The sequence below is a fragment of the Sus scrofa genome, chromosome 17 (genome assembly GCF_054392235.1).
Source record: "Sus scrofa isolate SSC_HxYL_T2T_F1_AM1 chromosome 17, Sscrofa_HxYL_maternal_Yorkshire_Landrace_v2.0, whole genome shotgun sequence".
NCBI lineage: Eukaryota > Metazoa > Chordata > Mammalia > Artiodactyla > Suidae > Sus > Sus scrofa.
The window spans coordinates 37,900,183-38,043,231 of record NC_139399.1 but is presented as its reverse complement, the minus strand read 5'-3'; the positions used below and the strand labels follow the sequence as shown (position 1 = coordinate 38,043,231).

At 51.5% G+C, this 143,049-nt stretch overlaps 1 protein-coding gene and 1 long non-coding RNA gene across 6 annotated transcripts; one reads left to right on the top strand and one right to left on the bottom strand.

Annotated features, from left to right (window-relative positions):
* Window positions 1-27,946: 27,946 nt before the first annotated feature.
* Window positions 27,947-115,578, bottom strand: SYNDIG1 (synapse differentiation inducing 1). 4 transcript variants are annotated; one of them, XM_085003350.1, is made up of 4 exons: window positions 115,375-115,578; window positions 80,585-81,144; window positions 54,658-54,795; window positions 27,947-29,175 (listed from the first exon to the last, which is right to left on the bottom strand). In XM_085003350.1, exons 2-4 carry the CDS (start codon window positions 81,062-81,064, stop codon window positions 29,017-29,019), a joined length of 777 nt encoding a protein of 258 aa, XP_084859476.1. In that variant the 5' UTR covers window positions 81,065-81,144; window positions 115,375-115,578; the 3' UTR covers window positions 27,947-29,016. The 4 variants fall into 4 exon arrangements, with proteins under 4 accessions (XP_084859476.1, XP_020933339.1, XP_084859477.1 ...); XM_021077680.2 differs by having other exon boundaries at window positions 115,526-115,578; XM_085003351.1 differs by having other exon boundaries at window positions 115,299-115,396.
* On the top strand, window positions 44,725-50,431 carry LOC106506630 (uncharacterized). Of its 2 annotated transcripts, XR_014832048.1 has the most exons (4): window positions 44,725-45,081; window positions 45,633-45,701; window positions 45,991-47,558; window positions 47,738-50,431. It is a non-coding gene; the product is annotated as an uncharacterized LOC106506630 (long non-coding RNA). The 2 variants fall into 2 exon arrangements; XR_014832047.1 differs by lacking the exon at window positions 44,725-45,081 and having other exon boundaries at window positions 45,623-45,701.
* Window positions 115,579-143,049: the final 27,471 nt, after the last annotated feature.

The following is a 143,049-nucleotide window of genomic DNA, read 5'->3' as shown; positions in this document are numbered from 1 at the left end:
GCTGGGCAGCGCCTGGAGTAGTGCTGCTAGGTGTTCACTGCCTTTGCAGCCTTGGGACGATGCTCAGCGTCTTCCCCACCAGGGACCCCAGCTGGGGGCCCCTTCCTCAGCTGCTCAGAGAGGCTGTTGCCTCACCGTAATTCTCACACCAGCTATAACAGCAGGTAGTCAGCTTCGGCACCCCCCACCCCCTGAGGGCTGCGGCTCTCCTGCCAAAGTCTTGACCCCAGCCCAGGTACACGCCTTACAAAGGATTTTGGTGGTTCCCCAGTTCAGAAGTCTGTCTGAAGGATGCTTTTTAGATTTCAAAGTATTGGGTTAAAATTTCTGAGACAGCCAAGTGGAAGATTTGACAGGGGGGTCTGTTTTTAAAAATTTGAGCTGATGGCTCATGACCCCTGTCATCATTGCTACCAATAATTGGTAAAGCAAATAGCCTATCCTTATTAAGTACACATGGGCCAGGCTGGGTCACAGAACTGGCTGAGGTGACCTCCTCTGGCCTGGCCAGACAGCTATCTGAGTGAGATACATTATTGCACAGATGATGAAGCTGAGGGTTGGATGTCAAGCCATGGTTCAAGTTCAACCAGGTGTGGGAAAAGACCTGGAATTTAGCCCAAGCATCTGACTCTACACCCAGATTCTTAATTACCCCATTGTAGGCCTCCCTTCCCTTCCAGGGGTTGAAGATTAGGGTAGTCAGTGCACATGTTAGGGTAGTCAGTGCACACGAAGCACCTAGCCTGCTGCCCAGCACACAGTGACCACTGAATAAATGCCAGCTGTTTAAGCATCACTGTCACCGTAGTTGTTCCTGGAGTAGCTGAGGGGCAGAGAGTTAAACTTGGTTTTTTTTTGCCATACATGGGGAGAGCCTGGCTATAAAAATGCCAACCCAGAGGGAATCATAACCCTTCCTCATCCAAAAAAAGGAAAAGACAAAAAGGGCTTTCTGATGACACTGAGTTCCTGGAAGCAGCCATGCCTGATATCCACTCTTGGAGTTTTCAGAGCTGTGTGCCAGTAGGACCTTTGATTTCTTTTTGTTGAAGCCAACTCAAATTGGGTTTCCCTTGCTTGCAATCAAAGGGGCTTTAACACGTTCAAGCAGAGACAATCTCATCTTCCCTTCAGTTCCCACAGCACCTGTCTTACCCCTTGGGAGCCAGATTTTCTAGGTCTTAAATCATGATTAGGGCCTTGACAAAGAATTTCTTTTCCTGAACCAAAAGTTTCATTATAGAAAATTAGTGGTTTGTTAAGGGTCACCTTTATAAAACAGCAGCTGTTCCTGGTTGCTGACTCCGTGGATCTGGAGCTGCTCAGCCCCGGCTGTGGCCACATCCTTTCCAAGGCCCATTCTACCCTCCTGGCTGCGGGCAGAAAGTCAGGGTCTGTAACCAACTAATTTCCTTGTCCCCAAGGTGGTGCACGCAGCCCATATAAGGCAGGTTTTCAGATAAGTGTTGATACACAACATCAGTGTGGTTTTCCAGGAATGTCTCTTAAACCACCAAATCCCAAGGCATCAGTAGCTTCTTAAATCTGCTTTTCCAACCCCCAGAAACCCTGCAAAATTAATTAAAGGGGCACAGTTCATGCTTCCCCAGCTGGCAGGAGCCCAACACGCAACTCAAGCATCTGATTTGCAGCCAAAAAACATTAACCTCTAATTAACTTGTATCCTCCTGACACCTGTAAGGTTGCTGTGATGCTAATGCTTAAGGTTATTAATTGCATCTAATTATTCAATTAACGAATAGAAAATGGAGATGAAGTTTGTGAATGATTCATGAGAAGATCCAAGTTTGACAAGCTTAGAGCTGCTCAGTGGCAAGAGAGAGGATGTCTGGGGCAGGGGTGGCTTTCAGGTGTGGGGTGCTCAGCTGGCCTCCCCTGGGGACTTGAGGCTGGAGGAGGCTGGAGATGGAGGCTGCCCGTAGGCTCAGGGCTTGCCCTGCTGGGTGAGGGGGCCCTGCCTCTCGTCCTCGGGTCCTAAGCCAGACCTGACAATGGCTGGTGGGGCTGTCCTGGCCTCTAAGCAAGTGGGGGCTTGATTACTACACAGACCTTGGTGCCGGCAGGCCCTCAGCTGAAGACTGAGGGAAACGTGGAGACAGTGTTAATTTGGGGACAAGTGACAGAAGTGCATTGTCACCTGGGCGCTTGTGCCCCAAGCTACCCAGACATGGGAGAGACTTGCAGGTCCTCAGCGTCCTGTGCTGGCCTCCTAGCTGTCAGGGGCACGCAGGACCCTGGCCCTGTGCCCCCCTAGTGTGCCTGTGGACCCCTCATCTCTCCTCTTCTGGAAGTTAGGGCTGTTGGAAGCCAGAAGGTGAACGCAGGGACACGAGCCCAGTGGGGCTTCCCTCCTTAAACGTACAAGTCCAGGAGGGTCTGTGTCCACGTAGCGGGGTGGTGGGCTGTGCAGACTACAGCCGAAGGTGGCATTCTGCCTGGGGACAGTTCCGTGGTAGTGAAGCCGAGAGAATGTTGGTGAGAGACACTGAAATCTGTTTCTTTCATGAATTTAAAAGCATCAGCTTTCCCCCTGGTTTTGGCAGTGCTTGTCATCTGGTTGTCATTTGGCCGGAAAGAAAAGTGTCTTTTGTAATGCATATCTTGGGTATACTTTATAATATTTTGAAAGTATATTGTAAATGCTTAATAAGCTTAATAAGATTATGGCTTAAATTTTGTATTTTGAATTTGGGGAGAGAGAACCATTTTTTTTCAATATAAACACAAGCTAAAATTTGCTTGTGTTTATGTTGAAAAATTTGATTAAAATTTTGTGTGCATGAATCTAAAGGAAGCTAAACCCCATTTTTTCAAATCAGAGTGAAAAAAATTTTTTTTTTTTTGTCTTTTTGCCATTTCTTGGGCTGCTCCTGTGGCATATGGAGGTTCCCAGGCTAGGGGTCTAATCAGAGCGGTAGCCATCGGCCTACACCAGAGCCACAGCAATTCGGGATCCGAGCTGCGTCTGCAACCTACACCACAGCTCGTGGCAATGCCAGAGCCTCAACCCACTGAGCAAGGGAGGGATCGAACCCGAGACCTCATGGTTCCTAGTCGGATTCGTTAACCACTGAGCCACTACAGGAACGCCCCCCTTTTTTTTTTTTTTTTTGTCTTTTCAGAGTGAAATATTTATACTCAAATTTTAGTCTGTTCTTACTTTTATCAAAACAAATATTCACTAATGGTACTAATTCCTATTCCTATTAACAAAAAATAAAATTATATGCAAGTACCACACCTTTATATTTTTAACAATTTTACCTTCTCTATCTCCTTTTTTTGCCTTTTTTTAATGGCTGCATCCATGGCACATGGAAGTTTCCAGGCTAGGGGTGAACCTGGAGCTGCAGCTACCAGCCTATACCACAGCCACAGCAACTCAGGATCCTTAACCCACTGATCGAGGCCAGGGATGGAACCCATGGACTCATTACCCCGAGTTACAACACGAACTCCACCTTTGCTTTTTCTTAAATATAAAGCAACTTTGGTCATTATGTCTCATAAAGTACATAAGGCCCTTTATGATTTTAGTAGATGATTCTTAACTATTCTCAAGGCTTTTACCAACATATTTTATTTCATAAATAATAATTTTTCCTACATAGGGCATTTATAACATAGCATTGTGGTAAATTCAATCAAGAGAAACAGCCTTTAGACTTATTTTCACAATCTATTATAAAATACGTCTGAATTAATTGTATTACTTTTCACGTTGTTTTACAATATACTTTCAAAATATTATAAAGTATACCCAAGATATGCATTATTTTTTATTGTAAAATACACGTAACACAAAACTTACTGCCATAGCCATTGTCAGCACACAGCTCGGGCCCATTAGTACATTCACACTGTTGTGCTGTTGCCACCATGTAGCATCATCTCCAGAACTCTCCTCACCCCATAAACCTGGCACTTGGGGCCCCTAAACCCTGCCCCCAGGCCCCTCCCCCCAGCCCCTGCCCACCACCATTTCTCCTTCTGTGATTTTGGACGACTTCAGGGACCTCACGTTGGAGAAATCATACAGTGTGTCTTTTTGTGACAGAGATTTCACGGAGCATAGTGTCCTCAAGACTCACAGAAGGATATTGCAGAATGTCCTCCTTTAAGGCGGAATCATAGTCGTGTGTTTGGACCATGTTTTGCTCATCCTTTCAACCATCGATGGGTGGTTTAGCTCTTGTGAATGATGCCCTTGTGAACACAGTGCACAGATATCTCTAGGGACTCTGAGGTTTCAGTTCTCTGGGGGTGTATACCCAGAAGTCGGATTGCTGAATCACGTGATGGTTCTATTTTTAATTTTTCTGAGGAACCTCTACACTGTTTCCTAAGCAGCTGTACGTTTCACATTCCAACCCACGCACCCAGATTGCAGTTTCTCTGCATCCTTGTCAACACTCGTTTTCTGCGATTTTTAATGGGTAGCCATCCTAATGGGTGTGAGGTGATATCTTATTGTGGTTTTGATTTGAATTTTCCTGATGATCAGAGATGTTGAGCATTTTTTTGTGTGTTTATTGGCTATTAATATGTGTTCTTCAGAAGAAATAATCTTCTTTGGAGAAATGTCTATTCAAGCCCATTGCCCATTTTTGAATCAGGTTTTTTTTTTTTTTCTTTTGTCGCTGAGTTTTAGTACTTTCTATATTTTAGGTATTAATCCCTTATCAGATATTATCATTTTTAATCCTGACTACTGCTAATAATCTTTCTTATAAGACACTTTTCATATGTTTCTCAGTGATTTTTACACTGTTTCTTGAAACCTGTATTCACACATTGAAACATCCTGCGCTGTCCCCAGGGAGGACATCCTATCTGGCAGTTCCTTGAGCGGATTGAAGCCACAGCGCCTGGCTTTCTAAGCACCCACGGGCAGTGGTGCCATTGTTTGCGTTGGCGGGGCCTCAGCCTCAAGGTCCTGATGAAGGTGGATTAAGCCTCTCATAAAATGAAGTCTAACTCTCCCTTAGTGGCTGGACCAGTGGGCAGGCCTGATGACCCCCTGGGAGGCTGGCAATGGGGTCTCTGGGTAGACTTCCCAGAACCAGCGTAAGGATGGTTTTCATGTCTGGGTGGCAGAGCCTCTGTTAGGCAGCTGGTTCCAATTCTTGGCTTCCGACTAAGCCAAAGGGGATGCAGCTGCTGTAGCTTAGGAGGCGTCCCAAGCCTGGTGATGCTGGGGAGGAAGGCCCTTCTCTCTCAGAAGTGAACGCAGCCCCTTGGTGGCTGCGGGTGCAGAGCAGAGCTCCGAAAACAAAGGTGAAGATAGAAGGGGTGCCACATCAGCCCTGCTGATTCTAGGCAGCGGCAACGTCCACCCAGAGCGAGGCTCCCGTGGGAAAGAAGATTACACAGCAGGTTTGCATTGATGTGAAAGACCGGAGAAGGGGCTCAGAGGCCCTCTGGACCAGCCCTCCTGTCCCTTCTTGATTAGGGGGCAGCCCCTCAGGAAACGGCAACAACTGCAGAACCGCCATCTCCTTAGGAGATGCTCTCGCATTCAGCCTCACTTGTTCTATGTAGTAACTAATCAAAATTTCTACTCTATTATCTTGACTTGCTCAGTAATATCAATAATTATAATGAAAATCAAATTTTATGGAGTTCCTGCTCTGGTGTAGTGGGTTAAGAGCTGGACTGCAGCGGCTTATGTTGCTGTAGAGGGTGGGTTTGATCCCTGGCCCCGGCAGTGGGATAAGAATCCGGTGTTGCTGCAGCTGTGGCGTAGGTCGCAGTTCTGGCTCAGATTTGATCCCCGGCCCAGGAACTTCCATATGCTGGTGGGTATGGCCATAAAATTAAAGAAATAGGAGTTCCCGTCGTGGCTCCGTGGTTAACAAATCCAACTAGGAACCATGAGGTTGTGGGTTTGATCCCTGGCCTTGCTCAGTGGATTAAGGACCTGGTGTTGCCGTGAGCTGTGGTGTGAGTCGCAGACGCAGCTCGGATCCCATGTTGCTGTGGCTTTGGCATAGGCTGGTGGCTATAGCTCTGATTAGACCCCTAGCCTGGGAACCTCTATATGCCATGGGAGCAGCCCTAGAAAAGACAAAAAGACAAAATAAATAAATAAATAAAAATAAAATTAAAAAAATAAAAATAGGCATTCCCATCGTGGTGCAGCGGAAACGAATCTGACTAGGAACCGTGAGGTTGTGGGTTTGATCCCTGGCCTCGCTTAGTGGGTTGAGGCTCTGGTGTTGCCGTGAGCTGTGGTGTAGGTCACAGACGTAGCTTGGTGTGGCGTTGCTGTGGCTCTGGTGTAGGCCAGCAGCAACAGCTCAGATTAGACCCCTAGCCTGGGAATCTCCACATGTCGCCGGTTCAGTCTTAAAAGGACAAAAGATTAAATCAATAAATAAAAAAACCCTAAAATACCTAGACCTTTTAGTCATAGGAAATAAAATAATTTTGATGTATATACATGTTTCTGCTACAGAATTTTATGAGGATGATAATAAAGCACCTTGAGCATGAAATTCTGTGACATGAGTATAAAATTCTGTGAGGGAAGTGGAGTGGAACTCTGGTTAAGGAGAAAAGAAGGCGTAAAATTTCTGACTACTGGTGTGGAACTTCCTTATATATTATTATTATTGCTCATGTATTTTTTAATGGATAATGGTGGGTCTTAAACTGGTATGAAATTTGTTTTCTATGGCATACATTCTAAAGAGATCTAAGAGGTTTTTTTAAAATGCCAATATTTACAATATATATGAAGTTATATATTACGGTGAAAAAGGTAAATGTAATCTGAAAAATATGTGAGGTCAGTTTTGTTAAAACGCTGTCCAGGACCCAGTGCAGGTGGGGGAGCTGCTGGGGTGCAGGCTTGGGTGGCACCGTCTCAGGGAAACTGCAGGACGGTCTGTGCGTCGAGGGGCGTCTGGGTAGGAGGAGGGGAGGTGGTGAGCCAGCAAGGCCTCAGTGAGGAGGTCACAGGAGCTTTTGGGTGGCAGGCAGGTGTCCTGTGGCACGTGGAGAGGGCAGAGGACAGGCAGCAGGGGGAGGGGGTGGCAGGACTCAGGTTTGGTGGGTGGAAGTGGCAGGTGCTTATGACTCACAGGGAGGTAGGGGTCCAATGTCAGCTCCTGACTCAGCTCTGGGCACAGATACTGGGGGGCTGTTAGGCTGTTGGGTGACACCTCCAGGTATCTGGAGCTTAGAGGGAAAACGAGGTCTCATCACCATCACTGTAATTTTGTTGTTTGTGAAGCATGGTCCTTCCAGTCTCCCCCCTGTGCCCTGAGTGATGGAGGCAGGAGGGAGGTCCGGGAGCAGGCCTCTCCCTGGACAGGTGGACGGTCAAAAGAAGAGTCAGTGTCGGAGTTCCCTTCATGGCTCAGCGGTTAACAAACCTAACTAGGATCCATGAGGATGCGGGTTCGATCCCTGGCCTCACTCAGTGGGTTAAGGATCCAGTGTGGCCGTGACCTGTGGTGTAGGTCGCAGACGTGGCTTGGATCCCATGTTGCTGTGGCTCTGGTGTAGACTGGTGGCTACAGCTCTGATTCAACCCCTAGCCTGGGAACATTTGTATGCCATGGGTGTGGGTCTAAAATAGCAAAGGAAAAAAAAAAAAAGACTCAGCATCTGCCCCAACTTCTCCTGCAGAGGAGGAAGCTGAGCCCAGTGAGGAGAGGTCATGGGCAGGTCACAGTTTTCTTGAGGATGCCTTGGTAAGGAGTGGAATGAGTAATTGTTTATGCTTTGTGGGTAGGAGGTCAGATGAGTCTCTGCTGTGGTCTCCAGTGGTGAAGGCAGGTTTGTAAATGGGTCAGACTTTGCAAAGAAAAAGCAGAGAATGGAAGAGCAGATCAAAAACCATGATCCAATGGTATAATGACTGAAAAAGTCACACTTGAGACTTAACGATGCACATCAATTGAAAATGAAAGGAAGAAATGAGCTGTTCCCTGCAAACAGCCCCCCAAAGAGAATGGGAGGAGCTGTACTAATATCAGAAAAAATAGGGTTTAAGGCAAAAGCCGTCACTCAAGAAAGTTAAGTATGTTTTACCATGATGAAACAGAAAATCCACCAAAACGGCATAACCGTGATAAGAGTTCCAAGATATAGGAAGCAAAACAGGCAGATTGAAAGAGGGGAATAAGGCAATTCAAAATAAAAGTTGGGGACTCAGCATCTCATTTGCAGCAATGTCTAGAACAGCAAATGGAACCCAGCACCTGAAACAGGGATGCCTCACAGTTGTCTGCACAAGTCCACCCAACGGTAGCTGGAGACACACTGGGAACCTGCAGAGCAGACAGCATGTGAGGCTGCAAAGCAAGTGCCTTTCAAAGGATTTAAATCGTACAGAGGATGCTCTCCACGACGGAATGACATTAGGAATCAGCTCCTGATGGAAATTTGAAAATTTCACAAAAGCGTGGAAATGAAACAATACATTCCTAAAGGACCAATAGGTCAAAAAGAATCATGGGAGATTGGAAAATACTTTGAGATGAATGAAAATGAAGACACAGTAGCAGAATTTATGGACACAGTGAAAGCAGTGTCAGAGGGAAATTTCCATCCAGAAATGCCTATATTAAAGAAGAAATACCTAAAGTCAGGAACCTAACCACTTGAGAAACTAGAAAAGCAGAGCACTAAACTCAACATAGCATCAGCAAGTAAATAATAAAGATAGGGTGGAAGTACATGAAATAGAGAGCAGAAAACAACAGTGAAAATTCACAAAACCCAAAGTCAGTTCTTTGAAAAGACGAACACAGTTGGCAAAACTGCAGGAAGACTGATCAAGAGAGGAAGAGTGACTCTAATTGGGGTGAGCAGGAGACATTATTCAGGGCTGATTATAAGGGGCACGAGGGGGAATAATTGTGTGACAACACTTTGGGTAATCTATAGGGAATAGACACACTCCTAGAAAGACACAAACTGCTAAATCTGACTCACGAAGAAATAGAAAATCTGAATAACAACAAGAGGTTGCTTTGGTCATAAAAAGCTTCTCACAAAGAAAAGCCCAGAACAGATGGCTTCCTTGGTTACTTGTTGACAAGTGTGATGAAAAATAAATAAAGTGAGCATTCAGTTTGGACAAACTAAAAATCCCAACAAAGTTAGCCTTGGAAAAGGTGAGACAGGTAATTAAGTACAATAAAAGCAGGAACTAGTGAATTTGAAAACAGAAAATGAGACATAAAAAGTAATCTCAAGTGGACTTGAAGACGCACGTGTGTGAACACTCATAAGCCCTATGCATGTGCCTGACACACACACACACACGCACATGCACAGACACAATGAACTCAGTTCAAGAGAGGACAACTCAAAATGAGAAAAGTGGAGGAAACCACAGGTACAGAAAAAAACAAGCAAATTCAAATTGGAAAAAATACTTTGCTTAGTTCTATGTAGGTAAATCTTGTGGACTGGATGATTGATTCCAGAAGACCCCGGAAACTAGCCAGGTCAGTGAGTGAGTGGTCAGATGACCTGCCTGAAGCATCGCCTGTGGGAGCCACCACTGACCGTGGCAGGAAAGTCCCCGCTGGGACATGGCTAATTTCCCACTGCACATCCTTCTGATCCACCCGACTGGTTTTTCCATGCTCCTGTCATTTTTCTAATGAAAAAAAAATGGGGAAGAAGACTTTCAGAGATGCCAATGAGACATCCCAGTGCCTACTTCTGAGAAACTCCCCCGGAAACAAGCCTCAGGATTTTGCGCTGTCAGCCGGCAGTGCCCTATGTCCTGTGTGTAGTGTGGGCCTCCGTAGTGACCCTGCCTGTCCTTTGGCAATGACAGCCTGGGCTCCTGGCCCAAGTTCCCTTCTCACCAGTGGCAATTCTAACCCCTTCTTTCACCATGAAATAATACCATTTGGGTTGGCAGAGTGGTTTCTGAAGTGAGAACAATGCTGAAGGCCCACAGCTGTCAGTCTTTAGCAGAAATTTGTCATATTATACAAAGAATTAAATCCATCCTCCATTAAAAACATGAATAAAAGAATTAATTAATTTTCAATGTAATGGCTTAAGCAAGCAGATCTTGCATGACAACGAGAGTTCCTGAACTTCTAATGAACTGTTTAAAGCATTTGAGTGAAGTTAAACTCAGTTCTCTGAAATAACTGTTGAGATCTAAGAACACCCTGAAGGAACTATTTGGTGAAATACTCTCCACATCTCCAAGGGGATTGATCTTGAGACTAATGAATAAGGGTGTCAGAGTCAGAGGCTGTGGCAGACCGTTGTGTCCGTGTTCCCCCACTGTGACATCCCCTTGCCACCCCACCCCCCCATTGGCCTGGGCTTGTTAGCACCCGTGAGTCTGGGAGGAGCCAGAACATTGGGGTTTGTTTATCTGGAATGCTGCTTTGTGGGGGCCAGCTGCCACATACGAGGGCCAGGGCCGATGGCCCAAGGCCACCTGCTGTCAGGAAGCCCAAGCTGACCAGCGCAAGGCCACAGGGAGAGAGAACTCTGTGTTGTTAACTCCCAGCCATGTCCTCAGTCCTGGCAAAGCCCCCTGGCCCCCCAGCCCCTGAATGCACTCCCCGGAGGGCAGAACGGCCCCAGCTCAAGTCCTGTCTTGTTTCTTAAGCTGCTAGGTTTTGAAGAGTCTTGTGCAGCAATTGCCAAGGGCTGGGGGTCCAGGTGGAGATGCACCTTGAGGAAAGGGAGCAGGTGCCGGAGGTAAATACAGAGATGGTACCATCACCAGTAACGCAGCCAGAGCTCCAGCCATCTCACACGGACCCTGTGGGTGATGGTGTGGCAAAGATCCTGACGACTCGTGTGGTCCTTGCAACAGCATCAGTGTGCCTGGGGCGTGTGCATTCCTTCAGACCTCAGGTCCTGCCCCAGCCCAGCCAGATCAGAATCTGTGCATGTTCACCTCTCAGAAGCATTGGTCCTGGGTTCTGGGCTGTGATCCCGGGGTGGACATACTCTGGGCAGTGTGCAGGTCCTGACTGACTGCACACATGTGTATTTGAGACGTCTGTCTCCCTGGAGACCTTTGGGACAGGGGCTTATCCACTGACAGGCTCACTGCTCCCTGCCCATCCCAGAATGGTCAGGCCTTGTTCCTGACTGTGAGCAGACGGTACCAGGCAGCCGTCCTCAGGAGAGTTGGTAAAAGGGGTCTGTGTTCACTGTCGATGCAGAGACACCATATTGACCAGGAGAGTCACTTCCTGAGAGGGGCCTTGAGGGGGGACAGTGGTGAGGCCTCTGTGGTCTCCGAGCAACCAAAAGGCTGGCCTGGTGGCTCCTAAGCATGTAGCACACAGAGCTGATCCCGTCACTGGTCAGAACCCAGAGGCCAGCCCTGCCCTGCAGACCCTCTGCTGGGCCCCTACGTGGGCGGGGGAGGCCTGGGAATCTGCACATCACAGGACACCAAAGCATCTTCAGTCTTGGCAGTGGTTCCAGGACCACCTTTCCTAAATTAATCTGAAAAGTAAATACCTTTGTACCAAGCTGCAGTATGCTGTGAACCAGCAATGTGGAATGGAAATAGCCCACAACCCCCCTGATTTCCAGTGACTCCTGATGTCTGTGATATAGACACTCTGACCACCACAGGCTCCAAACCACCAGCAGTTTAACAACCAGCTCCCCTAACTGAGCAGGATGAACCCGGAAGCTGCATGAGAGCAGTGTTCTCCTATGGGGCCTCTGTGGCTGGTGGTGATGCGGCACCTCCTGGCAGGTGGGATGAAGGAAGCTGGGGCCAAACCCTGCCAGGCCCAGGATGGGTCCTGTGTCAGGACGGAGCCCAGGGCCTGGATCTGCTCCGTGGAGCGGCTGTCCCCCAGGACCCCAAGCACAGAGCAGGTGTCTCCCTGGAGCTCTGTCGCCACCTTGTGGCTGGGTCCCTGTGTATGCAGAGTAGGGACCAGGGGAGGGAGGGGAGCCTTGAGGCCCTGAAGAAGTCCCAGGAGACCTGTGCCCTGTGCCCAGCGTGGGCCCCTATTCTGAGCTCCAGCCTCCCTGCCTCACTGCTGCTTCCTTCAGGCCTATTTCTGGGAAAGTGTCAGAGGGGCAGTATTGTCTAGGCCTTTGCTTTATGGGGACCAAAATTGGGACCTATCCCAATTCCCACTGGGGCCCCTATGAGCCCTCCTCCCTGGGGGTGACATAGGACATCTTGGGGCCAAGTGCCCCTGCTCTGGCTGGGCATCAGGGCTGAGATCTGGGCTCCCCATCCAGCAGCCTGACTGCCATGGGCGGGACAAGCTCCTCGAACTGGGCAGTAACAGTCCTGCCCCATCCCACCCCCGAGAGTCTGGGGCTGGAAAATGACCAAAACGGGGTCTTTCTTTCTAAAAGCCTTTGATATCGTCTCACAATCCCAGCTTCCCAAATATGTAAATAATAGGTAATATAATAACATACAATATATATTCATGTAATATAAACTAATATGTAATATATAGTCCCAGCTTCCCAAATATATACTGATGATAATACATGTTATTATATTAACATATTACATTTATTACTCACATGTACTTGGGGAGCTGGGATCTTGAGATAACTCAGGCTTTTAGGAGCAAAGACTCCTCTGCTTGGGGAGAAAGTTCCCAACGGAGTCCATCCTCCTGATTCTGCCGGAGAGGGTCACGTTAGTGGTGCAGTACCCACCTCTCTCCAGCTGTTCTCTCCTTAATGACGTACCTGTAACTATGTCCCATAAGGTGGCAGGACCTTTGCAGCCTCAGAGCACTTCGGGCTTTCCAGGGCCGACAGCGCCATCGGAGGATGCTGCGCAATTGTTCACAGTTGCCTGGGAGATGTCCTGCATCTCCCATCTCCCTCGCACATGCTCCGTTGCTGGCTGAGTTCACCCCGAGGGCCTCTTGGGGAGTGGGTGGGAGGTGTCGGGTCCCAGGCTGGCATCTCTGTCCCCCGGGCACAGCTGCCTGCAGACCAGGGGACAGTGCTCTGTGCCCAGCACTTGCCAGGACAGGGCATTCATCCTGCCCTCTGCTCAGTTTTGCACCTTGGCTGGGCTGCTCTTATTGACCATCAGGGACTCTACAGCCACCTGAGAAAAGCCCCAGTTGAGTTGGATCAAGAGAGGCGACATAAAGGGCCCAGCAGAGTCTGAAGGATGAGATGCCAGTGCCCAGCCTGTCATCCCATCCGCACCTGGTGCGTGCCCACAGGCGCCAGCCCAAGCCGAACCACCCATGGAGACTCTTATTGTTTCTGTTACTATGGCTTCACAATAAGCCAGCCCAGGCCTCACAGCTTTAAACAACAGTGTTTATTGACATTGCCTGTAGGTCAGGAGTTTGGACGGGCACAGCGCTCCAAGGCTCTGCTGGACCAGCCTGGCCAGCTGGGCTCAGTGGATGCCATGGGCACGTGGCCTCCAGTGTGACAGAGTCAGGTGGCCTGCCCCCCACATGGAGGCCATGCCCAGGAGCGAGGCGGATTAGCCTCACATGGAGTGAAGGGCATGGGGGATGGAAACACCTCAGTGCAGCCACCTTTGGAAACTCACCACCCAGGCCACCCTTCCATAGTGGTGACCTCGGCAGGCACACAAGCTGGACACTCAGGACCAGGGCTGCTGGGCTGCAGAGTGGGCTGGATTGAACAGGCTGGAGCTGGGCCTGTGCCAGGGAGGATGCATGCAGGTCTGGCACCCAGGCCCTGGCCATCCCCAGTGGAGGGGGTGGCTGGAGGCCTCAGGCAGGGGAGGAGGTGGCATTGGTGATGGAGGGCACCGTGTTGCTGGTGGCCGTCAGCTCTCTGACCAGGAGCCCAGCCAGTGGCGCCAAGGGAGCGGCCCCCTCAGGATCACAGCCAGGGGTCTTGTCTTAGCCTCTGCTGTGCAGCTGGACACTGGCAGGGGCGAGGTTCCCTTCAACCCCGTCCCTTAGGAGGCCTTTCTGCCTTGGTTGAAGTGGGTACAGGCCGGGCCTCCAGCAGCCCTGGTAGGTGGGGAGGGCTGGGGCTGCCTGTTCTTCCCGCATCCTAGGAGCCAGCCATTTCTCAGGTGAAACTCATGGGTGGAGGGACCCCTGTGACTGTGAAACCCCCACCCTGGCTCAGGTGAGGCTCTGGAAGCTGAGGTTCTGGGTGCTCCCTGAGCTGGGTTGGCAAACACCCCAGGATTCTTCCCCTCCATTTTCTCCTTCTTTCGGGAAGCTCTCCGTGACTTCCTGCACGCAGGGTTTGGGCGTCCATCTGTTCCAAAATGAATGAGGGGGCTGGCTGAGTCCTCCAGGCACAAAGTACTGTCCAGTCCACAGCAGAGGCCAGACCCTGTCACAGGCCTTGCTGGGTGGAGGGCACAGGACACAGTTCCAGTGGGGTGCTAGGTGTGAAGGAGGTTGATCCCTGAACACCCCAAGGGAAGGCGAGGTCAGGAGTGTGGGTGCTGGGATGGGAAACGCCGAGCTGCCCTTGCACCCACTGTCTCCACACAGAGTGGCCCTGCTGGGGTCACAGGTGTGGCTTCCTCAGTGTAGTCTGGAGTCCAGGTGACCCCGCAGCAGACACCAAAGCCATATGGAGCCCCCTTCCCCGTGCCGCCGCACAGTCCCTGGGCTCCCCTGGGGCCCCACACATCCAAGCTCACTGTCCTCGTTTTTGGGGCGTGGCTTGTTTCCACTTGTGATACATCCTCGTGTCACTGCAAGGGACTCTGTCTGCACAACTTTGGTTCAAGTGGAACCTGCCTATTGTTCACCATGGGAAGGGAGGGGGTGCCAGCAGGACTTCCCAGCGTCAGCTTAGAGAGCGAGGTGGGTGCAGAGATGCTGGTGGAAAGGAGAGGGGGCTGTTCACACAGGAGGGAGGCTGGGAGAAGAGCCAGACCTCTGCTGAGCCCCAGGGGATGTGTGAGCCTCAACCCTGCCTGGACATGGGAGGTTTGGGCTCTTAATTAATTTAAATATTCCTTAATCATCCTCAAAGGCGCCCTGAGGAGGGTTGCCATGGCCACAGGGCTCTGGTAAGCCCAGGGCCCCGTGCCTCCACATCAGTCATGACGCCCACGTGGAGCCCAGCGGCTTTGCTCCGAGCACCAGGCAGCCCTTCCTCCTATGGCACATGAGGATCCCCGCTGTTCCCTCGTGGGAACCCTGGTGATGGGCCGTCCTGCTGCGTTTCCTCCAGGGAGGGCAGAAGAGGAAACGGAGGTTCACAGAGGACCAGTGACTCCCACAAGCCGTTATGACTGTTCAGGCCTTGCGCCTGATGAGGTTGTGATGACACTGGGCGCTTCTGCTGCGTCAGGCCCTGGACTCCTGTGGTCCCACGTGGTACCCCAGCAGCACTTGCAATAAGCACAGGTAACCATCCCACTTTTCAGGTGAAGTGAGAGGCTCAGAGAGGGCATGTGACTTGCCTCTGGTCACAGAGCAAGTGAGAGGCTGTGCCGGGCTTCCAGCACTGCCAGTGGCCACACCTGGGGGTAGAGACAGGCCCGGGGTTTGCAATGGCTCTTGTCTCTTTGGGGTGTTAAGTGGCCTTAGAAGGGATGCTCACCCCCTCCCACCCTCGCCCTGCGGTGAGGTCCTGAGGGGCAGGGGCAGGGAAGGAATGTTGGGAATGTCGCTTGCCTGCTGTTCCCAGTCCCCTAGTGAGAGGTGGACGTGGTCACCTGTGTCCCTGGCAGTTTCTCCAGATTTCCTTTCACTCGGCTGCATTGAGCTATTGGTTGTAATCACATTAAATGATTTCATGTCACACGTGGTCAGACTCGATTCCAGGAAGTAGGTCTCAGTGTGGAGCTGAGGCCTCACCTTCCTCATGTTCTGCGCTGAATCTGTGCGACTCAGGGGGCGAGGCTGGGAGCCCCCCATACCCCCCTACCCTGGCCCCGCAACCCGCCTCAGACTCAGGCTTATCCCGGACTTGACTGGGTCTTGCCTCTTCTGAACGTCCAGCTGTGTTCATGCGTCCAGCTGTGTCCAGCTTGTTCATGCACAGCCTCTCCTGTGAGAAGGGCTGCGGTAGAGACACCCCAGGTCTGTCTCCGTGGGGGCTATGGCAGCTGCAGCAGAGACACCCCATGTGTCCGGGAGGGCACATGTCTCCCCCATTTGAAGGCTCACTCGGGGGTGCATCTACCATGTCCTCTGTTCCTAGGGCCTCCATCCTTACCTGGATCCAGGGGCACAGGGGGAGGAGCGTGGGGAAGGCACAGCCATGCCCCACATCCTGGACCAGATGCCCGCTGGCCTCGCTTGCCCAGGTCCCGGTGGTGAGCTCAGTGGTCACGCTGCCTGCAGGGCACTCAGTGGGCTGGGCACAGGAGGAAGCGGGAGGCCCCGCAGGTGAAGGGGTCTTGGACAGGTGTATATGAAGAGGGTGGGTCATCAGGCTGCAGGACAGGCCTGCCCTCAGCACTTTTCTTGTGTGTCCTCCTTCATGACCCGCTAGGTAGGAGACTGTCCTGGGCTTGGCCATCTCCAACCTGCTTGTGCGTCAGAATCACTACAGGGCTCTGGAAACACAGATGCCTGGGCCCCAGACCCCGAATGCCATTCACAGGCCCAAGGCGGGACCTGGGCCTCTGCATTTGTAACACTGCCTGTCCACTTGGCCCAGCCCCAATGCTTGGGACCCCCTCCTACCCCAGGTCCAAGGGGGCAGGACCCTTTGAGGGGAAGGGCAGCGTAGGTCACTTCTGGCCCAGCTGTAGCGGGTTCCTGCCTCTTGTTCTGCAGGGGCCATGAGAGCCCCCAGGCAGGGTCGGGGACACACCATATTAGGGAGACAAGGAGACAGGCAGGTGCTGTCAGGAGGTGAGAGCTGCTTATTGTTGCTTTGTGTCCCATGTCCTTTGCATCCTAAAGGAGGAGGTGGTGCCACTCCCTCCTGTTGTCATGTGATCACCTTCTGGCATCCAGGCCTCCTGGAGCTGAGGACCCCATCCGACTCCGCCATCCTCACCCACACGGACAGTCCAGCCCCCGATGCTCCCCAGAGTGGCTCTGCAGAGATTCACTTGTTCCTGCTGTGGTGCCAGAAGCATGTTCTTCCCAGGAGATTCGAGGGGAATCTGCTGTCCCAGTTCACAAGCCAGCACCTCTAATGGGACTTCCAGGCACTGTTTCCAAGCAGGGCTGGTATCTGCAGCTGCTCGAGGGCAGCTTTGGGCTCTCGGATGATGCTGGAGGGTCAGCTCTCACGGTGGAGGATGGGCAGGACCCCCTCCCCAGAGCGCTTTGAACCCTTCCTTCTAAGCTGGCGGGTGGATTCTCAGATGCAGAGAAAGTCCACGCCCTGTTCAGTAATTGTCCTGCATCCACAGTTTCCTTTTAGGAGGAGGAGCCTCCTTATCTGCTGAGAGGAGCCTGTTTGGTCTCTGAGCCTCGGTTTCCCTATTTGTGAGTCAGAGGATAGATCCCCCCTCCCCCGCCCCCACTGCCTCCATCATAGGGCGTTTCTGGAGAAGCTCACATTTAATCAGATTAAAAAATGTATGCACAGCACTCACTGTTTCCCAAATGACTGATGCTGAGAGGATAAACAAATGCGTAAAATAGGACGTCAGTTCTTGGAAAAAAATGTAAAGTACAGAGGAAGTTACAGTCATGTTACCGACCGGGACACAGGGCTGCATTCGTGGTTATGAGGCCACCAGGCCTGGGGACTGCATCTCCATGGCAGGCCATGCCCTGCTGGCTCCACTTTAACAAGGAGGGTCCATCCCACACGCCGTGAGAGTGGCAGGACCCAGCCATCCTGTGGGGAGTGGAGACAGTGACTTGGCCACAGGGCTGTGCCTGATCCTCCTTATGCCTGAAGCTCAGCAGAGGGCCTGGCACAACCTCAGTCGGGTTTTTAACCATGAAATATAGCCGCTACAGTGACATGTTGGGCAGTGTGAGAGCAGTCAGTCCTCGCAGCCCCCAGCCCAATCCCCCCATGACTTCGTCCCTTCCTGCTCATCGTCTTGCTTCCCCTGAGGAAGTATCACTAGTCCAGCTTTTCCTCCCTGAACCAGATCCAAATGGACCAGGACCCGCATCTTCTGAGTCTGTGCCTTCTGCTCCTGCCAGTTCGTGGTTGACTTCCCTCCAGGGCAGGACTGAAAGCAGTGGGTTGGGGGAGTGCTGCTGAGTGAAGGCAGGGGTCGGGGGCTGAAGACACCAGGTGCCTGGCAGGGAGGAGAGGGCAGAGCTCCCAGGAACCTTAAGGTAGGCTTGGCGCTGGCTATGCTACCTGAACCTCAGGGACCTGCCCGGTGTCTGTATGTGTGAGAAGGTGGGGAACAGGCAGCCAGGGACGCCACCAGATGGGGTGCGTGATGCTGGGGGGGTGGTCAGCCGGGGCAGGGAGGGGTATGGGCCACCTGGGGCTGAAGAAGGACTTCAGTCCTGCAGACACTGCCCCTTTCTCCCAGGAGGCCCCTCCCCAGAGCCCAGCTGAGCCGCCCACACCCAGCCCCTGTGACTCCAAGTCGCCAGGACCCGGCATTTCTAGGGACCCTGAATGTGGTCGTAAGGTCTGGGGCTTGTCCAGCTCTGTCCCTGGGCCATGTCCTGTCCATCCTCTCAGCCCTTTCCTGCCCATGGCCTCTCCTCCCTCTTCCCACAGCTCAGCCATCACCCACCTGGGGTGGATGGCTGTGCCCAGAACAGCAAATCCAGCTTAATTAAATTTAACAGACACTTAAGGGAGGTCTTTGCGCCACATCCTTGTGGACATCATGGCTGAGTTCCCTCTTAAGGGGATTTAATTGACCTGCACTTGATGAACACCGTGGATCAGAGAGCTTTGGGGGCGGGTGGGTTGGACCTGCTTAATAGGTGCAAATCAATGAGCTTTTTCCAGAGGCAATTGGGTAGTCAGGCCTGAAAAAAAATCAATGCCTTTAAGCAAACTCAGGGGATGATGCACCACTGGCTTTAGGGTTTTCCTGCCACCGACTAGCGGGGTGACAGGGGTCCCTGGGGGTGGGCAGTGGTGTGAGGCGATGGTTCTGTGAATATTCTCAAGGAAGAAGCAAAGAGGCAATGGTGGCCTGACGGATGGGCTGGGACATTAGAAGCCCTGATTTAGTGTCTCCAGAAGAAGACACCAGAGCAGACTCCAAGGTCGGGCTGGCCAGCGGGGATCCTCACGCCCTGCTGTGCATTCCTGCAGTGACACTGGGTTGTGTCTGCGGTGCTCTCATGTGCAGTGGGTCAGGTGGCTACATTGTGCCTGGATGGGGAGGCGGTTACTGCGCAGGCTGTAGACCCAGTTGTGCACACGGGTGTTTGACACCCATGAAAAGAAGGTAGTTCTCAGAGTGGCGCTGTGGTTAACGAATCCTACTAGGAACCATGAGGTTGCGGGTTCAGTCCCTGCCCTTGCTCAGTGGGTTAAGGATCCGGCACTGTCGTGAGCTGTGGTGTAGGTTGCAGACGCGGCTCGGATCCCGCGTTGCTGTGGCTCTGGCCTAGGCTGGCGGCCCTAGAAAAAAGACAACAACAACAAAGAAAAGGTAGTTCTTTTACAGCGTGCTCTTCTTTACGGCCTTTTCACACTTTACATCTCGAGGGTAATTTTGACCAGCTGAGGTTTTGGCTGAACACTCTTTTAGAAACGATTTCCAGATGGGTCTCAGGATGTCACTGGAGATCCTGCGACATAGTCACCTTCATCATCTGGGTCATCAGAGCAGGCACTTGTCACCCCTCGTCCTTTGCGATGGCCATGGGCAGTGAGTGCTGTGCAGGGCTTTGTCAGGACAGGAGGACGCCAGCCTGGGGCACATCTGTGTGACGTCCCCACCCCAACAACGTGTGAGGTGAAGCAGATGGAAGCACAGCTGTTGTCTCCGCCGCCCCGGCTGGCGGATGTGAATGCGCTCCTTCAGGACACGCATGCGGTGCAGCCCGTTTTCAGGGTGTCTTGATCCTCCACTGTGTGCTTGTCTTCTGTGCCCCCACGTCCCCCCACCGGCAGATTTGTTCTTTGATGGAGTCACAAGCAGAGCTGCAGTGGGGAGAGGACAGGCCCTCTGGATTCTCGCTCTGGCCTTTGTGGACCAGCTCTGTCCAGCCAGGGCCTTGCTCCTCAGCCTCGCTTCCCATCTGTAAGATGGGAGTGACAGAAACTACCACACAGCAGGGTGGGATGGCCACCCCCTACTGGGGGTGTGCTGGCCCTGAGGACACCCTCCTCCCTCTCTAGGGTCACCCCATCACCCCAGAGATGTGGGGATGTGGCTCTGATTCTCTCGGCCCAAAATGGAATCCGGTCCACTCCATCCAAGAAGGGGAAGGGATCAGACATCTCGGTCGAGGGCAGTGGAGGGAGCCGGGGGGCCTCTGTGGTCCTGGGACCTCGCAACTGGGAAAACGAGAATGGCCACCCTCCACATCCTCTGAGCGCTAGTGACAGAAAACCCTGATTAAGCCACAGGGCGCATGCCAAGGCCAGGGAGCTGCTGTCACCTGATTCTTATCAGCTGTGACCTTATCGTACTGGGGTGTAGGGGTCCCAGTGGTCTGCAACACCTTAGCCCCCACGGAGCACGGAGGTGACACACCCACAGCTCTCGGAGACAGGCAGGTGCCCCCTGTTATCCTTTGTCACAGACCCTTCATCCTAGCGTGCCACACTGACTCTGTGAGTACCCAGGTGGCATCTTCAGCCACTAGATTATTACTTTAATGTGGCCCTTGATGCCCGGGAGTGAGGCCTTGGCTGGTGGTCATGATGACTGCCTGACTTATGGGTGAGATGTGGCCACTTACTGACCACGTGGGTCTGGGCAGACTGGAGGACTCTCTCTCTTCCCTGAAGCTGGCTTGGTGGGAGCAGTGCCCCCCTCCACTCCCATCACAGGCACAGGTACAAGCTCTCAGGGAAACGCTGCCTTGTGGACAGCATCAGTGAAAGCGTAGGATGGAGCAAGCCATGGATGCAGCAGGAGTCCGTCCCCTGTGTGGCTGCCCCCAGGAGCATAAGGGTGGAGCCACCCCCTCCACAGGTGCTGGTACCTGCAGCCTGGCTTCTACTTCTCCACTGACTCCCACAGACCTGGGTGCTCCTCACATCCCACCCGTGCCTGCCTTGGTCACCCAAGGGCCCCTTGCAGCCCTTGTACTCAGTAGGTGCTTATCAGATGCTCTTTGGGCAGCCCTTGTACACAGTAGGTTCTCAGCAGGCAGCCCAAGGCATCACACCTCTGGTTCTGTCCCCAGGCAACACAGGAGGACTCGGTTAAGTTCCATGGCCCTGGCCTTGCTGAACCTTATCCAGCCGTGTTTTCAAGCCCCACTCCCTTCTTCTGAGGTGGGGGGAGCAGAAGGGACAGCACCCTCTGCGGGACCAATTCTGGCCATGGGACATGATGTCCTGACCACAAGCTGCGGGTGGAGGTGTATGGCCAGTGTCCTGGAAATGACAGAGTGTGACCACCCCTGGTTGGGCCCTGGCAGAGTGGCTTGGGGCGGGGGGGCGCAGTGCAGCGTGGCCACAGTTGAGGAGACGAGGGTCCTGGGGAGTGCAGCCTATGCCCGGGGAGCCCAGAGGAACCAGATTTCTGGGGCCCCAGCACCTGGGTGGACGTTAAGCCTGAGTCATGTCCAGGGTGAGGGTTTCCGTGGTGGGGCATGGAGGGGGGACAGTGTGTCTTGCGCCGCGGGCTCCTTCTGGGAAGCAGTGCGGGTGGGGGGTCCTCTGTCTCTCCTCCTTCCCCCCCTGCCTTCGTTAGACTGCCGTTAAGGGTGGTGGGTCTGAGTGGATTCCAAGCTTCGGGGCTGCCTGGTGCCTAATTTGGCATCAGTTTTCTCTGCCTTTGTTGAGAAGGACGGACAATGGGTGGATTTCCAGCATCACCAACATCCGGGGCTGTGCACTGCAGGACGCAGTGACCATTCACAGAGCCCCCAGGTCCTGACAAGTGTCCCCGGGACCGGGGGATCGGGGGGATGGTGCGGAGAGGGAACTGTCCCTGGTGTGCACGTTTACGTCCTGTCAGTCTTGGTCAGCTCGGAGCCCGTGGAGTGTGGTCCAGGGCCCTGTCTTCACCCCCTCCAGGCTGCACACCGGCCTCACCCACTTTGTACCCACTTCCTATGACCTGGCCTCTGACAGCCCAGGGGCTGGAGTCAGGGCTAAGACTCTCCGGCTCCAGGCAACCACACAACCCCTCCCAGGTCCCCCCCCCCCACCTGCCCCCATCTTCCCAGTCAGTGCCTCATGGCCCAGACTGAAGAGACTCAGGCCAGGCTGAGCAAGGCCCGGGCCATCACCTCCTTGCTGGGATGTTGTAGAAACAGCCTTCCAAGCTGGGAGTCCTTCTGCAACTGAGGCTCTGACGGGCCTTGTACAGGACCACTGCAGGTACGGACCTGAGTCTACTGGCTACAAGCTTTTCAGATTTAAGGCACATTTTATTTTATTTTTATTATTTTTATTTTTTAATTTTTTTGGGGGGGGCTTCACCTGAATCATATGGAGGGTCCCAGGCTAGGGGGCGAATCAGAGCTATAGCCACTGGCCCAGGCTGAGTCTGCGACCTACACCACATCTCATGGCAACACTGGATCCTTAACCCACTGATCGAGGCCAGGGATCAAACCTACGTCCTCATGGATGCTAGTCAGATTTGTTTCCACTCAGCCACGACAGGAACTTGAACATGTTATTTTTAAAAGACCTGCAGTCTGAGGGCCCACAAAACGCCAGGTGGAGGTTTGGGAACTGGAACAGCTGGGTTTCTCTTTGGGGAGGGGGTGTGCCATCCATTGGGTCCCACATTTCTGCAGGATGGGACACAGTGAGGGCTGAAGGGGGCCGAAGTGGCCTGAGTCTGATTCTAAATCGGACGCTGTCACTGGACACTGGCTGTTTTTAGCTCCTAATTCACAGGCCCTCTTGAGAGAGAACAAGGGCTCATCTGGGAAATTTCACAGCCCTTAACCGGCTCAGCCCCATGGCCGGGAAATCTGCTCCCCAAGTCAGACGAAAGCTTGTGCCTGCAGAACCTTCTGGGACCACATCCAGGGAGGGAAGACATGCTCTCTCCAGTCTGCCCCACCTGCAAGTCTCAACCAGATAGTTTCAATCCAAGTATGGATTCTCTGGTGTAGACAGACAGAAGACCAAATCACTGTTTATTCTTCAGCTGAGTCTCCAGCTGGACTCTGGTGACCTGAGTGTCATAGCCAGAGGCCTGAGGGAATGGACAGCTGCATGTCATACTGGGGTTTTGTGAAAACCCCTCCCCCTGATGTGCAGATATTTTATCCGTCATCCATCTGTGTGTCATCTCTCTATCATCTATTTATTATCTGTCTACATATCTATCAATGATTTATCTATCCAGACAAAGAGATAATACACAGATATATAGATAGGTAGATAGGAAGATAGATAAAAAGATAATAGTTAATAGGTAGATGGGAAGGTAGATAATAGATAGCAGATATAAAGATAAATAGGTACTAGGAAGATAATTTATACATAATAGAAAGATAGATAGTAGATAGGTGGATAATAGGTAGATAATAGATATGTAGATAGGTAGAGAGATATGAAGATAGATATAGATAGATGATAGATAAGATGTAGAAGGGTAGATAATATAAAGATAGATAATAGATATATGGATAGATAGGTAGATAGATTATATAGATAGATTATAGATAGGTAGATAAATAGGTAAATAGGTAGATAACAGAAAGATAGAGATCAATAGGTAGATAATAGATAATAGGTAGATAACATGTAGATAATAGATAATAGACAGGTAACACATAATAAACAGATAGATAATTGACAGGTAGATAATAGAAATAAAGGCAGGTAGATCAATAGATAGATATTAGATAGGTAGATAATAGATAAATGTAAGATCAGATAATAGGTAGATGATACAAAGGTAGACAATAGATGTATAGATAATAGATAAAATAGATATTGTTAGATAGTAGATAGGTTGATGGATGATAAATAGATAATAGGTAGAATGTACATAGGTAGTAGGCAGATGATATAGATAACAGTAGAGAGATAATAGATAATAGGTAGAAAAATAGAAAACAGGTCTATTAACAATCTACTATCTATCTATCTGTGATCTATCTACTATCTACCATCTGACCATTATCTTTCTATCTACTCTCCATCTATCACCTATCTATGATCTATCTAGGATCCATCGATCTATCGATTTATCTATTATCTGTTTTCTATAGATTTCTAATATCTACCTACCTGAGTATCATCTATGTGTCTACCAATGCATATCATCTCTAACTATCTATCTACTGTCTACTATCCACCTATTATCTCCCTATCTATCTATCTAATATCTATTTTTCTTTCTTTCTCTTATCTATGATCTACCTATTTTTCTATTATCTATCTACCTACCTACCATCTGTCTTATCTACCTACTATTATCCATCTTTCTACTCTCTGTTATCTATTTGTCTGTCTATTATCTACCTACTATCTACTCTCCATCTACCTACTATCTTTTATCTATCTATCTACTATCATCTGTCTTTCTATCTGTATCTATTTATCTATCATCTGTCTACCTATCTGTCCATCTCTCACTATATATATTATGTCTGCTTGTCTATTAACTATCTGTCCATCTGTCTGTACTATCTCTCTATCCTCTATCATCTTTGTCTATCTACTATTATCTATCCATCTTTATCTACCTATCTCTTACCTATTTCTCTATTATCTATCTTCTACCTGTTATCTATCTGTTATCTTTCTATCTATGATCTGTTATCTTTGCATCTGTATCTATTTCTCTATTACCTATATGTCTATTATCTACCTATTATCTCCCTATCTACTTATTATCTTTTGTCACTCTATCTACATATTATCTATCTATCCATCATCTACTCATCTATTATCTATTATCTTTCTGTTACCTATCTATCTATCTATCTATCTATCTATCTATCTATCTATCTATCTATCTATCTATCTATCTATCCATCCATCCATCCATCCATCTACCCTCCTATCATCTTCAAACTGGCCCCCAGTGACCTGATTCCAGTGAAAGCCCAAGCCCAGGTCCCTGGAGACCATAGAGACAGTGGATACTCTCTGGTACTTATCTGGCCCTTGCAGAGAGCCATGAATTCAATCAGTCTCTGCTGTTCAGTCAAGCGCCCAGTGGAGGCTGAAATCAGACACGTGACCTTGACTCTCCTGTGGGTGAGTGCCCTCCTCCCCCAGCTGACTGGTTGTTGGAGGGAAAGGCTTCTGGGTGACAGGGACACTGACGGCAGTGCTCAGCTAAAGGGATTGCCATCTTGCTGCCCAGGGCTCAAATCCCCCACAGTGGCATCTGCACAGTGGGCAGGGCCTGGGGCAGCAGCAGTGAGGAACGGTGGCCAAGGCAGGGAATCCTGCGGGGAGCCTGAGTGGCTCCTGGGTGGGTCCACTGTGTCCTGCAGAACCCAGGGCCTGCCCCTGGGCCTTGTCCACCCGGGGCTTCTCCCTGGAGGCCCCCACATTCTGGCCCATCACCTCAGCCACCCTTTTCCATCTTGCCTGCTGTCTTTTCCTCCTGGCAGATTTGGGCAAATCATTAGAGCTTGAGGCCCTTCCCTGCCCTTGACTCACTCAGGCAGCCTCTTTGCTTCAAGGCCCTCGGGAGCCCCACTCAGGCTCCCCATGCCCTGCTGTGTGGGGCAGTTGTGCTTGCCCTTGTCATTGACCCTGGAGCTGCTCGGAGGTGCAGCAGGTGGGCCCACCTATCATTCCTACAGTGCCAGCTGCTGTCCGTCCTCACCCCAGGGGCTCTCATCTCACCCCATGGTCAGTGAGATGACAAATTCGTTACTTGATCTGCATGCTTATAGGGCGGGAGCCAACCGTCTGTGGACCCTGGGTGTCTGTGGGTTTGGTGTCCACCACTGCTTTGCTCACAGGAGCAGCATCTTCAGGTGAGAAACCCATCCCCAGGCAGCTCAACTCATCCTGCACACCGGGGAGGGCTTCCAGGAGGTCGCGGAGGGGGGAAGCACAGCCACAGCCTCACTCCGCTTCAGCTCACCTGGTGCTCCCAAGGTCAGTGACAGCAGGGCGCAGACACGGCCATGGCCTCTAGCTGGGTAGAGACGGGACGGCTGGGTGTCTGAGAGGCCAGCCTCAGTTCAGGGTGTGAATCTACACTTAGCAATTTGCTGGCAAATTGGGTCAACAGATGTCAACACCTGTGGCCACAAAGGCGGGCAGCCTTGGGGGGATGAAACAAAATGTCCCTGTAAGGGCTGGTGCTGAAGCCCGTCCCCAGGGGCCCTGAGCTGACCCCTGGGCATTTGTGTCTGGAAGTGGTGGCAGCTGTCAGCAGACAGGAAGGTGGCTCCAGGGTGCATTTTAAACCCAGTGGCTGCCGTGAATGGGAGGCAACTCCAGCATCCGAGAGGCCCAAGGTGGCCAGCTGGGTGAGGGTGCCCTGTGGCTTTGGGTATCAGTAGGGCCCTGTTCCCAGGCAGCCGCGTGGCTCCACTGTCTGTGGCATCTCTGGCAGGTCCTGACGGCACAGCAACTGAGGGATGTGGCCTCCACAATGGGTTCTCCTAGGGACCTGGGCTAGTTCCCTGGGGAAAGTTGAAATAGCTGGGCAGGTGGAGGCATACCTTGTGGGAGGGATACCTGGTAGAGGGACACCTGGGGGGCCCCCCTGGTGAAGCAGGATTCTCAGGGCAGCAGGGGCAGAGGGGACCTTGGGGGCAGTAGGAGCCAGTGGGCCAGGGCACCTGCACGGACGCGGGAGGGCGTGCACTGTGCAAGGGAGCCAGACACCCACCTTGGCTGAGATCACCTCCTTGGAGGAGGCCTCAGGCCCCCATCCCTCCCCACTCGCCCCATCACCTGCTGGCAAAGATGTGCTGCGAACATAAACCGAAGCCCTTCCAGGTCCCTAAGAATCCTGACCTACTAACTCTGGGCCCAGGTACGAATCCTCACTACGTGAGCCTCGGCTGAGGCCATGTGCTGGGAGAGGGATGGGTCAGGGTCTAACTGTCTGGGATGCTGACTTTGCTGTTTCCTGGAAGCACAACTCTGGGGAGACTACACGCACTGGGTCTTCGTTGCAGGGTGTTTTTCCAAGAGTGCAGGGTGCTGGTGTGGGGGGAGGCTCTGCCCGCAGTGGGGCCGGGCTTTGTGGTCTGGAGGGGTGCGGGGCTGGGTCTGTTCTCGCTCTACGCAGCCACCTGGGGGGCAGGCGAGTTACCTTCTCTGAACCTCAGCTCTGACGCCCACCCCCTGGGGCTCTCAGGACTTTATGCCTCGTCTGTGGTTGCTGCGGTGACAGCTGGGACAACGTGGATCTAGGGAGGAGGGTGGCCTCAGTGCACTTGGAAGGTGCTATGTGGGCAGCAGCCACCGACAGAGCCCCACCTGCTCCATGGCTCAGCTGGCTGCAGGGCTGGCTGCACTGTGTCCACCGCCAAGTGAGCTGTGCTCTGACAGCTGCCCCCTGACAGGCTTGACCCCGACTGTGCACACATAGCCACGAGGCTCCATGTGAGGTGGTGCTAGGCTTGGGGGGCCTGAGAGGGAATAGGGATGGCTGAGTGTTTTCATTAGAGTTTTTCCATCTGGAAAGACGGGCTGAGGGAGGGTGGGAAGGGGGTCCAGTAGGAGCCCAGAGGGCCTGGAATGGAGCCCGTGGTGGTCAAATGCACTTCTTGAACTAAAAATGGACATTTTAGGACAAGAAGACCATCTCACAATGGCTCATGATGAATAAACCCAAGAGACTGGGCTCAGGAGCCAGGGGACAGGCGCTCAGGGTAATAACCTTACTAAGGCGCTGGGGGTGGGGGGTGGGGGGCGTGACTCCGCCCCAGAGAGACCCTGCCCAGCTTTAGCTGTTGGATTCTGGCAGCTTTGCAGCTACTTCAACAACAGGAAAACATGTTAAGTGAAAGTCAGGGATTGATGTTAAGCAGAAAGAAAAGTCTTAAGCAAAAAAGCAAAAGATAATTCTTGTGAAATAATGATCATTCGTGAAACAGCAATGAAATGGTATTAAAACGTCTGTGATTACGTATTTCTCAGCATTCATCCCATAACTGAAGCAGCATGAAGCATAGTTGCGCTTAAAAAAATGACAAGAAAATAGCTATTCATTTAGTTGACAGAGAAGGTTCGTGTCCTCTGTGAGATCACTAGTGTCACTGTCGTCACCAAGGTGAGTGTCAGCGAGGGCTGTCAGAAGCACCCCGGTCCTTACGCCGAGGGGCCGCCCATGGCTCCTTTGCCTGGAGTTCCTGGAGCAAACCTGGGTCTCTCCGGGAGGCGACTGGGAGGTGCTGGCCTGCCCCCCGCCCCCAGGTCAGCCAGGCCCCAGGACTGCATATTGCTGCGTGGTGGCTGCTGAGTTTGGACATGTTCCAGAGGAGGCCCCAAGTCCCTAGGCTGGGGACAGCATGGAGGGCGTGACTCTCTGGGCCTGGGGACAGGTGCCTGCTCTTCTGGCTTTGCATTCTCAGGGCTGGACCAGCCTGAAGACCCTCGACAGCTGGGGGTCCCGCCAGCAGTGCTTTGCTCTCTTGCTGCCCGGCACCTTTCCTTCCTGTGGGGAGGCGCCTGGACTCGGGGTGCCAGAGCGGGGATGTGGAGCCACAGACAGGAGTACGTGTCCCCAGCCCTATGCCTACTGCATCGGAATATGTACAAAATAAAACATGTTCCTGTTGGTGTATTGCTAACGCTATGGCATTCCAGGCACGGGCGCTGTCACTCGTCCACCGGAATCTGTCTGGAGACAGCCTCGCGGGTCGGGATCTTTGGAGTTTCCGTGTGGAAGGGTTAGCAGTGCCCACCCATCCCGCGCTCTACACAGCGCCGTGAAAACGGCATGAAGGGTGAAAACAAAGGGAACCACAGGCAGAAAGTCCCAGGGCTTTGTGGCCTCGTCGGCGACGACAGCATCACACAGGCGTGTCCCCCTGTGCGTCCACCCTTGCCAGCCCCACTCCTCTGCGCCCGCACACGACTGGCCCAGGCTCTTCCATGCGCCTGGGAGGCTCATAGGTGGTTGTTCTTGGAGAGGTAGGCGATGAGGGCCACGGCCACGCCCACGTAGATGCCCGTCCCGATGGTGATGGAGAGCACGGCCAGGAACAGGGCCCGCCGGGAGCTGGTGCTGGCCTGGTGGAAGTCGCCCTTGGCCACGGCTTTGTTGGTCTGCAAATGGGGAGGGGCAGAGAAAGGGGGTCAGGATGGGCAGGGCGAGTGAGGAGCTGGGCCTTGGCCTTAGCTAATTCCAGAGAGGGGACGCGAGGAGGGGGGTGCTCCTGGTTGGTGGCTGGGATGGCAGGGGGGCTGTTGCGCCACTGCTGGCCCCGCCCTGCAAGGCAGTCAGAGCTTAAAAGACAAAGCCCCGGGATGTCCAGGTGGAGCACCATCCCGGGGTCCTGGGGCTTAGGAACCAGGATGCGAGGGAGGGCGTATGACGGCTCAGGGCCTCCTCCCGAGTGGAGACACGAGTGACAAGTGTGTGGCATGGCCCTTCTCCGACCCTGGCAGTGTGGAGGTGGGAAGGAGTGCACAGCTCTCACGCCAGACAGAAGCCCACGGCCTGAGATCAGTCTTGGGGGTCCTGAGGGCCTCGGGGGCCTGATGTCCCCTCCCGCCTGGTGGAGCCAGTAAATCTACCTGGACCAGGGAGCTAACGTCTGGTCACTCAACTGCGTAATGAAGATTCCGGCTCCTCAGCCTCAAGGCAAATGGGAACATGTAGGTTGGGGGCTGTGTCTGATCTGGCATTTCGCGGGGGAGCCCACATCCCCTGCCAGCACCCCCCCATCCTCCTTGACAAGGGGGCACTGGGCCCTGGGGATGTGAGGCGATCCTGCCACAACGTCACCTAGGACCATCTGAGTGAGACAGCGCATGTGGCAGATGAGGGTGGAGGCTGATGGGCGGGGGCCAGGACCCCTTGGGAACATCATGTGACCCTGAGGAGGAGCCACAGGTCACAAGTGAAGATCGTTCCTTTCTTTTGGGGCCTTTTGCTCAGCAAACAGTGCAGGGGCAAGCCTGGTTCTGAGCGGTGTCCTCTGTGCGCCAGGGGCTCAGGGTCCAGAGAGCCGAGGCGTCCACTCTCGTGGACACTGCTTGGAGCACAAGTCACAGGCGAGGGAAAACTCTGACTCAGGGCCCAGAGCCTGAGGTCAGGGGGCAGAGAGCTCGCTGGGGATGGGGCATCAGCACAGCCCTGGCCAGGCAAATGCCCTCTACCCCACCCAGGACACACTGAGGTCACGCACAGCCCACTGGCACATTCCACGTTGAAAACACGCACTCTGGTTCTTTAGGTAACTTACCCGGTTTTAAATCTACGTAGAAACCCAATTTTAAAATAAAGAGCAAAAGTGAAACACTGGTGCTAAAATTCATGAAAACACTGACTTCTTCCCTTGAGTCAGGTGCTATTTAAATGGAGGAAATAAAAATCATATAAGCAGAGAACATGCAGGCAGGACTAACGTGCTTAGGTCAGAACTCACATCAGAGCCATAATCTGGATAAAGCGTGAGGTCGGTTCCAGCCCCCCCCCCCCCCATCAGCCTCTGAGGCCAGGATGGCTACTAGTTCAAGCCCCACTGGGAGGCACAGGCCACCAAAGGCGGAAAGGTCCTTAGACACATTTCATGAGCATTTGCTCAGGTGTCCAGGATGAAAGGCGACCGGTTTGTAGGGGATGGAGGCCAATGTACATCCCAGCTGCACTTACCCCCAACGTGTCTGCCCCTTGGTGGCCACAGAACTGTGGTTGGGAGCTTTTAGGGGACGGTTCACTGCAGGACGGGCTCTGTCTCCTGGTCTGAGAGATGCCAGGCCCTGCTTTCTTTTGCTGCTTTCTGGTGTCCAGTCTGGCCCTCGGGGACCTCCCTGTCCTCACCCTCTTCCCAGCGTGTACCCACCCCACATCCACTTCAGAGGGTCATCAGGCACTCGGCTCGTGGGGCTCACATCCCTGCTCCCCCAGCCCTTCCTTCCTCCTTCGGTGACAGCTATAGGTTTCACATTAGGATGGTGACACTGGCCACGTGGCACCATTTGACAATTTTCAAAATGACAGCAGAACCGAATTAGAAGTCTGAACCGACCTCCCTCCAATGGGAGGGGACAAGGGGCTGGGTGTCCAGAGGCCAGGAAGGGGTCTGAGGGCCCGAATGGGGTCCGGGTTCTCTCCATCAAGGGCATGAGCGGCGTCTCCCACTGCGGTCCCAGCAGGACCACCTGGTGAGGGGACAGCAGAGGCCCGGCAGCTCTTCCTCCAGCTCCCCCTGCAACATGCTTTGGTCAAAGATCTCCCCACATGGAAGGACGCCCTTGGCGTCATCACGCATCTTACACAGAGTCTGTAGGAGGCTGCAAGTCCCGTGTAGCCAAGAAGGAGGTGTTTACAACCATGGCTCTGGCTGGGGTGGCTCTGCCCAGAAGGACTCGTGGTCAGTGTGGGCAGGACACAGGCCCTGCATGATGGGGGAGGCGTCGCCATCCTGGGGAATCCAGGCGGGAGGGCAGAGAAGAGCTGGAGAAGGGGGCTGTGCAGGCAAGGCCACCAGGGGAGCTCAGTGACCATGGAGGCCTGGTGGCCACAAGCCACCTGGGGCAAGGAGCATGTGGGATGTGGCAAGTGTGCCTGAATTTTAATGTCATTTTCACTTTAATTAATTTCAATGTAAATAGCCAAATATTAGGGCCACCTAATGGGACATCACAGACCCTGGAGAAACGGGCAGGGGGTCCCTTGGGGGTGTTGCAGGGGAACCTGGCAGGATGAACCCCAGAGCAGGTGGAGGCCCCTGGGCCCGGAAAGCTGCTCCACACACACCTGCCCTGTGCGGCTTTACCTGTGAATTTGTTTTGGGTCAACGTGGTCCAGTGTCAGGCAGAGAGAATGAAACCTTGGCAAGTCGAAGGAGCTAGGGTGACCCTGTGTGAGGAGGGACGGTCCCCTGAAATCTGCAGATGAAGGAGCTTTGGACCCGGGGCCTGGCCTGAGTGAACCGTGTCAGGTCCATGGGCCTCCTTTCCAGGGGACCTTCTGGGCCTCAGGCCTCATGACACTGGGGAGCCCCAGCTCCACCCCTGCTGGCTCCCCCTTGGAATGACCACCTGGGGTCTGGGCTCTGGTCCTAGAGGGAGTTTCCCACCAGTTCTTACAAAGCTCTCATTTCCTTTGGCTGCAAAATACCCTGTTTGAGGCTCAGAAAAAATCATATTCCCCTGCGATATGTCCCCGCTTTGTTTTTCCTGTGGTCACCACTTTAGGGGCAGGAATGGCTAAGGTCTGGTGACCCCATGGCCACGTCCACAGACACATGCTCTGCCCTGGCTGAGGAGGGGTCCAGGCACGGCGGTGCGGCCTGGGCAGAGTGCAGGCATGTGCGGCTCCTGGATGCACCGCTGCCTCAGCGTCTCTCCGGGAACTGACAGCACCCCGGCTAATTTACGGCTCATTTTCCCTCCTGCCCCAATATCTGTTGGGCTGGATTACATTTCTTGGCATTATTGCAAAGCTTATTTCCCTTATTCACAATTGTCTACTGCCAGCCGTGTGCTGGCAGGGGCTCAGGGTGGGCCCGAAGAGGAGGCCGCTTGAGATGATTTAATGGGCTCCGCGGGCACAGGAGAGCCTCCAGGCCTCCGCTCACATGCACACCCACGTGCACATTTCTTTGCTTACCTGGGTTTAGTTCCAGGTGCATTTTTTTTTTTTTTTTGTCTTTTTAGGGCCGTACCTGTGGCATATGGAGGTTCCCAGGCTAGGGGTTGAATTGGAGCTGTAGCTGCTGGCCTACGTCACAGCCACAGCAATGCCAGATCTGAGCCACGTCTGTGACCTACACCACAGCTCACGGCAACAATGGATTCTTAACCCACTGAGTGAGACCAGGGATTAAACCCACAACCTCATGGTTCCTATTGGATTCATTTCTGCTGCACCACGACGGGAACTCCTCCAGGTGCATTTTTATCTCCCCCTCCCTCCGCCTTTAAAGCAATTTTTCTATTTTAAGTAAAAAAAATACATCATGTTGGGTTTGAATGGCAGACAGATTAGCTAGGAAACAAACCCCTGTGCTTGGGTGAGGCCCAATGGACATGGGCTCCCCTGGCACTGGGCCCCCCACTGGGCTGTGGTCTGGGTCACTGCAGGGCATGCTTCCCTCAGAGGGTCTGAGGGCCCCTGTCAAGGTCATTTTGGGGAGAACACGACGCAAACATCAATGGAGCCACAGCCCCTGTGCTGTTGCATGCAGGATACTGGCAGGGCTGTGGCCTCCATCCTCCCACTAAGGTCAGAGGAGCCCTAGGCCCCAGACCTCGGGGCTCCTGAGACGCTCCCCAGTACTCCCCCTGTCACAGCTCAGGGCTCCCCTGCCCTTGCCCATATGGGCCTCAGCTTCCCCGACACCTGGGTTTTGTCTGCTGTGAGCGGGGAGCTCGGGGAGAGTAAGAGAAACCCAAGGAAGAGAAGCCCAGGAGGTGATGAGTGGAGGGTGGGGGGTGGATGGCAGAGAGACGGTGCCCCTGAGTCCACATGAGCTCACCAAGCAAATGAGGAGCCAGCATGGTGCACCACCTGTGCTAACCAAGGGGGCTTTGCTGCCTTTCTCCCCAGGCCTGGGGGCTTCCTGCTGTGGGAGGGGTAAGATGGAGGGGTCTTCCTCCCCTCTGATGCAGCCAGGTGCCCTTGGGAGATGGGTCTGTGGGACCCCAGCACCACCTTCTGGTTCCTGCCCTGTGACCCACAGGCCTGAACCACCACCCACATCAGCCATAAAGATTGAGTTTCCTTCCAACAACCACAGAGGTTCCAGGACCACCCCACTCCCCTGTACGGCAAGGGCACCTCCACAGACAAACCCACTGAGGGGATGTTTGTGAAAAGCCAATAGATGATGAATGGGCTAATAGCTATAATATAGAAAGAGCAACTGCAAATCAATAAGATGTAAAAGCCCAGGAAAAATAGGAAAGGGTGTGAGCTAGAAATCTATAGAGGAAATAACAGAAAGAGTAAAACCAGTCTAATATATGAAAGATGCATAGTAATTGATGAAATACGAACTGAAAGCAAGATCTCTTGTTTTTATCCACAGATGAGTGAACACTGAATGCTGAGCCCTGTGGAGGGGCCAGCATTCATGTGTTGGTGGGAGGGGAGACTGGTTCAGATTTCAGGACAGCTTACAACATCTCCTAAACTTAGATTCCCAGAGTCTTTGCGTCAGTGGGACTGCACTTGTGGATGTGCTTGCAAAGGGAGAAACAGAAAACAATTTCTATGTATATTTTTAGGGAAAAGATTAGTGCACATTTGTGTATTAGAAAACTGCAAAATCATTCAAAATATCGACGCAGAGCTTTATGTACCGACACCCAAAATATTTAATGACTGAAAAAGCAAGTTGCAATGTACATCAATCCTCTTTTATTTGCAAGAGGATGTGATTTACAAATGCAGAGATTTATCAATGTGCAGTAAGAGGTGGTCCCTGGGGGTGGCTCTGAGGAAGGGGCTTTCACAGGGAGGTTCCCTTTCTAGCCTCTCTCCTCTGCCTCCTCCTGTTTACTAGGGAGGTGTGCTGCTCGTGTAAGTGAAAAAGGCCAGTGAATGCATAGGGATGTGTCTGAAGGCTCCACTGACAGTTAAGGGAACACGAGGCAGAGGGTTGGGGATGCAGGTGAGATTTCCAGGCCTGACCACCGCCTGGTGCCAGTTTGCTGCCGCCACCAAGCACACCGTGTTCATAGTAGAGGCACCCGCCCCTCGCTCCTGATGTCCTCGGCGGATGAGGACCAGAGCAGAACACCAAGAACCACTGGAAATGATGGGAAAGATATTCTGGGCTTCCGATGCTGCAGGCAACTTTGCTGCCCAAGGAGAAAGCCAGGAAGTTCACAAGCACCACGGCTGACGCCCAGGGCCTTCTCACCTGCCAAGCCTCCACTTACGTTGTTTCTGCCTCTCACAAACTTACTCCAGAAGGGGAGGTGGTTGTGAGGCTCGGCCTCCAGGAGCCCGGGCATCTCTTCCGCAGCCCCGGCCCCTCTTGGCTTCAAGAGACCCACTTGCTCCTGGAGGCCCAGCTGTCACTGGCTCTTCCCCCAGCTCTCACGAAATGTCCCAAAGGAGGGCAGTGTCCCACTTCTCTGCCCAGCTCAGCCCACCAGTGGCCAAAGCACAATCTCGATGCCCCACTCTCACAAAGAACACAGAGGACTGAGTCCTTGGGGTGGTTCTGCTAGGATCACACTGCGGTGATGCTGGCTGATGTGCATTTTCGCTGGTGATGTCCTGTCGTGGTTGAATCAGGTGCTCTGTCCAGGCAACCGGGCTCCACTGACCGGAAGGGTTTAAAATGACCTGATGTCCAGTGACCTCTTCATGCCCCCACCCCCACCGCAGGTCAACAGCCCCCAACACACCTGGGGAAACGAAGAAGGGCTTTTCTGGTCTCATCTGAGCACAGGATAAGAACCCGGGGACTGTGAGGCGGACAGGGTCCTGGTGGGTGAAGCGACTAGAAACCTCAGCTCGTTTCAGAATGCTGGGTTCTGGGTTTCAGATTCCATCAGAACCAGAAGCGCTCTTAGAAGGTCAGGTGGTAGTGGGGCTTAGGCTCATATCCCTAACTCTCAGGCCTCTGCATGTTTTCTTTTTTTTTTTTAATTCCTTTTTTTAAATAAAGATTTTTATTTTTTTCCATTATAGCTGGTTTACAGTGTCCTGTTAATTTTCTACCATACGGCAAGGCGACCCAGTTGCACATACATGTATACATTTTTTTTTCTCACATTATCCTGCTCCGTCATAAGTGACTGCGTATAGCTCCCAGTGCTACACGGCAGGATCTCATTGTCTGCATGTTTTCTACCCAGGGAGGTGCTGGGGCCCAGGAAACCCTTTTTCACAACTTGCTCGTTGGCAGGTGGGAGCCCCAACACCCAGACCCAGGAGACCTTCACCGTGAGTGGCGCTCTGAGGGCTGTCCCACGCACTCCTAACCAACGAACCATGCACCTTGTCTGCAATGCAGTTTGGAAATAACAGTTTTGGTAAATTGGTTCAAGAACAAAGAATGCTGAATTTGAGGCTGAGAGTCATGAGGACCTGTGGCTGATGGGGCTGCTTTCTGGAAGAGACGGTGAGGCTGTGTCTGCAGGTGCAGGCAGCTGTGAGGCCCTGGGGCCCCCTGGGGAACCTCCACCCCCCATCTGCCCCCACCCTCCCCAGGGAGGTTTCAGCTCTAGACCCACCCACTGTTTAACTTCACCTTGAGGCTGAGTTTGGTTGCAACCTGACCTGGGCCACAGCCTGGGAATTCTGGGTCTGTGCTCTGTGACCCTCCTACCCACAGGCTTTGCTGGGTTACCAAGGCCTGCCTTGACTTTACAGGCGGAGCTCCCCAGGGGGGCCTTTAGGGGGCATATGTAACTTTTGACACCACCCTGGGTAGCAAAATATCCTGCAGATGACACAGGGATCCGGGCTCTCCCACAGCGACAGGCTTCTCCCTTCATAGCAGCAGATTATCCAGACCTTAATCACTGCTTGATCTCGCCTCCTCTTCTCTTTGGAGAGCATCATTCCTTGTCGTTCTTCCTGGCTTTTCTCTTGGATGCTGTGTCTCTGGTATTAATATCACTGCGTCTGGTTGCTTCTGCACCACCTGCCTGCTGGCCAGGCGCTCCCACGACTCAGGGATCTAGAGCAACGCAAGGGAGATGGGCTTGCAGCCTCTGTGGCCAAAGTGCACGAAGGGCAAGTCACACGAGGGCTTCCAGGGGCCACTGAGGGGCTCAGACTGCCCCTGCCACCTGCCTGATAAACCACCCTCCACCTGCCGGAGCGCCGAGATCCACTCTGGCTGTTTGCCGGCTCCCCTGGGCTGTTTTCTTTGGGGCTGTGACAAATGACTCATCTGTGAATGAGCTTGTAGACGTTTCTCCACGTGGGTTCCTTTCCCTTGGGCAGATGTCTGGGTGTGAAATAGGGAGATGGATGTTGAAATTTATTAGAAAATGTCACGCATTTGCTGCTCCCAGGAGCCGTGAGGGCCCCAGCCCGTGGACTTGGCCGTCTCCCACGTGGGCTATGGCTGTGGGTGCCTTGAACCCACTGATTTTCACATATGCCCCCTGAGGACAGATGATCACACATTGGTCCTTCCTGTACCTTCCTGTGCGTGAACTGCAGGGTCTCTGTCTTCACGACTGAGAGATTCCGTTCTTTATGTGGTCTCTGTGTCACTGTTTCTATAGTGTTCTCACTGCCGGGGGAGTGAAATGGGGCCCGAGAGGTGTCTGGGCAGCTGTCCTCGTGGGTCTGGTCTGGGGGCTCAACTTCCGTCTCCGGGAGGCTTCGCAGCCCTGACGGTGGACGTCCTGACTGCTCAGCAGGTTCTGGCGTGGACAGTGTGGATGGTGTGGACGGCGGGGATGCAGCAACTTGACCGAGTCAGCTCCTGGAAGCTGTCTGTTCCTCCTTCCCTGGAAATGGGGCTTCGAAGTGGTTTTGCCAAACACGTTACATTCGCTTCTCTTTGCTGGAACTGCGCTGGGCTTTGTAAACAACATTCAGTTTGGGGCTTCAGGTCTTTGTAAGTGCCTGCAAGGGCCTGATGCCCAGCCTGGCCAACGGGGGAACCCACTCCGTGGCCTGTGTGCCCGGCAAGGACTCTGCAGAGCCGGGCGAGTGACAGTGATCTCCTCCCCTCTTCCTCCTGCCTCTGTCTCTCTTGGGTAATTTGTTGTTGCAAAGGTGCCATCCCTCTTTGAAAAGCCCTGATGTCTTTGGCTGTCCTGGGATGAGCAGGCGGGGCACACGGAGCAAGGTCTCTGTCACGGGGCCTTGGGCAGTCACTGTCACCCGCTGGGCCCTCCACCCATCTCAGGTGCTTTCCCACCATGTGAGCACTGGGCCCGGGCTCCCCGATGTGTGGGGCAGCAGCCAGTCTTTCAGGGTGCCCACGGCATTGTCCTTTAGGGACCAGATCTGAGAGTCCCTGGGGATGGACTGGGTCCTCCTGCCCAGGCTCTAGGGGCTTGAAGCCTACTGATCTGAGCCTGGCTGTCACTCAGATTCAACTTCCGACAGGGGCCAGGGCCACACAGGGGTGCATCAGGCAGAATGAGGGCGGGTGCTGGCATGTCCCCCTGGGGATGGCAAACCTGGCCATGCCCAGGCTTCCCATCCCTGCCGAGCACCCTGTGTACCCCTTTGGTTGGGGAAGACCATCTGAAAGCTCTGGAACCTGGGGCCCCATACACCAGCACTTGGAGGAAAGCGCTGTGCATTTCCAAGGCCTTTCCTGAAGCAGGTCCACGAGTCTCCTGGGCTCTGAGGGCACTGAATGCGCCCTTCACGTGGACACCTTCCCTTCCCTCTGCTGAAAACAGATGGCCTTGAGGAGGTGACCCCCACTGACAGCCCCCATGGTCACACGCGCCTGGGGCAGAGCCCCCCAAGGAGGATGCGTCACTGCCCCTGGGAGCTGGGCTTGCTCAGCTCCCCGTGCCCAGCAGGGACTGCTCCCCTCCCACCTGAGTGCCACAGGTACAAACGATGGAAGACAGCTTAGCATCCACGCTGCACACCCATGACAGGAATAAAAGATCTGAAGATACACTGTAGCTGAGCGCCATCCTTCTGCCTCTTCTCCCTGCCTCTGCACGCGGCCCCAGCATCTCTGCACCAGTGCTGAGATGCTCCACTCTCTACAGCGTTGACACTGTCCAAAAGGGTGCTGCCCCAGGGCAGCCTGCAGACCTGAGGCCCTTCCTTAGGCTCCTCCTCCATGCACCCAGCAGGTTTACAAAGCACCCCCCCTCCTGCCCCCCGCCACCACTGCCACCACTTTGGGAGCAAAGCATCTTGCTGTAGAGAGTGGATGGTTTTCCATCGCTTTTCTTTTTAAAAAACATTACCAGTGGTTTATGGAAGTTCCCAGGCTAGAGGGTGAATTGGAGCTGCAGCCGCCAGCTCACACCACAGCCATAACACTACCAGATCCGAACCACATCTGCGACCTACCCCACAGCTCATGGCAATGCCGGATCCTTAACCCACTGAGTGAGGCCAGGGGTCGAACCTGCATCCTCATGGATATGAGTCATATTCTTAACCTGCTGAGCCACAACGGGAACTCCTGGTTTTCTACTTCTAAGGATGGAGGAAAAAAACCTATGCCAGCTCCACACACTGCGACAGGGAGACGTCACGCTTTTAATTGCTGAAAGAGCCACCACGGGCAAGGCTTCACGAGAGCAGGGAGATACCATTTGCTCAAAGGACTTCAGAACAGGGGGACCCCTGAGTGCCTGGGCCTGTGCAGACCCCACCCCATCACATAACGATGCCTAGGAAGGGGCCTGGGGATCAGCAGCTATTCAGGGTTTCCAGGTGATTCCAACATGCAGCCAAGGAGAGAACCATGTTCGTTGGCACAGAGAGACGGCAGCTCAGGGGAGCCAGGCTCCTTGTGCTAGTGGGTCCATCTCATCTGAGGCGCTGACTCTGCGGGCAGAGAACTCTTCACTCTGCAGGTTCCCTCACTCCCCTCTTGACATCCAGAGCATCAGCAGGGATGGTCCTTTCTTTCCAGGTACAGGTATTTTCTCTCTCTCTCTTTATTGGTTAGCTTGCCTAGAGGTTAATTTTATTGACCTTTTCGAATTTTATTGATGTTTAATTTTCAAATCTTTTCAAAGAGCTGACTTTTGATTGTGTGGATTTTCTCTACTGTTTTCCTTCCTTCCTTCCCACCCCTCCCCTCCCTCCTTCCTTCCTTTGCTTTTTAGGGTTGCACCAGTGGCATATGGAAGTTCTCAGGCTAGAAATTGAATCAGAGCTGCAGCTGCCAGCCTACACCACTGCCACAGCAACATGCGATCCAAGCCGCGTCTATGACCTACACCACATCTCATAATGTCGGATCCTTAACCCACTGATTGAGGCCAGGGATTGAACCCATGTCCTCATGGATACTAGTCAGGTTTGTTTCCACTGCGCCACAACGGGAACTCCTCCACTGTTTTTCTATTTTCACTGTTAATTGGTTTCTTCCCTAATTTGAAACTATTCCATTTATTCTGTTTGCTTTATTCTTATTTCTCTAGTTTCTTAAGGCGGCTGCTTAGATTAAGGATTTTAGATCTTTCTCCTTTTCTTTTTTTTTCCTTTTGTGGCCACACAGTATATAGTTTATCTGTAGACAGCATATAGTTGGGTCTCATTTTTTTCAAAAGCCACTCCGGTAATCTCTGTGTTTTTAACTGTTGTGTTTAGACCACTGACGTATAAGTGATCACTGATATAACTGGATTAATATCTACCATCTTTGTATAGCGTTGCATGTGTCATTTCTTTTTTATCATTCTTTTCAGCCTTCTCTGGTTTTAACTGAGCATTTTTGTGGGATTCCATTTTATCTCCTCTCTTGCCTTTCTGTTTATACCTCCTTTGAAAATATACATCTCAGTTGCTACGTCTACTTGCATGTAGCACCACACCGTAGGTACCTTGTGCTAGAATATTCCTGAATCCTTCTTCTCAGCCTTCAACACTTCTCTCCCTTTTCACTTTTACATATTCCCTAATCACCCAGTGCAGTGTTACTATTCTTGCTATAGCTACCAGAAAAATAAAACAAATGAACTGTAACAATTTCAGAGAAAGTTAATAAATGAATGATCTTAGATTTTGTTAACTGAAGTATAAATTCCAGATTAAATGATATGATAAACACAATTTTCTTTGTGTCTAAAAGACAGCAATCTTTTAGATAAATTAAGACTAAGAAAGATAAAAGATTATATTTCACTTTTATTTATTATTATTATTTTTTTGCTGCTCTTCTTTTTCAAATCAATGTAGATCCAGTTTCCTCACCCATATCATTTTCCTGCTGCCCGAAGAACTTGAATATTTTTCTAAGTCTCAGGTCTGCTGGAAGTAAATTCCCCCAGTTGTTTGTTTGAGATCATCTTTATTTATCCTTGACTTTTGAGGGATATTCTCCTCCTTGGATATACGCTCTGATTGGCAGGTTCTTGTTTGTTTTATTCTTTCAACACTTTCAAGATTGCGTTCAGCTGCCTTTTTACTTGTGTAGTTTCTGATGAGAAGTCTGCCACAATTTTTATCCTTGTTTCTCTTTTGGTTAAGGTGTTTTTTTCCTCCTTTGAGGAATTTTCAAAATTTTTTCTTTGTTTTCAGTGTCCTACAGTTTATATATAATACATCTAGGCTTTGTTCTGGTTGTTATTTATTTTTGGTTTTTAATTCTGCTTCCTGATCTCTGCTTCTTGGAACAGTGATTTTGTGTCTGTCACTAATATTGGAAAACTCTTGGCTATTATTCCTTCAACTATTTCTTCTTCTTCTGATATTCCAATTACACGTTACACCATTTCCTATGGTCCCAAAGTACATAGCTCTGGGATGTTCTATTCTCTCTCTCTCTCTCTCTCTCTCTCTTTTTTTTTTTTTTTTTTTGTCTTTTGCATTTTTAGGGCCGCACCCATGGCATAGGGAGGTTCCCAGGCTAGGGGTCCAATCGGAGCCACAGCCGCCGGCCACAGCCACAGCCACGCCATATCTGAGCCGTGTCTGCAACCTACACCACAGCTCAGGGCAACACCAGATCCTTAACCCATTGAGCGAGGCCAGGGATCGAACCCCCAACCTCATGATTCCTAGTCAGATTCGTTTCCGCTGTGCCATGATGGGAACGCCTATTCTTTTTTTCAATTTGTGTGTCAGTTTGGGTAATTTATTTTGGCCCATCTTCAAGTTCAATGATTCTTTCCTTGGCTATGTCAAGTTTACCAACAAAATACTCATATCTATTACTGCTATTTACTTCTAGCATTTCTCTTTATAGTATTTATCTCTCTGCTGATGTCACCCAGCTATTCCTGCATGTTGTCTCCCTTTTCCTTTAGAGCCTTTAATGTATTTGCCAGTGTTTTAAATTCTCTGTTTGATAATTCCAACATCTTAGTCATCATCAAGTTTGGTTCTAATGATTGCTTGGTCTCTTCAGACTTTTCTCGACTTCGGGCGTGCCTGGCAATATTTTGTTGAAAGACATCTTTCTAGGGCAGTAGATGTGAACGAAAGTAAATAGGCCTTTAGTGAAAGAGTTGATGTTAATCTGGCCAGAAGTGGAGCATGTTTGATGTTTGTTGTAGCTTCAGGTACCAAAACCCTGATGCCTTCTAATGTCCTTATTTTTGTCTTCCCGCTTAGCTTTGGGGCTTCACTGTGCCCTGCTCCTCAAGCAGAGTGTATGTCTCATCTCCCCAGCTCACACCCACGGGTATGTACTGGAGGCTTAGACTCACATAGTGGAGGATGTGGAGTGGGAGATGCCCCAAGCTTCTGAGTCTCCTAACTGGAGTGCACAGCGGGCCTGGGGAGCCAACGAGCTGTGAACTCCACAGTCTCTGTCCCTCCTCTAGGGCACAGTTGCTCCCCCGCATCCAAAGTCTGCCAGAGGCCACCCTCCATGCGATGGGACTACAGAGGAAGTAATGCCCTTCCAGCAGAACCAACAAAGGGGTTCGAAACCAAATCACAAAAGAGTTATTTAAAAATAGGCATAAGCAGGGTTCTGACTTAGAAATGTAGTATTACGGCAAATCTGAGAGGATGCAATTTTTGTCTTTTGGGGGCCGCACCTGAGGCATATGGAGGTTCCCAGGCTAGGGGTTGAATCAGAGCAGTAGCTGCTGGCCTACACCACAGCCACAGCAACTCGGGATCCGAGCCATGTCTGTGACCTACACCATAGCTCATGGCAACACTGGATCCTTAACCCACTGAGCAAGGCCAGGGATCTAACCCGCATCCTCACAGATACTTGTCGGATTTGTTAACCACTGAGCCACGAAGGGATCTCCCAGAGAGTATACATCTTATAAATAGCCACTTAACAGCACAAGGGTGCCAAACTGGTGTTAGCTGTGTGCTCAGCCAAGCTCAAGCCTTTGAAGCACGAGGCACTTATGATGCAATAAATTACTGACTTAAGTGCAAAAGTAAATATGATAGGCTTTCTCAGCACTCTGCTGTTAGAATAACAAGTGAGACACATGTTGGAAATTATCAGACACTTTATGGTGGGCCTCTTTTGCTGAAATGGTTTCTGTGCCTCTGCTGTCCACACACATAGCATAAGGCCATAGATGTTTGAAGACATACATTAACTTAGCTTATTTTAAAAACCGTTTGAAATATTTAGTGCTGTCATTGAGCTGTTTGCTTTGCTAATTGAAGGTTCACAAGCCCTCTGTCTTCACCAGGCAACATCTTCATCATCACTGCCATGTGTGCCAGTGGGCATTTGGAGTAAAAATACCCTTTCCTTTTCACTATACTAATGCCACCGCCTCATACACTACAAGGCCTTTTAGGTCTCAGAGCTTTTGTAAATTTGACGCCTTCTTTCTGAATATGGCATTTAGGAAAGAAGGTTGTTTTGTCGTTATTCATTTTCCTATAAACCTAATAACATGAAAACGCTGTGTGTAGACTTTTCTTTGGTCCCTGTAAATGCAGCTGTGACAGATTCTACGTTCCCCACAATGGCTGCTGTCCCTTCTACTCTCCTAGAGCCTTGACCTCTATGTCCCCCCTGTGAGTCTGGGTGGACCTTTACAAGGATCTCGGCCAGCAGAGTGTGATGGAAATGAAGCTGCGTGGCTTTGGGGGTTGGGTCAGAACAAGGTTTCACGGTCTTCACTCGCTTTGGGAACACAGCCGTCAATGCTGTGGGGACGCCCAAATCGGCCCATGTGCGAAGGCCATACTGGTGCTCTTGCGGACTCAGGGTAAAGTCCCAGCCTACCGCCAGCATCCATTACCAGACAGGGTGTGAAGATGCCACGAGCATTCCAGCTTCGGGTCACCTGGACATTGAGAGGCAGAGACAGGTGGTCCTCATGGTGCCTCCCGGACCCCAACCTGAGTCCATGAGCAGGATGAAAAGGTCATTTCATGTCACCAGGTGCAGGGTGGTTTGCTCTGCAGAAATATCTGGATCAGCATCCTACATCGGAGACAGAGGTTTATCAGAAACCCGGGAGCAGGTGTGGTGTGTATAGGACTTCCCTGGAGATGGCTGAGTTTGAGGAAATCGCAGAAGCCTCCTGAGGTGGCCGGCTTTCCCTTCGGTCAAAGCCCGAGGGTGTTTCTTGGGGGGCTCAGGGTTCATAGCTTTTATCACAGGTGCCCTTCTGACGAGTCCCCACTTCAACCTCAGGGCCTCGACTTCGGCACGTGCAGACCTTGACTTTCCTTGGCCCCTGCGGGGTGTGAACGCAGGTCTGGGTTCCCACTTCCTCCACCTGGGCGCTCCCAACTGCGAACGACATTCTGGGAGCTTAGACAAGAAAGTGAGGCTGGGTCACCTTGCACGGGGGTCAGAGCAAAGCGTGTCCTGCTCATGGTCTAGGAGGCGACTTCGCTTTGATCCCTGGAACTCTGCAGCCTGAGAAGCCAATGCTGCCGCAGCAGCAGGTGAGGGCTATTCTATTACACAGTGACAATCCACTATGTATCTGATGTACAAACATTAAAATAAGGACAGTGTGTGGGTAGGGTCCTTCAGTTGTGGGTGCACGTGTGCATGTATGTCTGTGGGCACACCTGCACTTGCCTGGCTCTGTTTATGTTATGTAAAGAGCAGCTCCCAGGAGATGGTCTGTGCATGGGAGCTCGGAGCGCAGGCAGAGAAGGGAGGCTGGGAGGTGTCTTGGGTCCTTGAACTTTCTCTCTGCTCTTCCTTTATGGGTGAGTCGTTGCTGCTGATGCTGGAAGATGCCCGCTCACTTGGCTGTAGGGCACGTGCAAAGGATAGAAAGGCAAAGGAGGAGGGAAGGAAGTAAGAAGGAAAGAAGAGACTCCTCCCGAAAGAAGAAAGGTCACTGCAGCTATTTTCCGACTGTAAAACCTCCCATTAGCTTTATTACATGGAGGACATTAGCATTATGCACGGCGGGGAAGGGCATTTTCACAAAGGGCATCCTTTTTCCAGTTTCCAGAGATGAGAGTAAGATATGAAGGTAATGAACGCGCTGTTGGGATGATGTCTTTTTCTCCTCTAGGCTTTGTGGGCTGGCAGAGTAACAGGCTGGTAGGGGCATAATTTGTGGGTCAGAAATGACTCAAGAGAGAGAAGGACAGCAGCTGAGCCCTTGGGGCCAGCAAGGCTGAATTCTGATCTGAAGAGACGATGCAGGACCACCCCTGGGCCACCCCTCAGGGTCTCCCAGGATCACCCCTCCCATGTCCCCAGGACCACCCCCTGGCTCCCTGAGGCAAACGCCTTCCCCTGGAGCTGTGGCCCCTGTTCACAATTGGGAGAGATGCCAAATTTCAGTTAGAAGTTGATGAAAGTCACTCATTCCCACTCATCATTTCCAGAGGGTCAGCCTGACCTTGTAGGGGTTGGGCCCTGCCCTCTGGAGGACAATCCGTGTGTGCATGGTCCCTGAGCCAAAGGAAGGGTGTTTAGGACTCGGGAGAGCAGGAGGTAGGGGTGAAAGTGGGTGAAAGCTAATGCTTATTTTAGGGACGGTGCGGGGGTGACTGTACCCTGTGCCCTGTGTTCCAGACAAAGCTGCCTATGAGGAGAGGCCGCCTGGAGGGGAGAAGCCACTCAGCGTGTCCCGGAGCAGGACAGGTGGGCATAGCAGGATTCCCGGTGCTCTGTCCCCCACAGAGATGTCTCCCTCCCCCATTCCTGTCCCTTGGCATTGGGGTGTCGGGAGCATCCCGGTCAGGATGGACAGAGCTGTGCAGCCGATTAAAGGGATATTAAAATACTAGCAAGGAAGTGCCTCACCTACTTGAGACACTAATGCCATTAAGAGTTTGATAAATGTGTACAAATTGCTAATTTTGACTATTAGCTTTTATTTATTAAGGGAGGCTTGGAAGAAATCTTCCCCAAGTAACCCACTACTTTCTAGGGAACAGCCGCCCTCAGAAGCAATAACGTTGCCATGGAAACGTCTGAGCATCCATACTTCCTAGGACTTTCCCGGACACCTCACACGCTAAGGTATTGTTACCTTCTGTTTACTTCTTTCCCTGACATGCCTGCTGGGTTACATGAATCTTCGTGTAAGAAAAACTCTAACTCTATTCTGAGAACTTAAATGAATGAAGCAGGGCTCCTCCTTGACAACAGCTTGTCAGTTGGTACCGAAACCATCTTTCTGTCTTATTTACTCCCCGAGCACTTTTGAGAAGGACCGTGGAGGGCTGGTTATTTCCTAGTTGCTTCCTGAAGTCTCAGCGATTCTGCTGCCCTGATCACTGCAGGGTCTCAGCTCAGGAACTTTTGTTAGCTGCCCTCAGAGGGGCTCTTTGCAGGGTTGGAGGTTTCACCAGCCCCTGTTCCTGGACCTGCTTCTCTGTTTCCGTTTTTACACCAACCAAAGTGTGTTTACTGGACTCTTTTACACGAGCACCTCATCCTCTGGTGACACTGCCAGGCTGGAAAGCGAGGCAGCCCCCTGCCCCAAGCTCGGGAGACCACAGACCACAGGAGCTGAAGCCCTTAAGTCATGCTCTTTGACGATAACAAATGATTATTATAATTCTATGCTCGGAGCTGAGGGGGAAGAGCTCTGAGTTTAGATATATTTAGAAATATACCTCAGGTTGATTCTGCTTTAAGCCTTCCTTTTGGCTTTTGAATTCCGTTAAGTTTCTGGGAAATGAAATTGATTGCCTTGCGGGTTAGTCAAAGGTTGTGCCAAGACCACTTTAATGTCCTGCTGCCCAGGCCATGCTTCGGTTTTACTGCTTGTCCAGTGCCTGCGTGGGGCCCGGGACATCCCTTCTGCTCGCGCTCCTGCTTGGGGGACAAGGGCAGCAGGCGGATCTGCCAGGGGCCACAATCTTCCGCACTAGAGCAGCAGGGTGTTGGGGGCTCGCCTAACATTAAGCGACTGTATTCTGTCCTAAGTCAGGGCAGCCTCTCCCTAAGGCCCAGCTGGAGGCGATGCTCCTGTCTGCTGAGGAAGGGCCGCCCTCTGGTGAAATGAGCCCAGTCACTCCGGCCTCCCTGGTCCTGGGGCGGGGGGGACAGAAGCAACGAGGAATTTTCAGACAGAATTGGCCTTTCTCATGAAAGGCTCTTATGCCAAGAATGGAGGTGAGTAGAATGCATCTGCCTTTGGCCACTCAGGTGTGTACAAAGCTTGATAGATGAGTGGGTGCAATGTCCTTGGGGCAACATGTCCTTGTTATTGTCATCAGGTGGTCACTCGGCTGTCAGCACAGATGCCAAGAATTTGGAAAAGCATGTGCCCTCATGTGGACCTGTGATTGCAGGACAGGGCTCCTGCATCCCTGCATTTAGCTCATAACTCCCAAATTACAGGGTCCTCCCCTGAACCCAGAGCCAGTCCTTGCACGTGTGCGGTGGGCGCCACAGAAGGAAACAGCCAGAAATGCCCGGAGCATTTCCCGAAGGCCCCAATGCTAAGTATCAGGGTCACAGAGCTCCCCCAGGGGGACCGAGGGTCAGGCGGGCCAAGGGAGGGTCCAGCGAGGCAGTGTGGGGGGCCCGCTGTAGGGGTGGGTCTTGGGGCAGTGAGGGGCAGAGACTTGAGTCTGGACCAGAGGGGCTCTGGGCTCTTTGGCAGACCAAACGAGAGCCACAGAGTCCTGCGAGCTGGGGACCTGCACGGGCCCATCTGCCTGCAGGGCCTGGGGGCCTGTATTCAAAGGGGAGATGCTGCTGGGAACAGGGTCCTGAGCTGAAACAGCTAAAGCCTCAGACAAGAGGTTCTGAGCCCAGGAGACCAATGAAGGAGCTGAGGGAGGAGTGGTGAGGATGAGCCTTGCAGCGGAGAACAGGAGGACTCAGCCCAGAGGGCCTGGTGGACCGAGGGGCGGTGGGTGGGGCGGAGGCCCTGGCGGCTGTGCTATTGGAGTCTTGAACATGAGCTAACACTGGTTCCATCCCTGGAAAAAAGCACCCTCTGTTGGTGCCCAGAACACCCTGAGCATCTCCAGGTCCACACGTGGGAGCAGATTCCAGATGCTTCCCCGGAATTGTGCCTGGAGGGCCAGCCCACGGCAGAAGCAGCCCTTTGCCCAAAGCACTGAGCTCCCAGCTCCTGCATCTGCTGCAACTGCAGGGTCCACACAGATGCACCCCGGAGGCAAGGCTACAGAGGGCGCGTCCTCACCTCCTGCTGCGAGGGACCGGCCTCCCCAGGAAGCCAAGCACAGCTTTGGGAAGCACACCCCGCATGTCCTGAGCAGATGGGCAGCCCCCACAGGGAGAGGCCTCCTTCAGACTCCAGCGCGGCTGCTGAACTCCCCTGCCCGGCTCTCCTGATTCGACGCTCATGCATCATAAATCAAGCCACGCTGTGAGCGGTCCCTGCCAGATACCCCGCCAATTACCTAAAAACTAGCTTAAGGGCCAAAGCAATCAGGCTGCCTGACTCTGAGCGTCCTTGGTGGGCGAGCGTGACTCGGGCTCCCTGCTGCGTGGGAACCTGGCCCAGGTCTGGCTCATCAGCCCTCCCCCTGTGCCTCGCTGCACGAACACTTTCCCAGGGCCCCTGACTAGCCTGCCCAGGATCCTTCCATGGACACAGATGGCTCTGGAGGAAGATTTTCATCCATTTTGGTTTTCAGACTCCACATGTCATTTCCATAGGAACACAATGCACTTTATATACCTCTAAAGACTTGAAAGAATTGTTCAGAATCCTCTCAGGAATGCACAGAATCACTCAGAATTGAGCTCTAGGGACCTGCCATCTTAAGGTGGACCTTCCGCCTGCGTTGTGTTTAGATTCCTGGCATGGAAACCATCCCAGACAGCCCTGAAGCTCCTGTGGCTCTTGGTGACCAAGAAGAGACCACCAGAGACTGGTCTGATGGTGGTGGGCATTGTGGGCCTGGGATGGAGGCAGGTGGTCTTGGAGGGCAGCTGGAGTAATAGCAGAAGGGGGTGATGGCGCAGCTTTGGGGTTCAGGCTGGCTTTGAACCCCTTACTCAGTTTGGATGGGGTGGCAGCGCCTGGATCTCCAGGGGTGATTCTGTTCGAGTGGGACTAGGATGGGCCAATGTGGTCCCAAACGATATAGCTTCCTCGGGCATCAGGGCTGTGCCAGGATGGGGGGTGGAGGATGGGTAGGGTCCAGGCCAAATTTGCCACCTGCATTTTGCTGTCCCCCAGCACAGGATCAGTTCTAAGACACCTCTAAGTCCACATATCTTGCTGTTTCCTGGATCCCTAAGCAATCTGCAGTCATGTCATCCAAGAACTTGTGGCTTCATCATTTACATCGGAATTACTTGTGAGGCAGCCGGCCCCACAGTTCCTGATAAGCTCATGCTGAGCATGAGGCTCCTTTGACCCTGACCATGTGTGTGCGTGGACATCGCTGCAACACAGTCAGGGGTGTAGAGCAGATCTGTATGAGCACGCACTGCAGTGGTGTTTCAAGGACTCCTTCCTATTTATATGTAATTTAAATAAAATTAAAGGTTAGGCATAAACAATCCCCATCTGAAAGGACAGACGGTACAATAAGAATGAGGAGCATTACACATGCTCTGCAGGTCACAGCACATGCTGTGCTCAAGGTAATTTTTCCAGCTCTAGATTCAGCATCTTCTAGCTCTCCCTCTGGGATTCATGCAACCCTCAAGAGTCAGAAAATGTCTAAGCTCCTCAAGGAAGCAGGAAAAGTGGGGCCCCACCGAGAGCAGCCCGCACTGGAGTCCTGAGCCTGGTCCTGTCCTCTTGTGCGCCAGGCTCTGTGGCAGGGGTTCAAGTGTATCGTTATCAGTACCTTTAACGCCCACCTGCAGCTGGCCCCATGGGTGAGGTAGCCCGGAGAGGGCTCTCCGTCAGTGAGAGACTAAATTCCACTGATGTCACATCAGAATGTCAATCATGCACCAAAAACAGCTCCATTCCCATGACAATCTATGATGTACTCATCGACCAGTGACTAATCACAGCTGATCCTGAATCTGTACCTTCTGCTGGGAGTCCAGACACAGGAGGCGCTGTCCTGCCTGTGGGGTGGTGCTTCCCTTCATGCTGTGGACAGTGAGAGGGATCAGTGGCCTGGGCGTCCCTGTGGCTGCACCCAGACACGCCTGCGGTGGTGTCATGGACCAGGGCACACCCAGCTGCATGTGTCCAGACTCTGGCCAGACTGGAATCTGCATTCTCAGGCACGCCAAGGATGCCATGGGCCACCTCGCTGAAGCAGGAGGGCCTGGTGTTGCACCTTCTATTTGCTTCTCAGGATGTTGTAGGACCCGCACAGAGAGCCTCCATCTCAGCAGAGATGCGAAAGAAAAGAACAACGTGCTTCTAGAGCCTGTGTCCTCAGAGCTTTAGACACGTCACCCAAAAGCAAAAAGATCAGGCATTTGCAAATATAATTTGAGGTAAGCATGAAGCCAGAGGGAAGACTGTAACACACACTGAGATTTTAGCCCTAGATACCCAGGCACTGCGTGGGCTCTGCCCCTGGACAATCAACATGTGGGCTTCTCTGCTCCAGACAAAGAATCCCCAAATCAAGATACTAATTACTGAGACAACGCATAACCTATAACTGAAAAAAAAAAAAAATCCCTCCAGCACACTCCAGGGAACAGAACAGATATGATGCATTTGTTCATTTATCCACCCAAACCAGCTAAGATCAGTGACTCAACTCCAGCATACGTTCCAGAGGAAGAAAAATAGATCAGAAATCTGATTTGTCTTGGCTGCACCAGATCATTAATATTTATACAGAATTATTTAGATCCAGAAGTGGCAAAACAAGCTCTAAGAGCTACAATCACCATCTTAAATATACACGTGGAGAGAGAGGGAGGAAGAGAGAGAAGCGGGGAGGGGGAAGCGGGGTTTGGGGAGGGGAGGGTGATGACTCCGTGATCATCAAGCTGTCACACGTTTTCCTGCTACAGGTTAAAATATATCCATCTGATATATTGGGCCATCCATATAGCCTTGTTTTTCACTGTATTTCTGCAAAGCCAAGGCCATTCCTGTGCCTGGCGGGGCTCTTGCAGCCCCAGCTGTTTCCTCACCATAACCTTGGGAGGCGAGGTGGGCCTGGTCCAAGTCCTTCCTACCCCCCCCCGCCCTGTGGTGGCATCTTCCTCCCCAGGTGGCCCCACCGCCCCTGCTTCACATCTCCTGGGACTGGGATGGGCTTTGCCAGGTCCTTCTCTGTGACTCCAGCAGAGTTCACGGCTTTAGGACTGAGTTACCCTGCCGAACCAGATCACTTCTGCCTTTAGATGGCTACACGTGACTCTCAAGTATGAAGCTGGGTCTGGTACTGATTCTGAATCTGCTAGCGGTCACAGATCCAGTCACCCTTGGTGTTCAACTTACTATAAATCAGGGCACATTTGAGAATACTGACCTTGAGGAAAAAAACGGGGGTGCTGTGTACATAAAACATGAACTCCAAGACCTGCGGACGATTACAGACCATACGGTTCAGTGTGAGGGTCACACAAGGGTCCAGCTTTTGTCATGCACCTGTTCTGAGCACACAACTTTGGGAAAAAAGAACATTTCAAAAATCTCTCTGTGACAAGGTTTAGAGAGGAGAATGTGGAAATGCTGGTTTCTCTGGTGAGTCGACTGGTTGGAAAGACGGACAGGTGACAGGCGACAGCTTCCGAAAACACCTGAGGCACCTGCCAGTCAAGGGTTTGCTGTGACAGCTCCTGACTGCGGGGAGGGCGGAGGGAGGGGACCCGCCTGTCTTCCTCCATCTGTCTCGGGCGACCCCAAGGGGGTCAGCAGAAACCTCCAGAGGCCCCAGTGCTGACATGCGTGTCTGCCTCCTTCCTGGTGAGGTTCTCTGCTCCGAGTTGACTCTATTTTAGAGTAGACAGTTCCCACGCGGTGCCTTCTGACCGCCTTTCATGCTGCCCTGCTTCCCGCTGTTACTCTGCTTAAAACGCTGTTACTAAACCGACTCTAGTTTGGGTTCAAGGCTCTCAGGCCCTGCCCTGCCCTCCCAGGCCCCTCAGGTCACCTCTGTCTCTGCTGTTTCCACCACAGAGGAGCCCTCAGCCAGGATTGGCGGCAGCCCCCGTCCTTGTGGCAGTGGGAAGGCGTGAGTGCGCCCTGTCTCCAGGGGCCTGGGGGTTCATGCTGGCACCCTCAGCCCCGCATAGGGTGGGTCCAGAGTCTTTGGTGGCTTGATTTGATCTTTTTTTTGGTCTTTTGTCTTTTCTAGGGCCGCACCCACGGCATACGGGGGTTTCCAGGCTAGGGGTCGAATAGGAGCTGTTGCTGCTGGTCTATGCCAGAGCCACAGCAATGCCAGATCCGAGCCGCATCTGAGACCTACACTACAGCTCACGGCAACGCCAGATCCTTAACCCACTGAGCGAGGCCAGGGATCGAACCTGCAACCTCATGGTTCCTAGTTGGATTCATTAACCACTGAGCCACGGCGGGAACTCTGGCTTGATTTGATCTTAATCATGGTGACTACTCCCATCTCTGTCTGGACACCCTTAGGTGACAGCACATCTATAAGCCACATGGTTCATCATTACGAAATGACTGTGCAGACCGTGGGTGCAGGTTGTCATCAGACACAGATGCAGCCAGAAGCTATCGAGCCCAGAGACGTGCCAACCCTGTGCATCCCTTCATCTATTTACACTATGATGCAACTTCCTCTGGGTTGGAATAAAGCAGGGATGGGCTGTTTGTCCCATTGCACCTGGTCACTCACGCAGAGCAAAGAGTCGGTGCTGGATTCCATCAGCGCCAGAAGGGATGGAAATTCAAGCAACAGATAATCTCAGTTCCTCATTCAAGCCTTCACTTTTCTAATTAAAAAATATTCCCGATGGGAGTTCCCGTTGTGGCACAGCGGAAATGAATCTGACTGGTATCCATGATGATGTGGGTTCGATCCCTGGCCTCGTTCAGTGGCTTAAGGATCCAATGTTGCCATGAGTGGTGGTGTAGGTCGCAGACATGGCTCGGATCCCGAGTTGCTGTGGCTGTGGTGTAGGCCAGCATCTGTAGCTCTGACGTGACCCCTAGCCTGGGAACCTCCATGTGCCGCAGGTGCAGCCCTAAAAAAAAAAAAAAAAAAAGGCAAAATAATAATAATAATAATCCTGCTATAGCAGGAATATATTCTCTGTATAAATAATTGAGGAAAGAGAGAAATGGAGATTTCTGCTCCTGGTGATGCTGCTAGTAACCCTTTGGCAGAAGATAGCATTAGTCCTCTAGGAAATAGTAACGAATACTTTGAAATGCTTGTGCTATTCATAAAATTCATAATCTGACTCTTAATTCCCTTTTCTCATTTAATTATTGTTATAATAGTGCAGTTAGTAAAGGAAAGAAACATTTTATGAAATGAAATGAAATCAAGACATAATAGATGCTCAAATGCGAAGAGCCTAAGGCAGACACAGCACAGGAGCCCTCAGGCCTCCGGCGCCGGCTCCAAACCCAGGGCCCGGGGTGGGGGTCCCGTGGCTCCCATCTCAAGCTCGCACCTGCCACGGGTGCCAAATCCTATCTAGAAGGCTCCTGTTCCTCACTGTAATATGCTCCAAGGTTGGGGGGTAGGGGTGGCCAGTGGATTTAGAAGTGAGTACTGAGCTTCTATTTGGTTTGCAGAAAAAAGTCATAGTGACTGCAATTTGATTTTAAGGGTTAGAAACATCGATATTTGTGTCAGGTACCCATACAGGCTCGCTCTCTCTGATTTCTGTAAGTTATTTAATCCCTGAAACCTCAGTTTTCTCATCCGTAAAATGGTAATCATCAATTCCTACCTCTCAGACTTACTGCAAAGATTAAATAAGATAAAGTGGGCACACAAACTAGCTCACGGCTGTTGCTCAGTAAATTTGGGTTCCTTTCTATCCTCACCATCGTTCACGCCTTGGTCCCTTGGTGGGTCCACCAAAATCACACAAGCGCCTCCCGTAATTGGCGTATGAAGCTCTCACCTGCACTGGGAGCTGCACCAAATGATTAGCGCTGGAGTAAAATAAGGTTGTGGTTGAATGCTGCGCTTGGGCCTCCACGCCGAGTCCCAACAGCTGCCTCCTCCAGAGGCAGCTCCAGGCCAGGCCCTCCAATAGCCAGGGGTCCCTAGATGCCACTGCCCTCTGACCGGGATCCCGGGGCCGCAAAGTGCCGTGATGGCAGTGCCCTGTCCCAGACGTTGCAGGAGATCATGCGTGTGCAACAGCTCAGACTGCAACAGCATCAGGACTGTGGGAGGGCTCGTTCCCAGCAGGCTCTGGGCCCCACGCCAGCAGCTCTGATGGGGCAGGTCTGCACTGGGGCCGGACCAGCGGCTCCTCCAGCGAACACAAGTGTGGGACGAGCACATAGGTGCTGTAAGACTGGGACTTATTCTACGTGGGAGCCTATCTCCAAGAACACAGAACCCACTTGGGCTTCATTCCCGGTATGTCCCACGTCCACGCCCAGCACTGGGCCACTCCTGTGTCTGCTTGGAGGCTCCCAACCCCTTGGGAGAGCACCCCCACCCAAGGCGGCCCCTCCCATGAATGCTCCCCACAGCCTGGGTGAGCCGGCTGCGTGCAGGACGGACGGACGCCTTACCTCGTGGGACAGGTAGAAAGCCGCGATGCCCAGAGGCCAGAAGCAGCAGAGCATGGAGAAGACGCTGAGGCCCAGATGGTCCCGCGGGGGCATCGTGAGGAAGTTGTCCTCGCTCTCCGTGTCGCTGGAGTAGTCGCTCTGCCCAGGGAGATGGATGGAGAACGAGGGTTAGTGGGGGTCAGGGGGCCAGCCTGGCAAGCCCTCCCCACAGGCACGGAAGGGCTCTGGGCTGTTCTGCGGGACGGTAACGCACAGACACAGATCTGGGGTGAAGGTGGGGCAGCAGCTGCAGGTATGACCCATCAGAGGTCAGGGCTGGCGGGGCACACGTGACAAGTGGAGCCCGTCCTGTGTTCTGACACTTCAGCTGGTTTCAGGACAGGTTGGGGTCCCTGTGGGGGAGGGGACACCTGAGACCCTTCCTCCCTCAGACTCTGAGCTAAGTAAGGACTTGCTGGGTTTGGTCTCAAGCCTGGGTGTCCCTCCTGCCCTGGTTATTCAAACACACATAAAACTGCCCATCAGGGCCTCTACTCAGCCTGCACTAGAAGCTTCCTGCTAGGTGGATTCCATCTGGTTGTCTGTGAGCAAACAGGCAAATTCAGAGGCACTCACTGGAGTCACACACCGCGACCTTTTCTAGGACGGAAGCGGGTAATACACGGTCCACACACCTGGCTGCCTCCCACCTCCGGCAGCTACACACAGACACACACCACATAGGCCCAAACACAGATACGCACAGGCACAAACACACACATACACACACATATACACACACGGAAACATATGCAGACGCACATAGGCACAAACACAAATATACACACACATACAGAAACACAGACACACATGCGAACACATACACAGATACACACCCGCAGACACAAACACACTCACACACCCAGATACCCACAAACACACAGATATACACAGATACACTCACAGATACACATGCAGACACACACAGACACAGATATATACACACAGCCAGAGACACAGATACACACATAGTCACAGACACACACATGTACACACCCCACAGGTCCCGGGCTCCCAGGCCTCCCTTCTCAGCGAGGTCCAGCTCCTTCCCACCAGGCAGGTGGTCACCCTGGGTGGTCACATCCCCCAGGGCCACCCCTCCAGGAGCCCTGGGCCTGCAGCCTTCCCCCCGACAGGGCCAGGTCTGTGAATTCTTGTCCTTTTCCTCTGCAGCATCGGTTCCCAAATGGCAGAGACAAGAGTGAGCAGTCCCTGGGTAGCATCGTGCTAGTGGGATCTGGGCCCAGCCTGCAGGGAGCCAGAACCTTCCATCGAGCGAAGGAGGGGCCGAGCGGAGCTGGACACACAGCCTGTCAGCCCCACAGCGTCCACTCAGAAACACAGCCCCCAGCGCCCCCGGCTGAGCTGGAGCAGCAAGGTGCCCCCCATCCCACAGCCTCTCTGGGGTGCTGGCATGGTCTGGGAGGGGCCCGCAGTCATGGCTGGTGGCGGGGGACAGGACCTGAGGGCTGGGACTCGGAGCGTGGGGCTGCAGGACAGGCCTGAGCTGGTGGGTCAGGCTGGCAAGGGAATCTCAAACCCAAGGAGTGACTGTCGCTGTGGATACTTGTTCAGGTTTTTGGCTTTTGTGGGCTTTTGGTTTTATTTTAATTTATTGAGTTAAAACACCTGGCCTGGCTGGGTTCTCAGCTCTGGAAATAGAAACGCTGTTGCTATTTCTGCTGTCATCTCTTTCACAGACAAGGCTGGGCCCAGGGTTAGTCTCCTTGAACCTCAGAGCACATGGTCAGCGGCTGCTACTCCAGTCCTCTGTGCTGCCTGCTGTGCCTGGACACCAACGTTTAGCTACAGATCTTGACCGAAGATGGGGCGTCTTCTCAGCACCCCCAACTCTGGGATTCTGATGACCACTTTTTTTTTGGTCTTTTCTAGGGCCACATCCGTGGCACATGGAGGTTCCCAGGCTAGGGGTCTAATCGGAGCTGTAGCCACTGGCCTATACCACAGCAACACGGGATCCGAGCTGCGTCTGTGACCTACACCTCAGCTCACAGCAATGCCAGATCCTTAACCCACTGAGCAAGGCCAGGGATCAAACCTGCAACCTCATGGTTCCTAGTAGGATTCGTTAACCACTGAGCCATGACGGGAACTCTGTGATGACCGCTTCTTGACTGGCCTGTCTCATGATGCCAAAGGGAGGCCAGTGGCCAGAGTGGCCAGTGGGAAGTTCCCCAATCAAAGAGCAGTGTGGTGTGAGGTACAGCCACAGAGCATACAGGGCCACCCAGGCAGCGACAGCACCCTCTCCCCCCATGTCTGGAAACAGCTTTGAATTTATACCACCACGGCCATGAGGCAAAGGATTGCCCCTTAGGTCTTCACAGGTTTTCACTTAGAAGCATAAAGGAACCACATCTGTAAATTGTCAAGTGCCAAGCACTTAGCACCAAAATGGTCAATTTTGATTAACACAGATTTAAAAAGAATTCACAGGAGTTCCTGCTGTGGTGCAGTGGAAACGAATCCAACTACGGACCATGAGGTTGCGGGTTCGATCCCTGGCCTCACTCAGTGGGTTAAGTATCTGGCGTTGCCATGAGCTGTGGCGTAGGTCACAGACACAGCTTGGATCCTGTGTTGCTATCGCTCTGGTGTAGGCCAGCAGCTGCAGTTCCAAATCGCCATATGCTGCAGGTGTGGCCCTAAAGAGCAAAACAAAAATTCAGACAATTTATAGGACAGACAAAACCAGCCCAGTTCTCATTGTTCTCCCTACCATGAAGGCAAGGGAGTACTGTGGGTCTATGTGCTGTGGGCATCCAGCCACCAGATGAGTGGGTAGCCTAGGGGTGGCAGAGACAGCAACGAACCAGGCAGAGAAGACACCCAACTGCACCACCAAGGCAGGCATCACACACAGCACCTGTTTCTAGAATCCTCCTCATGGGACATTAGATTAGAGTCTCTACAAGGTGTTTACAATTCACATGGTTGGAGGGGGTGGAGCAGGGAAGGGGCAGCTGCCTCATCCCTCCACCCCAGCCTGCAGTCCACTGCGCCCCGTGACCTCCACGCAGAGAGCTGGCTCTTCCACTCCCGGGATTTCTTCCTCAGGAAGACTTACTAGGATAATCACAGCACCAGGCGGGATGCACATGAGCCCCGAAGCACGACTCGGGGTCAGGGCGCAGGGGGTGCGGGGGCCTGGCCCCATCTCTCAAGGCCTCACGCACCCCCTGGCCCTTCTGTCTCCTTGTGCCCTGGCCCCCTCTGCTGGCCAATTCTGGGGACCATCTCCACATGGTCCCAAGGTGGGGGGGGGGGGGGAACCAGGATGGACTTGGAATTGGGTCACCTTGTTGGGGCACAGCCCACAAAGGACCCCCAATGCACCTCTTTAAAACTGTGAAACCACAAGAGGCCTCTCCATGGAATTCTAAACGGTCGTGGACAACAGTGATGGAAATGCTTATTTATTACTCTGGAAAGACACCTGGCTGAACAGAGGTAAAAACCAGCACAGAGCGTAGAATAACTCACGTTTCTTCAGAATGTCAGATATTAAGATGCCTTTGGATGGTGGGTGTATCAGTGTTTTGTTGTTGTTGTTTTGTTTTGCTTTTGCATTTCTGGGTTTTAGTATTTTCTACAATAAGCAGCTCTCCCCAGATGCAGCTCCACTGAACGAGGATCCTCTGAGACCAGGCTCCCCCAAGACTCTGTTCCCCTGAGACCAGGCTCCCCTGAAACGGGCTTGCAGACGTTGCATCAGGGGCATAAGGAGCAGCTGGCAGAATGGAATCAGAACTCAACATAGCCCCGAGCTCCCAGATCAGACCCACCAGGCCCCTGAGGGCCAAGGCCAGAGACCTCCTCCCACAGTGCCCATGTCCAACCAGAGCAGAGTTAATTAAATCACCCAAATCAAAGACGCCTGACACGGTTCCTCCGCCAACCTACCACCTGCCGAGGGCTTAGTGGGCATAGGCGGCCAGTGCCCACACATGGGCAGAGCACAGACTTCACATGGCAAGTGCCTTCAGCCCTTGTATGTATACAAGTGCCTTGTACCGAATGCTCGAGGAATCCCCGGGTGCCTGTAGCCCGCAGGGGGGCCTATGGGGCAGCAAAGCCCTGGCATTTGCCCAGAGGCATGGGAGGGAGAGCACTCTCTTGGTGTGGCTGTGGGTACCTGCGAATTGCTGCTGTCAGCCCCACCACATGGCTCCTCTCCTTCCCCAGACTCGGCTCCCAGTCTTGGTTGCCCGTCTGGGGAAACAAGGCCATGCCGCCCACATGAGCCACTCTCATGGTCCCCTGACCCCCTCCCCGCCTTCTCTCCTGGAAGCTCCCCATTTGATTCCAGGGTGAGAGTGGCCGATGCGCACAGCTGGATTACCTGCTGTAGCCTCTGCTCTGGGGTCGCTGTCTTTCCCAGCTTGTTTCCTCCTCTGCAGTGGGGGATTCAGACTCAGCTCCTCTGGATTCCCATGACCAACAGACTTGGAGCCTGGTCTCCCTTTTAAAACAATCGGCCTTTTGGGGGGAATCAGGTTCCTGGGGGCGACCCCAGGGAAAGCCCCCAGGAAACGCCCCCCAGGGAACACACCCCAGGGCTGCCCTCCACACCCACCATCATAGAGCAAACCCAGCACAGGCCCCAGGGTGAGGCTGGGACCCAGCACAGCCTGGGAGACCAGTGCCTCCATGGAGCAGGCATCAAGAGAGAACCTGCTGATGCTCAGTGCCCGGACAAAGCGCAAACTCCTCACTTATCTGAGAAGTGCCTGATTACTGCCTAAGGATGCTTGTGGTCTTAGGGCCTTAACATTCTGGACGCAGGTGCCAGTTGGAGCCAGATTGTTGGGGATTCACTTGGGTGAGGAGCCTGGTGTGTCTGCTTGTGAGGGTGGGTGTGAAGAGACAGTAACACCGAGGGCTGTTACTCCGCTTTCCTGCATTAATTCAAACACTTGCCTCACCAGCTGCGGTCGGTTTCCAATCCAATGCATGGGTTGGGGTGACCGCTCCGTCTAAGACTTGGCCTTCTGGTGACCGAAGTGCTTGGGGGTCCAGGGAAAAAACCCTGCAAACACTCTGAGGACCCACCTTAGGTTAGGTTTCCCAGAAGCAAATCTGGAGTCAAGACTGGATGCATGTGTTTTCCTGGGGGGAGACCTTGGGAAATGTGGGTGGGGAAGCGGGGAGGGCACCATGGCAGGAACACAGACCATACAGGGGGTGTTAGTGAGGCAGGTCCTCCGTGGGCACCAGGACTGGTCCTGTGGGACCTTGGGGCTGTGTGGCAGCTACAGCGAGCACTGGGCAGGCAGGGACTCTTGTACTTTGTAGGGTAGACTCAGGGCCCAGAGGCCAGGGGCATCTCCCTGGGGGTGGGGGTGGCTGAGAGCATCTGCTCCAGGGCTGGGGGGTAAGACACCCTGAACGCTTTGATCAGGGCAAGACCCACACTCAGTGAATACCGAGGGCTGAGAAAATGGGGCCACAGAGGAATGTGGGCGTCCAGGTTGGCAAACCCTGCCTATCTCCAAATAAAAGGCACAAAGAGTAAATACATACATCCTGTGTTTTCAAAGACGGAAGAGCCAGTATCAAATAACACTACACAAATCAGCTAAGACTGACCTGGGCCTAGCAGGCCTGCAGTCTGTGCTGGAAATTATGTTACTTTTTCACTCATATGTGTTTGTTTTCATAGTGTGGATCTAATTGGAGCTGTCCACTAGGCTTCTGATTTTGTCTAAGATACTGTGGTTCCACCAAAGGCCCCTTCTCAATAAGGACCTGGGAGCAGCAGGTGTAAAGGCCCTGGGCCAGGAGTGATCCCTGTGCACACACGGGGCTGCAGAGTGGGGGGGCCTGGTGTGGAACAGGGGCCCCAGGCGGCCCACATAGATCCTACTGCTGGGGAGCAGGGCTCGTCCTACATCGGCCAAGCCACCTGGAAACACACCCAGACACAGCCTTCCAGGCCCAACCACAGAGGTGGGTGTCACCTCTGACCCACCCTAGCACCTTGTCATCGTCCTCTGTGGGCCCAGCTTCTACATGTGGATGCCTGCTTCAAACCTGCATTGTTTCCACGCGTGATTTTCTGTACGTAAGAGCTACGCATACAACCATCCCTTTAGGTTACATTGGCCAGAGTAACTCAACACGTAATTCGCCAAGTTCCCTACTGTTTGCAGATGGAAAGTCCGAGACAGTTTGGCACCATGGGTTTGGATTGGTTTGAACTAGGATTTAACTCTCAGAGTCACGTGACTGCAGAGCTGGCTTCTGAAATTTCGTGGCCTGGTTGCTCTGCTGGCCTCACTCAGTCCAGGAATGATATCTATCCTCCTTTAGAGGAAGAATGAAAACCACACCAAGACGCCATGTTCCACCTATCGAGCCATCAACGATGGAAAAGCACAACCAGCTGTACGGTTGGGCTGGGGACACAGGCTGGTTGGGGTGCACACTGGGGCAACCTTAGGAGCAAATCTGTCAACATGTAACACAATTAAATGCACGTTGATTTTTTGGCTCAGTAACCTCACTTCTAGGTATTCGTCCTGAAGACTCACCTCAATGACAGAAAGGTGCATGTGCTCGCGCTTATGCCCCGCAGGCTTGTATGTGACCACAGAGCATTGGGAGTGACCTAAAAGCTCACGCAAAGGACAGCAGTCACCAAAGTGTGAGGCCTCCGCAGCAGGGGATAAAGTGCAGCTTACAGAGGAACGTGGGATGTCGGTGTGAACTGGCTGGATTGGACTGAGGATATTTGTTCTATTTGTCTGTCTAGCACCCCATCATCTATTATTTATCTATTTATCATCTATCTATCTACTTATTATCTACATCTGTCTATCTGCCTATTTATCTATCATCTATTATCTATCTAGCACCCTATTATCTATCATCTATTATTTATCTATCATCTATTTATCATCTATCTACCTACCTAACATCTATCTACTTATTATCTATATCTATTTATCTATCATCCATTATCTACCTAACATCTACTTATTATCTCTATTATTTATGTATCTCTCTAGCAACCTATTATCTATCTATCATCTATTATCTATCTATCATCTATTTACCATCATCTATCTAACATCTATCTACTTATTATCTCTATCTATTATTTATCTACTATCTATCTGGCAACCTATTGTCTATCTATAATCTATCTATCATCTATCCATCTAAGTACGTGTACACACACACATGGTTGCATGAATGTGTTTATGTGCACATGTGACACACATTTTCCCTGCTCTGTCTGCTGAGACCATCTAGGAAACCACACCCCCACCTCCGTGAGATGAGCAGACCCAGTGCCTGGGCCCTGGTTTCCACACGCGGTTCTGCAACACGGGAGCCACGGTGCTTCAGCGAGATGGATGACGGCAGGGTCAGGGCTGCCACGTACAAGGCACACTGGGGCCAGCTCTCCGTACCAGGAAATGTTGAAAAAATGATTAAAGAATGACGAGCTCTGTCAAAAGGAAGCAGAGCCAGACAGAAGGGGTGCCTGCTGTCACATCTGTTAACAAAGCGAGAGTGAACAATAAATACTGTGATGGATGGGACAGGAGCCCACTGAGTCAAGTAAGACTCCACGGCCCAGCCGGGAAGGAAGTCACACACGCGTGAGACAAATACAAAGGAAGGGAAAACTTCCTTACAGCTGAGTGCCAACTAATAAATACAGGAGGGGCTGTGGGGCCTTAAGCCAGGAGCTGAGGACATCCCTGGTGGCCTGGCAGTTAAGGCTCCAGCATTGTCTCTGCTGTGGTGCGGGTTTGATCCCCGGCCCAGGAACTTCCGCGTGCTGTGGGCATGGCCAAAACCAACCAGGAGGTGAAGACATTGAGAAGCAGGCGGCCATCCTCTCCCCGCGCCTACAAGACACTGAGGACATAGATGGCACTCGCTGTGAGACACCAGAAGGCGCCACCTGCAGCGCGGATGGAGTCACGCCATCCGGACCCGGCATGCGCACCATGGCCACACTGGCCACACACCTGAATTCGATCAGCACGAGCCTCCAGATAACCCAGGGAAGGGCCTAAGAAACAGTCGCCCCAGACTCTGCCAACACATCCAGGCCAAGGAGGTGAAGACAGAGAAGGTTCCACATGATGGAGATGTGAGAAAATGCAAGATGGGGTCCTGAATGGACCCCAGGCCTGCTTCTTGTCCTTTTGCTCCAAAGGACAGCATTTATTGGAAGGACTGGGAAAACATGGATACGATCTACAGGTTAGATGACAGTGTTGAAAGGATTTTAATTTCCCGACTTTTAGAACTGAACTTGTTTTAAGAAAATACACCTGGCTCGTTTAGGGGTCGAAGAACATCTTGTCTGTAACTTACTTGCAAAGAGCTCAGGGAAACACACGTCCATTGAGAGAATGGGAACGCACCTGTGGGGAGCTATTAAGATGGAAGGAAACCGGGTGACAAGCATGTGGGGATTCTTTGAACAGTTCTTGCAAGTCTTCTGCCTGAAATTATTTCGAAAACAGAAAGTCAAAAAAATCCCTCACATGTGCCATTTTAGGAGGACAAATTATACTTTAAATTGAATTTTTTCTTCTGGGGATTAAGCATCCCATACACGCTTTTCTCCTTTTTCAATCAGGCTTTAATGGAAACACTGCGAGCGTTACGGGAAAAAAATGAAAAAAAAATATCAAATTCACTCTTTTCATGACATGAATAATTCATTTGCCACTGCAATTTGGTATTTCATCAAGTTTGTCCTTTTCATGTTTTCATGGAGAATCCACTTAGTGGCATTTGGTGTCACCCAGCTGCCCTCAGGGGCTCAGTGACCTGCCAGAGCCCCGCCAGCTGCGGCTCTCAAAGGATAGGCAACTGTGTGCTCACAGCCAGGCCCGTGTGCAGAGGGCTCCTGGCTCACTCGTGCCCACAGGTGCTGCCCTTGGTGAGAGGGCGAGGGAGGTGGGTTGGCTGCCGGACCCGGTGGGCGCGTACCTGCTGAGAATAGGCTCCCAGGACGTGACATCCAGTCGTGGTCCTCACCTATCTGTCTGTCCACCCAGCAGAGAGACCAAGTGAGGATGTGCACGCACCTCTCGGTCTGCAGGAGGTGTGGGGAGACCCCAGAGCCTTCCTCACAGAGACTGGCAGCCACCCCCTCTCCACAGCCCCCGCCTGCCTCCCCCCCAGCTCCAGAAGCCCCTCTGGCTTGAGGGGGAGCCACGTCTGTCCTGCTCTGGAGCCAGCAGACTGCACATCCCTCCTGGTCTGTCTGATGTCTCCCTCGTCTTCTCAAAGTTCCAGGTATTGGCCAAAGATGCCAGCCCCTGTGCCACTCGAGGTCCTCGAGGCTACACCTCCTGTCTCTGTAGCAGAGAGAAAGCTGTCTGCCTGAAGCTTGGAAGCTGGACCCTAGACCCGCCTGCCCAGGGACCCTCAGCTCCTCGCTGCTGACCACAGGCCACTGCCCCGCATGTCTGAGTACACCTGTGGCCCAGGTGGGCTCCCTAGTTTGTAAGAAAGAAAATATTTTCTGGAGTTCCCGTTGTGGCTCAGTGGTTAACAAATCCAACTAGGAACCATGAGGTTGTGGGTTTGACCCCTGGCCTTGCTCCTGGGTTAAGGATCCGGCGTTGCCGTGAGCTGTGGTGTAGGTCGCAGATGCGGCTCAGATCCCACGTTGCTGTGGCTGTGGTGTAGACCAGTGGCTACAGCTCCGATTAGACCCCTAGCCTGGGAACCTCCATATGCCTCGGGTGCGGCCCTAGAAAAGACAAAAAAAAAAAAAAAAAAAAAAAAGAAAAGAAAAGAAGAATAATTAAAAAAAAAAAAGGAAAAAAGAAAAAATTTTCTAAACCAAGGGCTGCCTCTGTGCAAGATCTCATCACTGTAAACCTTTGGTTGTTTATCAAGGGACTGGCTGGGCTGTTCTTGGTCATCAGATACCAGGCATTTAAAATCACTCATTTTTATTTATTTATTTATTTATTTATTAGTCTTTTTAGGGCTGCACCCTCGGCATATGGAAGTTCTTAGGCTAGGGGTCGAATAGGAGATGTAGCTGCTGGCCTACCCCACAGCCACAGCAACACCTGATCTGAGCCGTGACCTACACCACAGCTCACAGCCACACCGGATCCTTAACCCACTGAGTGAGGCCAGGGATGGAACCTGTGTCCTCATGGATACTAGTCAGGTTCGTTACCACTGAGCCACAACAGGAACTCCCTCTTTCAAAAATCACTGATTTTTAAATTTAAAAAATTTCCCGTTTTCTTTACTGTTCTCAAATAGTCTGCTTTTTGAAAGGAAGGCATATATTTAAGTTGAATTTCAGTCAGTTGGAAGATTATAGAGTATTAAAATTCATTACGGATGGCATTACACAATATGTATAGGAATGTATACGTATAAATTATTTCGGTGTGTGTGTGAGATGAGATGTTACAGCTAAAAACTCTCCAACTAACTCCAGGTCACAGAGATGTATACACACACACACACACACACACACACACACACACCCTTTGAAACAATTTTAGACTCACATAAAAGTTTCAAAAATAGAACAGAGCTCCTGCAGGAACTGCAAAGATAGAACAGAGTCCCACGTCCCCGGCCGCACTTCTTATATAAGCACAGCCAGTGCCTAAACCAGGACATGGACTCGGGTGGGGGACCCTGCCCTGCCCCTCAGCACGAGGCCCCGAGGGTCACCCAGGCTGTGGCTGTGTCAGCAGGGTTTTGTTTTATTCCCCAGCGAGTTTCCATGACAAGGAGGCACCCACAGTGTGTCTACGTGTCCATCCACTGACAGCTGCGTGTCCAGGTTTTGGTTGTTACCAACAAAGGCTGTGACATGCGTGCAGGTTGCTGTGTTTCTTTGGAGTAAGTGCTTAGGAGTGGCGCTGCTGGATTGCATGGTGTTCGACTTTCTAGGCAAATGACAAGCTGTCTTCAGAGGGGCCGCCCCGCTTCTGCATCCTCACCTGCACCTGGTGGTGTCCGTGTCGGGGTTTCCACCACCTCGAGGGCTGTGCGGTGCTGTCTCACTCTGGCTTTATCTGCACCGCCGAACGTCTCGATGCGCTTACTTGCCATTTGCAGCTCCTATCTGGTGAGGCGTCTGTTCTCGCCACCACTTGGCAGCTGGCTCCTTCACGGCTCCTCCAAGTCCACGTCATCCTGACCTTGGCTTCCAGCCTCCCGAAGCTGACGTCCTGCTGGCCGGGTGCACTCCGGGGTCTGAGAAGGGAATCAGCCTGGCCTCCGTGGGCACGCAGCCCAGGAGTCTGACGTTCTGATGTTCTCACACCTGCCCCCTACCCAGTCTCAGGACGGCAGATGGGGCCGTTACAGGGGACAGTTCAGCTGGAGCAAAGGACAGAGCTGTGAGCCCCTTTCAGGAGTAGCCTGGCTTCCTGCTGATCACTGACCGAAGCCGGGACACAGCCCCAGCCTCCAGCAGCCACAGAGCAGGGAGGTCCCTTCCCTCCTCCGTGAAGCTGGACCAGTGGTTTTCAGAAGATCCGTTTAGAAGCTCTCAAGCCATCAACACCTCCCCCAAGGTTAAGCCTGAGGCAAGAGAAAGAGCCGGGGGTGGGGAGGGTGGCTAGAGAGAGGCTGCAAGAGAGGCAGGTGCCGGTCAGGCCGGGCAGAGCCTCGGGGAGGGAGGTTCCAGAAAGGAGGCAGGGAGCTCCTGGCTGCCTCAGGCAGGGTAGATCGCCTTGGGTGTATCCATTTCTCAGCTCATTTCAAGAGGGATCCAGTGTGACCAGGATGCTGAGGGAGGGCACAGCTGTCCCTGGGTACTTTGTCACCTGGCTTCAGGGCATTGAGCTGCTGCAGATGAGCTGGGCCAGTGTCTGCTGTGATGCAGGTGCAGGACAGCAAGGAGATAGAGACTCAGGGTCAGAGGAATCCAGGAATGACTGAGCAAAGGTCACCCAGGAGGGTTTTGGGTTGGCCTTCACTTGAATGTCGTGGCTTGTGGGCTGTGATGTTCCGGGGAAAGATTCCTCAGAAAAAGAACAGACCTCCTACATGACCCAGATATTCCACTTCGATATTTTCCCAAAGAAAACAAAAACACTAATTGGGAAGATATATGCACCCCAATGTTCACAGCGGCACTATTCACAATCGCCAAGGCACAGAAGCAACCTGAGTGTCCATCAACAAAGGACTGGGTAAAGAGGATGTGACCATATATATACATATATATAGAGAGAGAGAGAGAGAAAGAGAGACAATGGAATACTATTCAGCCATGAAAAGAATGAAATAATGCTATTTGCAGCAACACGGACGGGCCTAGAAGGTACTATGCTGAATGAAGTAAGTCCGAAGGAGAAAGGCAAATACAGTTTGTTATCACTTACATGTGGAATGTAAAAATGAACAAATGACTATAACAAAACAGGAAGAGATTCGTCGATACAGAGAACAAACTTGTGGTGGGAAGAGGATGAGGGAAATAGAGGAGGAAGATTAGGGGTGTACAAACTTCCAGTTACAAAATCAATAAGTCACAGGGATGCAATCAATGTCCAGCACCTGGGATGCAGTCAGTAATGTTGTAATAACTGTGTGGTGACAGATGATAACAGCTTACTGTGGTCATTTTCTAACGTATAGAAATAGCAAATCATTACATTGTGTGCCTGAAGCTAATATGATGTTGTAAGTCAACTGTACTTCAATTTAAAAAAGAAAAGGGAGGCAGTTCCTGTTGTGGCGCAGGGGAAACGAATCCGACGAGGAACCGTGAGGTTGCAGGTTCGATCCCTGGCCTCATTCAGTAGGTTAAGGATCCAGTGTTGCCGTGAGCTGTGGTGGAGGTCGCAGACGCGGCGCAGATCTGATGTGGCTGTGGCTGGGGGGTAGACCAGTGGCTCCAGCTCTGATTTGACCCCGAGCCTGGGAACCTCCATATGCCGCAGGTACGGCCCTAAAAAGACAAAAGACAAAAATAAATAAATAAAAGTTGGTTTTGGTTCCGACCATGGCACACATGAGTGCCTTAGGCTGGTTCTGCACACAGCCTCTGTGTCTATGCGTTTATGGAGGAGCCAGAGGATGCAGAGGCCGGACTGGGCAGGGCTGCGGGGTCCCCTCCTCTCTGCTTGCCCCTCTGTAGTCAGGGGGCTGATCAACCGCCTGAAACAACCCTGAAATTCCTCTCTTTTCTAAGGAAATGCCAAGGACGCTGTGTTCATGATGGCTTGCATGTCATGCTTTCTCCTTATTCCTTGTTTTTGTAGAAAACACAGTTTTAACACTGAGCGGACCGTTACTTGGGAGCAACCTGACATGAGCCGCTGCTGGGAGGCCCCACTGGAAGGCCCTGGGGCCACTGCAGGGCCCGCAGGCTGCCAAGTACCAGGAGGCCCGAGTCCACGACTGCCTCATGCCTTTGACGGGGGTGACTTTTTAAAGCACCTCATTAACCAAAGTCAAGGTCACATCAAATGCTCACTGGGAAGAGCTCAAGGAATGCAGGTGCTCACACAGGTAGGGCTTGGCTTCACTTCTACTGAAAAGGATGATGTCGGCCTACTGGGCCCCTCTGACTGTCATTTGCTCGTTGACTAGCAGCCCGAAGATCATTAGGTGGCTGCTCAATGCTGAACGTGGGGACATGGCAGGAGCTTCTCATCCATAGCCCCTGCAGGCCATGGGGGGGCACTGTCCTCATTCCATGTCCCCAGTCCAGGCTGGCCCCCCCTGTGCTGTGCCTGAAGCCCCCGCCCTCCCGGATGCCCTCCTGTCTTCCACCCCCGCTGACTGGCTGGCGTCCCAGGTGACACTTCCCAGTATATCACGTGCTGTGGATCCTCGCATCCCTGTCCCTTCTGGGGAACTCGGTCTCCAAGGGCTCGGCCATGTCCAGCACAGTAGCATATACACAAGTAAACACACAAACACGTAAGCCACGGATCCATGCTGTGACCTGGGTACTGACCAGGTGAAGGGGGAGGGACCCTCCAGGCCCAGGAGGGCTGCAAAGCTGCAGGGTGGCTGGGAAGTCGAAGGGACCCAGAGGGGGTGGAGATGGATCAAGGGGCGGGATGGGGGCACTTTCCTTCACCGTTTGGGTGATCTGCTACCTGACGATGTTCCAAAGGGGATGAAAGCAGGCACACTAGAAAAGGAGACTCAGTGATTGACTAATTGACCAACTGATCGTCCCCTACTTTTCTAGAAGAAGCACGAGGGGAAAACCCCATACAATCCCCCACATTGAAACCTGTCCAGGCTTCTGGGCCAGCAGAGCACTGGACAGTGTGCTGGAAGGATGCCATCCTCTGGGCTTTGACTTCAAGTTTCAGCTGCCCCCTCCAGCCCGGACCCTCCAGCCCCAAGCCTGCCCAAAACACCCCTGCTTTCTCTGCAAAGTCATCCCGGAACCTGTATTTCACAGTGTAGACCTCGACAGGTAAGGTCTTACATCAGGTTGACTCCAGGCAAAACGTGCTGTTTCTAAATATACTTCTCTCAGCTCCGAGGAAGGGCCCCCGACTTCACGGTCCTGACATTGATTAATTACAGCTTCCCCAGGCCCCAGGGTCCTCCCTGCCTCACCAGAGGTCACTGGCGGCATCTCCCCCAGCGCACCCATCACTCAAGCCATGAACTTTCTGCAGACGGACACCTTTAGGTGCGCCTCAGGTTAAGGGACAAAGGGGCTGCTTCTGAGTAACAGCACGGCCACTTCTGCACCAGCACTGCTGCTGATTTGCTCGCTCAGCCTTGCGCGTCTCTGGTTCTTGGTGTGCAGGGTGGGTTCCATCATCAGGAGGAAACAGCCTTCCTTCCGGCACCCTAGCCGGATCCCAGAAGCATGAGGACGGGCCACACCCTCCGCCTGGCCCCTGGGACCGTGTGTGGAAGGATAGGGTCCCTCTCACCCCCTGTGCAGCCTGAAGCATTTGCCAAGTCTCGCACGAGCCAAATGCCTCTGCAGAAATCCAGCTTAACCCCAGCTCACGAGGGCCAGCCTCTCCCCTGCGTTGCCTTTTGCCTGGCAGGGCGCACTGTGTACCCAAGCTACCTGCGCCAGCCAGCCCTTTCTCCCAGGTGAGCTTCCCCTGCTGCTTTCAGGAAGTGCTGGGAAATGGTTTGCTGAGGAAACAACAGAAAATATTGGCTCTCATAAAGGTGGGCTCCTTCTGGATTTCTGGGTCGTTTTTCTGTCACTGTTTCCCAGCAGGATGACAGACTGAATGGACCACCATGTGAGGGCGATGCTTCTCCCAGCCCCTGAAACAGGGCGCTGTCACCCCCAATTTGCTAAATCCAGAGGATGTGCTTCTAACAGACTTGAAGGCTTACGGTCACTTTCTGTTTGTCACAACGTTATGCTGTGGCTTTTGTCAACAATGGCCAAGGTTCCAGGGCGCCAGGCCATGAAGGGTGCTCTGTGCACATGTGCACACGTGGAGGTCACACAGTGTGGGAGTTAGTGGCGGGCCTGGAAGGAGACACTTTCACGAGCCATCAAGGAAATCTGCGTCTTGGGGACTCCCAAGGATCCCTCTGGTACTGGGTTTTGTTCAAATGAGAGTTGCTGGAAGTAGGTGGGCCTTTGGCTAAGCTTGGGGAAAATTTACGAAACCACAATTTGGTTTAGAATCAAATTTTACTGGTGTTTGTTCAAAAGGTGGGTGTTCACCGGATTGAATGATGTTCACCAAACCAAGGGCCCTCCTTTCACGGTTACTCAGCTCTCCGCTGCCTGTAAATCCCTGAGGGCCGACTGCATGACAGCGACAGTGGTCTCACAGTTCCCTTTGTCCAGATGGCCACAGACACCAGTTCCCCCACCCGCGATTCTGAGCAGGGGCTCCGAAGCCACAGCCAAGAGGTCGGGTCCTGTGAGTTTTCACCTCCTTGGCACACCAGTGGGGTCCGATGCCCCATCCCCTTTGTTTATCGGAAGGTATTTCAGGGAATATGACAGAGGATGCCCTTGTGTTGTGATGACAGGTGGATTTATTACCTCAGAGATCCTCTCCCCATCAAGTGGCTATAATTACACACCCTGGTGCCTTTTACTGGCGTATGTAAGATGAGGCTATAAAGATACTGATTTTATTTTGTAAGAAACATGCTATGGGTCCCACATTTAAATGAGAATTTTCCTTGACACAGAAAATGAAAACGGTAAGTAGCACACTGCTATGCCCATCATGCTTCTATTTCACACAATAGTTTTGAATCTGTCTTTAGAAATGTTCAGGGTTTAGGATGTCCTTGAAATATTTATTTTGTAAAGGTAAATTTAATTTCCAGATGTGCAGAAGTTATTGACACAGGCCTCTTTTCAGAATAAGGTAGCCACTGGGGATGCCCAACGTGGCTCAGCAGAAATGAACCCGACTAGTATCCAAGAGGTTGTGGGTTCGATCCCTGGCCTCGCTCAGGGGTTAAACGATCTGGCATTGCTGTGAGCTGTGGTGTAGGTTGCGGATGCAGCTCACATCCTGCATTGCTGTGGCGGTAGCCAACAGGTGTAGCTCTGATTCCACCCCTAGCCAGGGAAAGTCCATATGCTGCACCTGCAGCCCTAAAAAAGCCAAAAAAAAAAAAAAAAAAAAGGTCACTGCAGTTTGGGCAACACGAGGTGTTATGAGGGGATAAGGTGGATTTCCTGTGTGAATGAGCCTCAGGAGTAGATCCAAAAGAAACTGGAATACTTAAATGTATTTCTTTATTTACAGACTGTCCCAGGGAGGAAAATGAGTAATTTAACTTTCTAATGCTATAAGTGGATAGATGTCATATTATTGAAGATAACTAATTTGATTAAAATTCTTAACTAACCACAGGCCACTGGTGGGCATTTGAATATATACTTTGTCTACATCCAGTGCCTGCTGGAGAATGGACCCAGCGTTCGAATGACATCCTGTAAGGCTTCCGGTCCAGCAGACCCAGGGGGCAAGCAAACCCCTCCGTAAGAAACAAATGGACAGGATGGTCAAAATAGCCTCCTCGGAGTTCTCAACACGGACCCAGGGCCAAGAATAATCGGAGGGGTGTTTGTTCATCAACCATGGCTGAATTCTGAGTAAGAACAGTGCAAGTCTGAGCTTCTATCACCCTGGGCTGCCCCAAACCCACCACCAGCTCAGCCTGAAGTACTTCTGCGAGGTGGGGGGCTACCTTTGGAGAACAGATGCTTCACTGCTAGAAAGAGCTGAACTAATCGGGGAGCACAGGGTGGAAAACCCATTCCAGGTAGAAATGGGGGGAGCCTGAAACTCTCCCAACCTCCAGCTCCAGTCCTGGTTGGACCAAGTGGCAGAGAGCAGGACAACTTAGGGAATTTAAGGAGATGCTCCTGGGAAGGCGAGGACCACGGGGCCTGGGAAGCTCTCCTTATATCCAGGCTGACGTGAGGCTGTGCACATGCATATTTACCACAAAAAGACAGTGAGAAGAAAAAGAGAAACAACCACGCAACTGAGAAACATGTAGAAAACAAAAATCAAAGCTGCAGATCTAAAGCTAGGCATATCAAAAATTACGTTTAATGCAAATGACTAAATACTCCAATCAAAAGACAAAGATTATACAACAACTAACAAAAACAAGATCCAGGAGTTATCTTGTGGCTCAGGGGGTTAAGGATCCAGCATTGTCTCTGCAGTGGCTCAGGTCCCTGCTATGGCTTAGGTTTGATCCCTGGCCCAGGAACTTCCACATGCGTGGGCAGCCCCCCCCGCCCACAAAAGATCCAACTATGTGCTTTCCAGAAGAGACACACTTTAAATTCTGAGACAAAAATACACTCTAAACAAAAAGCTGAAAAAAGATACCTCATGCAAACTATAATAATACGAAAGCTGCCGCAGCTATGCTAATGTCACTCAGAATAGACCTGAAGACAAGAAACATTAGACACAAAGATGGGTGTTTCAGAATGATAAAAATAGTCAATACTTCAGCAAGGTATAAAAGTGATAAAGATACATGTATTAACCAGTGGCGGCCAAAATACACAAAGCAAAAACGGACAAAAGTGATAGAATACTAGACAGGTACACAGCAAAGACAGAAAATGTGAACGGCATGGTGAACTCAACCCAACCAACATTCATGGGATTCTTCACACAACAATACACACTCCTTCATGAGGGGACAAGGCACGTTCCTCAGAACACACTCTACCTTAGACCACACATCACCGTTTCAATAAACTTAGGAAAGAAATAATACAAACCGGGTTCTTCAACCACATGAATTAAAATAGGAAAAATGTGAGAAATCCCTGAATACCTGGCATTAAACAACACTTTTTACAAATAACCTATTAGTAAAATAAGAAATCACAATGCATATTAGAAAATATTTTGAGGGAGTTTCCGTTGTGGCTCAGTGGAAATAAATCTGACTGGCATCCAGGAGGACGCAGGTTCGATCCCTGGCCTCGCTCAGTGGGCTAAGGATCTGGCATTGCCGGGAGCTGTGGTGTAGGTCAAAGACGCGGCTGAGATCTGGCGTTGCTGTGGCTGTGGCTGTAGGTCGGCAGCTATAGCTCTGATTTGACCCCTAGTCTGGGAACTTCCATATGCTGCAGGTGCAGCCCTAAAAAGACAGGACAAAAAAGAAAAAAAAGAAAAAGAAAAAGAGAAAATATTTTGAACTGAATAGAAAATGAAAATGTAATATATCAAAATTTAGAGGCAACTAAAATAGTGTTTGACAATTATAGCTTTAAATACATATATAATAAAGGAAGAAAAATCTCAAATAGGTAACTAAGCTCCCACCTGAAAAAAAAAAAAAAAAAAAAGAACAAATTGAGACCATAGGAAGTGGAGAGGAAAATTTCATAAATATCTGAGTGAAAATCATTGAGATGGAAAAGCCAAAAACAAGGTCAGATATTTGAAAAGATCAACAAATTTATAAACCTTTGGCTAGACCGACAAAGGAAGAAACGGAAAACCTCAAGTCACCAAAATTAGGGATGAAAAAGGAGACACTACCAACTATATAAAAAGTAAGAAGATTTATTTATTTTATTTTATTTACTTTTATTTTTTGTCTTTTTAGGGCCTCATGTGCGCCCTATGGCAGTTCCCAGGCCAGGGGTTGAATTGGAACCATAGCCACTGGCCTACACCACAGCCACAGCAACGCCAGATCCGAGCTGCATCTGCGACCTACACCACAGCTCATGGCAACACCAGACTGTTTTAACCGCTGAGCGAGACCAGGGATCAAACCTGCGTCGTCATGGACACTAGCCAGGTTTGTTACTGCTGAGCCACAACGGGAACTCCAAAAATAATATATATATTTATAATATATGTATTTATAATACATGTATTTAAAGCTATAATTGTCGAAAATAAGAGGATTTAAATGGAGCGTTATGAACAGTGTTACGGTGACAAATTAGGTAACTATAAAATGGGCAAATTCTTAGTATGACACAAACTACTAAAGCGGAGCCAAAAAGAAAGGAAAATCTGAAGATTTTCTTTAACATGATAAAGAAATCAGGTCCACTCAGTATCAAAAATCTTCCTAAAAAAGAGGAGTTCAGCCTCAGACTTCACTGAGACTCTGAATGAACATTTGGAAAGAAAAAATGCCAATGCTGGGCAGAGTCTTTCAGAGAGACGAGGACAGAACACTCCCCAGCTCATCCTACGAGGCCAGTGTCAGCCTGACACCAAAGCCAGAAAAAGACAGTGCAAGAAAACTACAGACCAGAGCCCTTCTGGCTGCAGAAGTAAGAATCTTTACCAAGCTGTTAGACAGTAAATCCAGCAATATTTAAAGAGGAGCAAATGCCATGACCACATCATGACCATACGCATCTGAATATCAGTTAATATATCAGGACATATTAATACAATAAAGGACAAAACCCCCACAGGACTATCTAAACAGATACAGAAAAAGCACTTGACAAAATTAAACACATATTTTTTTTTTTTGGCTTTTTGGCTTTTTGTCTTTTCTAGGGCTGCACCTGCGGCACATGGAGGTTCCCAGGCTAGGGGTCAAATTGAAGCTGCAGCTGCTGGTCTATACCACAGCCACAGCAACGCCAGATCTGAGCCACATCTGCGACCTACACCACAGCTCACGGCAACGCTGGATCCTTAACCCACTGACCAAGGCCAGGGATCAAACCGCAACCTCATGGTTCCTAGTTGGATTAATTAACCACTGAGCCACGACGGGAACTCCAAACACACATTTTTAATTAAAAAAAAAAAAAAACAAACCAAAAACCCTGTTCAACCAAGTTTTGACAAGGGTACTCCCTGGACCTGATTAAGAGCCTCAAGGAAATGCTGCCCCAAACTAGGAGCGGGGTGAGGACACCTCCCCACCCCCGCCCCCTGCTGTCTGTTAGCATCACAGTGAGGGCCCAGGTGGCATGAGGCAGACAGGCCCAGACCCCACATCCCGCCCGCCTCCACTTGGCCCCAGGTCAGCCTCTCACATGCTCACAAGACTCTAGATCGTGTTTAAGGCACTGTCTGTTATTTCCTGAATTATTTCTATTTCCTCTGGGTCCACTCTTCTGCTTTGCTGCTGTTCTGTCTCACTCATGCTTTGGGGTTTTCTTCAAATGTCTGCAAGTCCTCCCTCCTTACTCTGCTGTGAAGTGGCATCTGCAGGTGTGAAACCCGCCTCTTCCTAAAGGTTCTTTTATTTTATTTTATTTTTAGGGCCCCACCCGTGGCATATGGAAGTTCCAGGCTAGGGGTTGAATTGGAACTACAGCTCCCAGCCTACATGACAGCCACAGCCATGCCAGATCCGAGCCGCATCTTCGACCTACGTCACAGCTCACGGCAATGCCAGATCCTTAGCCCACTGAACGGGGCCAGGGATCGAACCTGTGTCCTCAAGGATACCAGTTGGGCTCATTGCTGCTGAGCCAAAATGGGAACTCCAGGTTCTGGTTTTTAAGGGCAGGTAGATTTGGAGCTTGGACGGCCCAGCTCAGACCTGAGATGTGGCCGCGTCTGAATCGCCCTTCAGGGAACACACAACATGACCATCGGGACTGAGTCTGAAGCCAGCAAAGCACCTTGGCGCCCCTCAAGCATCCGCCTTGCGTGTGGTGGTGATGGAACCCACCACCCCGAATTGCAGCCCAGCCTGGACGGTAGGATAAGGGGCGGGGGGCTGCTGGGGAGAGGCTCCAGAACACAATCCCCTTCGCCTTTCCTCCCGCGTGGCTGCTTCTGAGCGATGACCTGCCACATGCTCTCGGGTGGCACCCGGGGGCTTGGCTTTGTCACCAAGGGGTGGCAATCAGCCTTTCAGCATGGTAAGTTCCCTCAGCTGCCTCACTTCATAGCTTTAAACCGAGTTTTATATTCTGTGGCACTGCTTTCTTACCCGTGCCCGAATCTCTCTGCTTGAGTTTATTGGTGTGAAAAGGGGATGCGAGTTCCTGGGGTTGGTGTCCCATGAGCTGTAGCCTGAGTTGCGGTCTGGGGACCAGGAGGAGGCCTGGGGCTCTGGGGCACCGATCAGGCATCAGGCCCCAGAGCATCCCTAGGGTCCCAAGGTGCCTGCCTGGTCACCCTTGCCCCTAGGGGCTGTGATATCACCCACTCTCCGGGTGGCGTGGGAAGCACGATGACCAAGGCCTTTCTCCAAGATTCTTGAAACCAGCTGCAGAACCGCCCTGTGCACACAGCCATCGGGAGGCCGACGGGCAGCTGCACCCTCAGAGCGTGTCTGAGCGTGGAGCTCTCCGGGGCGGGGTGTCTCCCCTGGGAGGGCCAGGCGAGCGGGCAGGAGAGACTGGTGCCCTGGAAAGAGGGCCCTGCTCCTAAGCAGGGCACAGATTTCTGAAAACTGAACTGATTTGCTAAAGAGCGAGTGAGGCTCTGGAATCCCAAGAGGTCAGAGTCACGTCTTCCCTCCTGCCTGAGGTAGAGCTGCCTCCTGGGAGGGGCCCAGCTCCACAGGGACGGTGTTTTGGTTCCGTCACAAGAAGACCATAGCTGCTCTCACTCTTTTCAATCCCATGATCTTGAAAAGCGATGCCCCGTGGTCCCCACTTGCTATGTGGGGGCTACTGCGGTCCTGGGTTCCCGTATATCACCTGGAGCTGTCTCCCCTGCCCTGGCTTTGGCCCCGAGACTTGCTTGGGATGAAGAGGCCTAAAAAGCCCTGCTCAATGGACTCACCCTGTGCCTGCTCCTGGTATCCCCATTGTGGCTGCCATGCGATGAGGGCCTGTGGGCTGTCACATCTGTCACCCGGCCAATGGCCAAGCCTGCATTCTCAGGCTCGGGCCAGTGAGGGAGCCGGACAAGTCCATGGAGCAGCCTCTGTCCAACTGCTGACCTGAGAATCTCAAGCCCCAGGGGGTTAGAAGCCACCCGGTTTGCTGACAGACACATGCTCATCTGTGACTCGTGGGTGGGAAAGTAGATGCTTACTGCACCCAGGATGATGCTAGGACCCAGAAAAATGGAGTAAGGAGAGCCAAGCTGTACCACAAGAATGTTGCTGAGAAAACATCTTGTTTTTACAGAAATCCTGAAGGACCAGGTGAACCCCTGGGTGGCCCTGGCCCCTCCCCCGGGCACCACATGGCTCCGAGGGAGCTGCGGCTGCGCCTGTGCCTCAGTTTCCTCCTCTCAGAGCCATGTTTTGTCTGGTTTGCTCCTTGGATGACAGCCGGAAAAGTCCCCCTAAATGCCAAAGAAGGCACCACTTTTTTTTTTCTTTTTACGGCCACACCTGTGGCATATGGAAATTCCCAGGGGTCGAATCGGAGCTAAAGCCACAGCCACAACAACTCAGGATCTGAGCCGTGTCTGTGACCTACACCACAGCTCACGGCAATGCTGGATCTCCGACCCACTGAGCAAGGCCAGGGATCAAACCTGCATCTTCATGGATACTAGTTGGATTCATTTCCGCTGTGCCACAAAGGGAACTCCAGAAGCTGCCCACTTTTAACAGCATCTCTGATGCACCGGGAGGTGCCTGGCTGAGGGATAAATGCCCCTGGCCCCACCTTACTACAGTCAGTGGTCACTCTGCAAACGCCATTATTGCAACAGAAATTCCAGCTGTGTCAATGCGACCACTTGGTGGGCTGTCCCCCGGACAGAGGGACACAAGGGGTGGCAGATCTCACTCCCCAGAAGCCTCCTTCCTGTCAAAGCCGGTGGCCCCAGCCATGCACCCCTGGGATTTCATTTAAAAGATTTCTCCAAGGCGTTTGGACCCTGGCAGAGCTCCAAACCCACACCCACGGGCTGAGGTCATTGAGGGGAAGGGGTTGCAATAAAATGGATACAGGAACCATCGCCAAAAACATGAGTTAAGACATACTATGCGGTTAGTAGATGCAAACTATTACATTTAGAATGGATAAGCAATGAGGTCCTGCTACACAGCACAGGGGACTATATCCAGTCTCTTGGGATAGCCCATAATAGAAAGTAATATAAGAAAGGGAACGTATATATATGTGTGACTGGGTCACTGCTGTACAGCAGAAATGGGCTTGTAAATCAACTATACTCTAATAAGAATTTTAAAAAAGACATACTATGGAAAAGTATACTAGTTTAAATATGGTTTACTTATTTGCGAACTTGATCAGAAGCTGGCTGGAGTCTTAAAGGAGAAGGATGAAGATCCTTTGTGTTTCATTCTTTGTGAAGCCACAGGACAAAGCTAAGGAGGCCTGGGATGATACGCTCACCCCAACATCCCCGCCCTGGCAGCGTAACCTACTTTCAGACACGGATATGACGTGTGTGGATGTGACCACAGGGCAGAGAAGGCGAAGCCACACAAGTGACAAGGTGCAGACTCAGGAATTTCTCAGGCCCACCCCTCTTGTCTCGAGGCATCTGGGTCTGTGACCCCGCCTGGAACCCACCTCCCTGAGGTGGCTGTGGGGTCCTTGATGGAGGGGCCTGTCATCACCCTGCACATCTCTGCTGGATGCCGCTGTGTATTATCTGCTCATGACGTCCCTTGGACTCCCCGCCACCCCCACCTGTCTCTTGCCAGACAGTCCCCCCTCGTCCAGGTGCAGCCCGGGGCCTCCCCGGCAGCGACCCCTGACCCCCGGTGGAGCCCAGCCATTCCTTCGGAGGCTCTTGGAGCTGCAGGGATTTGGTCCCCGCAACTCCTGCTTTATGCCGAAATTGCGTCTCTGTGCATCTGCTTCCTACACACCATACGGTATTTACGCTTTTGCTTCAGGCGAAACCCCAGGCCTTAGAAAAAGTGGACACCTAACCAAGGCTCCTGAACAGAAGCTGAAGCACTTGCCCACCTTCCCCAAAGTCCGCACAGCCCAAGCGCAACCCTGCTCTGCCCTTTGACAAGGTCAAGGGGTGTGGGGGTCTCCTCGACGGCCTCGGACAGTTCCTCCCCACCCTTATCCGTGGCTTTGGGGCGCCGCATTCACAGGGTGTGCTACAAAAGCACGTTCTGTCTCCCATTTGCGAATATCTATGTGGACCAACACCATCGCTCCGGCTGCTGCTGGTTCTCATTTACCTCTGGTCCTGACGCTTCTGGTCTCTTGGGCCCATCGAGGCCCAGGGACTTCCCCAGCCTTCTACCCAGCCTGGAGTTCTGCATGGGGGCGCTGAGCCCCCTCTAGACCTCCTCCCTCTTACTCCCTCCTGCCTCCTCCATCTGGCAGGCAGGATGCTCAGAGCTTGTTCTGCCATGAGCTTCACCTGCTGAAGGATGGCCACTCATGATGGGGAAGGTCATGGACTCTGGGCAGGACAAACCTGCACAAGGAGCCTCCTCTTCTGCTTGGGAGGCTTTTCTAGAATGGCCACTCCCCTCCAGTCACCGGCCTGAGAGCCCCTCCCCCCAGCTCCAGTGACCCTCCCCCACAAGGCCCTCCTTCCTTCTGCCTCTACCCAGAGCACTGCAGCTGGTTAACCTTCTCAGACAAGCAGTGCGTGGGCCTCGTAGACGGCCAGACCTGCACACCTGCCTGGACGTTACCCCTGCCCCCGCCCCACCGCCTCCTTCTCCGCCCCAGCCGCTTCCCTCTACCTGAGAAGCGTTCTCACCCATCGAAGCCACAAAGACATGTCCTTACCCTCTGACCACGGACTTCCTCCTGAGGGTCTTTCCCTCCCACTGACAGGGAACAGCCCTTCTCTCCCTACACCCATGCCCTGGAGGAACCCCCACCCCCTGCGGCTGTGAAATGACCTTCCCAGCTTGGGCGCTGGCCTCTGGGCTCAGACCCCTGCAGCATCACTCTGGCCCTCCCACCCGGCCACGTGCGCGGCTGTGCATCACACCTCAGCTAATAAGCTTGTTTCTGAGCCTGTGACCCGACGCCCGTGCCTGTTCTCTAGCCCACTGAGGGCGGGACGCTGCTCTGATTCAATGTGTCGGCCCCTCATGCTGTGAATTTCTACTATTTATTTCTTCAGCAGGTCGTAGCTACTCCAATGATCCTCAGTAGACACCCTGCAATGTCAAGTTGAGGAAACCACACTGGGCAGCAGAAGCACCCCAAACTGTCCCCACATGTGCACTTCCAGCCTCATGTGGCCTTAGGACCACCTGCCCCCTTGCCCTACTCACTTTCGCCAGTGACCACTCTCCCCTGTATCTGGGATATTAGCGGAATCCCCTGGACCTGCCAGCACTGTCAATTCTTGATCCATCTTAGCCCCTTCCTGATGGCAGGGACCTTGGGTCCTTTGACCAGAATCCCTGCTGAAACCCCTTCTTCTTTCTCAGCCTTGCTTCTTCCACAAATTCTGAATGAAAGGTGCCTGGAGGGCTTCAGGCTCTCTGCATATTCTCGTCCTGGCTTTGCACCCTGACCTTCATTTGGCTTTATGCCCCCGGGAGCCCTGCACCCCACTGTCAAAGACCCATGACAAACACACGCTCTGACCTCCAACTCTTGGAACTCCTCCTCCTCCTCCACGTCATAGGAAAGTGTGTGGATTTTGATGTCTTCAGCTGAAAGGTCGATGAACTTGCCGTCGGGGTACTCCAGGCTCTCCTTGGTGGGTGACCGCTCCTCAATGAAGGTGGTCTCACAGCAGTCAGCAGCCATGCCATCCCCCCAGGAGCGCAGCACACCCTCCGAGTAGAGGATGATGTTGGGTCGATAGTGGGACTCCACCGACTGCTGGAGGGCGTTGGGGTCCAGCAGCTGCTGGACCGTCTCATTCCTGCTGCTGTCCAGGGCAGCTGGCGCCATGCTGCCCACCACCCGGCAGCTCTGGTACTGGGGCGCTGGGTACACGGACACCAGGCCATCCCTGCTCTCAGCCATGAAGCTCCTGGTGTTGATCAGGCCGTTCCTCTTGCTGGCCTCGCTGAGCTTGCTGTGTACCAGCCCGCTCTTCTGCTCCACGACTCCGGCCATGGTGCTGTCCCTCCCTGACCAGGCGGCAGGCTGGTGGGCTGGACTGGAGGGTCACGCTTGCCTCACAGGGCCCATTTCTCCTGGAGGAGGAACAAACCAGAGATGAGACAAGAAAATCACACCTGCAAAACTGCATCAGCCAGACCCTGGTTGTTTCAGCATGTCCCATCCTGGTCGCCAGTGGGCAGAGCAGCTGATCCAGTCCTACCTATTCTGCCAATTTCAGAAAGGCTCCCCCACCCACGGCAGCAGTCGGAGTGAGCCAGAAATGAACTTCTCACATCTCTCTAAATCCTGTGCTTTCAGATGAAGGAGATGCAGCAGGAACTGGAACTACTGCCGCTCTAGAGAAACCCATGATTTCAGCCAACCCCCGAAACCTGAGGGCAAACCCACCCGCATTAGCCTGGACCACAGGGGGCAGGTGGCTGTTCATCCCTGATGGGGAACAACTTTCTCAGGTCAGTGGCTTTTCATCTGAGCAACTTTGGTTATCCAAAGGTGGATAACCTGGGGAAAAAAACAAACAAACCGTGTCATTCAGAAGAATAACAAAATCAGATTGGTCATCAGATGTTGATGAAATGCTTTAGAACAAAGCCAGTGGAGGAACACAGAAGATTCAGAGGGAGGAAGATGGGAGTCAAAGATTTTATTTTATTTTATTTTATTATTTAATTTATTTATTTTTTCTTTTTGCCATTTCTTGGGCCGCTCCCGTGGCATATGGAGGTTCCCAGGCTAGGGGTCGAATTGGAGCTGTAGCCCCTGGCCTATGCCAGAGCCACAGCAACGTGGGATCCAAGCCGAGTCTGCGACCTACACCACAGCTCATGGCAATGCCGGATCGTTAACCCACTGAGCAAGGGCAGGGATCGAACCCGCAACCTCCTGGTTCCTAGTCGGATTCGTTAACCACTGCGCCACGACAGGAACGCCATCAAAGATTTTATATCGACTCAAACTGGCTTGGAGCTCCTCTAGGTCAAAGACAGGCTCCAGGCTGCAGTTCTTCCCGGAGTCCTGGGTCCTGCATCACGCCCACGAGCCCCTGATGAGTAATTACAGAGGTTTGTGAACGTGGGCTACAGCCTGATCCTCAAAGAAGTGACCAGAACCTCACCCACGAAGGCGGAATCCTCCTTCTTTCTCAATCAGGAGAAATTGCTTGGTCGTTACCCTGGAGACGCGGGTAACCTGAAAACTCTCTAACCTTAGACCTTGTGACGGAATCTGAGGCACTTTTCTTATTTATAAACACCTTACTTAGGAAGAAGCCATTCCAGCTGGAAGTTCCGTGTCCTGTGGGGAAAAGTGTCCCCCACATTTCTGGTGGGAAGGCTGTTCTTTTAAAAATCACAGCGTTATTGAGATATAAGTCACCAGCATAAAATTCACCTGACTTTTTTTTTTTTTTTTTTGTCTTTTTGCTATTTCTCGGGCCACTCCCGTGGCATATGGAGGTTCCCAGGCTAGGGGTCGAATTGGAGCTGTAGCCGCCGGCCTACGCCAGAGCCACAGCAACACGGGATCCGAGCCGAGTCTGCAACCTACACCACAGCTCACGGCAACGCAGGATCATTAACCCACTGAGCAAGGGCAGGGATCGAACCTGCAACCTCCTGGTTCCTAGTCGGATTTGTTAACCACTGCGCCACGACGGGAACTCCAAATTCACCTGACTTTTAAACTGTACAATTGCATGGGTTGCAGTATATTTACAGAGTTGTGCAACCCTCACCCCTAATTCCAGAATATTGTCCTTACTTCAGACGCAGTAAGCAGCCACGCACCCCATCTCCCCCCACACCCCAGCACCCACCAGTCTACGTACTATCTCTATGGACTTGATCATGCTGGACATTTCATGTAAACGGAATCATCCATGTGGCATCTGTGGTGTGCTCCTCTCACGGAGTGTCATGTGGTCAGGGTGCATCACGTGTGAACGTGTTGGTGCTGCATTCCTTCCGTGCCTGAGTCGGCCTCCTGGGGGGCTGCCCTGAATTTTGTGTTCGGGGGGAGGTTGTTTTCATTGAGATTCTGTGTAATACTGGACTGACTCCGGCTGCATCTCTCTTGTGGAATAGATGGTAAAATGATGCATTATTTTTCTGACAAATACATAGTCAGAATGAAAATGTCTTCAAAACAGAACAAAGCAAAACAAATGCCTAGTCTGCACCTCTGGAGCGTGGGAAAGACACTTCGAGGAAGGCCCCGGACACACAGTGACAGATGCCATAGACATGTGGTGAGCAGAGGCGGGGTTTCCCAACACCAGCCAGACCAGAGATGCCCATGGGCCACGTGACCCCCTGACAAAGGGGCACTGTGGGCTGAGCCTGGACAAAAAGTCCGACCTCAATGCAGTGGGCACTTTGGTACTTCTGAGTTTCACCCAGAACAAGGCACCCAGGCTGCAGCCATAGCCTCCGCCTTGCTCATCGGAAATGGGTTCTGAGCGAGGTGATGCTCTATTTGCCTCTGGCCCCACCACACACGTCCTTTGAAAGAATCCTAGTGGGAGTTCCCGTTGTGGTGCAGCGGAAACGAGTCGGACTAGGAACCATGAGGTTGCAGGTTCCATCCCTGGCCTTGCTCAGTGGGTTAAGGATCTGGCATTGCCATGAGCTGTGGTGTAGGTCGAAGAGGTGGCTCGGATTCTGCATGGCTATGGCTGTGGCGTAGGCCGACAGCTGGAGCTCCGATTCGACCCCAAGCCTGGGAACCCCCATATGCCGGGTGCAGCCCTCTGTCTGTGCAGAAGCTGGGGTGAGATACTCCAGCTTGTACTTCCCTCCAACTTGTTTCTAATGTTTAAGAGATGCTCTGCTCTGAGGAAATAGCTAGGAGAAAATTAAAAGAATGTTTTGGGAATCCGAGTTGTAAATGTATTTATTTCCCAATCAACAAAGGCAAGAACAATGAAGTAAAGACGAATGAAGAATTATACCTCCTCCGATTAGTTGTCCTTTTCTCTGAGCCTGCGAACAGGTCTAGATTTTAAAGAAATCTGTGTCTCTCCCAACCCACCTCCTACTCTCTCCTCCCCGCACCTTCCATGGGGAGACCTGAAAATCTACCCTGCCGGGCTGGGGCCTTGTTTAGTGATGGGGGGCGGGGGGGCTTCACAAAGTAGCCGCTGATGTCTGTGCCTCTGTGGCTGATTAAGATCCTTATGAGCCACAGATTTTTGTGCAGTGACAGTCACATTTAACACACAGAACCACCTTGAGAGCAGCAGCTCCGAGTCAAAAGAGAATAGAGCAAACTAGCTTGGCAGTTGATGAGAAAATTAAACTAATTAGCAGATCAGTTTAGCAGGACACTTGGGATGGGTGACAGGCCTGGACTGCTCCTAGTACGATTCTCCTCCTGCAGCTCAATTAGCAAAGCATTAGGAGGGTGCCAGGTGTGGGGTCTTCCCTAAACGCCGACACTGTCAGGAGCCTTTTGTGTCAACAGCAAAACTTCCCTCCTGCTAAGCAAATAATACATGCCTCTCCACCAACGCCCAAGTGTTGAGAGAAAAATGCTGCTTGCGAATCCTCATTAAAACAATTAAAATTTGCCTTTAGCACAAACACACAGAAAAGCCTGGGATTTGGCAGTGGAGATAGTTAATGAAGCATTCAGAAGCAGATCAGTTATTGTTATTTAACGTATAAATGGCTCATTATAATTGCAAAATGCTGCGTCACCCAACTCATCGCTTCTGGTGGCCTGGGACTTCCAGCTCCCACAGCTGATCTCCAGGCTCCTGTCGGGAGCCAGGCTTTGTCACAGCACCTCTGGGAAGAGTGCAGCAATCAAGACTGATTCGTTAACATCAGAGAAATGCAGAGGGATTGCTGTGATGTTGGAAGTGAAAAAACCTCCACATTAGCACCACCGCTGTCTGTGAAGGTTGTGCCAACTTCCTTTAACTTTGTGAGTCTCCATCTCAGACTTAAGGAAGATGTTTCGGGAAGAGCCTTCTTCTCCATTAGCCCCTCCATGTTTATCTTCATCACCTCCACCATTTCATCACCTTCACTCCACTACCACCACCACCACCACCTCCACTTCCACCACCAACACCACCAACACCATCACCACCATCATCACCACCACCATCACCTTAACCACCTCCACCACCACCAACATCATCACCACCACCACCACCACCATCACCTTCACCTCTACCACCACCATCATCACCTCCACCACCACCATCACCTTCACCTCCACCACCTCCACCACCAACTATCACCTTCACCACTTCCACCACCACCACTACTACCATCACCTTAACCACCTCCACCACCACCATCACCACCACCACCACCATCACCTCCACCACAACCACCACTAACATCACCACCACCGCTAATATCACCACCACCATCACCATCAACAGTAATGACACCCCACCTCACCCCACCCCCAACTCTATAGTTGAGAGATAGGGAGGTCACTTATATGCTCAAAGAATTCAGTGAGAAGGCTGTGAACGAGGACAGAGACTCACCACCGGTGAGTGAGAGAGACAGAAGCTTTGCAGGTAAGTATTCTTGTCCCCTAGATTTTGTGGGGGACCTGCTGCCTTGGGCAGGGGCTGGGGTGACCTCATCTGAGAACCTGCAGCCACAAGCCTCAGGCCCTGAGTCTTCCACTCAGTTTGGAGTGTTTGGGGCTGGGGATCCCTGCCCTGATTCTTGGCAGAAGCTAATGCAAACTCCTTCTGGAAGAATATGCTAAAGATGGGTCTCAGAAAATGTCCACAGATCATGCTATGAGGAACCTGAGTCTGGGATTAAGCACTCAAGGAAATAACCCAGAGTCAACAAGGACAAGCAAATGCTCCACGATCAGGATCACATTGGCTGCAGGTACTGGCATCAGATGCAGGGTATGGAATACATGTGATTACTGTGTTAAAAATGAAAGACTTAAAACTTCCAAAGTAAAAAAAAAAATTGTGACATGAAAACCTCCATGGATAGACTGCCCCTTCTGGCATTAAAATGGACAAGAGGCTCTGAGGGATTAGATCAGGATTAGAACACACTTGGAGACACCACTGGTTGTGAAGGAAAATCACCAAAGATCATTGCTTTCCATAAAGAACCACAGGAAGGGGAGGCGTGTAGGGTGATAACAGTAACAATGACAGTGGGTGACCAGCCCTGATAGAGACACAAGATGAGGAGTTGACCCTGGACCCCTATTCTCAGCGAAGACTCTTGATGGACGTGGTCTCAGTGTAAGCTGCGTTAGGATCACTGTGAGAGCTCATCAAGGCATAGATTCCCACACCCCCAGTAGAGTTTCTCATTCCACGTGGAGTGGGATCTGAATGCCTGTGTTTCTAAGAAATTCCAGGTGACACAGAAGCTGATCCATGGACCACACTTCGAGAACCACTGTTGTGCAGGTTCTGACCTTGTGACAAGTAAGTGATGACCTCTGGCCACAGGCAGAAACAGAGTCAGAGCTCTAGGGTGGAAAGCCCTCCAAACTGGAGCACATAATAGAGATCAAGCAATGAGCTAACAGTTAAAGCCCCCCCACCCCCAACAAAGACTGCACATCCCCCGTGAGGAAGAATGAGCAGGGGAAAAAAAAAAAAGGCATGAACAATCAAGGACTTCAGATATTGGAATATAGGACAATCGTTAAGAAAAATATTTATGGAAATATTGGTCAAGATACAGAGTTACAAAATCATAGAAATACTTTGTAAAATATTTACAAAAATACAAATATTTAAAGATGAGTAAGTAACACGAGATTATCAGTTAAATAGAAAAAATCAAAATGGTTTGAATTTTAGCAAGTGAAAATATTGAGCTGGAGTAAAAACATAGCGGAAGAATTAAAATAGCAAAATAGACACAACTGAAGAAAAAAATAAACTGGAAGATAGATTTGAGAAAAATACCCAGAATGCATTACTAAAAGAACAAGAGAGAGAAAATATAACTGGTTGGTTAAGAGTGTGGAACATAGAATAAGAAAGAAGGTTCGACCCACCCTGAGTAGGAGCCCCAGAAAAGAAGAATGGACAGTGGCGAGAAGACAAGGAATTCTCAAAGGGGCATTATCTGTGAGGTTTTTCAGGAATGAAGAGAAACAAACACAAAATCACTGATAAACTCAGGAAATGCCACATAGACATGCTTAGTCAAACTGATGAAAACGAATTTCAAGGAGACTTTATTTATTTATTTATTTATTTATTTAATTTATTTGCTTTTTCAGGGCCACACCTGCGGCACACGGAAGTTCCCAGGCTAGGGGTTGAATCAGAGCTACAGCCACTGTGCCTACAACCACAGCTCACGGCAACACCGGATCCTTAACTCACTGAGCAAGGCCAGGGATTGAGCCTGCATCGTCATGGATCCTAGTTGGGTTCGTTAACCGCTGAGCCACGAAGGGAACTCCCGACTTCAAGGAGACTTCAAAACCAGTCGGAGGGGAGTTCCTATTGTGGTGCAGTGGTTAACGAATCCGACTAGGAACCATGAGGTTGCGGGTTCCATCCCTGGCCTTGCTCAGTGGGTTAATGATCCAGTGTTTCCGTGAGCTGTGGTGTGGGTCGCAGATGCGGCTCGGATCCAGCGTTGCTGTGGCTCTGGCGTAGGCGGGCGGCTACAGCTCTGATTAGACCCCTAGCCTGGGAACCTCCATATGCTGCGGGAGTGGCCCAAGAAATTTCAAAAAGACAAAGAAAAAAAAACAAAACCAAAAACCAGTCAGAGGAAAAGGGTAGATAATTTATTCAGCAACAAACACAGAAGGAAGCCAGGAGATGTTGCCTTCGACATGTTGAGAGAAAGCAGCCATTTTAACTGTAAAAAATACTGTTATCGGCATATGGAGGTTCCCAGGCTAGGGGTCCAGTTGGAGCTACAGCTGCCAGCCTATGCCACAGCCACAGCAACGCCAGATCTCAGCCGTGTCTGCGACCTACACCACAGCTCATGGCAACACTGGATCCTCGACCAGGTGATCGAGGCCAGGAATCGAACCTACAACCTCATCGTTCCTAGCTGGATTCCTTTCCACTGCACCAAGATGGGAAATTCCGATATAATACCACTATCTTTCAAGGACGAAGCCAAATAAGACATTTACAGATTAAGAAATGGAGACTTAAGCTGAAAGGAATTCTAAAGGATGTGCTTCAGAAAGAAGAGAAACAACTTTGGTGGGCAGGACTGATGATGAGGAAAACTAACCCATGTTCGTAGATTCAAACAAATAAGAGAATACACAACCCTCACCTCTAAATTGTAAGGTTTGTTTAAAAAATTTAAACACTGGAAAACAATAGTATGTAAATCAGGAGGTGGGTGATACTAAGATCCTTTCAATGTTCCAGAAATGTGTTAAATTCTTCGGTTTTAGACTTAGGTTAAATATGCCTGGGTAAATTTGAAAGCTAATTACCAGATGAATAAGAATAGTATACACAGTTCACAGTAGGAGAGAGAAAAATGTGCGTAAGACTGAACAAAATAGAGCAGGACAAAAATAAAAATAAAAGTTGAAGTAACAAAGGAAAATACACCAGTATTCGCAACAGCCATTAATTAGAATTGCCAGTTAAAATAAATTTTTACTCTGGATTGAAAGCACTATCCAGACATATGTTTTTTATTAGAGACACACCTAAAGCATAAGGACAAGGAAATACTGAAAGCAAAAGGATGGGAAATATGTATACAAGAAAAATCTTGAGCAGAAAATAAACCTGGCGCAGTTTAGTGAATCTAAAACAAAGTCAACACCACGAAGTAATAAATGTCGATACATAGTAACATGGATACCACACAGTGAGAGGTTCAATCCACGAGCCCGGATGCTCAGTTCCCGTGCATTCAACTCATGTCGCAGGCAATAGAGCAAAACTGATAGAAGTTCAGGGATTAGGTCATATCTTCACCACCAAAAAAGAGACTTCAAAACACTATAGGAGTTCCCGTTGTGGCATAGCAGAAACGAATCCAACTAGTATCCATGAGGACTCGGGTTCGATCCCTGGCCTTGCTCAGTGGGTTGGGGATCCGGTGTTGCCGTGAGCTGTGGCGTAGGTCGCAGACGCGGCTCGGATCTTGAGTTGCTGTGGCTGTGGCATAGGCTGGCAGCTGTAGCTCCGATTTGACCACTAGCCTGGGAACCTCCATATGCCGCAGGTGTGGCCCCCAAATGCAAAAACAAAACAAAACAAAAACACACTCTCTAAATTATGTCAAGAAATAAATAGACCACAATAAGAAAGACATGGAATATTAAAAAACAAAACAAAACAAAAACACTAGCAATTTAATCAATGAGCATATATAAAGCTCTGCATCCAACAGTTAGAGAAAAGATTCTTCCAGGCACTCGCGTATTTCCTTTTTCTCTATTTCTCCTTCTCTCTCCTTCTTTCTCTCCCTTCCAGAAATGGATCAAGGACCAACAATTTCAAATAATTAGTATCTTATAGCCCGCGTTCTGGAACCACAACGCAGCTGATATAAAAGTCAATATATTTAGCAAAAACCACTGTCATCTGGAAGTGAAGAAAAAAGAAATACTTTCTTAATGACCATTGGACTATAGAAGAATCATAACCAAATATAAAATGATTTAGAACTGAATCATATGGAGAAAACTACATATGAAAACAAATTACGTATGAAAACCTAGGAGTGCAGGTGAAAAGATACTCAGAGGGAAGTAGATAAAGTGCACATATTAAGGACAATAGGAGCCAAAACATAAGCGTCGACATGCAAATCAACACATTAGCCAAAGTAAGGACAATAAAGAGAAAAAACACATGTGACAGGTGGCAATAAAGCTAAGAGCAGAAACATTGAAACTGAAGGCAGAGCACCACACAGGGAACCAGCCAAGCCAAAGTCCGTTCTTTGAAAAACAAGCCTCTGGCCCTAAAGAGGGGACCCCGGACGAGGGACTCAGCTCACTGGTTTCCTCTGCTCTCTTGAACACCTCTTTAAAATATGACTAAAAGAATAAGAAAGGTTCTTAAGAGAAAGTAGTAACACGTACTTAACAAAATAAAGAATGTTGCAAAGCCACAGCTGAGCTGCAGAAGGAACCCCGGCAGCCTGGAGCCGGAGGGGAGGAGGGCGGCAGCTGAGGGGACGGGCGCCCAGGCTGACAGCAGGGTGTCCAGCAGAAAGGCACCAGCGGGAGAGACTGGGGGTCCTACTTTCACATCGGGGGGACCACGCTGAGCTATGCACCCAAGGAAGCAATCATTCGAGGGGGAGCAAAACCAAAAAGGAAACAAAATGTTAAATATTTCCAGTACCCAGACAATTCATCTCACACACCCTCTCTCTAAACAAGTAGCTCGCACATTTACTCCAGAAGAAATGATACGGGAAAGCAAGGAAGTGGGTAATCAGGAATAAAAGGAAGAGTGAATATCCAGAAATGAATAAAAAGAAACCCTGTCTAGCAGCTGTCCTGCAGCAATCGGTCCAATTTATCCTGGACATCTGTGGGCTCCACAAAGGCCACGTTCAAGAACAGGAGAGGACAGCCTTGGAACAGGGAGGTGCTGGGGATGCGGGGCGGGGGTGGGGGGAGGCACAGCTCCTCTCCCTCGGTGTCCCAAGAAGGACACCTAACAAACTCAACCAGAAAGACTGCAAGGGTTCCATGGTTTGAATACAAAGAAAATAAATTGCTGGTACCTGGGGCGGCTGTGAAAGGTAACAAGAGAACCCACTGACCCTGGGCACTGGGAACACTCCTGGTGCCCAGGAGCTGACTCTGGAAACTCGTGTAGGGGAAACTGTAGGCATCACTGCCACGTGGCTTTACAGTCAGGAATGCTTACGGGATCACAGGGATGACTATTTCCTGATTTAACATTTGGAATCAACACAGTTAAAAAACAGATTTATAAGGTTACCAGTCCTGACAGCGTGGCCATCATTATCCTCATCATTTGGCCAAGCAGCTCAGGGCCTCTCTAAACACGCGGCACTGCCCTAAAATCCTCTGAAGGATTTTCTGGTTTGATTTTCCAAGTAACCCCTCGAAGGGGGTGTTACCCTGACTCTCATTCCATTGATGCGGAAACTAAGGTCCCCAAGGCTAGGTCACCTGTGCCTTGCCTGTCACCTGGAGGCAGGTGACCCTGTTTTGGGTGCTGGCTCTCAGCCACTAAGCGAGACCCACTCATTCTTTTTTTTTTTTTTTTTTTTTTTTGCTTTTTAGGGCTGCACTCGTGGCATATAGAGGTTTCCAGGCTAGGGGTCGAATCAGAACTACAGCTGCTGGCCTACAGCAGAACCATAGCAACGCCAGATCCAAGCCACATCTGTGACCTCCGCCACAGCTCATGGCAACGCTGGATCTTTAACCCACTGAGCAAGGCCAGGGATCAAACACGCAACTTCATGGTTCCCAGTCGGATTGTTTCTGCTGTGCCACGTCAGGAACTCCGAGACCTACTCATTCTAATGGAGAGTTGAGGACGCAGCCCACCCCTGGGGAAGGATGTGGTACGAAGGATGAAGACAGGAGATGGGTTTAATGATACCAATTTACAGACACAATAGTGACAGACCGATGGAAGAACTCAAAATTGCACAACCTGAGAGGCTGGGGGAGGGGAAGGAGGTGGGCGTGGTGTCAGTGACCGAGAGGTCTAGGCTCAAGTAAGTTCAATTCTCCTCTTTCACAGAAGACTCCATCGGACAGAATCTAAAGCCCATAGAGCAAGCAGGGACCAATGCCCAGCAGTCAAGGTGTCCTGGAGGCTGCCAGGAGGGGGCACAGGGTGGGGCTGCCTCTGGGGAGCAGGTTGGGGATACAGCGGGTGTGTCAGGACCTGGGGAAGAGGTCTGGAGTTTTCACTGCTATTTCATCTGCTGCTTAATATTTTACCATGTCTCTGCTATCCCGGCCAAAATTATCCCACAAAATATTTTGAAAATCACCTATGGAGAAATCAGAAGCCTTGTGCATTGCTGGCGAGAGTGTAAGATGGTGGAGCCACCACGGAAAACAGCTTGGTGGTTTGTCAACAATTAAACATGGAGCTACCCCATGATCCAGCACTTCCACTTCTTGGTATTTATCCAAAAGAACTGAAAGCCGGGGTCTCAAGGAGAAATGTGTGCATCATGTTCATAACAGCACTACTCACAGTAGCCGCAAGATGGAGGGAGCCCACGTGTCCATCAGCAGACAAGCAAAATGTGATCTGTTCACACAATGGAATATTACTCAGCCTTAAAAAGGAAGGAAATTCTGACACAGGCTGCAACATGGATGAACCTTGAAAACATGATGCTGTGTGAAATAAGCCAGATGCACAAACGCAAGTCCCGTCTGATCCATTTCTCTGAGGTACCATGTAATCAAATTCACAGAGACAGAAAGTAGGTGGTAGTTACCAGGGACTTGGGGAGGGAGATGGGAAATTGTTGTTTACTAGATATCGGTGTCAATGTAGGATGATGAAAACTTCTGGAGATGGATGTGGGGGATGTTTGCACAATCATGTCAATATGCTTAATATTACTGAACTGCACATTTAAAAATGGTGAAAATTGTAAATTTTATGTCATGTGTTTGTGCATTTACCATGTGAAAAAAAAATTGACTTTCTTCAAAAAAGGAAGCAACGGAGTTCCCGTCGTGGCTCAGCAGAAACGAATCTGACTACTATCCATGAGTACGCAGGTTTGATCCCTGGCCTCGCTCAGTAGGTTATGGATCCAGCGTTGCCGTGAGCTGTGGTGTAGGTCACAGATGTGGCTCAGATCCCACATTGCTGTGGCTGTGGTGTAGGCGGGCATCTACAGCTCCGACAGGATCCCTAGCCTGGGAATTTCTATATGCTGCGGGCGCAGCCCTAAAAAGACAAAAAATAAAAATAAAATAAATAAATAAAAAATTAAAAAAAAGAAGCAACAACTTTGGTGTCCAAGTCATTAAGATAAAATAAGATAAGGTACATTTGAAGATATTTAAGTTGCATATAAATTAGTTCTTTCAGCAGTTCCCGATGTGGAGCAGTGGAAACAAATCTGACTACTATCTATGAGGATATGGGTTCGATCCCTGGCCTCACTCAGTGGGTTGGGGATCCTGCCATGCTGTGGCTGTGGCGTAGGCCAGCAGCTGCAGCTCCGATTGGACTCCTAGCCTGGGAACCTCCATATGCCACAGGTGCAGCCCTATAAAGGCAAGAAGACAAAAAAAAATCATATATAGATGATATATAAAACATATTATTTAAAAAACACATAGTCACATTAATTATGATTGTATTTAAACCCTATAATACTTTACTATCATCTTGTGCAGTCAATATTCATTTAGATTCGTCCACATAATAAAGATCTGCTCAGGAAAAAAACTTTGTCATATTTCAATGTCTCAATAGCCATGGATTATGAGATGCACCCCATTTCAGAATTTCAGGCACGTTCAAATGTGAAAAGACTGCATGTGAGGACTGGAGAAATACAATATTACGGAGACCCTCAGACTGCAACATGTACCCTGAAACCCGCAGCACGGGCTTCACCTGCAGTAGTTACAGCCTGTATTTTGTGCAGTGGTAGGGGTGTGTGTGTGTGTGTGTGTGTGTGTGTGTGTGTGCAAGCAAGCGTGTGCAGGGGAAAAAGACAGAGGGAGAGAGAAATCGACAGAACACAAGGGTCTCCAGCAGGCCAGGGTCTCACGACGAATACAATTACCAGAGGATCAAAGCCACCCCTCTGTAACCACAGAAAAGACAGCACAGAAGTGGGATGCGGATTGGCTGTTGCTAGGATCCGTTTCATGGAAAGGGGGAAAAGAAAACGGCAAGAATAACATGCTTCTTACCTTCCCAAGTTCACAGAAATGGACCCAGAAGTGAGAACACGGCCAGCTCCTCATTCACATCATGAATCAGCTACTAAAGATGCCCGGGCAGCAGCACGAGGTCTCAGGTGCCCACAAATGCAAAGTGGGAGAGCGATCTGCTTTTTCCCAGGCAATGGTGTTTTTTAACAAAACCTCCAATTTGCGAAAATTACTAAAGCGATATCTGCTCACATTTTCCCCACAACGAGGTGCTTCTTCAACACAGAAACGCACTTGAGTTATTACAAAGATTAGGAAACGGATGCACCATCTCAGGCTGGCATCCGCAGCTCAGCTTCTAATCAATGAGTTCAGTAAATGCTGGGGCTGCTTCCTGGAACTTCAGGGGGAAGCAGAGGCCTGGCTTGGCCTGGGGAACATAATCCCTCAGCATCCACCTCAGAGGACAAGTCACGCGCCCATCCAGCGCCCCCATGTGGCATCCTGGGCTGACCCCCCCTGTGGCCCCCTTGGCCCCTGTAAGGTGGAGGAATGCAGCTGGGGTATGGAGCCTGCGGGGCCAGCCTGGGCTCCCTTTGGGTGGATCTGGCCCAGCGACCACGGAGGACAGGGCGGGGACATCCTCCTGGCAGGTCACCTGGGACTTTCCTTTCCACACCACCGCCACCACCGCCGGAACTGGCTTCTCAGGCGAACCCTCAATGTTCTGCATCCTCACAGTGAGGCCAGAGCTCAGGGACTCCGGGGCAGGGCACGTGGGGTCACATTCAGGACGGCCCCGTGGCCCTTTGGAGGCAGACCCACCCAGAGGCTGGGGTGCAGCAGGGCCAGAGCTGCGGAAAAGCGGAGCTGTCTCTTGGAACCAAGGCTTCTCTTTTTACAAAAACACTTTGCGGAAAGGTTAGTTAAGTCCCAAGAAGTGAGCAAAGGACACTGAGCTGGTGAGACTGTGTTTCCACCAGGACGTGGAGAATTCCTGTTAAAAAAAATTCTTACTTCTGCACAGGAAACCCAGCGTGGCTACCACACTGCCCCCAGGTTTAGCTTCTGAGCGATGGTCTCTTACCCACAGGGGTCCCAGCCCTGCCTGGGAGACAGACGACCTGCTAAGCTCTCCCCAGTTTCCCATCGTCTCAGCCCCCTCCCAAAATGCTCCTGAGGACCATCCAGCCAAGCCCAGTCCTCATAACGGCCCCCTCCTGAGGGCGTGCCCACGGATCTGCGCAGCCCCTGGACCTGAGGCAGCGGCCGAGGGTGGCTGATTGATCACATTGGACTCCAGGCTGTGCTCCTGTAGGTCTGAGCCGGTGGGCTCCCCAGAGTGGGCCTCAAAGCTGCAGAAAGAACACTGTGTGCGACTGGATCCCAAAGACCAGCGCAGAGACGAGGATCGCATTCCAAGAGGAGAATCAGAGGCTGAACCCAGAGCACCTGCCCCACCCACGTTTCTAGCCTGTTCAGTCCTGGCATCACCCGGTCATCACGTCTCTGGGGAGAAACCTGCTTTAACCACAGAGGCAGGCTCTGCATGCAGGTGCAACACAGCCTCTGATGCCTCTGTAGGCAGACTAGGTGCATAAGAAGGCAAGGGAAACATTCAGGGACAAGTGTCACAGAGAGAAGTGAAATATGGAGCCTGAAACCCAAGCAGAGGCACTGCCTCCCCGGGAGAGGCCCGTCTCGGTAAACAAGGCTCGGGCGGCAGCAGTTACACCAAGCTGGGAATCTCAAAGGACGCCTCCAGTGACAGTGCTGCCCATCAGCCCCTGGCCATCAGCTCAGGGAGGTCCTCTGGGTCTGAGACTGGGGAATGGCCTCTGCTGGAAAGGCCACATCCTGCACAACCGAGGTTTGAAATGCTATTATCTGCTCCGTCAGGAAACCCCAAGCTGAGACAGTCACATTCAAACCTCAAGTCAGGCATACACCTGCCACACACACCTCCCCGCTCAGGAAGCCTCAGCCAGAATTTCCATTAGAGGGCCGGTGAGAAGGATCACAATGTAAAAACCTAAAAACTACTGAGAAGCAACCCACCGTGCACCCCCCCTCCCCACCACCGCCCCCAGCAGAGATCAGCCTCCCAGGCTTCGGGGAAGGTGGCGTCCGAGGGAGGTGGTGAAGTCAGTCTCTTTCTAAAAGTTCAAGGTGCACGAGGAGGCGCTTAATCCACACAGGGAAAGACTCCAGGCAAACTGGGATTTCCTAAAGCAAAAATATGTAATGAATTTAAATCATAATGGGTGCGTTAATGAGCAAACCTGGCGTATCTCAGGGGCGAGTGTGACCCTGCCTGGAATCCGCGTTTGGTGGGAAATACGGGAGACCCGTGAGGAGGCAGGGGAAGCAATAGGAATGTCCCTTAATCAACTGATAGAAAAGCTGGAGGAAGAGACCGGGGATTCCAGGAGGAGAGGATGCTGAGAAGGGAGAAGCAACAAAGTCTAAAGAGATCGGAGGCTTTATCAGAACTAAGATGTAAATTCATTCACAGATTCAGAGGCACACAAGGCAGGTGATTCCACATGTACAGATCTGAGAGGAAAACCACACAAACATGTACTCCTTTTCGGAGGAAAAAGGCAAACCAAGAGTTGATTTCGCAACCACAGTCAGAGGAACCATAAGCAAATCAAAGAGACTCCGGAGAAAATGAGAAAACCCTCGGAACCTGGAGTTCGATACTCATCCTATTCTTTACAAATGAGAAAAAACTGCACTTGGCCAAAGACCGAGAATAAACCACCAACAGAGCTTCACTGAGAGGGCTACTGCAGCATGTCCTCCAGACCAACAGAAACTGCTCGCAGAAGGCAGAACTGAGATGAAGATGCAAGGGGGGGAGGAATGTGGTCAGTGGTTCGTGAGCATCAGTATCAAAAGAGAGCATGCATGGCTGCGATAGTGATGGGCTCTGGTGTCAAAAGGAAGGGACAGAACCCTCAACAGTAATGAAGATGGGAGGCTTCCAAGACCCTTACATCATTAAGGAGAAAGAGAGTCACAGCCTTCATTCTGATCTGTCCATTCCGGAAAGCGTATTAAAATTCTAAGAGTCGTAGCTAGTGATAGGAATGAAAAGTATATCTTTTAAATAAGTTTGAAGGAGAATAAACAGTTCAGGAGAAACCAGAAGTCCAAATTTTAAAATGACAACCAAACGAAATGGTGTGTGTGTGTGTGCAAGGAGTCTGTGAACCCCTCTGAGGCTGAATGAAACATGTAGCCCATCTGGTCACAAATTCCGAGTGACTGGTGTCTGTGCCAGGGGTTTCTGCAAATTTACAGCGACGCGGGGACATCATACAGCAAACTGATACTCACTCCAGAGAGAGATTTACACCTCAAGCCTGTGGAATCCTTCATACATTTTATTTATGGTCTTTTTATGCCACGTCACTCCCTTAAATCACCATGAATGCATCTGTTGTAGGACTTGACATCCAGGCAGTTGTGGTTTTATTTCTTACTGGCCTGGTAGCACACTCTTCAGTTAATCTTCAGGTGCCTGACCTCTACCTCCGCTTATTTCCTTCGCCTTCCATTCTCACAAGCATTCTAGAGTGTGCCTGTGGAGAGGGGGCTGGAGTTGGAACAATGACTTCTCATTTTTTTTTTTTTGTCTTTTTAGGGCTGCAACTGCGGCATATGGAGGTTCCCAGGCTAGGGGTCCCATTGGAGCTGTAGCCGCCAGCCTATGCCAGAGCCACAGCAACTCAGGATCTGAGCCGCGTCTGCGACCTACACCATAGCTCACAGCAACGCCGGATCCTCAACCCACTGAACGAGGCCAGGGATCGAACCTGCAACCTCATGGTTCCTAGTTGGATTCGTTAACCACTGAGCCACAATGGGAACTCCTGACTTCTCATTTTTTATCATTTCAAGCAACTCTATCTCTTCAGCTTCCAATTCCTAGTCTTGTTTTAACTTCTGCTTGCTCATTTTTTTTTTAATTTTAAATTACAATCTTTAATTTCTAGGCTTTCCTTTTATTTTGTTGGTTCTATGTTTTGTTTTAACATTTACTTTCAGGCTTTTCCATCTCATCTACCTTGTTCTTCCTTCGGGCTTTAAGTTATCTGACAGTTAAACATCATCCCCTTAATTCTAACTTTCCATCTTCCCACAGTCTCTCTAGCTGCTGCCGTCCTGGATAGATTCTGGAGCCACTTCTTTCAGCCACGTTGTCCCAAGGCTATTTGGAGGAGGAGGAGGGTGAGAAACCCAGAAGCTCTACTGACAAGTCACCATCCACAGATGCCTGACAAGCTCCTGTGAGTGTGCAGGGTTGGCCTGCCTCGCCCCCTCCTAGGAGGCCCAGTCTGCCTCACTCTGAGGTCCAGATCCGGTCTCCTTAGGAAGGTGCCAGAAGGTGCCGAGTGCTGCCAGCCAGAGAGGCCAGTGGTGACACAGCAATACAGGTGGAGTCACCCAGGACCACTGGACTCAAATTTTGGTAATGATACTGCAGAGCCACCAGAAAACAAACCCCAAGGTGTGACATCTGGCCCTCTGAATGCCACCCAGATTCGGGTGAGAGGTCATGTGAGGCAGGTGGGGGGGCGGGGGAGGTGCAGGACCAAGAGGAAGCCTTCACACCTCACCACCCCCACTTGCAGAGACAGTGCCCGAAGCCTCTTCTCCAGGGTGTTTGGGAGGCGCTGGGCCTCGCCATGAAGTGTTGCTTCCAGGAGAACTTCTCATCTCAGGAGCAGAAATAGATGCCTCTCCTGAGCTATTTTTAGCATCTGGCCAGCGTGAGTCACCGTGCTGCCGGTGACTCCCTCTGCGCTGCCGCTGTGAGCTCACAGCCAGCTCTGGACACCAAGACTGGACTGGGGGCCCTGACCCCTCTCCTGGTTCTTTTATCCCTAATCTTCTCCCGTCACCTCACTTGTATCACCTGCTGCAGGGGCTGAGCCCTGTCCCGTGTGGAACCTGCAGGCAGAGTTGTCTTACCCGAGGGGCCTCGGATACTAACCCCATCCCCCGCTGGCCCTCGGAGGTGGCCCTGCTGTGGGCTGAGGGGGCCTCTGCTGCCGGACAAGAGCAGCAAGTAAGGGGTTGCAGGTGTTCGCTGAAGGAGCTGGGCTCACAGAGGTCAGGGCGCAGAGGCACCTGCACCCTGGACTCCTGGAGGAGCCCATGAGTGGATGTCTTGTTTACCTCCATGGGTGCAGCCAGAGCGATGGGTGACAGCACAGAGATGAGGTGATCCGTCCCAACCATCCTGTAAAGCGATCGTTGTTACTGTCCTTTTCAGGAGAGGGGACTGAGGCACAGGGGTAGAGTCTGATGGTCCGACAGCCAGTCGGTGCAAAGCCCAACCTCTGTTCTGTGCAGCTTCCCGTCAGAAACAGACCCGGCCTGGCTGAGCACAGCCTGGCTCAGGGTCTGAAACAAACTGAAGGCTGGCAAATGGAATCTGGCCAATGGGAGGGGATCTTCACCAGCTGGTGTTCAATGGTGTCAATGACTTTTTAGCTGTCACCGAGGGCTGGTGCCCAGGGTGATGCAAAGTGCACTGAGCTGCTCAAAGCACCACAGACAGGGCAGCTGGAACAAAAGGCATTTATCCCCTTGCAGTTCGGAGGCTGGACTCTGAGATGGAGGTAAAGTGTGGTGGGTTTCTGGTGAGGGTCTCACCCTTGTTTGCAATGGCCCCTCTACCCCGGTGCTGGCAGAGGAGAGAGGAAGGCACCCTCCTGGCCCCACCCTCAACCTCATCTAACCCTAACCCTCCCAAAGCCACCCTCAAACACTCACTCTCCCAAAGTCCCCCCGCCACCAAATACTGTCATTTTCCAGGTTGGAGCTTCGCCACAGGAATTTAGGGGGACACAAACACTCACCCCATGGCACAGTTAAAGAACAATTTTCAGAGTTCCCTGGTGGCTCAGTGGGTTAAAGATCTGGCATTGTCACTGCTGTGGCAAGGGTTTGATCCCTGGCCCTGACCTTCTGCATGTTGCAGGTGTAACCAAAAAAATAATACTTTTCAAGAGTTTTAATAAACTATCTATAAAAGTATATGGAAAGCAAAGCATATATACTACAAGATAAAGTATAAAATAAAATGCATAATCTACTTAAATACATGAAATATGCAAATGTATTATGTACCTAGATCAGTAGACAAATAAATATATTTCTTTTTCTAAAAGCGTCAAATTATTCCAGATGCTTTCTAGCTTGAGGAAGCCTCATTCTTTTCATTTTTTTAGTGTTTATGGTAGAGTTGGTAAGCCATCTGCTTCCTCTTTCAATTTCCCTCGCTAATTAGAAAACGCCCCCCAGGGTCCAGAGTCCAGGTCCCTGTGGTCAGTAGCACAGATCGCTATTGAGATTTGTTCTGCTTTGTGGGAATGGATCTTCCCTTGGGGTGGAACCCCACATCCTGTGTCCTGTGTGCTTCCTGGGGAGTCATGCTGATCCCATCAGCATTTTCAAAGCTGTGCTCAACTGGCCTCAGGAAGCCAGAGGAGGATGCAGGGTCTGAAGCAGGACACCTTGAAGGGCCTGGGCTTGGACGCTGCCCTGGACGTGACGTCCTGTAAATGATGGGTGTACACAGCGCTTGACTCCAGACAGGGGCGGAAAGCACAGAGCCCGGCCCAGGCCCGCGTCCTGCCGGGCACCGCCTGCTGTGGGCGTCCCTCCAGCCTCCGCCGCTGTGCCTGCACCCTCTGCCCAGTCTCAGCACCACGGACCCTTCCTTCCTCCGGATCTCAGCCCGGAAGTCGTCTCCCTCCCGAAGACATCCGGGGTGGCCACGCAGATTGTTCCAGCGGCCTGGCCGCCTATCTCAAAAGCCTACTTCCTCCACTGTCTAAACTGCCTGCCTGGCCCATCAAAACGCTCAGCCTTCCCTGGATGGAGAAACGGTCTTTCTGGGAGGCTGCAGCCCACGCTTTTCCAGACACTGGATTCAAGTCCACGTTCACTTCACACCTGAGCATTTGCCTGAACCTGCTTGTTAAGGATTCACTTCAGACCAGCCACTGTAGGGGTGAGAAGGGCCGCATCACCTGCTCAGCCTGCTCCTACCTGGTCCGGTAGTGAGTGGACATGGCACCTTAGCCATGCAGCCCTGGCTCCACCTCATTCAGGACCTCAGACTCAGCGGGGACCAGAAAGGAGTGCCAGCCCTGGTCCTGGTCAGCAGAGGCACCAGAGGAAGTCAGAACAGCAGCCGTGAGTGGGGACGCTAGTGAAGGCTGCCTGAAAACCTCCAGAACTTTTTATTTTATTTTATTTTATTTTATTTTATTTTATTTTATTTTATTTTATTTTATTCTATTCTATTCTATTCTATTTTATTTTATTCTATTTTATTTATTTTTGTCTTTTGTCTTTTTAGGGCTGCACCTGCGGCATATGGAGGTTCCCGGGCTAGGGGTCCCATCGGAGATGTACTGCCAGCCTACACCAGAGGCATAGCAACAGCAGATCCAAGCCGCATCTGAGACCTTAAACCACAGCTCATGGCAACGCTGGATGCTTAACCCACTGAGCAAGACTAGGGACCAAACCCGCAACCTCATGATTCCTAGTTGGATTCATTTCTGCTTATTTTATTTAAAAAAAAACAAAGTTGGCATTTATTACTTTTTTGACTTTTTTTGCTAATATTATTTTCCATCATGGTCTATCTAGGAGATCAGATATGGTTTGCTGTGCTATACAGTAGGATCTTATTGTTTATTCATCCTATGTATAATAGTTTGCATCTACTAACCCCAAATAGGAACTTATTTTAACATAAGAGATTACTGTTTCTAGGTGACATTTGATTTTGGGGAAAATCCAGTCAAAAGAACCACTTAAGCCAGGAACCAACCTCCACAGTAGCACATGCCCATGTGGGCTTCATGCCCCAGAGGAACCCGAAATAGGAAGTGAGTGCATTTAACCTTGAACGAGATTTACAGATAATTATGAATGTGTGACTCTCGGAGCTAAGATGATCAAGTGTGGTCAGGTTTGCCGGTGTAATTAATTCTTCCAACAAAACTGACTTCACAGCAATGGGAAAGTGAATGACTTCTGCAAAGTATTGAGCATTTCCCTAACTTTTGTGAAGACAACTTGGTGCTTCTTGGTCATGTGACCAAGCACTTCACCTCCTGGAAACCTGCAGGTTTTTTCTCCCAGTATCAGTGGTAAGCCTGGCAGGACCATCTCCGCCCTGGCTCCATCCCACTCGAAGCCACGCCCAGCCTCGCCTGCATCAATACCTGGAATTTCTCCCACTTGGCAAGATGTGTGGTTTCCCTTTGCTGAGAGGATCTGGGGGCGGAGGGAGGTCCCCACAGGATGGAGGTGTCTCTGGATGGTTGATGGTGGGAGAGGGGCAGGTGCCGCAGAGCGGGGCTGCTTGGGGGCATGTAGGTGGCCAGATGGCCAGGGAGTCCCTCTCCGTGCAGCCACGGGACAAGTGGTGACTAGTGGAACAGAAATAAAGCAGAGGAGGATCTGGTGTTGTCACAGCTATGGTGTAGGTTGCAGCTGTGACTTGGATCTGATCCCTGGCCTTGGAACTCCATGTGCTACAAGGTGGCCAAGAAAGAAAGAAAGAAAGCGGAGGATGCCCGGGGGATGCATGATCTGCACGGGCTGCGGATGTGCCTGCGAGAGGCCCAGGGTGCTGGCCATGAAAGGGGCAGAAGGAAAAGAATCCACTTACACGAAGCCTGGGCTCCAGATTCATCCTGACCTCGCCTGACATGAGCTCCTAGGCTCTGGGCTGCACTCCCACCCTCTGCTCATATTTGTGGGCACAGGGGCCTTGGACTAAACCCAGGGGCCAAGTTCAGATCCCGCTGGACAAGCCAGGGGCTCAGACACATCAGAGACTGGCTGCCTGGAGAGGAGAAAAACACCTGATAGATCTCCTTCACACAGTCTGGGAGAGGGTGTCTGTGTCCCCAGGGCTGCTCTCTGCTCAATGACCCCCTGGCCCCCAGGAGCAACTGCATCTGGAAGTGACATTCATGGCAGCAGAGCTGACTGTTCAGAGTGCAGTCAACTCTGATCGGTGACTTGTCTCTGCGAGTGGACATACCTGTGTATGTTGATATGTGTGTGTGTGCCTGTGCGCGTGTATGTCTGCTCGCACGTGCATGTGTACATGTGATGGAACAGGGCAGCAACATGACCTTGTCTGCCCACAGTACCATCTTCTAAGAGGGTGGACATCCAGTTCTAGGTCAGGGCATGGACAGGAGACCTGGCCTCCACAGGCAGCTCAGACTTGCCAGGACCACTTGGGCTGAGTCGCTGCAGGAGAGACGGTGACTAACACAGAAAGGCTTTGCACCTGTTACATGGGATCAGCATCCCAGAGCCGGCGGGGTCTGCGCATCCCCAGCCCATCCAGGAGCAGTGCTTCTACTTGGGAATCCTGGTGGTGAGTCTTCCTCTGTATTTAACGCCTGTTCTGCATAACACTCAGCTGGTCCCACTCAGCCCGTCCATCCATAAGGACCCGAGCCCAGAATACAAGGCTCTCAGCAAAGGCCCACTGCGTGGCATCTATCCCTATAAGCAGAGCCAGTGCACACACCGGGCAGGCTCCCTGCACTCACGTCCATGTGTCCCAGCACAGAACATGCCTGGCCTGTCCCTCCCCAGCTGGTCCTGGAGCCCCAAGGCTGGTCTGGAGCCTGGAAGATTATCACCAGCTCCTCTAGTGCTCCTCGGTCTGATCCACCTGTCCCAAAAAAACCCAGGCAGTGGAGCCACAATGAGGTCACAAAGGAACATGCGGAGCTGACCTGAACACAGGAAGGTCAATCCCCAAGGCACTTTGAGTAAGTGGGAAGGAGCTGTCTGCCTGGATGCCAGGTTCTGCTTCCCTGAGAACACAGCAGCTCCCATGCGGTCCAGTCCCCTTGAAGGGCCTGGACAAGTCACCTCCTACACTTTCTCTCTGCAGGGGAGCCAATGGCCTGCTGAATGTCCATCGGGCATTTGCTCAAGGGCTGCAGTACTGAATTTAGTACAAACATATATTTTTACTCAGGGATATCTCCAGTCTGCTTTTTCTAGCCACGTGTATCAGTTATCACTTGCTGCGTAACAGACATCCCAAAAGTTAACAGCTTAAAACAGCAACTATTTTGTGTGCTCACAATCCTCTGGGTCAGCAGGTGGGCTTAGCTGGGCTACTGGGTTCTTGGCTGGTCTCTCCTGGATTACTTATGAGGCCACAGTCACTGGGGCTCCACTGGGGCTGAAGAGCCCAGGACAGCCTCATGGGCAGCTGGTGGACAGCCACCACGTGCTCGCCTGTGCTCCTTCACCAGCTGCTGGGCAAGGTCCAGAAGGATCCTGGGCTTCTCAGAACTAGCACATCCCTTGCCTTCACTGTGTTGGTCAAAGGCAGGCAGGTGGCCAGGCCACATCCAAGGGCAGAGAAATGGATTCGTCCTCTTGACAGGAGGGGTGGGTGTCACCATGCAAAGGGCGGTTGTGGGGAGATGAGAGGAACCTGTGGCCCATGTTTGCAAACAAACTACGGCACCTCCCACAGGGCAAGATAATAGGAAGGAAGGAGATGGTAGCACGTGTGGGTTTATGCGTGTGCACACAGGCACACATGTACATACGCACACTGTGTGTGTTTATATATGTGTGCCTGTGTTCATGTGTTCATTGAGTTCCCCTGCAGACCAAGAAGTGTGCTGGACCCTTTGCAAGATGTACCATCACTTTCTTTGCGATAATAGCATTGGTCTCAGACTCAAAGTGGGGAGAGCGCAGCACAGGACACCACAGGACAGCGTGACGGCCCTCAGAGCCTGGGCCACACACAGCTCCTTGCAACACTCACCCTAAACACCCAGAGGCATAGCAGTCGCCTACTCTAGCACTTGTTTTTTTGCCTCTACATATTTAAATAAAAGGGACACTATGAATTTGTTTTTTAAAAAAAATATTACATAAGGAGTTCCTATGGTGGCACAGTGGAAGCAAATCCAACTAGGAGCCATGGGGTTGCAGGTTTGATCCCTGGCCTTGTGCAGTGGGTTAAGGATCCAGTGTTGCAAGGAACTATGGTGTAGATCCTAGACACGCCGTGGATCTGGCGTTGCTGTGGCTATGGTGTGGGCTGGAGGCCACAGCTCTGATTAGACCCCTAGCCTGGGAACCTGCATAGGCCGTGGCTGTGGCCCTAAAAAGACAAAAAAAAAAATTATATGAGACAAACTTTAGGCATATGCATATGCATTTAAGCAAATGCAGGCTGTGCATGTTTACACAGGTGAATGAGCCCATTCTAAATTACGTCCAGGCCCACATGCGCATCTCCTGCTCAGCAGCTGGGCTCTGCCCTGGGCTCCGGGGACCAGGGGTGCCATCCCCCTTTTTCCTGCGCCTCTATCATCACCTTAGCTCTTTACGACCTGGCTGCTCAACATGTGACATGGCACCCTTGGCATCGTCACCACCAGTCACCTGTTAGAAATGCAGATCTCAGGCTCCCACCCAGACCTGCTGAGCCCGGATCCGCACCGCTGCAAATCCCCAGGTGTTCTGCGTGCATTAGAGTTTGGTGAACGTGGCTATAACAGATGTTTCAAAAAGCAAAACTGATTCAGCTGCTCCTTTAATATTATTGAAACTCCATTAGTATTCTTCACGTTATCTCTGTGTAAACCCATTTTCAACGCCCCCCAGGGAACCTCCTGTGCAGTGACTTTGAGAACCACCTGGACCTGGGCTACACAGAGGGAGAAACAGCAGCAGCTAGTGTCCGGGGGGGCGGGGCCTCCTGCTCTGATCTGATGCACCAGAGCCTGCACTGAGCAGCCCCCAGGAGAGGCGTGTGGTCACTTAGGCTGAGCGTCCCCGCTCAGCCTCAGTCTGTGTCCTCCTCCTGGCCGCCCGGCTCAAGCCCACGGTTTCGCCACCTTCTTATACCCACCTGCCTGCCATCCTCCCATAGACACTACACACTTTGTCACCAGCAAGCCACCGTGTCCTCTTGCGCTCACAAGTACACAGGCCTGGTCTTCCCACCCCACACCTGGCCACCTGACACTCCTCTCACTGGCAGGTGGGAGGCAGTCACTGGCTGAGGGGGGAGCCCACCCCAGGGTATCACCTCTGCCCACCTTCCCCCTGAGACTGGAGAAATTCAATCCCCCTCTTTTCCCCAGGCAGTCTTATAACAGAGAGTGGTCACAGACACAGTTCTGGCCAAATGGCTGTGAGCAAAGTCTCCCGGGGGCTCTGTCCACCACCCCTACATCTTGCCTTGGTCTCAGACGTGATATCTGGGGCTGCAGCAGCCATCTGGGAGCCAGGAGGGGGTAGAGATGCGGGCCAGACTCCGCTGAGCTGCCAGGTCAGCACCTCCCGCCTCTAGGCTTGTGTCACAACAGGAAAGCCAACCCCAGGGTCCAGCTCCAGTGCCCCTGGTTCTCTGTCATGTGTTGCTGCTGTTTTCCATTCCTAACCCACGTGCTCACGCAGTTGTTTAAAGAGGTCTTTATGCACAAAGAAAAAGATAAGACGTGAAAAAGCAAGAAAGCTAGATCCAAATCAGCTTTGCCACTGATCTCTTGTAAATCTGGAGACGTTATTAGACACGCAAAGACATGAAACATCTCCATTTTTTTTCTCACCTTCCCTTTTATCTCTTCAGTGAGAACACGGGAGAATGATGGAACTGAACAAAATTCCCGAGACCTAGAATTCACTCATGTAATAACTAAGGCACCCACATAATGTGCGAAATTGGTGCTGATAATCTATGCCCCAGTTTCTGACTATGGGCCCAAGATAGCATCACATTCTAGAATATACTTTGGAGAAATAATTTGACTATGACTCACACATGGGATGGCATGTGTCAGCAGAGCCCTTACTCCTGAGGCTACATCAGAAAGGTCTCTGTCAATTACTTGCTAATAATGAGAACCTCAGAGTTCCAATATAGGGTTTTTTTTTAAAAAAAAAATTGTGGTAAAAACACACAACATAAAATTTACCATCTGGACTATTTTCAAGTGAACGGTTCAGGAATGTTAAGCGTATTCACACTGCTGAGAAACGGATCTCTGGGACTTCGTGGTTTTTTATGACCAAACCTCCCCTCTTCCCTCCTCAGGTTCTCTCCCTCCTTCATCCTTTCTTTGCATGTTCGAAACTCCAGGAAGGAGGTCGGGAGGCTTCTTTCCTTTACAGATGGGAGAATGCCAGAGCTGGTGGCCTCCCCCTCGTCCCCTGGGCTCCGGGCTTCTGGACCATCTGGTACCCAACCCACAGCTCGTGTGCAGAGGCGGGCTTCTCCTGAGCACAAGAGGCAGCCATACAGCCCTCCCCACGGTTGTGTCTCTGTTTTATTGAGGGAGAACGGACATATAACATTAGATGACTTTCAGGTGAGCAACACACGGTTCAATGCTTGTATATACCGGGAAATGGTCACCACAATGAGGCCCACGTGTGTCACCATCTATCTTGTGACGAGAATGTTAAAGACGGGCTCTCGTAACAACCTGCAAACACATACGACAGTGTTGATAGGCAGAACATCCATCCCCAGGCCATTCATTTTGTAACGGGAATTTATACCTTTGGAGCCCCTTCATCCATTTCCCCACCGGCTTGTGGCAACCACCCACCTCTTCCCTGCATCTCTGAGCTCAGAGTTTTTGTTTTTGTTTTTTCAGATTCTACATATAAGCGAGATCCTGTGGTGTTTATCTTTCTCTGACGTATTTCACTTAGTATAGTGCCCTCAAGTTCCATCCATGTTGCTGCAAATGGCAGGATTTTCTTCTTCTTTTTTTTTTTTTGGCTGTGCCTGTGGCATGGGAAGTTCCTGGGCCAGGGATGGAACTTGCACCATAGCAACAACCCAAGCCACAGCAGTGACAATGGTGGGTCCTTAACCCACTGTGCCACCTGGGAACTCTGGGATTTCCTTCTTTCTATGGCTGAATAGCATTCCATCGTGTATATGTATATATATATATATATATATATATATATATCTCACATCTTCTTTATCCATGTATCCATTGCTCACATGTCTTGGCTATAGCAAATAATGCTGCAATGAATACAGGGGTGCATATTTTGAGTTCAGTTTCATCTTTGGATAAACTCATACGGCAGTTCTATTTTTTATGTTTTCAGGGACCTCCACACTCTTCTCCACAGTGGCTGCACCGATTTACATTCCCACCAGCAAGCGGTGCAAGAAAGTTCCCTTCACTCCACACCCTCACCGACACCTGCTATATGCTGTCTCTTGGATGATGGCCATTCAGACAGGTGTGAGGCGATGTCTCACTATGGTTCTGGTTTGAGCCTCCCTGATGAGCAATGACTCGAGCACCTTTTCAGGTACTCTTTCCTCCTGCCCCTCCCACTGAGCAGAACAGTAGAGCCGATGGCAGACAGACCAGGTCCTCCCAAGGGGAAGTGATTCTCCAGCCTACAGTGGGAGGCAGCTGCGGCTCTAAGTCAGACGAGGTAAGGACTAGCTTAAGGCCACTGGACACCTGAGCAGGAGCCCAGAGGCCTGGAACAGCTGGAGCACAAGCACCAGAGCTCCAGATGGGCTGTTGGCCAGGGGCCACCCATCAATGTCACCAGGAAGCCCTCTGCTTGCACCATTGGGAGCTGGGCGGCTACAGTCCTGGGCGCACAGAGCAGCCAGGCAGAGTAGCTCCCTAGTGGGATGCAGCGTGTGCCCACTGAGGGGCTTCCAGGTTGGAGGACAAATATGAGTAGGGGGGCAAAGGGGTGCACAAAAAGGGGGTCAGAGCAGCCTCGAAAGCTTCCACTCCTGACAGAATGCTGGAGCCGGGTGCTTGCATATGCCCAGTTGCACAAAGGGGATGGGAATCTGGGAAGCAGCCCATGTCTGGCACCCAAGCCCCTGTCTGTACCTGCTCTTCCTAGAAAGGGATGTGGCCAATCAGTGCTCAGGCTCAGCCTCAGGAAAGTGCACTTTCCTGCACAATTTGAGTCTGCAGCACGTTTTCCTCTACATTTTAGTACAGACCGTGATGTCCCCAAAGCCACTCAGCGTCCCTGTTCACAGCTAATGCACCTGCACCCAGGGCATCCGATTAGCAACCCTGCCGGGAAAACAGTGCAGGGGACCCAGCAAGCAGCACCAGTGGGGAGGACAGAGTCAGGGACGCAGTTAGATCAGTGACCCTCTCGTCCTGAGTCACTCAGGAGGATGCGGCGTCGAGTCCACAGGCAGCTGGGACTCGCCCTGAGACCTCATTCTGAGCAAAAGGAACAGCGAAGCGGGCGCCTGCATGCTGGGTGGGACCCTTAGATCCACGGCTTTAAAAATACCAAGATTAGAGTGAAAGGCAGAGGATGAGCTTAGCAATAACAAAAAGGATTATTTCCCTTTACTTAAGACTGGCTTTTAACAGAAATCCATCTCGGTGAGGGAGCGGGGAGAACGGGCCTGCGTGTTCCGGCCGGATGTGCTGCGTAGAAAGAAGAGCTGGGAGGCAGGGTGCGTGTGCGTCCATCTGCCCAGAGACTCTGCTCGAAGCTGCTTGTACCGAGGGCACTAGGGAAGGGGAAAGAGTGGGAGGCAGAGGTGGAGGCGGGATGGTCCGAGGCTGGGCAGGGGAGGAGGACGTGCCCGGGGCAGAGGCCTCCCCACCCTCTGTGCACACAGTACTGTCCAGAGCAGACGCCCGGCTCTTCAAATACATCCACGACTGTCTGAGCCGTGGGCGTGGGCCGGCCCCTGTGCTCAGTGGTGTCTCAGACCCAGAGCAGGTGGTTTACTCTTCCTGCTGCTCCTCAGGACACAGCACCCTCACCCCCCTGGAAACCCTTGGAAAAGACCAAGGCTGAAATGTTACATGCTCAGGTTGGCTACAGAAATGCCTATCCTCTGTTGAAAGGCACCAAGAGACCCTGCAAACAACAGAAGACTTGGCAGCCATCCCTGGGAGGATGAGCTGGGCACCCCGGGGCCTCTGATGCTAAAGCTCAGCCCACCCCCGTGCTGTCCCAGGATTCAACCCCCCTGGGGTCGCAGAAGGAAACCATTCTTATTTCAACACCTTGCACCAGCCGAGAGCTCTTGGCACCGAGGTTTGAAGACCAGGATTATGAGAATAAGTTATATATATATATATAACTGTATATTGTACATGTGGCAGAAAGGTACGCTTATGTAACAAGTTCGAGTCTTTGGTTCCCTGAGCAGGGGTGAAACCTGGGCATATGTGAGTTCAGATATTTTTCTCCTTCAGGAGTATCTTTGATTTAAAGTTAAGGTAATGGAATAAAACTTCTGCAGTTCTAATTGTTTGGAATGTCTGCTTTTTGGCTTTGTTTGGACATGAATGTTTGCCAACAGAAAAAAAGCTTAAGGAAGGAGGGAACGGGTGGGAGGTATGGGTGAAGGGAGGTTACCCAGTGAGGTCACAAGTTTGAGAAGAAACACTTTTTAAAAATATGAATTTAGGAGTTCCCTGGTGGTTCAGTGGGTTAAGGATCTGGCGTTGTCACTGCAGCAGTCTGGACACTGCTGTAGCATGGGTTTGATCCCTGGCCTGGGAAACTTCCACAGGCCATGGGTGCAACCAAAAAAATATGAGTTTGACCTAAGCAGGTCCTTCATGAAAGATGCAACTTGCCATCACTAAATACCTACATTCTCTCTCCCTCGGGGTCACAGCCCCTAAATGTTACTACAGCATTATCAGGACCTATGTTTAAAAATGACAATGATGGGGAGTTCCCGTTGTGGCACAGTGAAAATGAATCCGATTCGTATCCATGAGGATGCTGGTTTGATCCCTGGCCTCGCTCAGTGGGTTAAGGATCCGGTGTTGCCATGAGCTGTGGGGTATGTTGCAGATGAGGTTCAGATCCTGTGTTGCGTGGCTGTGGGTAGGTCGGCAGCTACAGCTCCGTTTCGACCTCTAGCCTGGGAACTTCCGTATGTCTCGGATGCAGCCCTAAAAAGCAAACTAAAAACTCAAAATGTTTTACACTGAATGCTGATTTGAACCTCAAGAGCCCCTATCTCTCTAGAATAATGTTCACTGAACTCCGGGATAAATTCTTTTGACTCAGAGCCGTCCCCCAGGTTTCTCTATGCTTTCAGAAGCAGCTTTTATTTTTATTATTTTCGGCACACGTAGATTGTTCTTTGGTTCTGTTATTCTTAGTTCTAGCAGTTATCTTTGGTCCTCGTGCTTATTTGCTGTTATTTTTCTTTAGGCTTTTATTTCATTTTATGCAATTTAACAGGCTCTTCACCATAAAATGGTTTACGATGATTTGCACTTTTGATGGAAACGAACTTAAGTCACCATGTGTTATAAATGGTGCTTTGTTGACAATCTGCTTTAAAACGTTTTTTCCTGAGAACACACATCACATAACTTTTGTAGTGACGTGACGTGACTCTCCATCTAGTTGCGTCCAAGATGTCTTTCTTAAGCCTTTCCCACGCGTGTCCTCTGAGCCCACCTGGCAGGGGTGTCTACACCTCTCAAGCAGCCCCTACATAAAGACATACCCCTGTGGATGTGTACACACCGTCCTTATTCTGACTCTTGCCAATGAGAAGCTGTGGGATGTGGGTGCAAGGAAGGGCCCAGACTTGTTCTGTGTTCTCTGAGAGCCTCGGAGCCCAAGTCGTCCTAAACCAGAGCTATCCACATTTAAATAACTGTGACAACCATGACACTTTGTTTTTCAAATCCAGGAAAGAATACAGAGAAGGGCGTTCCCTTCGTGGTTCAGTGGTTAATGAACCCGACTAGGATCCAAGAGGATGTGGGTTTGAGCCCCGGCCTCGATCAGTGGGTTAAGGATCTGGTGTTGCCATGAGCTGTGGTGTAGGTCGTAGATGTGGCTCGGAGCCCATGTTGCTGTGGCTGTGGTATAGGCCGGCACCTGTAGCCACGACGTGACCCCTAGCCTGGGAACTTCCATATGCCGCAGGTGCAGCCCTAAAAAAGGCGGGAAAAAGAAAAAAAAAAAAAGAATATAGAGGAAAAGAAACAGAATCTCAGAAGAGCTAAGTGGTCTTAGACCATTTACCAGGCGAGCAGCAGAGTCCAGGGATGGGAGCTGGTCTTTGCAGGAGAATTCCAGAAGGTGTCATGGGGGTGGGGGCAGCTACAGACACATGGAAAGTCCACCTGTGCCTCCAACTCCCTGCTCCCTCCTCAGCTCCAGCAAAGCCACGCTGAGGGCACTGAATAGTAGCCTGGGGCCTGAATTAAAGCAGCTCCTCCTTAAGACACGTTTAAAAACTCTCAGGAGTAATTTGAAATGTCTGAGTACTTTGCACGGAGAATGCAAGGAAAAAACGCATTTGTTTAAACCACTGACTGCCACCTCTGTTACTCCAGCTCTGGGGACACAGGCAGGAACCGGGTCAGTCTACCGTCAAAGCTCTGCCTATGTAATACCTGAACACCTTCGGTGTTTTGGTTTATGTCATGTTGGCACAAGGCCTCCAGTGCAGTGATCCTGTGTCCAAGCTGGGGCTCTGATGTCACCTGTTCCCCCAGTCCTGTGTGACTTCCCACGAGAGGACAAGGCCGCTCTGCCTCCCGTTAGCCCAGGGCTGTGCTGATGCTGACACAGCAACACCCCACCATCCATCTTTGCACCTTCACCCACTCAGTCCAGGGATATTGCTCTTGATGCGAGTCTGTTCAAAGCCCAGGTCAAAGCACTGTGTCAGCCCACTGGGCCACGAGGAACCCCAACACGCCGGGCCCTCAGAGGCCAACAGGAGGGCCTAGGGTTATGCTGGGTTTACATAAAGATGCTGGCCAGCAGGATGGTTACTCGCATCCCAAAAGGTCAGCTACGTTCCTCTGTAAAGGCACCTTACAAAGGGGTTCACAAGCTTGGCTGCAGCCTGCAAGCACGTGGAGGACAATTTTTAGGAACGGCTTTTCTGTTAGGGAAGGTGGGGAGGTATGGGGAGGCAGGGACCCCCTTCCATGGTCTCTGGAAGCCGGCCCCTGGCTACCTTTTCCAGCCAACCGATCCCCACATTCGGAATCCACCTGAGTGAGCCCAGTCTCCAGGGGGCGTCTCCATGGGGCAGGTGACAGGCAAACGTCTCTAGTTGAGAGATAAACTATTCAGCCCTCGCTTGAACCTCAGAACAGCACCCACTAGCGTCTCCCATAGAAAACTTACATAAGAAAATAGCTTTGTATTCTCTAATAACAGTAATAATCTTGAGAAGACATGCGTTAGAGCTAACGAGAAAGGGCAGTCAATTCAGAGCAGTGCTTTTAATTTCTCCTGATGTGAAGTGTGGTAGAAATAAATTGCTTAGGATTGATGAATAGAGTTTTAAAAGTTTTTTTCCTTTTTTTTTTTTTAAACCGGAAAAAAAAAAATGTTCTGCTCATTGTGGTTCAAGTGGAATCCGTTTATCCCCTGCACTAGCCAAATGTAATTGTTTCAAATGTCTCTCTTCTCAGGATCTGAATTTCTCCTGCTCCAACTCCCTTCTTCATGCCTTAAGGAACGTTAGTAGTTTTCTTTTCTACGCCCAAATGGACACGGGGCACCTTCATTTCTATTTTAATATCACCTATTTCTACGGCAAACATTCAAAGTTGTTTCTGATGCTGGTTAGATGAAGATGAAATGAAGTGTCATCAGCTGGAGATTCAAGGGGCTGCATGTGGAGGTGCAGTGAAGTGGGAAGGGTTTCCAGGTCCTTCCTCAGACACGGTCCCCTAAACTGCGGGGCGGGGTTGGGACGGGAGCGAAGGGCGGGTGAGGGGACACTGCAGGGTTAGTGCATTGCTCTCCCCTCCTTGGTGCACCACGGACATTTTCCTCTATAAAAAACTTAGAGACAGATCCCCCCAGGTTCCCTTTTACTTAACGAGGCCCTCTTGCTTATGACAATTCCATTTTCATGCAGTAGGTGGGGGCAGGGTGGGAGAGGGCACCAGATCAGCGACAAGTCAACATTTGCCCCTGGGGTTGGGGGTTTGCGGAGGGCTCACCCTCAGAGGTCTCAGAGGCCCGTACCTGTGGTCCGATCACCAAAAAGACATTCTCCACAACCACCCGGCCCACAGCAATAAGGCAATAATTCATCTGAAAATGTGTTCCAGCCACTTCCTGTCCTAGCCAGACTGGGCATCAGACCACCACTTCCCACTCTGGCTGCGGTGAGCATTTAGGGAATGGGCCCCTGAGGCCCAGGGGACCCACATGCCAGCACCAATACCCCGGAGCCTGGCAGTCTCCCCTCAGCAAGGAAAAGTTGGCTGGCTCCAGGGTTTGTTATGGGCTCACCCCACAGGCTGCAGGTCTGCGCAGCAGCCGCTCCCTTTGGGCTCTGACCAAACATGCTGGCTGGTAGGAGGGGGGCCACAGATACACAGACCCCATCCTCACCCCACCTCCTGAGCCTGATTCGAATTGAAAAACGGAGCCACCTACCCCAGCCCCTAAATCAGCCAAGCCCCCAGCCAGTGTCTGCTGCACTGAACCGGGACGTGGCCAGGGAAGGCGCAGACATGAGTCCAGCCAGGAGCCTGGCGCCAGGGCATCTGACACCGCAGAAGGGCTGTGCGCACCTGAAGTCTGGGAGCTAGATGCCCAAGCCGAGGCGTGCAAGGGGACCCCCAAAGAAAGGAAGGCGACCAGAGGACCCCTTCCTGCCTTGCTTCAAAAAAGCCAAGTGATCCCACTGGCAGCCTCCTCAAAGCAAGGCTGTAAGCGCCCACTCCACTGGAGTCTTTCGGAAAACGCATCACGATCAAAGCCCTTCCCCAGGAAAAGTGCCCAGTTCTGCCCGTAATCCTCTCCCCGCACCTTGGAGAGGGCACAAGAAGAGGCAGAGATCTCACCGAGGGAAATCGAGACCAGAACTTGAACCCGAAAGCGCATCCACTCGGTCCCTCTCCGCGCAGTGGCTGGCGGCTCCCAGGGCTGCTGGCTGTCTCAGCTGCCAGGGACCAGACAGCCCGCCGACGCGAGGGGCTCCCGGAGTCCCCGCCCCCGCCGGGTCGCTGGTAGGGAGTCCCCATGCCCAGCGCGCTCTCAACATCGCCTTCCTTTTCCCCCTCTGCACGGCGAATAGAAGCCCGCTTCCTTTCCCGTCCACCTCGGTCCCCAGCTCCGCGGTGGCTCTGCTTACCAGCCCCAGCCGGTCTCCTCTGGGTCGCTCGAGGGGGTCTCCCGGGCCCGCGGAGCCAATGCCTGCCGCGCGCCTCCACCCCCGCCCCTCGGGCAGCGCCGCACCGCCGCGCTCCCGGGTCTCGGTCTTAGCAGCTCCCTCCGACTTCTCCAAGCCGTCCCTCCGCGCGTCCGGGGCGCCCGGAGTGGCGAGGCGCCAAGCTGCAGTCCAGGCTGCCAGCACCCGGTCCCTTCCTCCGCATCTTACCCGCCCGCTCCGCTCTCCCCGGCGCTTGGCGACCCCACGCCTCTCGGGTCCCGCCGCCCGGGCCACCCCGACTCACTCAGGCGCCGCGCCGCCGCCGGTCTTCGCGCTCCGAGGCGGAGCCAGGACGCTTCTCCGCGCGGGAGCCGCCGCGCGGGAGCCGCCGCCCGCTCGCCACCCGCCCCGCCGGCCCCTCTGCTGCCCGCGCTGCCGGGGCGGCAGGGACTTACCTCCCGGACAAGGTGACCCGCTGGTGCGCCCAGGCGGCTGCCGGCTCGTCTCTGGAGGGAGCGAGCGCGGGGCGCGGGGAGGTGCGGCGCCCGCCTCTGCTCCCGGCTCCCTCCCCCGCCGCCCGGCCCTCCCCTCTGCTACCTCCGCGCCGCCCGGCCCTGCGCTCGCCGCCCGCGCCCGCAGCTGCCCCGCGCTTACTGGAGCGCTGGGCGCGGGGCAGCGGCGCCGGCCGGGGCCGCTGGGGCTCCCTTGCAGCGGCGACGGGGTGGAGCCTGGCCCCCTGGGCTCTCGGGCGAGGAGGGTGCGGGAAGGCTCCTCGGCGCGCGCCCGGCCGGCGGGTGGGCGAGGGGCGCCCAGGCGCGCCGCTCGGCTCTCGAGCCTGGAGACACGCGTGCGGGAGGCGGCGGCCAAGGGCTCTGGGATGGCAGCGAGGAGGAGGAGGAGGGAACGGCCCCGCGCTGAGGCGGCGCCAACTTTGCCCCAGGCCGCCGGGCCCCGCTGGGGATCGCGTCTGGCAGGTGGCCCGGGGCTGGTGTTTGGGAATGTGGGTGACAGAGGCTGGGGGAAGGGGCGTCCGCTGGGGACTAGGAGGGCGGATTTGCCTCCCGGATCGGAGAAGAGATGGCTTCCCTCGGTCCTAAAGGCCTCCCCAGGCGCCAATTCTTGGATTTTTATTTTTTCTTTCTTTCTTTTTGGTTTGGTTTTTTGAGGTTCCTAAGGTCCTACTTTATAGGCCTGAGTCTTAACCAGCCAACCATCCAGGAGAAACCAGGCGCGGGGGCCCAGACGCTGGGACCCCGCCCAGCGTCAAACAGGTCTGGTTTGCTCGCAGGGCTGGCCCTGGGCAGCCGGAATGAAGAGGAAACGTGGGCGGCGGGCGGTGGGGGCGGGCATTATCCTGGTGAGGAGAATGGGGAGCGGGGCGGAGCGAGGGAGGGCGCCTCCCAGATTTATTATTTTTTAAAATTTCAGACCTTGAGGGCTGCTGGGGAAGGGGTGTTTTCAGTTTGGATTTCATAAAGAACTGACCAAGAAACAAGTACCAGAAAGGGAGTCAAAAGTAATTTAGGACAAGAATCTGTGAGTCCACTTCTGTCCCAGGCAGAGAGGTGCCAGGCGCCCAGGCCAGGCCGGCACTGGCTGCACCTGGGGGGCGGGGGGCGGGGGGCGAGGGGTCAAGGTCGGTTATAACCCTACTTGGTGCAGACCCTCCCCCTCCCCCACCCTTGCACACCCATCCCTGGCCCCTGAGGAGGCACCTCTTCCTCTGCCAGGCCCCTGGGGTGGAGTTTGCTGAAGGCTGGGGTTGGAGGTGGTGCCAGAGCAGCAGGCGCTCCCTGGAGTTCCCTCTGTGGTCCTGGCTCCTGTGGGTGGGCAGCAGCCCAGAGAGAAGCTCAGGTCCCAGTGCACCTGGAAGGGGGCATGTGGGTGGAGGCTTGGAAGGAGCATCTCCTGTGCTCTGTCTTTACCCACCTGAGCACGGTCCCATCTCCCTCTTAGCAGCAGGGCAAAGCGCAGGCAGTTTCTCCCTCCAGATCCCAGAGCTAAGGCTGTGCCCTGGAACACTCAGAAAGGCACCGTGCCCTCCTGGGCCTGCTCAGATGGAAAGATATGTCAGCTGAGAACATAAACTTGCCACTGTTCCTGGATCCTCTCCTGCTCAGAGCATGCTCTCATCTGAACCACTCCGCTGAGCAGATGAACTCATTTGAGGTAGAGAATGGGTCTTTCCATTTATCAGATGAAGAAGCTGAGGATATCTGAAAAAGGTCACTTGCGGTTTCCCCAGCCCCCAAAGGACAGGAGCAGCCTGCCTCTGGTCTAGCCTGTCCGTGCAGTTGTGCTTGTCTAGGTCTTGGCTTAGGGGCCAGTTTTGTTTTCTGAGAGGGAGAACTCCAGCCTAGGCTACGGCTGGGCTTTCTGCCCACCCAGGGCCCAGCTTTCATTTTATTATTTAAAAAAAAAATTTTTTAATGGAAGTTCCCAGGCTAGGGGTCCAATTGGAGCTACAGCTGCTGGCTTAAGCCACAGCCACAGCAACGCGGGATCCGAGCCATGTCTGGGACCTACACGGCAGCTCAGGACCATGCCAGATCCTTAACTCACTGAGGAGCAGGGACCAGGGATCCACCCGCAACTTCATGGATACTAGTCGGGTTTGTTACCACTGAGCCACAGTGGGAACTCCCCAGCCTGCATTTTAAATTGTACCTTTCCTGACATGGTGGGCGGGTACCTGTGGGTGCAGCATAATACTTGGTCTGCGCAGTACTCCCTCCGAAGGTGAGGGCTGCAGAAATGCAAGGGAGGAGGTACCTTTGCTGTGCCCTGGCTCCGGGGCGTGTCCTCGGGGCTGAATGTTCCAGGCTGATGCTTTGGAACTCGATACCCTGGCTCTCCCAGAAGACATGTATGTGGACCCTGGATGCATTGGGGTGTGTGTGCGCGTGCATCTCCTAACGTTTTCCAAGGCTTTGTTTGCATTACATGCCTCACTCAATTCAGCATTTAAACATTCACCCGGTCTTCTGTCATGGAACGAATATGGTGGCGCCTTGGGTGACTATGTTTTATTCTTATACAGCTTTGGGGCACATCCCAGGTACTGAACAAATACTCAGTGATTGACCACAGGAGTTTCGGTGTGTGTGTGTGTGTAAAATTAGATGTCTCTGAAGATAGAGGGCACTTTGAAAGAAAACGGGAACATGCACGATGTGGTGGCACTGTTATTATTGTTAATTTCTCCCATGTTACTCACATAGCTTTGAGGTTTCCAGATGTATGCTGTCTTTTCTTGACCCCTACACATGCACACATATCTTTTAGTGTTTCTGCAGTCCCAGTGGGGGTTACTGTTCATTGTGTAAGAAACCTGCAGGGCCATGGATCAGAGAAGAGTGGTGTCTCCTGCCCCAGAAGAGGGGACGCTTTGGGAGGCTGTCCTGGGCTCCTGGGGTGAGGGCAGCTGGCTGGTCTATAGCTGCCTGTGTGGGCGCTTCCTCTTAAGTGTGGTCCCAGGTTGTTGCTTGGAATGTCATCGTAACTATTATGCTGGAATGTAGCATCAAAATAAGAAAGCAAAGGAGGGACTGTCGTGTCCTGAGCAGCGGGACACAGTAGACATCACTGAAACCTCCTGGGAATCAGGTAACCTCCTTGGCAGTGCTTCTCCCTCAGGAGAGGTAACAGAACTTGAGAGCTAAGAGAGGCTGCTGGAGCCAGTTCCTGGGCTGTGAACTGTCACCCAGCCAACAGCCAGCTGTCAGGCTTCTGGACCACTTTCAGGAGAAGCTGTTAGTGCCCAGAGGTGGGTGACCGGATAGGAGGAAGCACAGATTGGAGGTCTTCAGATGGGAAATATTCCTCAGCACATCTTGAACGGAAAGGCTCCAGACCCTGGACAGAGCTTGTGTCATGCCCTGTGGGGCCATGCATGACTCATTCCAAAACCACTTTTAGCTCAAACGCATGTGGTGCTCAGTCTTGTTACATGATGATGTGGTGATGGAGAGTGACATACCCAATTTTAAAGTCATGTAATTAATCCAGGGTTTTTCTCACCCCCCCTCCCCCACCCAAAGTCTGTTATTGAATTGTTTGCCTTGGTTGATGACATCCAGGAATTGAAAAGCTGTAACGCTTTGTCAGAGTAGAATCTTGTGGACTTTGACCCCCAGATGGTCAATGCAGACATGGTTAGTGAGGCTCTAGGGAAAATGTGGGTTGGTATCAGAAGCAAAGAGAGAGAGGGAGTTCCTATTATGGCTCAGCGGGTTAAGAACCTGACTAGTATCCACGAGGATGCAGGTTCGATCCCTGGCCTGGCTCAGTGGGTTAAGGATCCAGCAGTGCCGTGAGCTGTGGTGTAGGTCACAGATGTGGCTCAGATCCCACGTTGCTGTGGCTCTGGTGTAGGCCGGTGGCTACAGCTCCAATTGGACCCCTAGCCTGGGAATCTCCATATGCTGCGGGAGCGGCCCAAGAAATAGCAAAAAGACAAAAAAAAAAAAAAAAAAAAAAAAAAAAGAAAGAATCCTAGTGCTGAGCCCAACACATCAAGAATCCTTAATCAGCATTGGTTGGATGGCTGGATGTCAAGATGGATGGATGGATGGGTGAGTGGGTGGTTGGGTGGACTGATGGATGGGCAGGTGGGTGGGTGGATAGATGGATGGGTGAGTGGGATAAGAGGATGGATGGGTGTATTGATGGGTAGATGGATAGAAGGATGGATGGATGATGGCTGGCTGGCTGACTGGCCAGGATCTGGTGTTGCCATGAGATGTGGTGTGGGTCAGAGATGCGGCTCAGATCCAGATCCAGCTGTGGCTGTGGCGTAGGCCAGCAGCTGCAGCTCTGATTTGAAGCCTGGGAGCTTCCCTATGCTGCAGGTGCAGCCCTAAAAAGGAAAAGAAAAAAAAAAAAAAAAAAGAAGTAAAGGGAGAGAGATCCCTGTGTTGCAGTGAGTTTAGAACACGGAAAGACACAGCAGAACGCCGGCACACCAAGGGGTTGCTGGTGCCCGCCTGGTGCCACCCTTGTATTCTCAGGTAAGAAGGGTCCCAGGCAGCTGAGTGAGAGTCAAGCCCAGTCTGGGCTCCCGACTTCCAAATCTGAGTCTGGCCTTTGCATCCCTCACCTCACTTTGGAATAAATTAAGGAAGACAGGAAGATAGCACATTGGAAGCAGCCTCTAAACACTGTGGGTTCCCTCAGGCATCCTTGGCAGCTGCTCACCAAAGTCTTCCTTCCTTGGCTCTGGCCGGCCCAGGGCTCTTCGCCGGGCCCAGCACCGTGGACCCAGTGCATGCAGCTTTCCAAGCCCCCATCACATAACAGGGGTCTCCTTGACCAAAGCCTGAGGGGCCCAGGATCAGGAGGTGGGGGACAGCCTCCACCTGCTGACCTGTGGGGCCATGGCCTGCATGGAGACAGGATGCATGGGTGGGAGGCGATCGGGGCCTTGTTTGCAGTCAGTGGCTTCTGATGATAAGATCTCTTCTTATCCAGGGCCTCACTGAATCTTGGTCTGAGCTCGGTGGGGTGGGCAGGCATGACCCCCAGGGATGAAGAGACAGAGGGCTGGGCACAGGGTTCTCATGGGGTTGAGCGAGGAGTGGGGCTCTGATCCGTCCGGTCTCCAGCTCTGTGAGCAGCCAGCATTCATGGTGGGGGGTGCATTGGGGTGGGCTGCCTGCTCCCGTGGGGAGGGCCCAGCAAGCTGGGATACCTCCTGTCCCCTGTGCCCCCTTAGGGAGCCCACTGTCCCGTGTCTAATGGCAGGATTATACTGTCTGCTGCCTGGTGGTGTCAGGCAAGGACATGCTCTATGTCACCGCAGAGATGGCAGGTTACCGTTCTTTAAGACAGTAGGCAGGACGGCCAGGGCTGCTGGGTACTTTGTTCAAGGGAGTCGAGAGGCGTGGCAAAGTCTAGATTCTTGACACAAAGCTGGCACTGGGAGGCCTTCAGATGCTGCAGGAGTGGGCGACTGATGTGTTCTCTCGTCTGAGTGCAAGGAGGCAGAGGCCGTGCCAGGCCGTGTCAGTCACCTCTATCCCTCTGGTTCCTGTGCCACCCCCCACATGTGTGGGCCTTGCTGCGACATTCACACTGCATGTTCCCTCATCTCACTGGTCCTGGGACAGCCCTCTTTTCTCTTAGGACAGCAGGAACCCTGGGCTCTGGCTCCCCTCAGGCCCGGCCTTGAAAGCCAGAGCTCAAGAAACGCCCCAGGGAGTCTCAGACCATGGGGCACACATGGGACACACGCAGGACACATATGGGGCAGGTGCAGGGCACACGTGAGTCAGTGAAGGGGGCAGGTTGGTTAACTGTCCAGCTGTAGTAGGTACTGCACCTTTTCCAGGAAACAGCCCCCACACACCAGGCAGCCAGAGAGCAACCTAGAAAGAGATCAAGTTTAAGCCCCCCCCTTCCATCTCCATGCAGATATCATGGACCCTTTCCACAGGGGGTCTCCCACCCTGCACCGATTTCCTCTCCTGATTTTGACAATTTATTTCTTTGTCCTGGACCCTCACTTGACCTGAACACAGATTTGGCTTCACATTCTCCTGGTCGCTGCTGGTGATGTCAGGTGACACCCCGACCTTCTTGCACCAGAGCCTCCAGCACTGGCCCCCTGTGTCGCTGGTGGGGCCGGCCCACTGTGGTCCCCCTGACTTTATCTAGTTTCCAACATCCAGTTAATGATCCATGACACATATCTGTTATCATGATGGAGTACAGTATCAGAATAAGCAGTATCTTGAAGAAAATGGGAGTTCCCGTCGTGGCTCAGTGGTTAATGAATCCGACTAGGAACCATGAGTTGGCTGGTTCGATCCCTGGCCTTGCTCAGTGGGTTAAGGATCTGGTGTTGCTGTGAGCTGTGGTGTAGGTTGCAGACGCGGCTCGGATTCCATGTTGCTGTGGCTCTGGCATAGGCCAGTGGCTACAGCTCTGATTCAACCCCTAGCCTGGGAACCTCCATATGCCGCGGGAGTGGCCCAAGAAATAGCAAAAAGACAAAACAAAAACAAAAACAAACAAACAAAAAAAAACAGAAAAGAAAAGAAAAGAAAATGTATTTAGGCTGGAAGTTAGAAAATATGATTGTTTCCAGGACTACTGGGGAGAAAATGCTTAGGAAAAGCTTTGCTTTACAAAAACCTTGCTATCAGGATGGATTGTGAGGCTAGAATTTGGAGTATGTGTTCCGAAACCCTAGCCCCAAAAGATGGATTCTTACCTCCCCTTCGAACCAGACAGTGAATAAGGCACCTCCTTCACTGAAATGGAAGAAGGTGGTGTTTTACTTCCTGTACAGAAGAACTGCCTGTGCTGGTGTGGTTCTAGCAGAATGAGAAGCCGAGGTGCCCTGGGACCCTTGAAAAACGTTGCTAGTGCAGAACTAAGCATTTGAACATGTCATTAATTATTAGCATGATTCCTGGCATTTTCTAAAAGGCCTACAAACTTGTTTTGGCTCAAGAAAATATATTTTTTGCTGCATGTGCTTCTTTTCTGCAAAAGAAGAAAATCTGTAGCAAAAATAAGCACTTCTGTGATTTTGCAGCATGTGGAACTGGAGGAAAGAAACACAAAGGTAAGCAAGTTCACTTTTGTGATTCCCAGTTTACCACTCATATTTTGAGAAAAGAATGCCTCCCTCTTAAACAATGGAGCTCACTCAGACAGGTGCCAGGACCTGTCCTCTGTGTCCGGCTGTGTTCTCTGGACAACTGACACACACATCAGCACAGCTCGCCATCATCCCAGCAGCTGGTCCTTCTCCGAGTCCCTGAAACATGATTTGCCAGATGTCAGAAGCCAGGGTGGAGGGTGGGGTCTTCTCCCACAGCAGAGGCTGAGCAAGGCCACCAGGGTATGTCTACCTTAAGGCTGGCAGCACAAAACAAAGCGTCCTCTCTGGACCCAGTGCCATGGTTCAGGGCAGCACCTCAAGTGTCCATTGCTTTTTCTGTGCTCTGGGTCAGGCATGCGTCTCCACCTGCCCCTCGTCTGGCCCACACGGGCTGAGCCACATCTGCCCACAGGCAGGCCCATCTCTCTGATGTCCCCATACCCGGGACACAGCATGCGGGCATGTCCTCCCTTCAAGGAGGGAGTCACCCTCCTGTGTCTCCGTGAGCCGCACTGCTTCCTACTGGAGCCCTGTCCTTATCCATCTTACTTGTTGCACCTGCTGGCCCGGCAGTCTTGTGCAGGCAAGGGCTGTGTGCACTGGGGGAGGGCAATTATTCTGGCTTTCCGAGCTGTGTGCTCATGGTCTCAGCAGCAGCTGCCCAAGCGCTGTCCATGGTCAGAGCTGAAAAGACCAGAGCACAGAGTGCACACGATTTGATAACTGCAGGATGTTCTCACTGCAAAATTACTTATTTCCTAGAATTATTTACATTATATGGCTTTTTTCCTTCTTACACAAATGCATTTTAAAAACTTAAATTACCCTTAACAATAATTTAAAAACTTTTTATAGAGTGTTTTCATTGCTGGGGGCTTTGGTCGGGAGCTCCTGGGTGGTGTGGCATCCACTGACCGGGCCCTGAGCTGGTCTGGAAACACTTCTGAACAGACACAGAAGGCCACCCATCACTTCCCATCCAGCACTCAAATTGGCTGCACCCAACAATAACGGGTTTTGCCCGGTCAAGAAACTCCGTTTGTTCACCAGAAGAGTCAACGGGTAGAAAAATACATTTTATTGCTTCACTGAAGACATTGAAAACACAATTTTCAACAGAAACATGTCTTTTTCTTGCAAACCACCTGCCCCTAAGAATCAAAAGACAGAGGCGAATTCTGGAGAAGCAACCAGGATGCCTGGCCGCTGTGAGCGTATCCCTCGCCTTCTGGGCTGGCCTCAGGACAGTGTGCAGGTGAAGGCTGCAGGTCGGTGCCCAGGGTGGTCTCACGGATGGACATCCTTGCACCAGTCGTAGCCCAAGGCAGGGATGGCAAAGCACAGAGAGGGTCCCCGGGTCTCCGGGTGGCCGGCCTGCCCGTGCTCTCCAACTAGCAGCCATTTGTGCTGAGGCTGTGCATTCTCGTGTGTCTCCCCCTGGGGTCTCCTCTCTGGCTATTTCTGCTCTGGTGTCACCTCAGGTCCCCTCAGCTCAGCCCCTTCCCTTCTGAGCCGCTGAAGGGGAAAGGGCAGGATTCAGGTTCGGTCCAGTGCCTCCCGTGTCCATGGTGAGGGAGGCATTCTCACCTCCACGCCAAGCACGTGGGGAGCAAAGAGCCACACCTGCAATGCTTTTCCTGAGAAGCCCGTGTGTGCATGTGTGTACGCATGTGTGCATGTGTGTGTGTGGTTGTGTGCCTGCATCTGTGTCTGTGAAAGAGAGAAAGACAAGCCCTGGCCAGCACTTAGTCGCCCCAGGCCTCAGGTCTGAACTGTAAAATGGGCAGGAACAGTGTCTCCCCATCGTGTTGGGAGGATAAAATGGCGTCACTCATGTAAGGTGCTTGGTCTGGAGCCTTCCGCTGGCATTCAATGCACTTTAACCTTCTGTCCTTTGTATCTGCCCTGTCAGGTCACAGCCCTGAGGGCACCTGGGAACGTGTCTGGCACACACCCCCTTCTGTGGCCGGGGGCTGGGAACAGGGGAGGGACCACATCAGGAGGACGCTGGTGTTCTGCAAAGGGGCACGGGAGTGGGAGATGGAGGCCCATTCCTGGGGCAAAGGAGGCAGACCCCCCACCTCACGGGCTGTGGGATGAGCGTGGCGTCTGGCACCAGCCTGCAAAGGGCAGGAAGAGGACGACCTGGGCCCGGCAGGGACAGGAGACGGCCATCTCTGGGGTCAATGGTAAAAACACAAGGAAGTAATTTACTCTTCCCTTGGTTCTCAGCAGTAAGCAGTGCTTTATAATTAGTGGATTTTGCCAGAGAGGGAATGTCAGGAATTTATGGCACCAGTGCCTGCTCACTGGATGCCCGAATATAAGAGAGAAAAGGACAAAACACTTAGGGAAATTAGAAGCCATTTAGAAAATGAATCCCCAGGGGATATGTTGAATTTCAATTGGCCGGGACCACTGCTATTTTCTGCAATATTTCCCTGTCTCCTTTCTTTGCCCCCAGTCAGGCCATCCTTCTGAAGGGATGGTTGAGTCCTTGGCCTTGACCAGCAGGAGCTCCTGAGCGGTCATGGAACTGTGACTGGAGGAGGTGGGTTCTGAATCCCAGAAACCATCCTTCCTCCAGGTCAGTGGGCAACAGGAGACGCAGTTCCCTCACCCACTTAAGGAGTGTGAGGTATTTCCTTAGATGCCGCAAAGGATATGGTTCCAACACAGCTTCTGCCTGGCACGGGCTCGTAATCTAGAAGCCTGGGGGTGGGGAGACAGAACCAAGAACATCCAGAGCAAAAAGAGGATGTGCTGTGAAGATACTGCAGAGTGAGAGAACTGGGGTCCAAGGAAGGGACACTGTCTGATGCTCTGGTGCATAGCCCCACCCTGCACAGCCCCACCATGCACGACCCCACCCTGCACATGCCCACCCTGCACGTCCCTGCCATGCATATGCCCACCATGCATGTTCCCACCCTCCACGTCTCCACCCTGCACAGCCCCACTACATACAGCCTCACCCACGAATGGGGTGGTGTCTGGCCCAGCCAGCTGTTCTAGGACCCTGAGGTCAGACGGATGGTCTCCCCACAAGAACAATTTTATTAAACATTTGGTGTAAAATACTTGAGAATTAAGCATACTTGCCAAAGCGTTTCGTTTTATTTCCAGCTCTGTGACCAATGTAAATATTTTCATGATACAAAAGTTCTTCCCAGAAAGAAGATTCCGTTTTGTTACATCACGAATGAATATGGAGAGTAATCAAGATGCTTGATTTGATGCCCAGACTCCATGAGGAGTTAGTCAGCTATTGTTGTGGCTGGATTTGGAAAAGTTATTTACCCAAATCTTCCCAGCCAGCCTCTGAATGGTGACATCACATGCTGATGTCTCTGGCTACAGCACAGGTGATGCCCACAGATGACACCTGCAGTGATGCTTACGGTGATGCCCACAGCCAATACCCATGGTGATGCCCACAGGTGACACCCACAGTAGTGCTCACAGTCAATACCCACAGTGATGGGCACGGTGACACCCATTGCAATGCCCGTGTTGATGCTCACATGTGATGCCCACGGCGATGCCACTGCCTCAGGTTCCCCTCTGCTTTGGCTCTGCATTGGGGAAACCCTGTTCTAAACATGTCAGCGTGTCCGTATTCCTTGGCCATCACCTTCTGCATATTTAACCAAATCAACATACTTTTCTGATGGTTTCTAATCAGGTTCCTGATTTTAACTTTTTTTTCTTTTTTCTTTTTCTTTTTTTTTTTTTTGCCTTTTCTAGGGCTGCACCCACAGCATATGGAGGTTCCCAGGATAGGGGTCTAATCAGAGCTGTAGCCACCGGCCTACACCAGAGCCACAGCAACTTGGGATCTGAGCCACCTCTGCAACCTACACCACAGCTTATGGCAACGCTGGATCCTTAACCCACTGAGCAAGGCCAGGGATCGAACCTGCAACCTCATGGTTCCTAGTCGGATTCGTTAACCACTGAGCCACGACGGGAACTCTCTTGATTTTAATTTCTAATGACATGCAGCATCAGCATGTTGCATTGTTTAGACTACATCATTTGGTTCACTAATACATTCATATTCTTAATATGTCTCACTTGTTGCAAAAATATTGGATCGATTCACTAAACTGTGCCTAATAGATTGAGTTGTATTATACATCACGCAATGATTTAACGTTACAAAAAAATTTGGTAGCTAACTCAGGAGGGGCAAAGAAGCTTTCAGATCCGCTCCCCTGGTGACGGTGAGGCTGCTGTGTTTCCTCCTTCTGATCCCTTCTTTCCTCATGAACATGGATTTTCATCAATCCTTTCCCAAAGAGAGTTCCTTTGGCGTGGATTCAAACTTGCCTTCCTTCTGATTAACCTTGAGAACTGCAACCAGCAAGAGTTCCTGTTTCCATGTTCCACCGTGCTGGGACCAAGCACACAAACCAGCAGATGAAATGACAGCCAGGTGGCTCGTTCCCAGGGGCCCTGGTCACTGAAGATCAGCCCCAACGGAGACTCTGCTCTCAGGGCTCCTTGGAGACCCTCCCTTGGCTTCACCCCCCCAACCCCAAGGTGACTTGGTCACCCACTTTGTCCAGTTCCAACAATTCTTCACTTTTCTGAGACCTGCTGGTCATCCTGAGCTCAGGCCCCAGCACCGTGAGCCCAGTCTGCTGACCTTCCCTCTGGGGCCCTGCCCACAAGGGGTCTTACCAGGAGTCATTTGAGGAGCCGACAGCATCAGGACCCAGGGCTGAAACCTGAGTGCAAAGTGATCCTCAGATGGGCCCACATTTGATTCACGTCAGTAGTTTTCACAAATGCTGATGTGTGAATCCTCCCCAGAACAGTGAAATCAGCAATTCTGGGTCTGGGGCCTGAGTGGTCACAATTTTTAAAGCTCACATTTGATTTGTGTATGCCTCGGGGTTCAGAAGCATGGATACATAAGGTCAGCGCTTGTCACTCAATTATTTAATCATTCATCTAGCAAGGACTTATTGACTGCCTTATGCCAGGTGACTTTCTGGGCACCAGGGATAAAGGGTAAACAAAATTGGCTTGATCCCTGTTCTCAAGGTTCTTATATCCCACTGGGGGCAGAGAGGAACCCCACGATGAAGGTAATGACAGGGAGATGTCTGAAGTTTGGCTTGGGACAGCACCCACCTTATGCTGAATGATCATCAGAGACTCGAGGAGGTGACCTAAGGGCTGAGACCCTTTTTCGAAGGAGCAGCCATGGAGTTCCCATCGTGGCTCAGCAGGAACGAACCCGATTAGTATACATGAGGATTTGGGTTTGATCCCTGGCCTCACTCAGTGGATTAAGGATCTGGTGTTGCCATGAGCTTTGGTGTAGTTCGAAGATGCAGCTCAGATCCAGCATTGCCACGGCTGTGGCATAGGCCAGCAGCTGCAGCTCCAATTCAACTCCTAGCCTGGGAACTTCTATATGCCACGAGTGTGGCCCTAAAAAAATAGACTGGGAAAAAAAGAAAAAGAAAAAAGAAAAAAGGAGCAGCCGTGAGAAGGCAGATGGAAGAAAGGGCTTGAGGGCAGACTCTAGGTCAGCCATGAGCTCTGACTATTTGAAGGACAGAAAGCAGGTCAGGGCAGCTGGATGGTGTTGGGCCAGCAGGACAGGGCCCAGGACACACCTGGGAAGGGAGTGAGGCTGCCCCTGGAGCCCCGCCAGCCATGCAGAGGAGTCTGCCACTCCATGTCCAGTGGTGACCTCGGCAGGGCAGTGGGTAGGTGGGGATCCCACCGGACTGTCCCTTGTCTGATCGCTCTAAGACGACGGCACGGGCTGCTGCTCTGAGAACAGATTGTAGGAAAAGGGATGCTACTGGTGGTGACGGTGACTAAGACAGAAGGAGGGGGTGGGGGAACTGGAGGTGGGAGGACACAAGGTCCATCGGGAAGGACTCCTTGGTTCATGGTGGCCACCCCATGCTTCCTTTCTCTCTGGGGCTGTGTGGACTGCGTGAGCACAGACCCCCGTCGAGTCCCAGGGGCCTGGCCCCATCCAGGTGTGACGTCAGGGAGGCAGCCACTCATCTGAGAAGGCAGGCAGAGTTCGGAACCAGATTGGAGCCTGGGGGTCCTGATGGGCTGTAGATGCATTGGCAGCCCGTTGTCCTCTCAGTTAAGAATGAAGACAGAGCACAGATGAGGTCCTGGATGGAGGTGAGGGGGGCTGCACAGGAGGTTGGAAGGCAGTGGCCGTGGCGGAGCTGGGGCTGTGCCGTCCTCACAGCCAAGATGTGTGAGGTGGGCTCTGAGGGCCTCGCTGGGTCCCTGTGGCCTACATGGGCCGTGGTGCCAGGCAGGAGCAGGGCTGGAGTGCCTTGCAGGGGGTGAGGGTGTTGTTCTGGGGGTGGGGGTGGGCTGGAGCCTCCTGCAGGGTAAGCAGAGACCCGGAAACCAGGGCATCTCCCGAGAGCCCCTGGGCTCGCCCTACATAACAGCAACTGTTCCCTCCTAGACCTGCCCTTGGAAAGTGGGTTACACGTTGGACTTTTTTCAAGGTAAATCTGAATGAGGCTGGCAGAGGATCTGGAACAGCAGACAGAACAGTGGCTGAGAGGATCCAGGAGCAGGCAGGTGGTGGGGGTAGCGGCCAGGGCAGGGCATTGGAGTGGTATGTAAGTGTGAGTGTGTGTGAATGTGCAGGTGTGTCCCTGCAGTTCCTGTGTTTCTGCCAAGCTGTCAGCACCTGCTTCTAGTGCTGCATGAAGGGGTCCTGTGTCTCTTCCTTATGGAGTGGCCACCAAGGCCTGGAGGTCCTATGCTGAGGTCTGGGCCTGTAAGGGAGAAGGAGGGGGAAGGGGGGGAGGGGGAGGAGGAGAGAAGAGGGAGGGGGAGGAGACCTATGATCTTATAACAACATTTTTCTCTTTCTGATGTAAAAACAATGCATATTCACTTAAATTTTGTCTAGAAACATGGAAAATTATGAGGACACAAGTTCACTGAGAATTCCAATAACCAGGAGTTCCCCTCGTGGCTCAGTGGTTAATGAATCCAAAAGAAGGATGAGGTTGCGAGTTCGATCCCTGGCCTCGTTCAGTGGGTTAAGGATCTGGCATCACCATGAGCTGTGGTGTAGGTTGCACACATGGCTTGGATCCCGAGTTGCTGTGGCTCTGGCGTACGCTGGCAGCTACAGCTCCAATTGGACCCCTAGCCTGGGAACCTCCATATGCCGAGGGAGCGGCCCTAGAAAAGGCAAAAAGACAAAATAAATAAATAAATAAATAAAATTCCAATAACCAGGTAGAGCCACATTTAACATGTTTACAGTTCTTTTGTCTTTGTACCTTTGAATTAAATTGGGTTGATACTCGTAGTTTTATTTTCCCCAGAACATCACATTAACCCCATTCAGCCACACTGCCTTTCCCTGCGTGCATGTTTCATTGTGTTGTCTAATTATTACACATACACTCCATGCACTGTGCTCCTTCTTTTTGGACACTTGGGTCACTTACGGTGATTGATGCTTATAAGCCAGCCTCTCAGGGACCTTCCGGCACGTTCCACGAGGAATCTCATGACAACTTTGCTGCAGGGGGAGCCATGAAGCTTTGTGGCACCCGGAGCTCAGGGGTGACATTTGTCAGCAGCTGACAAGCTGGGTGGCCCCACTTAATGCTGGTTTTTCTTCTTAGGGCCACACCGAGGGCACATACGGAAGTTCCCAGGCTAGGGGTCGAATCAGAGCTGCAGCTGCCAGCCTATACTACAGCCACAGCAATTCAGGATCCGAGTGGCATCTATGAGCTCATGGCAGATGAGATTAAGCAGATCCTTAACCCACTGAGCAAGGCCAGGAATTGAACCCACAACCTCATGGATACTAGTCGGGCTGGTTATGGCTAAGCCACAAGGGAACTTCTAATGCTGGTTTTTGATGAACAGACTTCTAATGGAATTGTCTGACTCGGCACTCCTCCTTTACTGCTGTTTTTATTGGTAATGATTTTATTGGAGCATAGTTGACTCACAAGGCTGTGTTTCAGGTGTAGGGCAAAGTGAATCAGTTCTACATAAACATATATCTGTTCCTTTTCAGATTCTTTTCCCACAGAGATTATTGCAGCGTATTGAGTAGAGCTCCCTGTGCTGTACTGTGGGTCCTTGTTACTTATCTATTTTGTATATTGTCATCTGTTCTTGTTGACACGCAAGAAATCCTTTCCCACTGGAAAGTGATTGAAATGCTCATCCGCATTATTTTCCAGCAGCTTTCGGACTTCCTTGTTTTAAGGAGCGGGAATATTACTTTTTTTCCCCCTTTCTGTAAATGTTATATACGTGTTGCAACAGAAGGCAGGAGCAAGAAAAGTCTGTGCTTCACATGCATTGGACACAGACAGCAAAGACCACAGCTACCATAGGGCGAAGGCTTAGGCTCCTTTGAAAAGCAAAGTGGAAACACGGGAAGAGGTAGATGCTCGGGGTGCTTTACAAAAAGAGCCGCAGAACAAGTTCCTTTAGGAATAAGAAAACCAGTCAGTGTATCAGCACGATAATCTCTAGGCAACCAAACTCGAGTCAACCTAAAGCCGCCTCACCTTGGAAAAGGCAAGAGCCTTGCTTATCTGAAATTGAACAGATGACAAGTGGGTCTGGCACGCGTGGGAAAAAATGGTTTTCAGCACACACTTGCACAGAGACACAGACACACACACAGATACACACACACACTTCGGTCTATTATCAGAGTTTCTACTAAGATTTTCTGTCCTTGTTATAACACAAAGGAGGGAGGTGGCCCAAGAGTTCCTGTCCCTGACTGCTGTCCCCTCCCACACCCACACCCAAGTCTGAAGCCCTTTCCGTTGGCTTCATCTACTGTAGACCTCAAGGCAAGGTTTAGTTGCAAACAGATCTGTTGGTCGAGGGTCCCAAGAAGTCCCCCTGGGGTAGAGTGGACGTGAGATGGTGGGGGACCTGACAGATAGAAGTGTTACCCAGAAAGGTGGATGGGCAGCTGGAGCTGCTTTCTTTGGGGACACGGGAGTCCGTGTGGAGCACACATCTCAAGGTCATCTGCTCTGGGGCGTCCACCTGAAACTGACAGCACTAATGGCCTGAGCCTAGAACACAAACTGGGTCGTGAACGCACGTGCTGGGACTCAAACCCAGCTTAAACCCCGACTGGGACTTGAACCCACGGTTTTCAATTAGAATCACTCACCCTGTGTCTGGTCTCACTGAGGTTCAGGGTCTTCATGTCTCTGCACAGAAGGAATTCAGCGAGAGACAAAGTGATAGGCAAGAAATAGATTTATTAGGATAGGACGCTTGGGAGAGATGCAAGTGGGCAGGTAAGGAGGCTCTGCCCCCAGGATCAGTGGGCTACACTTTTATCATCCAAGGGGAGTGGGGGTTGGAAAAGCCGGCCTCTTCCTTTCTGGGAGCAGTAGCTCCTCCTTAGTATCCAGTAAGGTGTGTATTCAAATCAGCAAGAGGGTGGTCCTCAAACTCCTGCTCTTGATTGGAATCTGAATGCAGGCCTCATCCTATCCCCCACCCAACATCTCTGCCTTCTCTAGTCCAGCAAGCCTGCCTCGTGCTGAAGGCTTTCTTGAGCAATTATTAACCTACGGTGATCTCCCAAAGTCCCCTAGGTTTCCCTCTTTATCTGTGGTCCCTTGTTGGGACTTTTACAATTACCTTTGCTTACTGCATCCCTATCACACTCCCAAGGCGCTCTCCCAGAGAGAGGGATGTGGGGAGGGAATGTGACCCTCTGCACTTCTTACCTCCTGGGCAGCGCCACCTGCTGGCAGGGACCATCCAGAGTGCTGCAGCTCAGCTCCCTGTCCCTGCTGGGATGGTGGCTGCAGAGGGTCTGCTGGAGGAATGGCTCCAGAGGACTGAGGCCCTTCTGCAGTGACCAGATGGAGGCAGTCAGAAGATCCCCCACTGAGAGAGGCTCACGGGCACACCATGCTTTTCAGAGATTTCCGCTGGGCTGTAGCTTATCAGAGCTCCCTTGGCAAAGCACTGCACCCCCCGCCGCCGCCTGCTGGGGGCAGCTTCCAGACACACTCCCCAGGGAAGCCTCTGGGTCATAGCCCGGTGATCACAGGTAAAACGGGAAAGATCCAGGGTGCAGCCTGCACAGACTCCTACACAACAACAACAACAAAGTAAACTACCCGCCCTGTGATGGCAGCATTAATAGGAGAGACAGACTGAGTGAAAAAAAGGACAGTCAATAACTCAGTTTATGTTAGGTTCCTAGACACCAGTCACGTGGATGGAAGTCAGAGTCACTTCAGGATGGAGGGATGGTAAAGGGGACAGGTCATGGCTTTTTGCCGATTTTTTTTTTTTTTTCAGGGCCCCACTTGTGGCATGTGGAAGTTCCCAGGCTAGGCGTCAAATCAGAGTTACAGCTGCCAGCCTACACCACAGCTCTCAGCAACACTGGATCCTTAACCCACTGAGCGAGGCCAGGGATCAAACCTACATCCTTATGGATACTAGTCAGATTTGTTTCCACTGAGCCATGACAGGAACTCCACTGATTTGTTTAATTCATACATTTAGCAAGAAAAAAAAGAGTAAGGAGTTCCTGTGGTGGCGCAGCAGTATGAACCCAACTAGTATCCATGAGGACTTGGGTTCAATTCCTGGCCTCGCTCAGTGGGTCAAGGATCTGGCGTTGCTGTGAGCTCTGGTGTAGGTTGCAGACTTAGCTCGGATCTGGCATTGCTGTGGCTGTGGTGTAGGCGGGCAGCTGTAGCTCCGAGTCGACCCCTAGCCCTGGGAACTTCCATATGCTGCACCTAGATGAGACCCTAAAAAAGGGAGGGTTAAGAATAAAGCAAAAAAATAAGTGTTTATGCAGCAAGGTCATGACCTTCCACCCCTCCCCTGGGGTCCCCTGTGGTTCCACAGGATCAAAGAAGCAGATGCGAGCAGGGAGGAGAGGATCCGGGAATCCAGCCCCAACCCCTCATGGTTCTGTCTCCTAGGACGGGACATTCAGGCCCTGGGTTGGCTGAGAGTCAGGTAACAGAAGCGGACTCTCCCTGACTCTCAAGATGTCAGCTCTAAGTCCCCTCGTTCCTGCCACCCATGGTGCTATAGCCAACCTTCTGTCGGGTCTGGCCTATCCATGGGGACCCTCCATCGTGACCCTCCAACAGCTGGAAGGAGGCTATGAGGTCAGGGGCACCTGGAGCCCCTCGAGGACCACACCCCTGGTCCTGCATCACCAGGGCAGGCTCACAGCTGCTAAGGATAGAACATCTGTCCAACAAAAAATTAATGTGGAGTTTCCTCATTTCCTTAGGGGGTCTTCTTCCTTCCTTAGCGGGTTAAGAATTGGGCATTGTCACTGCAGCCCCTCGGGTTGTTGCTGTGGCTTGTGTCTGATCCCTGGCTCAGGAAATTTCATGTGCTCTGGGGGCAACCAAAAAATAAAAAAATAGTAAAGGCAATTTCAGTGAAGACACACAGAAACATTTCTGGCATATAACTGCTGGTATATAAACACGGAAGGCATTAACGTTAAGCTTTTCCATCAGCAACACTAAGTGACCCCCACCATCTGCCTGCCCTTCTCTGCGAAGCTATGTTTGTGCCTCCAGCATCGGCCTCCTCCTTGTGGCCGATCCTGTCACGTGAGCTGTCATGTGAGCAGACATGCCCCATGGAGGAGGAGGCAGCAAGGGCTGGATCCTCTGGCCTTGCTTTTCATTGATGTATTGGCGTTTGTTTGTATTTTCATCTTGTTGACTTTACCATTTTTCTCTTGAGACCAAATCTAGATCCAGTGCGCCATCGCTGGGAGACTGGACTTTCTAGTGGTTGACTTGCTCACCAGATAGAGAAAACCCATGACTGTTATTGACTCCATGGGACAGGGAGAGAGACTGAACCCTCTGTGTCCCTGCTCTGTGGGCAGTCAAATGGACGTGACAGTCACTGTGTTTCTGGGATTAAAGGAGATGATGAGCACAGAATGAGCTCTCACGGACCTCTCTGCCTCTTGGTCAATATCATCCAAGCTTCCCTTTCTTTTTTTTTTTTTTTTCTTTTTAGGGCAGCAGCATATGGAGGTTCCCAGGCTAGGGGTCCAATTGGAGCTACAGCTGCCAGCCTGCACCACAGCCACAGCAACACAGGATCCGAGCCACTCTGTGAACTACACCACAGCTCACGGCAATGCCAGATCCTTAACCCACTGAGTGAGGCCAGGGAAGCTGCAACCTCACAGTTCCTAGTCAGATTCGTTTCCACTGCGCCACCGCAGGACCTCCCCAAGCCTCCCTTTCTGTCTACACATTACACTCAGCTCGCGGCAGTGAGAGAGGGTCCACCCACCATGCTTTTGTCAGGGGAAGCAGGGTACCGCACGTGTTGGAAATGTCAGCTGATGTCTTTTAGGAAGAGAGAAGCACAGTGGTTGAGAGGATTCCGTCAAAATCAGGGCTTATTGTGGCTCCTGACTCCCCTCCCTGGACAGAGGGATGGTCAGGGGTGTGGTGGTTACTGGAGCTGGGAGATTATGTGATTGACATGAGGCTGCAGGACTGGGCTGTTGCTGTGGAAGCGGCAGTGATGTTAGGAGACACTGCTGCTCCCGTCCAGCCCTGGATGTTCATCCCCCCTCCTGCCCTATGAGGAGGTGGGATTGTAGGGCCTCCGGGGTCTTTGATCACAAGAACATGCCATGTTCCATTGAATAACTCCCTCTGTGTGATCCTAAGCACTTTAGCTGGAAATCCACCGAGAGATGCTGCAGGCAAAACCTGACCCACATTCAAGCCATTGTCACCTTGCACAGGTCCCGGCTGCCAGATTATGCTCAGTTCATCTGAACAGTCATTTAATTACTAGAACCAAGTGTTTAGAAGTTGGTTACAAAGATTGGGCAACAAGAAGCTGTAATGTCCTCTTGTCCTCAAGGGTGATTCCTGAGGATTTTTGGTAATAAGATGCCATCCTCGACTCCTGCAAAGTAAATTATAAGACAAATGCCACATTGTCCTCGTCACACTTGATCCAAACTCTGCTGCTTTTCTGATTTTTGGAGACGAATGAGCTGATCTTCTTTAAAGAACACAAAGTCCCACGCATCAAAGATGCAACTTAAACGCAGATTTTTCAAATCAGTCTTGAAGGAGGAAGTGAAGCAAACAGTGCAGGGCCAGGAGATGCGCGAGGTGCTGGCCAGTGTCCAACACATGCCGCTTATGTGAATTTAGATTTCCTAGCAGCTACACTAAAAGAAGTAAAAAAGAAACATGTGAAATTCATTTTATTATTATTTTAATAGCATTTTTATTTCTCAATTACATTTATAATTGTACAATGATCATCACAACCAAATTTTATAGCATTTCTATCCCGAACCCCCAGAGCATCCCCCCACCCCTCAACCAGTCTCATTTGGAAACCGTAAGTTTTTCAAAGTCTGTGAGTCAGTATCTGTTCTGCAGAGTTCATTATGTCCCTTTTTTTTAGATTCCACGTGTAAGTGGTAGCATTTGATGTTGGTGTCTCGCTGTCTGACTTCACTTAGCATGATAATTTCCAGGTCTATCCATGTTGTTGCAAATGCTGTTATTTCTTTCCTTTTGATGGCTGAGTGATATTCCATTGTGCATATGTACCCCATCTTCTTGATCCACTCCTCTGTCGATGGACATTTAGGTTGTTTCCATGTCTTGGCTATTGAAAATAATGCTGCAACGAACACTGGAGTTCATGCATTTTTCAAGCCATGGTTTTCTCTGGAGAGATGCCCAGGAGTGGGATTGCTGGATCTAATGGTAGTTCTATTTTTAGTTTTCTGAGGCATCTCTGTACTGTTTTCCACACTGGTTGCACCAATTTAGATTCCCACCAACAGTGTATGAGGGTTCCCTTTTCTCCACACCCTCTCTAGAACTTACTGTTTGTAGACTTTTTTTTTTTTTTGCCATGTCTTGGGCCACTCCTGCAGCATATGGAGGTTCCCAGGCTAGGGGTCTAATCAGAGCTGTAGTCGCTGGCCTATACCAGAGCCACAGCCACATGGGATCCAAGCCTCGTCTGCAACCTATACCATAGCTCACGGCAATGCCGGATCCTTAACCCACTGAGCAAGGCCAGAGATTGAACCCACAACCTCATGGTTCCTAGTTGGATTCATTAACCACTGCTCCAAGATGGGAACTCCAGTTTGTAGACTTTTTGATGATGGCCATTCTGGCTGGTGTAAGGTGGTACCTCATAGTGGTTTTGATTTGCATTTCTCTAATCATGAGTGATGTTGAACATCTTTTCATGTGTTTTTTGGCCATCTGTATGTCTTTGAAGAATTATCTGTTTAGATCTTCTGCCCATTTTTGGATTGGGTTGTTTGTTTTTTTGGTATTGAGCTGTAGAAGTGTAAATTTTGGAGATTAATCCCTTGTCAGTTGCTTCATTTGCAAATGTTTTCTCCCATTCTGTGGGTTGTCTTTTCATTTTGTTTAGGGTTTCCTTCGCTGTGCAGAAACTTTTAAATTTAATTAAGGATGGACACAGACTATCCCAAACATTTTTATTTCAACATGTAACCAGAAGTTAACCAGCTCTCGTAGATGCCTTTTCCATGGGGAGGGGGTCTTGGCTCCTGTCCCCATGGAGACTGGGATCTGCACAGTGGCATGTGGAAGCATTCTGGTTCCCAACCTGGAAGCTCCCAGAGCCCCATCTTTTTGGGATTTTATGAAGGCTTCCTTATAGGGTATGATCAATTAAATCATTGGCTATTGATGAGTGATTCAAACTCCAGCCCCTCCGGCTCCCTTGGAAATCAGGGGGTGAGACTCAAAATTCCAAGCATCTATAATTCAGGGTTTGTTCTCATGGCAACCAGCCCCCTCCTGGGGGGCGAGTCCTAGAAGTTTCCTCATTAACATAACAAAAGATACCTGCTGGGTCTCCACACTTAGGAAATGCCAAGGGTTTGAGGAGCTCTGTGCCAGGAGGGTTGGAGATCAAATAGATATTTCTTAACATAAACCACAATATCAAACCATATTTTAGAAGGAGCTGGAGTTACATCCTTTCCCAGGAGGGTCCATAATTTGCTCCCACATGTTGGGGATTTGGGTCAAAGTTTAGAAATGACACAAAAGAGTGCGTGTTACATGTGTTACATGCATGTTACATGTTACGTGTCACATGATGCTCATGCTGCCTCTCTACCCAGCAAACTTCTAATCTCCTGGATGTTGTCACCAGGGAGGTCACCAGGCAAGTGAAGCCTCTGCCAGACACATGGATCCATTGAGTCTAAGGTTTCTTTTAAGTTTTGATTTTTTTTTTTTTCCCTTAAAATGTTTGTTTCTCATAAAGCACAATAGCGCTAAAGACAATTGCATGTTGAAGAAACAACTCCATTGTCAGAAATCGAAGCAAACCTTTGAAGGCAGTGGCCTCGTTTGGAGCGCGGGACGCCAGGCTGTGCTGTGCACACTTGTTCCCACTGCCTGTCACCACTAAGCAGCTAGGAGCACTCAGTGTCTTGCTTGGGTTCCTGCCTTTAACAAAGAAATTGGTGCAGGGAGGGGTGGGCGTCGGAGAGAGGATTAAGGGAGAAACGGAGCAGACTGAGTGATTAAAAGGAGAGTCTGGCGGCTGCAGGGAAAGGTTAATGGAGTGGAGGCCACTTCTCCAGCAGGACCTGTCCAGGGGGCGGATGAGCAAAGGTCTTTGAGTGTGTGAGGGTTATGATGAGGGCACTTCAGACATTTGCTTTTTCCCCAGAGGTACAGAGAATGAAAAATGGCGTGGCATCGTAACAGCAGCAACAAAAATGTTCAGAGAAATAAGAAAGAACTTCTAGGCAGTAAGAGCATTCTAATCATCCTACAGGTTCCAAACCTTGGAGATAAAACTACCCGTCTCGGACACTGGAGCTGCCAGGTCCCCAGAAGCCACATGGTGCTCCGCAGACTCTGGTCAGCGTCACTCCCGACAGCCAGCAACTGGCTTCTTGATCAGAGGGCTGCACACCCCTGGGTCTTAACCAACAACCATCAGGTGCAAGGACATCCTGCACTGCTGCTGGCAGCCGACAGGTTCCCTTGTCTTTGGGGTTCTCACTGTATCTCGCCCTGCTGGACCTTCGTCCTTCCTTCCCTCTGTCCCTTCCTGGTTCCCCACCCTGCATCCCACCACTGGCTTTCCTGGCAGCACTTCTTAACCAATCAGGTGAATCCTAATCTCAGCATCCTCTTCAGGGAAACCCAACCTAACACAAAGTATCCATTAATTTTTGCTGCATAACGAACTAGTGGCTCAGAACAACTGCTGTTTATTAAATTCCTGATTCTGCAGCTCCGTGGTTGGTGCTGGGCTCAGCTGGAAGGCTCTTCTGGTCCGGAGGACTGTAAAAATGGCCATGATACTTTGTGTCTCTTCTCATTAACAGGTGGAATCTATTTTCCCACCTTTGAGTCTGGGCTCCTCTTGACTTTGGGCAATAGGATGTGAACAGAAGAACACTGACGGTTTTAAGCCAAAGTCTAAGGGCCTTGCACCTTGTACCCTTGCTCTCAGAACCCTCCCACACATGAACATGCACAGCAGCCTGCTGGAGCATGAGACACCCCAGGGAGAAAGGCCAGAATCATTTGCCCCATCCTCCCAGGTCACCCCATGTCATGAACCTGACCAGCTGACCACAGATGCCTACACAATCCTCACCCAAGACTGTTGAGCCCACTCCAGCCCAGACCCACCCAGCTGCCCACAAGGCCAACTTGCAGAATTATGAGTTATACAGATGGCTGCTGTTTGAGCCTCTACATTGCGCCTGTTTTGTTATGCAGCAAAGCTGCCCAATACAGTCGACAACTTTTAGCTCTTAACTCCCTGGAGGCTGGCGCCCAGATTAGGGAACCTCCCAAAGTGTGGACAGCTTCTCCCACCCAGCACACATCACTTGATTTTGCCCCTCTGGCACCAGAAGTTTGCAGTTGGGTGATGGAGAAGATGAAAGTCATCCCGGTAAGAGATCCAGCTCAGAGCATATGCTTTGGCAGTGCCGAGTGCCACACTGCTCATAGGAGTCACCAAACATCCTCTGCTCACATGAATTCATGTGTTTTCATGTGTTCCTTCACTGTGCAGTTCATACCTGCACCGTGGGCTCAGTGTACAGCATTTTTTTTTTTTTTGTCTTTTTAGGGCCACATCCATGGCACATGGCAGTTCCCAGGCTGGGGGTCTAATCAGAGCTGCAGTTGTCTGCCCACACCACAGCCACAGCAACACCAGATCCTTAGCCTACCGAGTGAGGCCAGGGATTGAACCTGTATCCTCACAGAGACAACACCAGGTCCTTAACCCGCTGAGCCACAACAGGAATGCCTCGATGGACAGCTTTTATCAAAAGCAGCCTGTTTTGGAGTTCCTGTCATGGCTCGGTGGTTAATGAATTTGACTAGGAACCATGAGGTTGCGGGTTCGATCCCTCAGTGGGTTAAGGATCTGGCATTGCTGTGAGCTGTGGTGTAGGTCACAGACGTGGCTTGGATCCCACGTTGCTGTGGCTCTGGCGTAGGCTGGCGGCTACAGCTCCGATTCGACCCCTGGCCTGGGAACCTCCATATGCCGCAGGAGCGGCCCTAGGAAAGGCAAAAAAAAAAAGCAGTCTGTTTTACTTTTTTCTTAATTTTTTTTCCTGACTCAGGCTTTCCTCTCAGGATTTTCGAAAACTTCTCCCCAGACAAATTCACAGACCTTAAAATATTTGTAGACAGTGTAAGTTAAACATTTCTGAACCTCCTTGAAGTCTATCCACGGGCTGTGTAAATCCTCAGGTTAAATAACGTCTGCCCTGGAGGATCTGATGTAGTTAAGAGAAAGCCTGGCCTTTAGAAGCGTTTTCCACAAATGATACCATTTTCATCAGTTTTCCTACTGTGAGGTGAGTGGGACTTGGCCTGTTGGGAGAACACAGAGGGAAGAGGGCTGTGGGAAGCATAGTTGTGCCTCTGACTGCAGCAACTGAGGCCCTGCTTTGCCAGTGCTGGGGGAGGGGCACAGGCTGGCCAGGGCTGCAGAGGGTCCAGTGCCAGGTTCTAGGGTGGGGATCTGGTGCCAAAGAGCATCTCCCTCCTGTGAATGTGGTCCAAGGAAGGGGAGCCAGGGAAGGAAAAGAGGTGATCAGACATTGCTGTATATACAGGGTGACAGCAGAACAAGAGAAGATGCAGTCACAGGTCCCAGGATGACTAGAAGGTACCAGGAGCTTGTGCTGTTGTGATGGAGAACTTGGTGGACTACCGCCTGCTTGTCCTGGGGCGAGAATGCTTGTCAACCTGCTTGATCAAGCCCCTCCTGCAATCCATGATGAGTGTCACCTGGCACCGTTGCTCATGGTGCAGAAGACTCCAGCCAGTGGAGGCCAAAAATGTCTGCCTGTGAGTCCTTCTGGGCTGGTCAGTGTGGGACCTGCCACACTGTGTGGATGCTTAAGTCACACGGGGTTTGCTGTGTAGTAGAGAACATCTATGTCCTTGCTTCCTAAACTTTTACAATAATTAAAAGTACTTAGTGCATTGCCACATCCATCTCTGTAAACTGGTGGGCACAGTCCATGTGTGAGTCAGGAAATGATTGCATTGTGACCAAGGCTTTAAGAAAGGGCAGCATGAGGAGTTCCCGTTGTGGCACAGTAGTTAATGAATCTGACTAGGAACCATGAGGTTGCCGGTTCAATCCCTGGCCTTGCTCATTTGGTTAAGGATCTGGTGTTGCCGTGAGTTGTGGTGTGGGTTGCAGATGCGGCTTGGATCCCATGTTGCTGTGGCTCTGGTGTAGGCCAGTGGCTACAGCTCTGATTGGACCACTAGCCTGGGAACTTCCATATGCTGCGGAAGTGGCCCTAGAAAAACAGCAAAAAGACCAAAAAAAAAAAAAAAAAAAAAAAAAAAAAAAAAAGGGCAGCATGAAATAAACATGTCAGTGTGAGCTGACTGAAAGAAAGCTAAGGATCTTATCATATCGTATTGTCAACAACATCTCACTTCCTGGGGGCTGGTCTAGAAAGAGGCCTTCCCTCCACCGTCTAGAGGTGAGGTCTGTTTCTCTTCCTTTTTTTTTTTTCCCTTTTTCTTTTTCAGCCACACCTGCAGTATATGGAAGTTCCTGAGCCAGGGATCAAACCGGAGCCACTGCAGTTGGATTCTTAATCCCCTGTACCATGGTGGGAACTCTGTTTTTCCTCTTGAATCTGGGCAAGACTCTGCCAACTTTGGGCAATAGAATTTGCACCCGGGGGTGTCCTGAAACCGAAAACATTAAATCAGCAACCATGTCTGCCCCTGACTTTGTGTAAAGATACAGATTCTCTGATATCTGAGCCAGATCCTTCCCTTTGAGGTGTTGCAGGAATAAGCCAGGAGGAAGTCAAGGCGAGGCTGTTGTGCTTCGTGGGGATCTGACGAGGAAGACGAGGACTGGGTGAGACTTTGTAATTTTCCGCTGATCCCAATTCAAAGTGTGAGTCTCAGTGGAAGCCAAGTGGTAACTCCACAGTTACCGAGGGGTTTCCATGTGCACTTATCTGCCTTCAGCTGATGTGACCTGCCCAAGACTATGGAAACCTCTCCCGGGCCCAAGCTGTGGGCGCCTCTCGGCAGCACTGCAGGCGACGACGTTGTCAGAAGATGCTTCTGTCTTTGCTCAGAGCTCACATTCCTGGCTGTTGATCAAACTGAAACAGACAGTATTAACAGCCTGAACTTAGCCAGAACCCAGATTGGAACTTGAACCCACGTGCTGGGACTCGAACCCAGCCTAAACCCAGATTGGGACTTGAACCCAAGGTTTTCAATTAGAAGCACTCACCCTGTGTCTGGACTCCCTGAGGTTCAGGGTCTTCATGTCTCTGCACAGAAGGAATTCAGCAAGAGACAAAGTGATAGGCAAGAAATAGACTTATTAGGATGGGATGCTTGGGAGAGATGCAAGCAGGCAGGCATGGATGCTCTACCCCAGGATCCGGTGGGCTACGGTTTTATCATCCAAGGGGAGTGGGGATTGGAAAAGCCTGCCTCTTCCTTTCTGGGAGTGGTAGCTCCTCAGTATCCGCTAAAGTGTGTATACAAATCCGCAGAAGGGTGGGTTCTCAAACTCTTGCCCTTGGTCTGAATCTGAATGCAGGCCTCATCCCATCTCCCACCCAACGACCTGAGGCAACTCTCAGGGCTCCACTAATAAAGCAAGCCTGCCTTGTTCTGATGGCTTTTTTGAGCAATTTATTTACTTACCACGCTCTCCCAATATCCCCAAAGTTTCTCTCTTTAAATATGGTCCTTTATCTGGACTCCTACAACTACCTGTTTCTACTCCATCCCTATCAAAGCCTCATGGAAAAACTCTGCA

Coding starts and splice junctions, on each gene's coding strand:
- SYNDIG1 (XM_085003350.1), bottom strand. CDS start 81,064: ATGGCCGGAGTCGTGGAGCAGAAGAGCGGGCTGGTACACAGCAAGCTC. Junction 54,796..80,584: donor AGGAGTTCCAAGAGTTGGAG/GTCAGAGCGTGT, acceptor CTCCCTGGGCAG/AGCGACTACTCCAGCGACAC. Junction 29,176..54,657: donor CTTTCTACCTGTCCCACGAG/GTAAGGCGTCCG, acceptor CCCCATTTGCAG/ACCAACAAAGCCGTGGCCAA.